This window comes from Gymnodraco acuticeps, unplaced genomic scaffold (genome assembly GCF_902827175.1).
Source record: "Gymnodraco acuticeps unplaced genomic scaffold, fGymAcu1.1, whole genome shotgun sequence".
NCBI classification, from domain to species: domain Eukaryota; kingdom Metazoa; phylum Chordata; class Actinopteri; order Perciformes; family Bathydraconidae; genus Gymnodraco; species Gymnodraco acuticeps.
In genome coordinates, this window is record NW_022992193.1 from 974527 (window position 1) to 1115878 (window position 141352).

The 141352-nt window shown below is 42.3% G+C and overlaps 9 protein-coding genes and 1 long non-coding RNA gene across 60 annotated transcripts in view; 8 read left to right on the top strand and 2 right to left on the bottom strand.

The window, feature by feature from the left end:
- LOC117539291 (inositol polyphosphate-4-phosphatase type I A-like) overlaps positions 1-18228 on the top strand; it is a 47835-nt gene extending 29607 nt beyond the window's left edge. For 8 of the 14 annotated variants that reach the window (XM_034205389.1, XM_034205388.1, XM_034205396.1 and 5 more), the window contains 11 exons: positions 127-268; positions 1465-1617; positions 2531-2563; positions 3301-3473; positions 4578-4701; positions 4782-4849; positions 5202-5401; positions 5501-5598; positions 6075-6187; positions 6325-6479; positions 12217-16590. In XM_034205389.1, the coding sequence (XP_034061280.1) occupies positions 127-268; positions 1465-1617; positions 2531-2563; positions 3301-3473; positions 4578-4701; positions 4782-4849; positions 5202-5401; positions 5501-5598; positions 6075-6187; positions 6325-6479; positions 12217-12397 (1440 nt within the window). In that variant the 3' untranslated portion in view covers positions 12398-16590. Of the gene's footprint in view, positions 1-126; positions 269-1464; positions 1618-2530; positions 2564-3300; positions 3474-4577; positions 4702-4781; positions 4850-5201; positions 5402-5500; positions 5599-6074; positions 6188-6324; positions 6480-12216; positions 16592-16954 lie in introns of those variants that run through there. The other 6 variants (XM_034205398.1, XM_034205402.1, XM_034205400.1 and 3 more) reach the window with 4 other exon arrangements.
- A 17178-nt stretch (positions 18229-35406) lies between these two features.
- Positions 35407-38414, top strand: LOC117539371 (D-beta-hydroxybutyrate dehydrogenase, mitochondrial-like). The gene is made up of 4 exons (XM_034205525.1): positions 35407-35755; positions 36552-36704; positions 36814-36947; positions 37127-38414. The coding sequence occupies exons 1-4, from the start codon at positions 35407-35409 to the stop codon at positions 37490-37492; spliced, it is 1002 nt and encodes a 333-aa protein (XP_034061416.1). The 3' UTR covers positions 37493-38414.
- A 1524-nt stretch (positions 38415-39938) lies between these two features.
- On the bottom strand, positions 39939-48011 carry LOC117539323 (neuronal acetylcholine receptor subunit alpha-2-like). The gene is made up of 8 exons (XM_034205458.1): positions 47958-48011; positions 44237-44388; positions 44096-44140; positions 43426-43535; positions 42413-42632; positions 41071-41564; positions 40373-40736; positions 39939-40144 (listed from the first exon to the last, which is right to left on the bottom strand). Exons 3-8 carry the CDS (start codon positions 44123-44125, stop codon positions 40019-40021), a joined length of 1344 nt encoding a protein of 447 aa, XP_034061349.1. The 5' UTR covers positions 44126-44140; positions 44237-44388; positions 47958-48011; the 3' UTR covers positions 39939-40018.
- Positions 48012-48693: 682 nt separating this feature from the next.
- Positions 48694-73099, top strand: als2b (alsin Rho guanine nucleotide exchange factor ALS2 b). Of its 6 annotated transcripts, none has more exons than XM_034205452.1 (35): positions 48694-48832; positions 49194-49241; positions 49859-50004; positions 50321-51216; positions 51326-51692; positions 56025-56199; positions 57146-57242; positions 57629-57706; positions 57794-58027; positions 58107-58278; positions 58365-58554; positions 58924-58989; positions 59407-59569; positions 60086-60217; positions 60306-60434; positions 60569-60592; positions 62166-62236; positions 62724-62790; positions 62919-63121; positions 63742-63807; positions 63895-63993; positions 64089-64253; positions 64369-64480; positions 64781-64858; positions 65076-65209; positions 66031-66195; positions 66290-66407; positions 67129-67286; positions 67616-67732; positions 67821-67997; positions 68078-68135; positions 69787-69848; positions 69929-70078; positions 70326-70422; positions 70824-73099. In XM_034205452.1, exons 2-35 carry the CDS (start codon positions 49228-49230, stop codon positions 70860-70862), a joined length of 5019 nt encoding a protein of 1672 aa, XP_034061343.1. In that variant the 5' UTR covers positions 48694-48832; positions 49194-49227; the 3' UTR covers positions 70863-73099. The 6 variants fall into 6 exon arrangements, 5 of the variants coding, with proteins under 5 accessions (XP_034061343.1, XP_034061346.1, XP_034061345.1 ...); XM_034205455.1 differs by having other exon boundaries at positions 51326-51647; XM_034205453.1 differs by having other exon boundaries at positions 48702-48832; positions 49197-49241.
- A 628-nt stretch (positions 73100-73727) lies between these two features.
- Positions 73728-88650, top strand: mpp4b (membrane protein, palmitoylated 4b (MAGUK p55 subfamily member 4)). Of its 2 annotated transcripts, XM_034205309.1 has the most exons (21): positions 73728-74368; positions 75285-75410; positions 75703-75821; positions 76419-76496; positions 76583-76666; positions 77212-77343; positions 82792-82873; positions 83230-83315; positions 83544-83618; positions 83701-83897; positions 84629-84687; positions 84780-84797; positions 84873-84914; positions 84998-85018; positions 85519-85551; positions 85649-85822; positions 86495-86575; positions 86722-86815; positions 87014-87122; positions 87198-87332; positions 87994-88650. In XM_034205309.1, exons 2-21 carry the CDS (start codon positions 75347-75349, stop codon positions 88180-88182), a joined length of 1872 nt encoding a protein of 623 aa, XP_034061200.1. In that variant the 5' UTR covers positions 73728-74368; positions 75285-75346; the 3' UTR covers positions 88183-88650. The 2 variants fall into 2 exon arrangements, with proteins under 2 accessions (XP_034061200.1, XP_034061201.1); XM_034205310.1 differs by lacking the exon at positions 84998-85018.
- On the bottom strand, positions 76342-80879 carry LOC117539270. Its single transcript, XR_004567975.1, has 2 exons — positions 80412-80879; positions 76342-77319 (listed from the first exon to the last, which is right to left on the bottom strand). It is a non-coding gene; the product is annotated as an uncharacterized LOC117539270 (long non-coding RNA).
- A 76-nt stretch (positions 88651-88726) lies between the features above and the next one.
- Positions 88727-94742, top strand: LOC117539348 (transmembrane protein 237B-like). Its single transcript, XM_034205504.1, is given in 15 exon segments — positions 88727-88916; positions 89248-89283; positions 90391-90422; positions 90525-90538; positions 90651-90722; positions 91802-91918; positions 92043-92136; positions 92487-92559; positions 92561-92645; positions 92727-92856; positions 93456-93647; positions 93786-93859; positions 94148-94235; positions 94321-94442; positions 94525-94742. Coding segments are annotated over 15 exon segments (1215 nt in total). The 5' UTR covers positions 88727-88895; the 3' UTR covers positions 94590-94742.
- A 472-nt stretch (positions 94743-95214) lies between these two features.
- LOC117539347 (cytochrome P450 20A1) lies at positions 95215-101632 on the top strand. Of its 2 annotated transcripts, none has more exons than XM_034205502.1 (13): positions 95215-95423; positions 95945-95994; positions 96121-96287; positions 96675-96820; positions 96904-97071; positions 97278-97356; positions 98042-98178; positions 98283-98337; positions 99835-99955; positions 100114-100225; positions 100338-100402; positions 100740-100829; positions 100942-101632. In XM_034205502.1, exons 1-13 carry the CDS (start codon positions 95352-95354, stop codon positions 101096-101098), a joined length of 1419 nt encoding a protein of 472 aa, XP_034061393.1. In that variant the 5' UTR covers positions 95215-95351; the 3' UTR covers positions 101099-101632. The 2 variants fall into 2 exon arrangements, with proteins under 2 accessions (XP_034061393.1, XP_034061394.1); XM_034205503.1 differs by having other exon boundaries at positions 95216-95423; positions 98066-98178.
- Positions 101633-105012: 3380 nt separating this feature from the next.
- On the top strand, positions 105013-133026 carry LOC117539318. 3 transcript variants are annotated; one of them, XR_004567982.1, is made up of 7 exons: positions 105013-105044; positions 115194-115249; positions 115556-115609; positions 115784-116431; positions 116523-116570; positions 117011-120492; positions 130865-133026. XR_004567982.1 is itself a non-coding variant. In XM_034205445.1 (6 exons), exons 2-6 carry the CDS (start codon positions 115234-115236, stop codon positions 120358-120360), a joined length of 4116 nt encoding a protein of 1371 aa, XP_034061336.1. In that variant the 5' UTR covers positions 105013-105044; positions 115194-115233; the 3' UTR covers positions 120361-121579. The 3 variants fall into 3 exon arrangements, 1 of the variants encoding a protein (XP_034061336.1); XR_004567983.1 differs by having other exon boundaries at positions 130827-130933; XM_034205445.1 differs by lacking the exon at positions 130865-133026 and having other exon boundaries at positions 117011-121579.
- A 723-nt stretch (positions 133027-133749) lies between these two features.
- Positions 133750-141352, top strand: part of abi2b (abl-interactor 2b) — a 17954-nt gene continuing 10351 nt past the window's right edge. For 5 of the 29 annotated variants that reach the window (XM_034205356.1, XM_034205360.1, XM_034205361.1 and 2 more), the window contains exons 1-4: positions 133751-133919; positions 138456-138623; positions 138936-139112; positions 140010-140027. In XM_034205356.1, the coding sequence (XP_034061247.1) occupies positions 133803-133919; positions 138456-138623; positions 138936-139112; positions 140010-140027 (480 nt within the window). In that variant the 5' untranslated portion in view covers positions 133751-133802. Of the gene's footprint in view, positions 133920-138455; positions 138624-138935; positions 139113-140009; positions 140028-141352 lie in introns of all 29 variants that reach the window. The other 24 variants (XM_034205375.1, XM_034205377.1, XM_034205380.1 and 21 more) reach the window with 7 other exon arrangements.

Here is a 141352-nt window from a genome sequence, read left to right on the forward strand (position 1 = left end):
ATCTCATCGCTCATGCATCTTCTATCCCATCTAGCGCTGTTCTTCTCTCTGGTGTAATTACTCCATTAGCCTTTCTTGCACAGCTCTGAAAAATGGATGACGATGCTCTTGTCCGTCCCGTTTCAGGAGAAGGTTTGGGTGAATGTGGATAAATCTCTGGAGTGCATCATCCAGCGCGTGGACAAGCTGCTGCAGAAGGAGAGGAGGCCGAGCGTCGGCAGTCAGGACAGTACACACACTGAGCTGCAGGCTGGGGCCAGCAAGAAAGGTAACTCAATGTCCTTTTTCTATTTGTGTAGTAATTCATTTTTTAGGCTGAAAAATATTTTGCATGGTTTTATGACAATCTTATCCTTATAGGTTAAATCTCTCTCTTTTTCTGGAGATTCCTTTGCTTTATGGTTTGATTATGCAACAAAAAGTATATTTAAAAATAAATTCAGATTAGCAACGCATCACTTAAAGTTTTTATGCAAGCCAAACTATTATCTGAAGTCATTAAAGTTTGTATTTTATTCGCATTTGTTTTATTTTGCTTGCTCAGTAATATGTTTTATTTGTAATAATGTGTTAACATAAATCAAGTAAGTAAAAAAAGAACAAAATAGCTCAAAGATTAATTAAACAACACATTATCAAAAAAAGTCTAAAAAATAAAATAAAAATGTATATTATGGTGCATTTCCACTACAGCGTGGTTAAAGCGTGCAGTGCCGTGCCCGGCCCGTTTTTGGTTGCGTTTCCACTTGGCGTAGTTCCGGCTAGCGGGTACTTTTTCACAGTTTTCTGGCTCTCCAAAATCGAGGTTCTTTCCGGGCCAACAACCGAGCTGAGTATGCTAAACTAGTGAGAGAATCGCTGGCAACTAAAACAAAATGAACATATTTGACCGTGATTTAATTGTAATACACGTTTCAAAATGATGCCAAAGTAACAACATACTGATACCGGTTAGTAAAAACCATGAATTAATGCTTTGACAAGTCTGTAGACAGACGGCAGGCGAAACACCTTTTTAAAATGCGTGTTTTCTGAATGGAGATCGGCTAAGCTAACGCAGTATATGCTCCGACCGTCCACACTCACAACAACGGCCTACAGACATAAATAAACCAGCGACTGTATTCGCCATGACACAGGCAGTCTGTGGTTTGTACTTGTTTAACTTCTGTCTAGTTTCTGAACAGATATGAGGAGCTGTGAGCTCTGAGGGCTAACAGCTAACGGCTGATGTTGGTTTTGTGTTTCGCATTGACGATGACGTCACGGCTCCGCCTACACTGCGTTACTATAGTTACTGCCCCAGTTCCTAAACTGTAATGGAAACGCAGCATAAAGTGAGCCTAGCCTAACTATACCGGACTAAGCCGTGCGAGGCCCTGCAGTGGAAATGTGCCATTAGTGATTCACAATAATAGACTTTCAAGAGTATAAATTGACATCAATGTGTATGGCTGTGAAAAGATGAAGGAAAAAGAGCTTTCTGGATCAACCCAGGAAGTTTATCAGAGGAATCTCCTTCATTACCATCTTCATCATCCTCATCATCACCTCCACGATCATCACCTCCACCAACCTCCTCCTCTCTGCCCGCCCTCTCCTCTGCACAAGACTCCTGTAGGTTCATTTAATCTCTTATTAAAAATGTTAGTTTTTCTTCCTTTGGCAACACTTTTTCATTTCAAGATTCTTAAATACATTTTCTTTACTTCCGGGTATTTTTCTAGTTATTCATCTGTTAGCTATCATGAGAGAAAACTGTCGAATGTGAAGTTTAAGTTTGTGTGCAGTCTTTGTTGTTGTTTCTTTGGTTTGTCCACACTGTTGCAGCATCTCTGTAGCTTTGAGCAGAAAGTGTTTCCTCTCTAGCTTTGCTTCTGTTAGTGCTGCTCCATGCGGTTATATCTGAGATAATGTGCTTACTCTACATGTTGTACTGAACCAGGGTCACATCTCTATCCAGACTTTCACATCAAAATGGTGCTGGCTATTGAATAAGCAGAGATGGATAAGGTATTCAGGTCTTTTTTTAAGGATGGCAACTGATACCACTGTAAAGCCAAGTCCTTCATTGGAAATGTTTCTTAAGCAAAAGTATGTTATTATAATCGGGAAAATACCTCAAGCATTTTAAGTCAAAGTACACAATGCAGAATACTGTTTTAATTGGATGATGTGAAATCTTTATTATGTTATTCTTGCACACGCCTCAATTTCTAAAGTATCGTCAGATAAAAACGTTCAATGTTTTCCCTCCTAAATGTTGTGGAGTAGAAGTAAAGTAACTGAATCACATTACTTGATTAAATGTTGTACTTAGTAACAGTTGCACCTCTGCTTAGAGGTTAGAAAAAGCATTTTCAGGCACCTTATTTTAATAATTAGAACAAATCCAGCTTAAAAAAAATGTAGGCTGAATGTTGTTGTATAGATCTCTGACCCTGGTTTGGAGTGTGTGTGTGTGTGTGTGTGGTGGCGCCCTGTTGGCTCGCGGTGCAGCTAATCCTGCATGTTGCACCTCCGTCCCCAGATGGAACGCCCTGTGCGGAGGAGGCGTACCCAGGTAAGAGCTGCTGTCCGTGCCATGCTTCTCTGCGCCTTTACCCACTCTCCAAGACTCTGGTTTAATATTTGAGTATCAGATTAAGGGCACTGTCATTTTTCTTCTTGAGTTGTTCTTGTTAATATGTTTTTACAAGGTATTTTCAGAAACAATACCAATCTAATTGTATAGTTTGATTGCTGTAAATGCAACCAGTTCATTTCTATGCCAATTTCTTTTTTCAACATGTTCCCGTCACACAATCAAATAAGGCATTCTACCCAGAAAAGCCCTTGAGGATTACATGATGTAACTGCTACGAGACAACACACTTATTGGGGTATATTAGGAAGACACTACATTATGTTCTGTTGGAAAAAGCAAAGAACTTAAGACTGGAGCTTAATAGTATATTAAAGTGAAATATTTAAGTAACTACTTGACTTCTTGCTTTTTATTCCCCTTTAATTTCGCTAGTAGCTTGTTGTATTTGTGTGTCAACGTCCATTTGGCCTATGTACGGCATTTTAATTCTCCCAGTTCCGTATAAAGAAAGAGACGAAGTGCTTCTGCTTTTCCTGTTGCTTCCCTGTTTCATTTGTTTTCTGTCTTAACAGCCCCTAAAAGATCTTATAAGAAACCACTTTATTTGAAATGATTCACACTTAATATCACATCTCCATTAAAGTCAGATTGCATTGTGTTTAGTCTAACCTCTGTAATATATTTACGCCCACGCTCTCTGTGTCTGTTGCCAGGCGAGTGGAGCGAGGCGCTGTACCCGCTCCTCACCACGCTCACCGAGTGCGTCGCCATGATGAGCGACAAGGCCAAGAAGTCCATGGTGTTCCTCCTGATGCAGGACAGCGCCCCCACGATAGCCATGGACCTGTCGCTGCAGTACCGCCGTGACGTCGTCTTCTGCCAGACGGTCAGCACTAACACACACCCAAGAGATCTTACACACACACACAGTTACCTGCTAGGACGACTCACAGCCAGGGAATCAATGAAGAGTTCATACATCTTTATATATTGCACAGCTGGAGGGTGCAAATGTCCCGTTTATTTATAAGCCTATGGATTACTGTAGACACTAAGAGCCAGTGAAGAAAGTGAGACAAATATAGAAGGGATTTTCTTCACCTGCAGACCCTTCACTCTCCCACTCTGCAGACGTTTCATTTCCCTGAGCCAACGTTATAAAAAGAAAGTGGATTTTTGTCTAGCAGCTGTAGTTTTTTCATCCAAACAAAAATAAAACTGAGAGAAGATCCAACATTTGTATCGTTTAAATGACAAAAAGGAAAATGACATCCCTCTGATGGAGTGGCAAAGGAGGCTGGTGGGATTTTTTTTCGCCGCCAGCAAAGCCGGTTTCTGGGACGGAAAAAAGTGTGTTGCCGGCGAGTCTTGCCGTTGGCTCTAGGCCCGAGTCTGAGTTGCCGCCATCCGATCCTACACCAGCATCCCCGGCCCGTGCAGGTGCCCCAGTGCCGGAGTTGTCGTCATCTAGCCTCCCAACCCATCCAGAGCCTACGCCATCTGACAATGTCACTTTTACACCCGTAAGCCACAAAGAGAAACCGGTCAGCCACAACAAAAATAAGTTTGTCGGGACCTGGAAAATTAAGTTCCCGTGGTTGTGTTATAACAAAAAAAGTGTTCACCACTTCAGGGCGAAGACTTTAGAGATGCACATAAAGGGGGGATCGAGGCACAGAATTTATGAAAAAACAACGTTACTATTGTCTATTGTGTGTGTAAAGAGACGGTATATAAAAGGAACGGTGCAATTCAATTGAAAAATGGTGTGTGTGTGCATATACATGTATACGTAAAGCGATAGTATTTATAAAGCGATAGTGTATATATCCCCCCGCTCTCGGGGTGAACGCCCTCTCAGCCCTGGTCTGGCGGAAACACTGGTCCCAATTATAGATTAATGAATAATCCAGCTATGATGAATGCTGTAACACAAACGGCCTCCCTTTGTCTATGACCTCATGTAAATATGTGCGTGTGTGTGTTGCAGCTCACCGCTCTGATCTGCGGGTTCATTATCAAACTGAGGAACTGTCTCCGTGACAATGGATTTCTCCGACAACTCTACACCATCGGCCTGCTCGCTCAGTTTGAGTCCCTGCTCAGCACCTACGGTACACACACACCCATAAACACACACACACACCTTTCACAATAATCAGGTGTTAATGGTGACCCATGTTTGTGTTTTCAGGAGAGGAGTTGGCCATGTTGGAGGACATGAGTGTCGGCATCATGGATCTCCGCAACGTCACCTTCAAGGTAGGAAGATGTCTGATTATCACCATGAGGATTTTGTAGCTGCATGGAAATAAAAAAACAACATTTCTGCTAGACTATTCTTCTGTTGTTTTTTGCCGTAGTTTAGCATCCAAGATGTCAACTTGGATGCTTTTGTTACTTCTGTTTTACTTCGCCAAGAATCATTTTTGCCAGCGCTGCTACATGTATGATTAATCACTTGAGAGCTTGTGGCAACTATTTTAAGAATCAATGTATTCTCCTAAAGTTCCTAACATTTACTGAATTCAGCTTAGTTTGCAATTAATGATACGAAACTTTTGGTTTGTTCTTTAAAAAGAAATGTATTTCCATGGCTGCATGTTCCCTTCAGGTGACCCAGGCCACCGGCAGCTCCGCCCCCGACATGCTGCCGATCATCACGGGGAACCGGGACGGCTTCAATGTCCGCATCCCTTTGCCGGCGACCATGTTCGACGCGTTGCCGCGGGAGATCCAGAGCGGCATGCTGCTGAGGGTCCAGCCCGTGCACTTCAACGTCGGCATCAACGAGCAGCAGACGCTCGCTGAGAAGTGAGTGAGGAGGCTGACGTTTTGTCATTTAGCAACTTTTAGCAGGATGTTGTGCTTTGAGCCATGAAGGAAACATTTTGTTTTCCTTCTGTTGTTCAGGTTTGGAGACACATCCCTGCAGGAGGTCATCAACATGGAGAGTCTCTCCAGACTGAACTCTTACTACGAGCAGTTCAAAGAAGTGCTGCCTGAGGACTGTAAGTAATAAAGTGTGTGTGAAGTTGAGCAAATACTAACAATAACATCAAGGCAGGGAGCATCCTCTTACTTCCAGTTGGTGCAGTGGCAGAATTTTAGCTTTAAGAATCAATGACAGATAGATCCAGCAGTAGAGGTACATTTAGTTACTGACTTTTAATACGTCGACATCGTGCCACTTGTAGATTACATTACATTTCAACAATTTTTTTAAGAGCTACAACTTTTACTGTTTTGTTTTTGTTTTTCAAACTTTAGGGACATTTAGCTGACAATACTTCTGTACTTTTACTCAAGAGTTTCTAAATGCAGGACTTTTACTTGTAATGGAGTACTTTAACGTTGTGGTTCTTAAGTAAAGGATCTGAATAGCACTTTCTGTCAGAGCTAACCGCTATTTGTACAGATACTTTGGTCAATTTACTCTTCTTCTTTGTTCCTCATTTTTCATGTTCCATCTCCAAACCCCCCTCAGGCCTCCCCAGGTCTCGCTCTCAGACGTGTCTCCCCGAGCTGCTGAGGTTCCTGGGGCAGAACGTCCACGCCAGGAAAAACAAGAACGTAGACATCCTGTGGCAGGCTGCTGAGGTAGAGATCCTGCTTTAAGTACATCAAATATTACTCAAAACCTATTAAAGAATTGAAAACCTCACACAATATGCTCAATATGGTATTTCTGCCACTTAGGGTCTCTCACTTAAACCTTCCCTCCCTCTCTGCCTCAGATCTGCCGCCGGCTGAACGGCGTGCGTTTCACCAGCTGCAAAAGCGCCAAAGACCGCACGGCCATGTCGGTGACTCTGGAGCAGTGCCTGATCCTGCAGCACGAGCACGGCATGGCACCGCAGGTCTTCACGCAGGCCCTCGACTGCATGCGCAGGTAGGACGCCCTCACAGTGCCTGAATGAAACAAAACATACAACTGAAAATCATACAAGGGCAAAAAAAAGTATTTTTCTCTAAATATGTATTGAAAGCACTAAGGTCAAAGGAAAACAAATGTATAATAATGAAATCCGGACACGTACGATGTTTTGCCCATGTGTGATTTTAAACAAACGTTGCCTGTTTCCTCTGTGAAGCAAACTGATCCAAAGTTGCCGGTTTATCTGAAAGAGGATACTTGAACCTTTCGAAGTTCTCATGGCAGCTTACTTCACCAAACTCTTGTCAAACAGTTAGTTCACTTTCTTTTGAGACAAAGGTCTGGAGGAAAGAGCTACCTAAGGGATTTCAAAGTGAGAGGATCCTCTTTGGATTGTGTGAGTGCTTCTTGCTCCGTTTGTTCTGTCTTTCTATCGTTGTCTCGTCTGTAAAGTCCCTGACAGGCTGGCAGTGTTTTTATGTATCTGTATTATCAGAGCACTTAATCTTCTATCGGCGCCATCTTTTGTTTCCCTTCGTGCCTCCTTCTTTCCTACCGTTCTTCCGTTACAATAAGCAGGGTTCGTGCGGGGTGCTGGAAATCCGTGACATTTTTTGAGGTGTTTTCAAGGTTTGAAAAGTGCTTGAATTTTGGGAATGGTGCTTGAATTTGGGATAAAGTGCTTGAAATTGCTTTACTTCGCTTTTTAGATTAAAAGAAAAATAAAGAAGTCGGAGAGCGCTTAATTGCTTCGCTTTTACATAAAAACATCTCCAGTGTTACTGTGACCTGGGCATTCTGATGAGTGATAGATGACAGTATGCCAGGAAGTTGCAGTTTCAACAAGCGTTGGCTATCAGAAGACAAATACAAGCCATGGCTAAGACGAGGGTCAAGCCCACGAGTAGCCTCCTGCAAAGTTTGCAACAAATAATTTCAGTTGTTCACGATGGGATAGTCTGCGCTGACGAGCCACATGAAAGGTACGCCGTAGTAGAGCATTTTGGATTAGGCTAACGTTGCATGTTACGTTTGTTTAAGCTAACGTTAGCAAGCTGAATAGCGAACTCCATGAGGGATAATAATAATTGCAGGGGACAATCATTGCAGAGGAGCATGTTATGCTATGTTATGTGCGTTACAGTCGCCATCCTGTGGTGTTCAGAGGATGAAGCACTCACTGTTGCAATTCAACCCAGTCTCACGGCATTTCGTGTTATAGTCACGAAATATAATCTATTGATTCGACACAGAGCGATGTATTTCTACTGGTAGTATGTTTCGTGCCTAAACCAAATGTGACGAAATCGTCAAATGTGACAAAATCAAAGAAAATCTGTCACATTGACCCAAAGACACATTTTCGCTTGTATTACTGGTCTGGGGGAAGCTCGTGTGTGTGTGTGTGTGTGTGTGTGTGTGTGTGTGTGTGTGTGTGTGGTGTGTGTGTGTGTGTGTGTGTGTGTGTGTGTGTGTGTGTGTGTGTGTGTGTGTGTGTGTTGTGGTGTGTGTGTGTGTGTGTGTGTGTGTGTGTGTGTGTGTGTGTGTGGTGTGTGTGTGTGTGTGTGTGTGTGTGTGTGTGTGTGTGTGTGTGTGTGTGTGTGTGTGTGTGTGTGTGTGTGTGTGTGTGTGTGTGTGTGTGTGTGTGTGTGTGTGTGTGTGTGTGTGGTGTGTGGTGTGTGTGTGTGTGTGTGTGTGTGTGTGTGTGTGTGTGTGTGTGTGTGTGTGTGTGTGTGTGCTGTGTGTGTGTTGTGTGTGATGTGTGTGTGTGTGTGTGTGTGTGTGTGTGGTGTGTGTGTGCTGTGTGTGTGTGTGTGTGTGTGTGTGTGTGTGTGTGTGTGATGTGTGTGTGTGTGTGTGTGTGTGTGTGTGTGTGTGTGTGGTTGTGTGTGTGTGTGTGTGTTGTGTGTGTGTGTGTGTGTGTGTGTACCGGGGAAACACTCAGGAGAAACACCGGCTGTTGTTATGCCTGCTGTGACGTCAAGTTACTCCGTTCTCCGCTTGTAATTATGCCGAAGCTTCAAAGCTGTATTTATCATCTGAATTTGCCGAAACAAGTTTAATATTCTGAAAGCCAAGACTTTGTTTATTTGAAATCAGATGAAAACAAACTGTCCCGGACCCTGCCGTGTTGATTACTATATGCCTTACATTCATAATTTCAGCCGGAGGGAGGGGGGGCTGCGCTGCGGAAGAGCAGGGTGCGAGTGAGAGCTGTCATCTTCCCTTTGAGATATTGGCAATAACAGTTTCATATTCTGAAAGCCAAGACTTTGTTTATTTAAAATCAAACAAAACACCCGAACCCTGAAAAACTAGTTTTTTTACACAAATCCACGTTTATTTATTTTTTTAAATGAGCCGTTGCGACTTTTGACTGATTTCGGGTCACAAATAATAACAAATTAGAAGGAAAAAAATATATACAGATTTCAATATTCTGAGGCTCTGAGCCCATTTATTTTCCTCACAGACGGCAAAAAAAAGACATTATACGATTTTAAAATAAAAACAATAATCGTGGCTTGATATTGAGTAAGAACCATAGACTGTATATATAAAGGTAAGAACATGTTTTTATGAACCACACAGCTTCCGGTCTTCCAAGACCCGACCGGACAAAAAGACGTGGTGCAGGCACGAAACCCACTACCAATAGAAATACATTGCTTTTAAAATCGTTCTGTGTGACACGAATAAAAGGGGGAAATCGTGTTGGTGAACACGAATCAATAGATTACATTTATTTCGTGACTATACATGTAAATGCCGTGAGACTTGGTTGCGTAATTAGACTTTAGCTTGTTAGTATGTTATAAATGATAAACTGAGGATTTGCCTGTTTCTAAAAGTATCAACCCTACCAACCGGTTGGTAGGGTTGATACTTTTAGAAACAGGCTTTTATATAAAATCTTGAAGTATTATACAAGTAAAACTACATTTTGCTTTAATCCCATGTAATTGTAGAATGAACAGTCTTCCTTTGAAGATGTATAAGACAGGTGTCTTGAGTAGCATTACCTACAAATTAATGTACACATTTGTAAATATTATTTTCCACTTGTTACCATTGTGAGTCTATTTTTATGCAGCTCTGCGTGATTTTGTGGCTACAATTCAGACTAATACACTACCAGAGGTGGAAGAAGTACTCGGATCTTGTACTTGAGTAAAAGTAGAAGTACCAGAGTGTAGGGATACTCTGTTACAGGAATAAGTCCCTCAATCAAAATGTTCCTCAAGTAAAAGTATTGGCATCAAAATATAGTGAAAGTAGCGACAGTAAAAGTAGTCATTGTGCAGATTAGTCCATTTCAGAATAATATATATGATATGATGATGCCTTACAGATCTACTTTTAATTCTTAGTTTTATTTTCTTTAATTTTTCATCCTCATGTAGAATGCTATTACGAAACGCACATTTGGTTGTTTATAGCATAAAGATCATCTGATTTAATGTGAGGTAGGGAAATAATCATTTGAGTATAAGTATGTGTATATAAATATGTAATTTACAACAGCTGCAGATGCTTGAAAAGTTTGAAAATGCACCTTGAAAATGCTTGAAAAGTGCTTGAATTTGACTTTGGAAAAGGTGTAAGAACCCTGAATAAGGTGGTGTTAAAACATTTACTTTTGCTCTGCACTGCAGCTGAGTCAGTGTTGGACTAAAATACTTTAGTTTTTTGTCTAAATATTGCTTGCAGCATGGCCAAATCAGTACACAAATGTTTTAAAATGAAAATAGATTTTGCATATTTTAAAAGATGATTCAGAAAGGGTGAAAACACGAGTAAGATTCAAATCTAAAAATAATACAAGATGTGTACAACATATTTCTTTACTTTTGCAACTGAGAAAAAACATCTTAAAACCACAGATTTCCACAAAATGTTATTTAAATACCTTTCCAAAACATTTTAAACAGTTTGTGGTTTTGAAAAAGACATCTACTTAAAAAAAAGACAGAAAATGGAAACTTTGGGGGCACTTAAAGGAATCTATGTTCCCCAAACAGCTTTATTGAAATGATCCACGAGCAGATTTTAAACTCAAGTGTTTGTATATTTCTGTCTGAAAATGTTTGTGTTCAATGTGACTTTGTGATATTTGAATGTAAAAGAAGATGTGATTATAAAGTGTCACTGTCATTCCAATACTGGCATGGTACGACATCTCTTCACCTTTTCCTCTCCTCACATCTCTCCCTGTCTCCTCCTCTTCTCCTCATCAGCCGGCGAGCATGAAAACAGCTTTTTGATCATTATAATACTTTTATTCATGCTCTTAGGAATGATTTTGAGCTGTGACGCATGTTAGAAAAAGCTTGAAGATATACCCCCCATTATAATAAGTTCACTATGAATAAGTGCATCCTTTAAATACATTTTGAAGTGAAATCTGAACCAGATACTTACTGCATGTTAGCATTTCTCTTAAAGAAATAATCCTTCTAAAAGTGTGTTGTATTTCTTATCCGCTTGCAAACACATGAGGCGCTTTCACACCGGAGTTTCCCAGTATAGTTCCGAACATTTGCGTTCACACCAAAAAAATCCGGAACTAGAACTTAGTTCATGAGAACATTTTCACCCCCTTTTCAGTCCCGGCTAGAGAGCAGGCACTTTCGTGGGAGAAAAAGGTTCCCATTTCTGATTGGCTGGAAGGATTGCAAACCACGCCCCGTAAAACTCTCAAAAGTTTTGTGAAGCCGCTATTTTATTTGCTCGCATTAACATTATTAGCATTAGCATTAGCCCAGCGCACCAACGCAGAGAGACTAACTTATGGCAACACAAAATAAAACGTGGAGATGAGGAGGTGTCGGCGTTCTGGCGATTTACTCGGAAGGCTTCAGTAGAAGCAGACGTCAGCGGCTTCATTTGCCTAACCCTCCCTCAGGGACTTATTCCGATGTGAACGCGATCTGCTCTTTAGTTAATCAGAACTCTTTAGTTCTGATTAACTAAGTTCCGATGAACTAAAGAGTTCTGATGAACTAAGTTCTGATGAACTAAAGACTTCTGATGAACTAAGTTCTGATGAACTAAGTTCTGATGAACTAAGTACGGCAAAGTACTTGGTGTGAAAGCACCTATAGTGTATAAAGTTCAAACTTCAAAATGTCGCATAATCCTACATTTTAAAGGGTGTTTTTCTGCATATTGGTTTTCCAAGTGAAACCAGCCCATTCCTCTGGACACTTTTCCCTTCCTCCTTCCTCACCCCATGTCATAACATATCTAAACATGGTGAGCCATTGCTGTTTTACTTATCTTCTTTCCTTTTTTCTGAAAGACGTGGAAACATCTTTCTTAATTTTCTCTTTTTCTCTTGTTTTCCCCTCTCCCTCTTCGTCATGATTTGGCTCATTTTCTATTCTGGTTTGGTTTGTAATCCATTTCCACCTGTTGATTTGAATGACTTATTAACATTCTTATGTCACACCATGGAAACGGCTGTCTATCGTCTATTCTTTGTCATTGTGATTATTCGCCGGTATCACCTTTTACTTTTCCATTTCTCAACTGTGCATGCATATATACATGCCATCTTTATTTGGGCACTTCCCTCCTTCCTTTTCGCCATCTTTCATTCTCATGCTTATTTCCTCTCCTTGTTTCCTCTTTTAATTTCCTCCCTCAAACCTGCTTTTCTACTTCCGCTCTTGCACCACCTTCCCGATCATCCAACCTTTTTTTGCCGCTCCACACCTCCTCCTCCCTCCTCCTCCTCCCCGTGCCTCAGAATTGGGACGAGGGAGGGGGTGATCCAGAAGAATCTGAGCGGCTTGCTGCCGGTGCGGGACCTCAGGCTGGACCCCAGCCTCCTGTACTCGCTGCCCCTGCTGGCCTTCAGCCCCAACCTGATGGTCGTGTGGATCTTTCTCAGTGTGGCCTATTTCCTCGCCAAACTCCGCTGCAGCTGAGCGTAAACACCCTCTCTCTCTCTCTGACTGAGGAAGCGTGGAAATAACTCCACACGGACCCCTGAGGGTGTTTCTGACACTGTGCCACTGTCCTGTGTCCTCACCATACGCAGTGATACTGCCCCAGCCTCACCAAGGACTTCACACCTGATGCCCCATCAGCAACACCACCTCTTTGGTTTTGTTTTGGTTTATGGGCACTTCCTGTTTTGTAGTTCTTCCTTTTGCAAGCTTACAAGGTTAGCTGCATTATCATTCTCCAAAAACATCACTTTTTCTGTACGATTTCTATGCGTTTTTACACACTTTAACAGCATTTAAAGTCTATATTTAAGTAAACAAACAGCTTAATATAATATATACATAATGATATAGACTTATTCAAAGATAATACTAAAAACACAAGGCTGGCTTTTCCATTTCCACCCTGAGGACAATTCTTTAAAAAATGGGACAAAATAAATACAGCCAGCTTAGTGTGAACTCAGTCAAAGTGCTACTGTAGCTAAAAAACGACTCTATTGTATCAAAACAACATCTTTAACTCTTATCATTTATATTCAAGATTTAAAAAAATAGTCCCAAACAGTTCACGTCTCACTGATACATCTGTAGGCTGTATCGCCCTGTATCATCTGTAGGACAGAATGCTTTGCCTTGTTCTCCATTCTCTAACAACAAAATATACGCAAAGTGACAGTTTATATATCTGTAGGCCAGAAATGTATTGTGAATATGTATAGTAATATTCAGAGTATGTGTATATAAATCTTGCTTTCAGACATGATATGATAGTAGCTAGCATAATGCCCTTATTTCATTATCTGCTTTTACCATTGTCTTCCATGTGCTTTGGCACCTTACAAGCTAAAGACGAGGGAACAAAAGCTTTTCATTTGTGCCAAAATGAGTAAGCTTACTTTAGCTTATATATGCATACAGTATATATTTCCAGGCAGTATTTGCTTATTTTATTTATTTCAGTCTTCCTGCTTTTTATAACCGTAGAAACGCTTCTACTTGCACTTTCCAGCAGATCTGTTTACATGCAGCTTTACTGTTCTGACGAATGCTATCCAAGCCTTTTATTGGGGTAAAAAAATCAATTCATCCAATAAGGTGTCTATTTACCCATATATCAGAATACTGATAAATGAAGGAGTAAATTGGGATTTCTTCTAAGATTAATAAACATTTGCTATCTTTTCACGCCAATTGAGAAAGTAAAAAAATCGTTTGAATGATGAAGCTAATGTATGATATTCAGGGGGTTACCGTGCAGTGTAGTGCTGTTCATCCTTCAGAGCATTTATTTATGTGTATCCGTTTACAAGAAACTCAAATTGCAGATATAATCAGTAGCGTATTTTCTTTTTGCACTCGAGCTGTAAGATAAACAAATGAGGAATGTATCCATGCTTGTGCCAAATGCTTTAAGTCAGGTTTTTAATGAGAGAATTCAGGTTTGTAGGATTTGTGTTGTACAAAGAGTTGAAGATGTGATTTCTTTGTCTAAATGCACTCCACCTCCAAATTAGTCTTTCAGCAAAATGAGAGAAAAGAATGCCGGGAAATGCGTCTTGTTTGGAGAATTAATCTGTCATGAACGTACTTTAAATTCCTTTTTTTTTAGCCCTGCTGACAGTCAGAATGCCAAATATATTTAGTTTACTAACATATCTAAGAAAGAAACAGCAAATTCTCACATTTGACTCACTGAAATAATCCGAAATGTTGCGTTATGGCTTAAAATATGACTAACATAATTAATATACTCTCAAAATCAGTTGCTGAATAACACTCTCAATCAATCTAATGATAAATGGAATATGTATCCAGCTTTAATATCACCCCCGCTTTCTAGAGCTTCCTAAAGAAAGTGTTCGTGTGTGATGCTGTCTCTTGTATATGTTTCAATGTTGTGGAAAAAAAATATATTATTATACAGTTAGCGATAAAGCCAAGCTCTTATTTCCCAGATACTACAGTTTCAACACCAACACTGTTTAACACTCATATTTCAGATATAATGTGAACATAGAAAATGTTATTTTTTAGTACAGGTACGATTTTGACTGAAGAAATGGGCTCAAATGGCAATTAAGGGAATAAGAAGGATCAGAAAACGTGTCGAGCACTCCTTAACAAAACCCTCTGAAGAAACAAAGAGGGTTCAAGTTGCTCTACACATTATGCAAATCAATATCTGCAGCTAGCTCTCATTAACATCGACCCAGTAAGGAAATGGATCAGGACATAAATATCCTCCTGTGGGGGTTCATCTCGTGACCCCTACTCACTCCATCCCTTTCTCTCTACGTGCTGAGGGTAAAACATTGAACATGCTTCATTTGCAGAGCTTCTTTTTGTATGAATCACTCCGTGCGCTCCAACCTGAAATGATGAACAAGACGTTCTGGAGTACTTTTTTTAACTGAGACAGATGTTATATATTGAGTTTATATTTAAACAAACAAATGTAATATATATATATATATATATATATATATATATATAAAAGCATCTAATATACAGATATCTAATTAATGTATCACTGAGCAGCAGGGATATGAAGGAACTGGAATTGTTTTATATATGCTTTAAATTAGCTTTAAATTAAATTCCCTATACATCATTGTTTAATAATAACACTAAAGTGCTTACTAAAAAGTATTAACTTAAAAAGACGATATTAACCTTTTTCTTTAATTGTTTTTTAAATTATGATTCCAGATGTGTCAGAGAATATATTTGTATGGCTGTACATAAATTGTATTTATGTATTGCCTTCAACATTTGCTATATATTGTCCTTATTTCTTGCAGAGATTATATATAAATATGTATATATAAATCTATACGGTGTGATTAATATGCTTCTGCTATGTCACTTTATACCGCAGCTAAATGTTATATGCAGATTTATATGCTATGTTTATCGTGTATTTAATGACTTCTCAACTTGCACTTTAAACATCTGAACCCTCCTGTCAACAATTCATGGTACTCGTTAATTGTAATAATTAACATGTTATTTGAAGAAAAAAAATGTATTTACTCGTATAATAATGACCAACCAATATGCGTAATTATTTTAAATGGAAGTTATTGTTAGGTTTTCCATCAAAATTCAAGTTGTAGTCCAAACAAATGTGTATTTTAACTTAAGCTAAGAGATCTCCTTGCTTCTTTTTTTTCGTCTTTCAAAGTTAACTTGTACAGAAGGGTTGAGGAAAGGTTGTTCTGGAATATTTTTTAATTGTTAAGTGAATGTGAAAATGATTCAGAGAGATTGAAAAAAGAAAAAAAACGAATTGCTGTTAAACATGTGGCGGTGCTTCTCCTCTGTCATCAGCTACATGTCAAAAGGCTCTTGCCTTTGTCTCCATGTTGCTCTACATGTACCACAACACCAACAAACCCTGCAGTCAGTGTGTCCCTGAACGCCACACTCCTGCTGTAATAAACCGTTTCTGCGTGAACCTGCAGAATATAACCACTCTGAGGATATCTTGTGATCTTTAAATTGATTTATTTATACATTTTTAACATGACCTAACAATATGTTTCCTTAACCTTCTTTAACTCTGCTTTCTCTTAACTCTTCTATGTTTGTCTCTGTGTGAATGGTGTTTGTTCACTTTGAAGCACTTTTGTTACTTAATGAAATACTTCACCACCAAAATAATCATTATTATTAGTATATATATTTATTATATGAATTACTCCCACCTCGTCATACTGAATCTGAACAGTTATTATGAATGAACGTAAATGGGTGTCACTTTTACAAAAGCAACATTTCGTAAAGACATCCCTTTTTCTTTCATGAACAAAGTGCATTTATTTGAGAGATTTGAGCATACAAATAAATGAGACTTGGATTATATTTCAGGATTTATAAATGGATATATATATATTTTTTTTTAACTAACAAAGTTTAACTTCAATTCATTTAGATTGTTCTCACTTTTTTTTATTATTATTCTTTCACCTTGGCATGCCAGAGAAACATCTTCAGTAATTGAATGTAACAGTGTGAGGAACTGACATACAAGCGGCCATTTTGTGGGTGTACTATTCCTTTTATCTCAGTGCTTCTCAAAGTGTGGTCCGCGGACCACTGGTGGTCCATGAGCGCCCCCTAGTGGTCCGTGAGTATATTGGTAAAATTTCACATTTGAAATAAATAAATAAATGTAAGTTTTCCGCACTCTCGCGGGAATATCTCCGCAATGGAGCGAGCTTAAGTTTGACTTTCGATTGCATGATATAGCCCAGATAAACACCTCCATCACACATGTGGCCACTTGTTTGTACCATTTTCAGGCGATTTGTAAAAAACGATGTGTTTTTGGATATTTGTGGAGTTAGGTGGTCAGCGAGTGTTTTTTTATTGGTTAAGTGGTCCTTGGTATGAAAAAGTTTGAGAAACACTGATCTAGACACTCATTGATTGTTGATCATCAGCGAACCCTGCAGCAAAGTAAGTATCATTTCACAGTTTTTCATATCATTTGTATTTATGATTTTCCCCTCACTCATTGTGTCTCCTCAGCGAGGGCTGCCGGCGGGAAAACACGGTGAAGAACGTTGGGTGTCGTAAGTACGCCTTTAACTCGCTGCAACTCAAAGCCTTCCCCAAACACTACCGACCTCCTGACGGCACCTTCGGGAAAGTGGAGACCTGAACGCACCACAGGGTGTCGGCATTATTACGGGACAATATGGCTGCTGTGTTTTGGGAAGATCAGACTGAAGGCACCGTGTTCCTGTCACCTGGTTACTGGTTCACACCTTTTTATCAACAGTAACTCTATTTCTACCACCGTAGTATATTAACTGTTTTTAAGTAGGCCTACTGTATTAGATGCCATATTATGCATAACACGCTGAATACAAGAATCTGGTAGCAGAAGGTTTTTATTTCTTCTTATAAATATGTAAATGAACAGCACTGCCTCAGCCCTGATCGAGCACTGATATAATGGAGCAGTTATATTTATGCTACACACTGTAAATCAACAGATGAATCATTACTATCACACATGGCTGAATCCAATTGTATAAAATAACGTTTTTCCCTTATCCAGCCACAGTATTTAGACACATTTGTTGTTTTTCGTACGCTTCTCATTGCCTGCCAATGTGTTACCATGCTATTTGATATTTAGACCCTGTTGTAAATCCAAAGGAAATGTATCTACGTATAAAGTGAATAACAGAAGATTGATATTAAGAATAATGTAGAAAAATTCCCTTAAACAAGGCTTAAGCTAAAATATATAATACATACAAAGTATTGGAGAAATTCAGAGTATCTTCATGGAGTTGGCAGCCTTCATATTTGGCTTCTATGCCATTTGAGTTTGCTTTTATTATGAAAAGGACAACCTGTTATCTTAACAACAAATACAAAAAAGTTGAATTATTTTACAACATTTTCTCAATTGAGGACAAAGGGGACATTTTTTGTTGCATTTTTACGCTTATTTGTAGTCATTTTGATCACTTTTGGAGTATTTATGCCACATTTTTAGCTGCATTGCCGGTTATTTACCACACGAGGGCGCCCGTGCTCTTCCCTTCCCTCACTAGTGATTTATCTGTGAAGGAAATGATTCTAATGTACCGTGAACCACACTGTTTGATGGCAATCCTCCTGCAGATCACTCGTAAAAACATGTATTTCTGTATTTACCTGTATTTTCATCATACTGTGGTGTATTTCGGGATTTTATTTCATATTAAAAACTTCTCAAGACATCTGTGAAGGTTTGAATGTTGCTGTTATAACTATCATATGCTGAAATAAATATAAAATTGATTGTTTCTCTGTCTTTAGAGGGTTTTTTCAAATGAATATGACATTGTTAATGCATACAGATTTCAGCTGACTGTCTTTGCTGTATTTCTATGGGATCTAAACACTTTTTTTACATGACTTTAAAATAAATAATTCTACTTACCGGCAGAAAAGTTGCAATGTTTAGGGGAAATAAAATATGTTTTAAATAGATAGTAATAACTACTATCTTGCTTTACTTGGCAACCATTTATTTTCACTTTCATGTTTTTAATCAATATCCAAATGAAAATGTGTTGTCATGAAACGTTTTTAAATCCCTAATCAAGCCTCCAACTAAAGAACGTTTTGAGATCACTTTGAAAAATAAACCATTCTTCCAAAAATCCAACAGGGCGGTGCCACTTCACCCAAATGAAAGTTTAACTTCAATGGCCTGCATCAATTTCAAACGGGATCCGTTAGCCTTTAAAAAAAAGCATTTCTAATGATTAATAATAAAACCTAATCGATAGTTTTAAACGTAAAAGTGTCAAACAAGAACATTAAGGCAAGTAAAGTTACCCTGAGGTGCTCTACTCACTGCCCTCCTGTATAATGCAATGTATTCATTCATTCATTTATTTCCTTCCATCCATCCAGCCTGGAGCTATCGCTGCATACGGTCATTCAGTTCAAAACGTATTGACATTAGCATGTTTGTGTATTCTATTCGACGACAGTATCAGCTTGATTTACCAGGTATAAGTACAAATACAAGGAATATGACTGCTTCTGGTTCCTCTAGGACTATTATGTAACAAGAGTGTGAAAGAAGATATGTAATTATATAACGTTGTGGTGACCACCTATTTAACCACTGGGACATAATTCAAACTTGGAACTACAGTTGCGGTTATTGTTCCCACACGGACATGTTATGGGTTACCTATAAATAGTGTGTACCCTCTTGGCTCTCTCTTGTCGACCCGGGCTGCGACCCGAGAACATGTCCTTTGCAGCTTGTGAATAAATCACTATTCTTGCACCTTCTTTGCACCGCCTCTGACTCCATATCTCTCGGCACTACAACGTATACAATAATCAACATTAATTGTCTTAAAGTCAAACTGTTTTATTTGTATTTATCCTGATGTGCAGTAGAATTGTTAGAATAACTATATATTTAACTTGACACTACTTTGTAAATGTTTGTAAGAGGAACCTTGTGCCAGACTTAGTTTCCCTCTGCGCCAAAGCAATGAGTTAGCCAATCGTAGCATACGAGGACGAGTTGATGCGTGGCGCCGTTTGCGTAAGTATGAGAAACAACATAACATGAAATAACTACCTACATCAATACATACAAATCTTTACAAGTCATGACACCCAAACAAACTACTCAGTCGCTACAATTTCACAAAAGCAGTAAGTAAGCCAGAAGCTGTTTTTCTTAATTTCATAGCATTTGCGAGCTAAGCTAACAAGCTAACGACAGGAAAGCTAACAAGACTTCAGCTCCTTTTTCAGAAAATATACTTAATTTTACTTATTAACCGTTTTGAAGAACAAAAATGTATATCATTGTTATCAAGCTCCATTTATTCTACAACTTTATGTAACATTTACCAACGTTATCCACACTTAAGTTGGGTGCAGGAATTAGCCTTCCTAAAACGGTTCTTCCCATAAAGTCTGAAATGTCTTTCCTGTAATTGGAATCAAGACGCCTAACCAAACCATGAATAAAGACCAAAAGTCTGACATCCAGAAGTGTTTTGAAATGATGCCTCTTCAAAGGAAAATATCACTCGTCACCGGCTTGAGCTTCAATCTCAGGATCCATGTATTTATGATCCTCTCAAGAATGGAAGTAGTCATCACATACAGAGCATCAACTAGTTCCTGAACAGTGTCCTTCACATGCTGATATACAAGAGAGGGAGTTACACAGTCACAAGATGGAGGAATATAAAGCAGTATACATGTTTAGTTCAGATTAGCTCCACGTCAGAAATGATCATGCTTGTCATATGTCTATCTCCATAGAGGCTGAATCATCATGTTTTCACATAGCTATCATATGCCTAAAACGATAGTTACGGCTGTAACTACGGTTCTATGAGTCCCGGATGACCGCCAGAGGCGGTGCTTTAGCACTGGATATATCCATCGCACGCATGCGCAGTTTGAGTACCAATAAGAACAAAGTCACCTGTGACCCACGTGACACCGGCTACATAGGCCGTTGTCATCAGAGCATCTGTTCCCAGAATCTTCTCGCGAGCACACAAGAATTCTGAGTGACAGGATACTCTGGCGGTCATCCGGGACTCATAGAACCGTAGTTACAGCCGTAACTATCGTTCTATTTCGTCCCTACTGACCGCCAGAGGCGGTGCTTTAGCACTGGATGACTTATACCAACCGTGTCATGAAGAATCCAAGCCCTTGCTCACTACTGGAAGCAGCGGAGCTCGGCAAAAGGACCACGCCCAGAGAATGGGGAGTGGCGACATTAACCCGATAAAAACTGGAGAATGTGCCAGAAGACGCCCACGACGCCGCGGTGCAGATGGTCTCCAGGGGCACCACTCTCAGGGCAGCCCAAGATGTTGAGATGCTCCTTGTAGAGTGGGATCTCAGCTCTGATGGCAGGGGGGTGGCCACTAGCCCCGTAGGCATGTGAGATGGTATCGACAACCCAGTGGGGCAGAGCTGCTGGTTAGAGGGCACAACCTCCTTTAGTGCCGCCATGGCAAACGAAGAGCTGCTCCGACTGCCGTATATAGGCAGTAGCCTCGATATACGCACCCACAGGGCGCAGCAACTTCAACGTGCCGTTCTCCTGAATGTCAAAGCGTGCCAGCTGGGCAGGCTGATTGAAGTGGGTTTGTGGAAGCACCCTGGGCAGGAATGCCACATTTGCCCAAAGGGCAACACCTGAGAGTCCCACCTCGGGCATGTATCGCTTACGGAGAGGACATGCAACTCCCCAACTCGCTTCCCTGAGGCTATGGCAAGCAGAAATGCGGCCTTCGTGGACAGCCACCTAAGCCCCACCTGGGTCAGGGGCTTGAAGGGAGGAGGGGGCAGGTCCCAAGCCGGAGCCCTCGGGGTGCTAGGGGGACGCTGCCGTAAAGCCCCTCTCAGGAAGCGGGACACCGACCTGTGGGACACCGACCTGTGGCACCTCGCCGTGGCGCCGTCGACCCGAACATGTCAGGCAGAAATAGCAGCCACATAAACTCTCAGAGTGGAGTGAGAACGTCCACTATCTAGAAGGGACTGCTGTCTGGGCAACAGTGTACATGCTGTCCCAAGGAACAAGCACATGCTTGCCCCCCAGTTGGGGTAGAAAGTGCGTGAGTGCAAGCTGCACAGCCCAAAGCCCTAGTGTTGTGGAAATATTTTCCAAGGCCCATAACTTTGACCCAGTGTATCAGTTCAAACTGTCCTGACTGAGCACAGGCACCTGTAACCTTGGCTGCTGTGCTCTCAGTGTTTTGTCTCCCTGTTCCTGCCTGTTGGCGTCAGCTGATAGAGGTGTTATCATTCTATCTTGTTATGCAGCATGTTGATGATGCTCTCTGAACTAGCTAAATACATGGGTCTGGGGTAGAGTTCTTCAGAATTGACGTGGCAACTCTACCGTGAAGTCAGAACCTCTGACTCTTGGACTTGTGATGTGAATCCTCCGGCCGTTAACTCCAAATAAACCATCATGTGTTTGACATCAAAGCTACTGCTCTTCCCGTGTCTCCTTCCTGAGTCGGTGACTCCCACTGCATAGCTACACAGAAGTTTCCTCTACACCTAGCACGTTGACATGGCGTGCACCCTCCTGGGCAGACCACTGACCCTGTACAGTCCTGCCCTGCTGCACTGCACCCCACCCTGAGAGACATGCACCTACGTTGACGGTCTCCTGGCGGGATGGGATGTCGCCCATGGGCACGCCCATCAGGAGATAGGCCCTGCCCCTCCAGAGTGACAGAGAGTGGAGGCAACGCTGCAACACCCTGACTTTCCTGTGCCTGTGCCACTTGGCGTCCAAGTGAAGGCTGTTCAGCCACATCTGCATGGGGCGCAACGACAGTGGGCCTAAGGGCCCAACGGCCAAGGCAGCCGTCATTCTGCCCAAGGGCCGGAGGAACTGAATATAAGGCACCATCTTGCCCGGCCCACGTGGAAGTAGGCATCCCTCAAGTCCATGGTTGCGAACCACTCCCCCTGTGCATGTGCTGTGGTCAGCATATGGAATGGCAGCACCTTCAGGGATCTGTTGATTCCTCTGAGGTCCAAGATCAGGCGAAATCCGCCGACTTTCTTGCTCACGAGAAAGTATGCAGAGTAGAACCCCCTGGGCTGAGCAGAGGGTCTACTGGCTCGATTGCGTCCTTGGCCAGAAGGACGGCTAACTCTTGGGCCAGAGCTAGGGCCTCTGCCGGATCGCTGACGACTGTCATTTTGGCCCGGCCGAAGGCTAGGGGCCGGAACTGCGGTTCGTACCCCTGGGTTAAGGTGAAAACCACCCAAGTGCCGGAAGTACAGTAACTGAGCTGCTGCTGGGAAAGCAGCCGATGACCCTGGGGGGTGCCGGTAAGGCTCTGAGACACGAGGCCGCCTAGAAGGCCGGGGGGACGAAAGCCCCCGGGAGGCGGATGAGTGGGCCGCTGGGACCTGCGCAGACCACCACTGTAAGCTGGTGGCTGAGTGTGGCTGCTAGAGGGGCCCATGGGCCTGCTGGGCTATGAAGACCCGAGAGCTGCTGCCTGGTCCGCCTAGCTTGGGCAGCACGCTCCAGTGCCTACAGGGCAGCTGCCCCAAACAGCTCCCCTGGCTCGACTGGCACACTACAGAGGACACAGTGGTGACTGAGCAGGCCAAACCTGGTGACGAGTCTGCACCAATAAGGACATAACTCGTCCCAATTCCCTAGACATTAGGGCAAAGGCTTATAGTGATGCATCACTGAGGCCCAGCAAAGAAGGCTCAGCCGGAGCCTGCTGCAGAGAGGTAGAGACAGCCAGCATCTGATGGGAGAGGGAGTTCCCGTTACGACCTGTGCGTGCTGCTATGTCGTAGGCCTTACAGAGCAGCTCGTCTGTGACCCTGCACTGAGGCCGAGGGCACCTGGCATCTGGAGCCAGAATTGGGGAGGCGATGGCAGGCTCAATGGATGGCAAGCGACCCAGCCCCACCCTCGCCGGATCCTGCACGGCAGCAGAGTGGGAGAGGGCCCTGGTGTCTCTCCAGCATGCATGGAGCACCCTCAGGTACTCCTCTGAAGGAGCAACAGTGGGAGTGACACTAGCCTCAAGAAGGCACTAGCCTGAGCCCGAGTCGGCCTGCGGAACCTGAAGCTGCAAGTGTACCAGGGCCGCACGAATAATGGCCGCCATGGAGGCGTCCTCCGTGCCCTGCAGAGAGATCTATCTGAGGAGTGGGAAGCCTCCTCGGTGACCCCCCCCCCCCCCCCCCCCCCTTTATAGAAGAGGTTTAGCCAAAGCCGCTAGCGACATGGCATCCTCAAGCAGAGGTGTGGCAACCGAAGGAGGGCCAGGCGGCAAGCTAGTAGCCCCCACATCGTTAAGGTAACTTCGGGCCTTGTAACTCAGCACTTTAGTGAACAGTTTGCACTTTATTAGCGTGATTGCACAGTACAGTTTGGCATTACATATTTGCACCTAATTTATACTAATTATTGAGGTAGTATTTATTAACTGATTTAACCGTATTGATTGGAATGTCGTCTGGCAGGTGCTGGTCGGGTCCTCGGCTCCGCCTGAAATGATAGGGGAGTTAGTGAGAGCGTCGAAAGTATTTATGCTGGTGTAAGAATGACAGCGGTTGAGAATAATCCGGGTGCAAATAATATGTTGAGGGTGTATAAATCATGACGTTAAGTTGCATTAATTGTCCAAGTTACCACTGTGTAAAGTTGACATATCACTCCCCCATGTCTGTTGCTGCTGATTGTGTGCACCTGGTGCCCTGTGTTGTCTCCTCCCCCCTCACCTGTGTCTTGTTGATTGATTAGTCTGTGGGTATTTAGGCTCTGTGTTTCCTGTTTGTAATGTGGTGTGAGATCCTTGTGGTTGGTGATGGTGTTCACATGGACAGTCAGATTGAGGCTGTGTCATGTGTCTATGATTAAATACATGCCCACACCGGGTTATATGTGAACTCTCTGCCTCCTTGCTTGGTCGGGCCGCTCAACGGTCAGTCTCACAACCAGTGGCGGCCGCCCCACCTCTTCCCACATACAAAAAAAATATTTAAAAATGAAAAAATATATATATATTGTAAAAATATTTTTAAAAAATATGTATTTTATATTTTTATTTTTAATGAACAAGGTAAATATCATACAATTGGTATCAGTAAAATGTATAATCTACAATAAAATCTCGTTTAAAATTGTGTTACGATGTCCAAAGTTACTGATAAGTCACATGTTTCCTGCCTGGCCTTGCCCGTGGCATTAGTTTATCATTACCGGGCGCCGTGCAAGGAGCCCCAGAGCCAAACAGCAGCAACCAGCACGTTGCAAAAGTCTCATTAGTAAACTGTGCCGCCGAAACATAATTTCAGCCAATCAGCGCCGTCAAATATTTTGGTCACGAGGGCGCTCACATTGGCGCCCACGTTGCTTACGTGCGTTGACGTGAGTTGTTTTTTAGACTCGTGAGTGACCAAGGTGACGCAGTAGTTGGATGAGAATGGCTTCGTGTGCAGGTGGAGTCGCCGGACCTCGGTCCGCACCCAATTCCGTGCAAGAGCTACTCTCCAATCCTTTCGAAAGGAGAAGTTTGGGAGATAAATTGATACTTAAAGACCTTGGACCGGACCAACCCGATTTGTATATATCGCAGCAAGCTCGTGAAAAAGACAAAACGTATCAACGAGGCTTCTCACGTAGCTGGTACACCAGAAAGGCATGGCTAGCTGGATGCAAACAGGTAAATGCTGTCTTTTGTTTCCCATGCTTGCTCTTCAAACTGCCGGGGACAGATACGATCTGTTCAGAAACTAGACAAAAGTTAAACAAGTACAAACCACAGACTGTCTGTGTCATGGAGAATACAGTCGCTGGTTTATTTATGTCTGTATAGGCTGTTGTTGTGAGTGTGGACGGTCGGAGCAAATATAACGTTAGCTTAGCCAAGCTCCATTTAGAAAACACGCATTTTAAAAGGGTTTTTCGCCTGCCGTCTGTCTGCAGACTTGTCAAAGCATTAATTCATGGTTTTTACTAACCGGTATCAGTATGTTGTTAATTCGGCATCATTTTGAAATGTGTATTACAATTAAATCACGGTAAAATATGTTCATCTTGTTGTAGTTGTAGCTCCCTTGCCAGCGATTCTCTCTCTAGTTTAGCATGCTCAGCCCGACTCAGCCTGGTTGTTCCCGGCCCTAGAACCACGATTTTATGGGGCCAGAAAAACTGTGAATTAGGACCCGCTAGCCGGTACTAGGCCAAGTGGAAACGCAACCAAAAACGGGCCCCGCTCGGCACTGTCTGTGTCATGGCGAATACAGTCGCTGGTTTATTTATGTCTGTAGGCCGTTGTTATTAGTGTGGAGTACAACGTTAGCTTAGCCTGGTCAACCCAATCTCCATTCAGAAAACAAGCATTCTAAAAGGTTTTTCGCCTGCCGTCTGTCTGCAGACTTGTCAAAGCATTAATTCATGGTTTTTACTAACCGGTATCAGTATGTTTTTACGTCGGTATCATTTAGAAACGTGTATTACAATTTAATCACGGTAAAATATGTTCATTTTGTTGTAGTTGTAGCTCCCGAGCCAGCGAGTCTTGTTTGAATGATGCGAGTAAACACAGCTGGCAGCCGCGGTGAAACTCGAGCGACTAGAGCGATGCGATAGGAGCGTTTAGAGCGAAGCGAATATTCGCATCGCGTCCGGTCTGAACGCAGCATTAAAGCTGCACTGGAAACGCGCCATTACATCATCAAACATTTTTTACTCACTATATCAACAGCCCCACCAAAAATATTTTCCACCAGCCGCCACTGCTCACAACGGCAGCTAACCGATCCACCTTGGAGGACTGCCTGTTTCTAGTCCTCTACCTGGGGCGTGAACCCATAGCCATCACTCCATCAAGTCGCCGGGAACGGCCAGACTGAGCTGGAGGAAGTTATGACGAGGAGAGGTGCCACCTCTGCGACTCTAGCCAATCTGAGCGCCCGAGGCATGAAGCTACAGCTCATGCAGGCGCTTTGCATGAGACCCTCTGTTACGTGCCGTAGTGTTTGTGTGGTCGTGTATGTGTGTTTTTCTCTCTCTCCCTCTGATTCCCCAGGTGCAGCCTGATTGTCCCCAGGTGCAGCCCGATTGTCCCCAGGTGCAGCCTCTCCCCAGGTGCTCCTAATTCCTAATCAGGGCCTCCATATAGGACCGGAGGAAGACTGCAGTGGCCTCTCCGTTTTTCCTCCTCTGGCTGCATGTGTGCAGACCTGTGTGTTGCCATTTGATAGGAGGGGAGCTCCGTGCTATAATCGATGCTGTATAATTCTGTGCAAATTGGCTGGTGAGCCCGTGTTTCTTTTTTGGTCATTAAACGACTGGTGCGTTACTAAGAGATCGGTTTTCTCTCCTTTTTTTGTCGTGCTTGGTCATCCTTGTGTGTGGTTACTTCCCTTTGTACCCCCCTAGATTTAGAAGGGAACGTAACATGGGGGCTCGTCCGGGATTTAACACCCTCCCTCAAATGCTCGAGGCCAAGGCAGAGGGGGGCAGCGGTCATGGCCGTCCTCGGGCTCAAGAGAAGCCATACAGGCGCTACATGAATGAGCCAGTCTGTAGGTAGCCGGATGCAGCGTAGCCGGGAGCGGGTGCGAGAACACAGCCTTCACCAGCTACCTGCGGAACGGAAAGAGTAGAGCAATGCTCCTACTCGCCGAACACAAAGAGGGATGTAACTACACCCACGTTACCGGCAGAGGGAGCGAGAGCACTGCCTTCCCCAGCTACCTGCTGAAAGGAAAGAGTAGAGCAATGCTCCTACTCGCCGAACACAAAGAGGGATGTAACTACACCCACGTTACTGGCAGAGGGAGCGAGAGCACTGCCTTCACCTAGCTGGATTAAGTAAAGAAGTTTAACAGGACAGCTTAGCCGGGCGGCTGCTGCTAGAATCAAGCAACACGCCTACCTGGAGCGGGGGTGAGAACACTGCCTTCACTGGTTGAGTTCATAACGAATGCCAGGTGCAGCGTACCCGGGAGCAGGTGCGAGAACACAGCCTTCACCAGCTACCTGCTGAATGGAAAGAGTAGAGCAATGCTCCTACTCGCCGAACACAGAGAGGGATGTAAAAGACCTACACCCACGTTACTAGCAGAGGAAGTGGGAGCGAGAGCACTGCCTTCACCTAGCTGTATTAAAAAAAGAAGTTTAACGGGGCAGTTTAGCCAGGCGTCTACCAGGAGCGGGGGGCGAAAAACACTGCCTTCACTGGATGAGTTAAACAATGAAGCTCAACAGAACACGCCAGATGTTAGCCAAGCGGCCGCTTCTAACAATCAGAGCAATACGTTACAGGGAGCGGGAGCGAGAGCACTGCCTTCACCTGCTGAGTTAAATAATTAAGCTTAACAGTACATGCAAGGCATTAGCCAAGCGGCTGCCGCTAACAATCAAGCGAGATCAGGTCAAATAACACAAATGTTTAAGACCAGATAACTAGCTTCTAAAGAAGAGAACAGCACAGAGCCGTAGTTACAGTAGTAACCATGGCCAGTGCTTACACGGCATAGAACCATAGTTATAGTAGTAACTATGGCCAGTACTTACACGGCTTAGAACCGTAGTTAGAAGAAGAAGATACACTTTATTAATCCCTTACAGGGAAATTTCTTTCCCCACTCTGTTGTGTTTACACACATTACACACACAGGGGAGTTTATACATGCACAAACACAGAGGATATACATACACACACACAACCATATGCAGATAGGAGAGGTGGCGGAGCAGAGAGGCTGCCAGGTACCCGGCAGGGAGCAGTTTCGAGGTTAGGTGCCTTGCTCAAGGGCACCTCGGCAGTGGCCTTGGAGGTAAACTGGCACCTCTCCAGCTACCAGCTCACTCCATCTTTTTATTTTGTTGGTCCGATCGAGACGTGAACCGGCGACCCTTCGGTTCCAAGACCAAGTCCCTACAGACTGAGCCACTGCCTGCCGTTACAGTAGTAACCGGTGCTTAAAAGTGTCAGCCAAACGGCTGCAAACTAGATAATATAATATTGGGAGGATGAAATCCTCTTTAATGGCCACACATGCAGAGCACACAGCACACACAGTGAAGATTATTCTCTGCATCTACCCATCCTAGTGCTAGGAGTCTAGTACTAGGAGCAGTAAATACAACGATATAGCGCTACTGCAATCAAAACCATACGTTACCGGGAGCGGGAGCGAGAGCACTGCCCTCACCGGCTGAGTTAAATAATGAAGCATAACAGTACATGCAAGGTGTTAGCCAAGCGGCTGCTGCTAACAATCAAGCGAGACCAAGTCAAAACACAAATGTTAAGACCAGATAATTAGCTTCTAAGAAAGAGAACAGCCCGCATAGAACCGTAGGCCATGGTTACTACAGTGCTCACATGGCATAGGACCGTAGTTACAGTAGTATCTATGGCCAGTACTTACCTTACTCTCTGCATCTAAACAAAAAATGGGCAAAATATGGCACCCTGAACTTTCCATACAAATTGAACGAGAGACGCAGCTAAAGCTGGGAACTCAAAATGCTAATGATAGCTTGGGCACAACTCCACAAGCAGAACTTTCAAAAGAGCATAATAAGGGCAACTTTATGGGAGAGGAAGCGGGAACGCTGTCGTCATCAGAAAGTCTAAGCCAAACAATATACAAGACAGCAATCAGGACAATTTAGCTTGGAGAGGGTGCGGGGACACAGCCATCACCAACAACAAGTTGATACAAACCTGTCCGCCGAGGCTCTGCACAGACGGCCACAGCTCATGGAGGACGCGTTAACAACCCGTAGCTCCGACTGTCAGTGGCGAAGCTGCACGCGGCCAGCTGCATGCAGAGAAATCCCTCAAATCAAACGTTCAAACCTGAACGCTGTAGGCTACAAGAATGTAGCCACGGTACTCTCGCGCAGCGAGAAGATGAAAAGGAACAGATCCTCTGATGACGCCGGCCTATGTAGCCGGTGTCACGTGGGTCACAGGTTACTTTGTTGTTATTGGTACTCGAACTGCATATGCGTGCAATGGATATATCCAGTGCTAAAACCTAAAAGGTCAGGACGAAATAGAACAGTCCTGACGCTCTTCTAGGTAATCATACATCCTGTCATGAACACAGCTACAGTTGGAACTTTGTTATCATGTGCTACTCTAATATTTGAAGAGTACATTCAGTATTTTCACAACCTAAACATAACCGTGTCAAACAGCAACATTAAGGCAATTAAAGTTAACCCGAGGTGCTCTACCCTCACTGCCCCCCTTCTGTATAATGCCATGTATATTGTAACGATCACAAAGGGAGTCGGAAACAGGCTGCTAGTTATTAGGCTTTAATAACTCTTCTTCTTTACAGATGATCACAGGTTCAGGAACAGCTTGTGGGTTCAACCTCACACTAACACTAACTCCCACACATACCCATATATATATCAGTGTCTACGTCACAACTTCCCGCCCTCCCCCATCTGCTCCCCCAACCACGGGCCCGCACCTCAACCAGCATCACTGTGCAGCTCTATGATTGGCAGAGAGACGGGGGATGCCTGAGTGACACCCTCAGCATACACTACCCCCCCACTACAAAGTTCCTCGCCCACGAGGAACAAATAAAACTCAGCACAAACACTACTCCCACCCTCTCCAGTACTCTGCAGGGACCAACCCACTGGCTGTCCAGTTTTGGGCACCGGCCTTTCTTCCGTTGTGGGCTGTAGACCCAGACCAGCTCCCCGGCCCGGAAATGCTGCCCTCTTGTCCTGGTGTCATAGTTCCGCTTCTGTCCACCTCGTCCAGTCTCAGCTCCATCTCCTTCAGTTCGCCTCCGAGTCTGAACCTCACAGAGTCCAGGGTCTGCTCCACCTCTGCCTTCATCGAGGCCTCTCTGTGTTGGGCGTTCTGCTCCATGGTACTCCTCTCCGCTATAGCTACGCTTGCCTGCTTCTGGGACTCATCCAGCTGAGATTTACAGGTATCCAACTCTGCTTCTGTCCTTTTCAGGTCTTCTAGAGTTTTCAAAGTCTCCAGTTGGGATTGTCCTAGCTTATTCTGGAGCTCGTTGTAACCTTGCTGCAGCGCCTTAGCGTCTTTACCCATCTCGCTGATCCTCTCCTGGTACTTGATGCAGTCCCTCTGCAGCTGCCGGACCTCCAGCTGCTTCTCCCTCAGCAGCTCCTCCTGCTTACCAGACTCTGCTTCTGCTCTCTCTCTCTGTCCTCCTCCAGCCTGGCGGCCCAGTTGCTCTCGCTCTGCGCCTCAGCCTCCAACTCGGCCCGCTCCCTCGCCAACCGCTCCACCTCCCGCTGCAGCTCGGCCAAGTGCTCCCGGTTGTCCGCCGCCTCCTGCTGGTAGTCTGCTATGCTGCCGTTGAGCTGGGATAGCTGGTTCGTCAGACGCTCCTCCAGGTTGTCCTTCTCGGCTTCCAGGCTCCTGAGCAGCTCTTTGAACTGCGCCTCCCTCTTGGCACCCTCCTCCACCAGGCTCCTTTCTCTCTCTTTGCCCTCTTGGAGGCACTTCTTCAGAGAGGCCACAAGGCTCTCCTTCTCTTTACTCTCCTGGAGATCTCGCTCAAGCGAGGCCAGCTCCGCTTTGAGTCTAGCCTCCTGTTGCTGCCGCAGTTCCCTCTCTGCCTTGACAGCTGCTTCCATCTCCCTCATTTTCTCCTCTAATAAAACTTGAACACTTTCAGTCATTTCGGTAACCCATACAGGCTTCTCCTCCTCTCTGCAGCTCCTCACAGCTGGTGGTACCGGCCCTCCGTTGCTCCTCGCCGCTACACTCCACACAATCTCTCTCTCCACAGCCATCTCCAAGGCCGCCTGCAGGGACTGTGGATGCTGCAGCTGTACCCCAACCCTCAAGTCCGCAGGGAGGAGAGCCCTGCTGAATTGATCACATGCCAGCTCACTCTGCACTCCGGGTGGCATGTGTGCATATGCCCGCCGCGTCAGGCTCTCCACGTCGTTAGCCAACGCACGCAGCGTCTCTCCAGACTTCCTACAGCGGTTACTCAATTCGTTCCGGAGCAGCTCTGGCGGGAAACACTGTCCAAACCACCTCTTCAAAGCCCCCGCTAACGCTTCATAGCTGTGTCGGTCCTCAAGGCTAAGTAGTAGCAAACATGAAAGAGCCTCGTCTGTGAGGCACAAAGCTAGCTGTAGTGCTTTAGTCTCTATCGACCAACCCCCGGCATGTGCAAATAGTTCAAATTGGGCATGGAAAGCCTCCCAGTCTGCCTTACCCGAGTATTTGGGTGTTTTCACGGACGCGGCGGCTGCTACTGGTTGATGGGCGCCGCCATTGTTGTTTACATCCACCTTGGAAATGGCGCGAAATGGCGCTGAAGACGGCGACATTCCCGCGTCTCTAGCCATCTTCACCGCCGACTCTCTCAGGCGCTCTCTCGCCTCCCGTGCACTCCTGAACTCCCCACTCATGTCCTTCGACCACCTGCATGCTCCCTCTTCCTCTCCATCACTACTTTCCTGCTTCACTCCCATCTTGCTGAACTTTTCCATCTCCGCTAGCTTACCGGCTAGCTCCGTGACGCAGTTACGAACTCCCGTCAGGATAGATGTCCTCCGTTCGAAAAGTCACTTCTGACACCAATGTAACGATCACAAAGGGAGTCGGAAATAGGCTGCTAGTTATTAGGCTTTAATAACTCTTCTTCTTTACAGATGATCACAGGTTCAGGAACAGCTTGTGGGTTCAACCTCACACTAACACTAACTCCCACACATATCCATATATATATCAGTGTCTACGTCACAACTTCCCGCCCTCCCCCGTCTGCTCCCCCAACCACAGGCCCGCACCTCAACCAGCATCACTGTGCTATGATTGGCAGAGAGACGGGGAATGCCTGAGTGACACCCTCAGCATCCTATACAGGGTCGCTACAATATTTTTCATTTATTTCCTTTCATGCCTGTCATAAAGCAGACTGTCTGGGAGCTTGGAGCTAACACTGCATACGGTCATTCAGTTCAAAACGTATTTACAGCGGCGTGTTTGTGTATTCTATTCGAAAGCTGTCCTCAGTTAAACACGGAGAAAATAGTCCTCTATCGATAAAAATGTAAGGGGGTTTAAAAAAAAGGTTCACCAAACACTTAATAATAAGTATAAGGCGCTTTCACACCGGAGTACTTTTCCCAGTATAGTTCCGATATAGTTCCGAAAATGTGGGTTCACACCAAAAAAATCCGGAACTAGAATTTAGTTAATGAGAACCTTTTCACCCCCTTTTCAGTCCCTGCTAGAGAGCAGGCACTTTCATGGGAGAAAAAGGTTCCCATTTCTGATTGGCTGGGCGGATTGCAAACCACGGCCCGTAAAACTCCCAAAAAGTTTTGTGAAGCCGCCATTTTATTTGCTTGCATTAACATTATTAGCATTAGCCCAGCGCACAAATGGAGAGAGACTAACTTATGGCAACACGAAATAAAACGTGGGAGCGGTGGAGATGAGGAGGTGTCGGCGTTCTGGCAATTTACTCGGAAGGCTTCAGTAGAAGCTGCTGGGACTCGCCAGTCCCCAACTCCGGGGACTTCGGGTGGCAGTATACGCCGTGAAGTTGTTTGCGGCCTGCCAGTAAACCCAAAGCAGAAGAAGAAGAAGTGACGTCAGCGGCTTCATTTGACTAATCCTCCCTCAGCGATTTATTCCGGTGTGAACGCGATCTGCTCTTTAGTTAATCAGAACTAAAGAGTTCTGATTAACTAAGTTCTCATGAAAACTCCTATTGCTAGATAACACGTTGGAGAACATTTAATTAGTATTATTGAGATTATTAACAGGTTAGCATTGTTATTTTGTTGTCACCTTAAGAGTTGTTGTGTTGAAACCGTACAAGATACAGTCACCAAACTTTTCATGTGTGTAGTAGAGATAACCCTGTCAAAATGAAGGTCAACTTTTTAAATGGGTAGGGTCTGAGAAAGAAGCCAACAACAGGAGGTTAGAGTTGTTCCCAATTTGGCCTCCCACTATGCAAAATACATCTATTGTTAATATCTTGCTTGACATAAGAACCAAAGAGAACATACAGAATATTTAAATTCAAGTCTGCAAAGAAAGTTTATATAGTCATTTGAGACAAACTGGTGGAAGCAGAATCAGTTGCTAGAGTCTGTTCGTGCCAAGAAAAATGCGATTAATTTCCCTGAAATAGTAATCGCCCTTATACGGCCCTCAGCAAATTGTTTAGGCCCGCTTTAATTTGTGCAATGTGAAACCGATCCAGATTAAAAAACTAAAGTATCAATCTCACTCTTATTGGGACTAAAAGCTTGTAGTGTTCCACAGTTATATATTTTGATACTCCTATGCGCATGTTTGCAACCTTAGTGGGGCTCTTAGAGGTTGTATCTACTCTGTCCAAATTAGATGGATAGTGTATACAAAGTCTGTATGAAAAACTACTAAAATATATATTTTTCTCCTCAAAAGTAGGCTTTTCAGTAGGTCACATGTCTTGTTAACTAGTTAGCAGATCTTGTTGTTTTGTTGCCTTCTGAGCTGTTTTATTCATGATGATGATAGTGGGCAGCTTTTCTTTGATACAAGTGAGACTTCCACGAACCCCTGAACTACATCACAGGATTTGTGGTGACCGAGATTAATAAGGAAATCACCTGCTTGCTGTGGTTACAAGAAACTAAAAACCACCCTGTTTTTTATCGGAAAGATTTAGGGGGGTTTCAAGGAATCATCCCAAAGCCTAGTCTGTGTGTCTGGCTACAGGGAAATGCTTTCCGAAGAAGGATCTATAAATATCAATGTATGGCGATTGTACAAAGCGGCAGTGTTTTGAGCCTTTTGTCATTAAACTTGACTCAATGACTGTTTGTTGTCCTGTAAAACTGCTTCAGGGGTTGTGTAAAGTCCAAGGCTACGTAATGAGGTTTTGAAAGCTTCCCTGCCACCATTTTTCAAAAAACACTTTCAGCTAGAAACACCGTAAGATAGTTGTTTTGCTTGATTTACCAGATATAAGTACAAATACAAGTAATTTGCCTGGTTCTTGCTTTAAAGCTTTTATGTAGCAAGAAGATAGCCTATGTGAATATATAACTTAGACAATAATGAACATCAACATACATTGTCTTAAAGTCAAACCTTTTTATTTGTTATCCTAATTGTGCAGTAGGTTTGTTAGAGGAACTGTATACATTTAACTTGACACTACTTTGTAAATGTTTGTGCCAGACTTTGTTTCCCTACAACCACAGCAGTGAAGTGCGGCACATAGCCAATCAAAAAACGCGCCAAAGTAATGAGTTAGCCAATCGTAGCACAGCAGGAAGAGGTGATGCAGAAGTGCATGGCGCCGTTTGCGTAAGTATGAGAAATAACATTAAATAACGACGTAACATTAATACATACAAATCTTTACAAGTCATGACAGCAAAACAAACTACCCACAGTCGCTTACATTTTACAAAAGCAGTCTTCTTGTCTTAGCATTTGCAAGCTAAGCTAACAAGCTAATGCCAGCTAATTCTATCTATTCTACAACTTTATGTAACATTTACCCAAGTTGTCCAAATCTTGGGCGCAGGAAGGAGCCGTCCCAAAACGGTTCTTCCTAGGAAGTCGTAAATGTCTTTCCTGTAATTGGAATCAAGACCAATAGTCTGACATCAAGAAGTGTTTTGGAAATGTTGCCTTTTCAAAGATCATAGGAATAAGCCAACATGTTCTGGAATAAGTACTGTAACATTTGTGGGTATTGGCAATGTCCCAATGATTACAATTGCTGTCAACAATAAAGAAGTTTGTATTCTTAGGGGAAATGGGAATTAAAGGAACACATCACCACTCCTTCGACAACAGAAGTATCTTTCAAATCACATGCAAACCTGAACAAATTGCATTTGATCCAGCCTCACACATTTGATGATCAACAAACTGGGATATAAAGTGCGCAGTCAGTTCTGTCATTCAGTCTCCAGACACTTCGCCAGCATGAACACAATTTTCGTTATCGGCCAGATCATTGGCATCGCCTCCATCTCCGTCGCCCTCCTCTTCGCCCTCGCCAAGCTGGTTTCCCGCCGCAGCCATGATCAGGACGGTTACGGCTCTGCGGTGCTGATAACGGGCTGCGACAGTGGCTTCGGGCACCAGCTGGCACGCGTTTTGGACGACAAAGGGTTTGTGGTGTTCGCAGGGTGCCTGGCTCCAGAAGGACCGGGCGCCCAGAGTCTGGCTGAAAAAAGCTCCAGTAATCTGAAAGTCCTCAAACTGGACGTCACCAGCAATGAAGAGGTGCAGCAAGCGAAGAAGACGGTCCTGCAGAACCTGCCAGACAAAGGTGAGGTTATTAAACACAAAACATATTACACTGTTTGAAGCTGGATGTGTATGGGAGCAAACTCAGCAAAAAAATATAGAAAATGACAAAATATTGTATAATTTTGTCTTCAATTGGCCTTGTTTTATATTTAAATCAAGGTTCAAGGTTCTTTATTTTGTCATACGAACAGTGTAGTTATGCCGATGGAATTCTTAGGTCACAGGCAAATGATGGATTATCAAATAATTCATGAGTTTTTTTGTGACTTGTTTACTTCCTTATTGTCTTTTTTATGACCCTTCTCCAGATTTGATGTGTATGGAAGCTCAATTCTGCTCAACAGAAATAGGGGAGGGGCCTACTTTCTTAAACAAAAAAATATGACATAAAACTAGGACTACCTTTTTTACATTAACCATATTTGTTGTCATTCATAAACTATTTTTTTGTTTTTTTCCCTAGTATATATTAATTCAATGAGTTATGAGTAACTCTTTGAGAGTCTTATTTCTGAATCAGGGCTTTTAGTGTCATTTTGATATAGTATTTTCTTTTGAGTCCTTCCTTTCATGGCAGTGATGCGACCATGCAAATGATATGTCCACAACCACGATGATCATTCAAAAGATAATGTCCCTTCAGGACACGTTTTGATCAACTTGATCAAAACGTGTCCTGAAAGGATCTTTTGAATGATCGTCGTGGTTGCACGTCAACTGATTTCAAATAAGTGCTACATAAAACATATGCACAATACACACACTTAAGTCCTCAAATCGTCTCTTTCTGAACCATAACGTTGATTTTCCCTCAGGCCTGTGGGCGGTCGTGAGCAACGCTGGAATCACGGACTGGGCAGAGATTGAATGGAGCTCCATCGAAGATTTCCAACGAATGATCGACATCAATCTGTTCGGCTCAATCCGGGTCTCTTCTGCGTTCCTACCTTTGGTTCGTGCTGCTAAAGGTAAGCTTAAAAAAATTACCTACATATCAACTTAACCTCACATTCTTATATCTATAACCTTGAACAGTTTGCACGTATACTATTGTGAAGTAAACATTTTCTGTTTCAGGTCGGATGGTCTTCATGTCCAGCATTTTTGCTTTCTTTAACTGCCTGAACATGGGGGCTTACAGCGTGTCCAAGAGAGGCCTGGAGGCGTTTGCAGACTGTCTGCGGGTAGAAATGGCCAGTTTTGGAGTGAAGGTAATGTTATGTTTCTGTAAAACTATAGGGAAGTCTAGGATAGGAAGACACATTTTTGGATTACATTTAGGCCACTGAATTATTTTTTCCCCAACTTTAAAATACTTATTTTTACTGCTTAAATATGACCCTCACCTAAAAGCAGATATCTTGATGTTACATATTCTTCATTTGTTCAGGTCAGCATCATCCAGCCGGGTAACTTCGGCCAGGCCACCAACATCCGGAAGATGAAAACCGGTTTGGATATTTGGGAGAAATTAGACGGGGAACGTAAGCAGATCTTCAACCTGCAGTACATGGAGCTGGCCAACGAGTACTTCATATCCACGTGCAAGGGGGGGTTTAAAGACGCCAAGATGGTGATCGACGCCATGCTGCACGCCGTCACGTCCTCACGGCCAAAGTACAGATACCTGCTGGTCTCCACGGTGGACATGCTCTTCTTCCAGCTCTTCCCCTTCCTCCCCACCGCCCTCACCGACGCCGTGTTCTCGCTCAGCCCCATGTACGACAAGAGAAAAGCATTGCTCTACACTAAATAAGAAGAATCTCTCTTCATTTTGTACATTATGTTATCTGTGATCTTGTGTTCATTCACAGCTGAGCCTTTTGTGTACTGTATCCATTATCATTTTCTGTCAGCTGGTTGTATTTTCTCATCCCCCTAGTGTAATATAGTATATAATCGCCATCATCATGTGTGTGACTTTGGTATCTCATTTAAAACAAAAACAGTGTCTGTGTTTCACCTCAGTTGATCTTTAAGAAGCCAGAAGGGCCAAAAAGGTAATTTAAGTTCAAGATAAACCATTTAGAGCTAGAGTTTGTGACTTTCAGGTCTACCAGTACATAATAAGCCATCGGGATGGTTATTTATACAAAGACACTTGTAAAGACTTTGCATGTATTTATATATTTCCAGTAAACTGAAGACTTTTGTATTTAACGATCTATAGGAAGAGATTACAATGTTAGAAAAGAGAAAGAAGTTGAAATGTTGAGACACTTGGGAATAAAGTACGGAGTCAAACATGTTTAGAATGATTATGAATTGAGTGAATAACCAAGGACTGAGTCTAATGTGTTGACATCACACAATGCTTTCCTTTCTTTTCTGGGTAAATCAAAAAGAGCTGCCTCACCCTGTGCTGTGAAATCAGGATTTATTTATTTTCAGAGAAACTGACTCATCTCAGTGACGGAAGTGGAACCATCAGAGCAGAAGATACATTAGTCTTAGTGGGACAGTAACAAATAATCATGAAGATGAGGGGAAGTGTGTGGTGAGGGAAAGTTTGATGATTGTTCTGGTCAATATAACTTTCTAGAAACTGCCCGATTAAATCTTCTGCAAATGAAAACAAAACTAATTCGAAGAAGAAATTGCTTTCATAACATTACCGAATAAATGTTATAACTTTCATCCTCTGCTGCTGTCACACGTTACACAATCCTGTTGCTTTTATTAACATGTATTTCTAATAAACCCTTTTTTTAACAGTTATGGCTCGTATTTTCTTTTCTAATTCTTTTTTTATTACTATTACTATTTGTATTCATTTGAATGTTTTCGAGGATTGTATATTTCAGCATCTCAAGCCTTTATGTCCTCATTGAAAGACACTGGGTAAACAGAAAAATATGACCCAAACGTCTGTTACTTTTTCAAACACACCTTTTTATATAACATTGTGTTCGTTTGGTCATCTTAAATTCACTGCTAACCATTTAGTTCTGTCATATTTTAAATAGTTCCTATTTTATTTAACAATAACGGTTTCTAATAAACTGTACAAAGTAATGTAATGTAAAGTAATGTACGCCTTTGAGGCAATTCATTAATTTTAATGGAGGTTACTTTTATGAAAAGTATTGAAGTTGGTCTGAATAGATCATGTGGATGATAATGAAGAATAATAATTCTTTGATGACAGCGACATTCATTCAGTGTAATTGTCAGGGTCTTAATAATTTTAACTCTCTAATTAGATATGTGTTCTTATTCACTCTGAAGCTTAAATACATTTCATAATTTAGATTTTTGGAATAAAAATTAGTCAGTTACTTTAATATATTTTCAGTTTTCTACACGTCTTTTATCAGTTTTTAAATGTTTTCTTCAGTGAATAAAAGATATATTTAGCTGAAATAAAAAAAAACAGTATAAAAAAATGACACAGAGGATGTTTTAATCTACTTCAACAAAACAAACAAAGAAGAATCCTAAAAAAGATAGCAGCTCTAAGTTAGGCCCCGTCCACACGGAAACGAAACGGGTGTTATTATAGTTCTTTATCGTATGGACGGTTCGTCCACACGAGGCCGTAACGGAACCGCGGAAACGGAGCCCTCAAACGATAACACATCCCAAAGTGGGAAGGTCTGGTAACGTAAAGCTTGCAGCACCGTGTGTACGCTGTAAACGATCATAGCCCCGCCTCTCCCCACCTCTCCTGCTCACCCCCGCCTCATTGCTGATGCGTTTCGCCAACAACAACAACAACAATGGCGGATCACAGGGTTGCGTTCGTGCTCCAGATGCTACTGACCATGATACAGATGTTAGTGCTAAATCTACAGCTCCTCTACCACAACCATCAGCAACAAGTGGACATGGAGAACTACATGAACTACATGTTGCTAAATCCACCGCGGGGCATAAACAGAAGGGCAACCATGGCAACCATGCTCGGGGGTCTTCTTCGCTGCTTTTGGTGTATTTTGTGTCGGAAGTACAGCGCCACTTACAGGCCCGGCATATGTACTACAGCGGGTCGAGCATTCTTGTGTGGACGGACAGGTTTCTTGAGCCGATTCCGTGTGGACGGAAGACTTTTTTGATATCTACTTTGGTTCATTTTCGTCTCCGTATGGACGGGTTAAATAGGGGTATTTGTGGTAGAGTTTAAACAATTTGCAACACATTTATCAAGCAAAACTATATCATTTCAAAATAAAGGAATAAGGAAACATCTTCTCTTTTATTATAGGACCCTTTTTTTCTTTTCGTACAGACATGCCACTCGTACGCCACCTTGTAAGAATAGTTAATTATTTTTGTGTTTGAATTAAAACATCCCAGAGAGCCAGGGAGGCAGGAAGAGCCCGACGGTCCCCAGCAGACAGACCATAATGAACATCCAGAGGAAGATCCGGTCCACCACCATGGCAACGTACTTCCATTCCTCCTTCACCTGCAGGGAGAGGAGACGGGAAAACAAATCACTTCCTGTCAACACTAACACACATACAATCAGATTATTATCTTAATGTACTGAAAGAACAATCTCTCAAACATATTGACACCTTCTGTTTTACCGGTGTCGTTAAAACAAATCAGTGCTTGTCTCTCAATGTTGTTAATCTTCCAGAAGGGCCCAATGCTTCATTTCAAAGAAATAGAAAAGTGTTTCAGCCCTCACAGAGAAGTCTGCGTCCTCGGCTCTGAGATGCTCCGCGATGTAGATAACCCCCCCCAGGGCCGACACCACCGCAGGAGTCAGGAGAGAGGCAGCCGGGGTCGAACCATCACCCACAGGAGGGGTGTCCCAGTCCCCTCTGAGGGAGGGGTGTCTCCGTGGGAGGAGGAGGTAACCCAGAGATGGGGGAGAAATCTGCAAATTATCCACGTGGAGGTCGCAGAAGTGAATCTCCTCTCCCGTATCCAAAGAGTGGAGCTGCTGGCCGCCGTGGCAACCGCTGCCAACATTCTGGTAACCATGGATATCAATGTCAGACTCCAAGGTGGATACGCAGTGGGCAGGGCCTGTCATCAGGTGACGCCGCCTGAAAGAAAAGTGAGTTTATGTACAAAAAACAGCATTTTTTACTTCAAAAGTGATGCTTTGGCTGATTAAAATACTGTAAAAGTGGCACAGTTATTACTTTAAGCTGCTGTAATCAATCGTTTGAGTTATTTCAACAACTTTTCACCATCACAGTTTGTTTCTTCTGCTCTCCAGTGGCCAGTTAATCCATTTTGTAAAGCACGTAGAGCTGCACGTGATGTATGAAAAGTGCTATATAAATAAAGCGTTATTATTCTTCTACAGTGAATGATTTGAACCTGCATCTATGAACTTTTTACCAAACAAAATGTCCGCCGTCTGATCTCTCTCACCTGGCAGGCCTTGGTGGTCGCTTCATGCACAACCAGCGAGGCACTGCCGACAGGAAGAGCCTCTTCACCCAGCGCGGCATGGTGTGCGTGGCCGAGGAGCGGTGTTGCACGTTGAGCACGAACACGGTGATGACGATGGACAGCGTGACGAAGATCATGGTGAAGAGCAGGTACTCGCCGATGAGCGGGATGACCAGCGAGGTGGAGGGGATGATCTCGGTGATGAGCAGCAGGAAGACGGTGAGCGACAGCAGCACAGAGATGCACAGCGTGATCTTCTCGCCGCAGTCGGACGGCAGGTAGAAGACTAGCACCGTGAGGCAGGAGATCAGCAGGCAGGGGATGATGAGGTTGACAGTGTAGAAGAGCGGCAGGCGGCGGATGATGAAGTAGTACGTGATGTCGGGGTAGATCTCGTGGCAGCAGTCGTATTTCTTGGTGTTGTAGGTACCCACGGCGTTGACTATCGCCCACTCTCCGCTCTCCCAGTAATCCTAGAATTATATTATGTCTTTTAAAGGTCACCTATTATGCAAAATCCACTTTTTCATGTTTTTACATCAACATGTGTCCCCTCCCCTCTGTGTAGAGAAATACAATGATCTGTTTGGTGTTTCGAGCCAAACACTACAGAGACATGTTTTGTTTATATCTGAGACCTATAATATATTGAGGAAAAACAGTATAATAGGGGACCTTTAATTGCTAAAGTTAACATGGAAATCAGTATTTTCATAGAAGCTTTTGTGAGCAGTTAAGATTGAAAAGCTATTACAATTCATTTTGGGAGGAACATTAATGTTTGTACCAGCTTTCTTCCAATATTTACTGTGATATTTACAAAGAAATGTCAAAAGGTGAAGTTTATGGTGGCGCTAAAAGTCCGTACAGTTCATCTTATAGGAACCTCGAAAATTTCGTTACCAAATTTCACTGAAATACATTCATATCAAATTACGTCATAATAGACCAAAGGGTTGTTTTTGAGTTGGGGAGGAATGGAAATGTGAAACTAAAAAGCTATAAGTAAAGTTATAAGTTAGCATGTAGCTAAAAACTTACATTTAAGCTTTGAAAGTCCCACTATTCAGAAAACCTCCATGTTTTAAACCTGAGGAATCCCTCCAGGATTAGGCGTTTCCTCTTTTGAAATCTGATTCATGCATTTCGTTTTTTTCATTAGTGCTGCAATCGCAATGCAACAGCAACACACAGAGAACTTTGCTGTTCATTAAAAAAGTAGCCTGCAGCCAGTATTTAGCTTCTGCAGATCCACAGATAAGAGGAATCACAAAGCACAGAGGGGCCAGTTGTGGCTAAATAACCAAATGTGAAAAGAAACCTTCAGATCCACGGTGTTCTCGAAGGGCTCCAGGTCGATCTTTGCGCGGTCGTAGGTCCAGGAGCCGAACTTCATCTTGCAGCTCTGCTGGTCGAAGGGGAAGAAGGTGACATCGATGGAGCAGGAGGACTTGTAGATGGCCGGGGGCACCCAGCGGACCAGACCGGTGTGAAAGAGATGGGCCTTCGTCATGTGGGTGACTGCAAACTCTCCATCTGCACTGGAAAAGCAATACAGAAATCTGACACAAATATTGAGGCATTATCAGCCTAAAAAGGAGGTTTTCCAGATGTTTTTGTTCTCAAACTCTAAAGGTGAATTTATAAACCTCAAGCTATTCCCCTTTTAATAATTGATCACTGAATGCTATTCATGATGCAAGCTCATTTACACAAATGCTGAAGGAGGAGAACGTTTCCGCTCTATCCAGACACATTTAAGGATTAATACTTCCTCTGGGGAAAGGAAACCAGACTGAAACTGTGTGATGCAACATCGCTGCACAGAGGCAGTAGAATCCGGGTCATTTATTCAACAGGATCATTTGCATGTAATCTGAATTGAAATGCAGAAACCTCCCCTCCTCATACGCTCTTCAGCAGATGAGGACGTTGTTATGGATCAAGCGGGTAATTGATCACTACAGATCATTTCATCTCCACCTACAGACAGTCAAAGTAGAGCCTGTTTAACAGTCCTGAGATGGATTTATGTTTAAGTTTATATCCGAAAAATGATAATTAACAGCTTTTTAGGGGTCGAAACATACTTACATCCTCGTACTTTAGCGTCCATTTAAAGTTTAGTAACTTTTTACACAAAATACCTCACCCAAATGTAACTATCTAAGTACGTGTGTCATTGTCTTTTATACTATAACGATTTTCTGAGTTCAGTCTGTCCAGTATATTTCGTTTTTGTGTATTAATGGTGTACTTGTTTTTTATTCTTTTGTATTATCTGAGTTCATAAACAGGGAGGATTTGTGGTGTTGAATGTGTGAACTTTTTTACTTGTTGTACAGCACAATATCTGGCACCCAGATGAGCTCAGAAGGGACTCTGATGGACGTCACGTTGTCGAAGTCAGACGGATTCCACTGCAGCTTATAGTCAGTCCATTCCTGCCAACAAATACACATATTTTACGACAAAGAAAACACTTTTAGTGGTATAGATTTCATACTAAAGTAATGAATATCAGTACAAAAGATTGACTCGTTAATCAGCTATCGAGAACTCACATGTGTCTGATCGTTGGTCAGGTGCTTATATTCAACTCAGTGATGGAAAGTACATTTTGAAGTATTCTCTTGACTTATTGTACACTACAATGGAAGCAAATATCGTAGTTTGTACTCTACAGTTATTTGACAACATTAGTTACTTTGCAGGTTCAATGAACTAGGATGGATTAAGAAACTTGAAAAAATACATTTAATTAAGCTCTATCTTTTACCAGCTCCTGATATATAATAATGAAGACATTAATGCATTAAAATCCAGTGGTATAATGTATTTTAATCCAAAACAGGCATTTTTACTTACTTTTAGTTTGGGTACGTATTGATACTTTTACTCAGAGTAAGTACAAAAAGTAATAAGGACATTTACCTGTAACATTATTTATACACTGTGGTATTACTGTTTTAGTAGTAACCCTATCTGATCCCTTCTTTTTTACCTGTTTCAGCCACACGTTGGTCGTCATCATCTGATTTTTCTCATCCTGTTTTGGAGCCAAACAGTGGCACAAAATGTGGAATTGGTGAGGATTCATTCATATAATCAAATCAGTTTTTAATTTACAGATATGTGTTCCCACCACGTCGATCAGCTGTGCGATGGAGAGGCCGAACTTCACGATGACCACGTCTGAGATGTTCCGTGCCGGACGCGTCCACTTGCTGTATCGTCCAAACAGACTCCTGAAGAGAGCGTCCTCTGTGTGGAGACGAGTCCAGTCTTCAGCCTGACCTGAGGAGAGAGAGACAGAAATACAGGGTTGGGAGGGGTACTTTAAAAATGTCATCCGTTACAATTACTATGTGCCTAAACAACAATGTAATCATTAACCTAACAATCTAAAAGTAATGTAACCTGAATACTTTCTGTTACTTTTGGATTACCTTAACATCCGACACAATTCAACTTAATATTATTGCTTTCATCTTTTCATCTTCACTGGCTTCTGGTAACTGCTAGAATCCACTTCAAGACACTGGTACTTGCTTACCATGCTGCGAATGGATCTGGCCCTTCGTACATCCAGGACATGGTTAAACCGTACACCCCAGCGCGTGCACTACGCTCTGCATCAGCCAAACGACTCGCTGCGCCCTCGCTGCGAGGGGGACCCAAGTTCCCATCGGCGAAAACACGTGGGTTTGCTGTCCTGGCTCCAGGATGGTGGAATGAGCTCCCCATTGACATCAGGACAGCAGATAGCTTACACACCTTCCGGCGCAAACTGAAAACTCATCTCTTTCGACTCCACTTCGAGCGATAGAACTATTAACGAAGCACTTTTATACCAATAAAGGACTGGCTTATCTAAAGCCAGTTGAGTAGCACTTGAAATGTTTTTGCTCTATGAAGCCTGATGTACTTATATGATTCTGTTTTCTTCAAGTTGTATTTTGTTGGTCGAACGCACTTATTGTAAGTCGCTTTGGATAAAAGCGTCAGCTAAATGCAATGTAATGTAATGTAATCTAACCTGATATAGTTATGTGAAATCTGTTGACATAATACATTTAATTAAAGTCACTCTTTTAGTTGTTCAGTGTATGCTAGACCTACAGAATTGTAGAGTTTACAAAAAGTGTTTTAGTTTAATATATGCATAAAAAGCAAACATTATTTTTGTTTTAATGAATCAGGTGTCCACCTACTGTCACGATCTGTCTGTGTTTTATTTTGTCATCTCAAGATCTGTCTTAGTTTTCCCGTTTCATTTTGAAACGTGTTTCTAAATAGTAACAGTAATCTGATTACATCTTTTTTTTATGTACTGTATCTGTAAGGGAATACAGTTACTTTTTTTGGTATGCTGATTACATAATCCCTTTACATGTAATCCGTTACTCCACAAGCCTGGTTGGACGATATATTGTCCCAGATATAATTGCGATAAACGATATTGCCATTTGTGATCTCTGTCTTGTCCACATATTGTACAGTAAAACACGAAATTGAGTATCTAATGTATTTTTACTATTTTTATTTTATACTTTTTTATCAGAGTATTTTAACTCCAACTTGCATTTCTATTCTCCTTCATTTCGTTTCTGATTTATCTCGTCACCTTCCTGTCCCCCAAGGTTTAAAGAGCTATTTCCTTTATTCCCCTTCATGCTCAACCAAAGGCATTACAGTTGAACAAATGAGTATCAGTGTCTATTCTCCGGGGGAAAAGCAATTACCGTATCTTTACTGTTCATAAAATGTCCCACGGTCAAACACTGCACTTCGATTTCATTTTATGCCACACAGCAAAGTCACTAAGAGATAAGTGAAGTTAAAAATCAACTCTGAGCCAAGTTTCCCAGCAGCCATCACTCATCAGATTCATAATTTCATGCTTGAAATAAACCTCTCTGAGTCCAAGTGTTCAACCTTTTGTGTCCGTGTTAATTTGATTTGTCATGCAGGTTAAATGAATTTTAAAATCCTCTTTTCAGCAATCTCTCTGCCTCCTCTCTGGCAGGCGAGATCTGGCATCACCGGAAAGCTATTTAGGATTAGCTTGTGCAAAAAACACAAACTGTGCAAATGTGTGTAATGCCAGTGTTTGTGAATATATTGCCTATTTATACCCGAGAAAATTATGTTTCAGGTGGAAGAGAAACTTGTTGGATTACGATGCAGGATTTTGTCCAAAACGTATCACTGCACACAAACTCCATATTGTATTTGTTATACCTGTTATATCTAATAATTTATTCAATTCTCCAGCTGTATCAAATTGCTCCTTCACTTGTCTTGATGATAGGTCTGAATGTAGAGGCGTCTTTGATATTATGTACTATAAACATTATTATTTTTGTATTCTGAATGCATGCTTCAAGTTTCTGCAGAACATCTGTTTCATTTATTTAAATGGTTTTGTCTTTGTTTGTTTGAATCTGTGTCTTTTGTTTTGTTTCCATTCATATTCATATGATTATGGTGATTTGTTATATATGAATGCACCTGCCAATTACCTGAGCAAGTTAGATGCTGCGTATCACAGTGCACTGAGATTTTTGACAAATTGTAAAGCACTTACGCATCACTGTACCCTGTATACCAAGGCGGTTATGCCATCACTTACTGTACGGAGGCTCAGTCACTGGTACTTTTTCATTTACAAAGCCATGTTGGATAAACTACCATCTTATATCTGCTCCCTGATCTCTCTGCGAATTGAAAGTACTTATTGCCTGAGATCGCATGCTGTGGTTTTATTAAATGTGCCAAGTGCTCGGACTGTCTTAGGGAAGAAAGCTTTTAGATGTGCAGCTCCACTAACATGGAACAGTCTGCAAAAATAATGGAAAATTACCAAGCTAGTACCACTACATGTTTTTAAAGCTCGGTTGGATGCTACAAAATCAGATGCTGTTGGTACCTGTACTTGTGGTTAAATATGTAAATTGTAATCCCTGTACATTTTGCTGTATGATGTCCTTTTGTTGTTCTGTTGTTTATGTCTTCTTGTGGAACCTACTGCTGCAGGTCTCCCTTGAAAAAGAGATCATTGATCTCAATGGGATTTTACCTGGATAAATAAAGGTTTTGAATTGAATTGAATAGTGCTGTAATAAAACGATGGATAGACAACAATATTAAAATTGTATGTTTTTCGTTACCTTCATGGTTTTAAAACTGCCCATATTATACCGTAGAATGTACAAATACCATGAAGAATTATAACAACATATATTTTGGGAAGTCTATAAAAATCACTCAAAGAATACATGACAGTGAACATTAGACATATTTGACTTGATACACCCTTTTTATAATAATACTGCAGAAGTATGACAATTAGATTGTTAAAAGTACTTGGAAATGTTAAATATATATATTCCTGACTGAGTACATTTCATAAACGTGTTTTCATACCACAGGAGGTCTTGATATTAAGTGCTCCTGAATGCAGCTCTACTTTAGATTTGCTTATATAGACTTTTAGTGTTACATTTTAGGTACACATTTTTAACACTTACTAAAATAAAGATAATTTAAAACTGAATAATTCTTGTTTTTCTAACCAACGAGTTTATCTTATAGCAACATTTCCTGAGTTTCATTTTCTTTTGATTGCATTAAAATACAAATGACTTTAATTCGAAACACGTCTCTGCCCCTCAGTTAAAGAGCCTGTGTCCTGATTTCTTGTGTTGTGTTAAAAGACCCTATTTAGTATAATATTAACACTCAAACACACCACCCTGCCACATTAACATTAAAACTGTTTTTTTTAATAAGAAAACCATTGCTGATGCATCTCGATTCAAATGTTATAATTTAATCTGCGGACATTTGTCCATCCCACTCACCGGAGATGATGCAGATCCAGAGGAGGAATAGCGCTAAAATCCGGGTGAAATGTATTTTCAGCTCCATTTAAATCAATATAAATAAACTCCAATTTTTTTTAAATCAAAGCTCAGTTTGTCCTTAAACTATTCCGCGTTTGTTCTACCATTGTTCATCTCATGCAGTCCCGGTTCGTTTTCATACAGCTGGATTAGACACCCTCCCAGTAGCCTATACATTATAATTATAACAGTCATCAGCGTGAGATCAAATCACGGTTACTGTTTCTGGGGCTGGGCTACTTCACTGTGGTGGCTTTGAAAAATATTCATAATGGACTAATACGATCAGATGCATACAGAGAAATTCAATTAACTAATCTAAAACTGAAAAATATAAAAATGACACAACTAAATACATACAATTAAATCAATTTCTAATATACAAAACCATTTTTTATTGTTATTTTCCACTAATATAAGTGATTTTAAAAAGGAAATAAACATATAAAATACACAAAACGTAAGATTCACTTTCATATTGTTAGATTTGTTCCGTGTATAAAAGTTTGCGATTGTGCTGCACGGTTTCCGCCACCAGGTGGGGTCAGCGAGCAACTCCAGCTAGCTTCAAAGCCTAAAAAAATCCAAGAGTAGCTAAACATAGAGAGGTCTCACTGTGCTGCTGTTTTGGTGTACGGCTGTAATAGCTTGAAAGCGAAAGAACGACCCTTGTGAGCGTGATTTTCTGTTTACAGACGATCTTTGGCAGTGTCAACATTACAGAGATGAACAACAAGCAGCGGCGGTTAGCTGCTAAACAACTTAATAACAGACGTGTGTTTTTCTCTCCTGTCCGACCGAGCACATAAAGGAGAGCTGTGTGAAGGCAGCTGGTAAGAAAGAGGACATTTTATATGAAAAAAATACACCTGTGGTTAGCTAGAGGTTTGGCTAGTTAGCAAGCTGATTAGCTTATCTTTAGCTTTTGACAGTTATCTAGCTCACAACAGCTAGTGACAGATGGTGACACCTGCCACAGGTAGCAAAAATGTATGTTATAATTTGGGAGTAAATGAAGCATGTACAAGTATTTTAAAACACTTGAAAAGGAAACCATTACTGCTTTAATTTGGACTCATTTTGTTGTTGTTTTCTCCTTCAAAAGGAAAGGAAAACTGACTTTGTAATGCATTGACAGCAACGTTAAAGCTAGCATGACGGTTTCCCGCTAATGGTGTGTGTTTTGTTCGACAGCAGCAGCGTCAAAAATGGAGACATAAACCCCCTGATGGAGAGGAAGAGGTATATCTGTGGCTCTAAGAGAGGATTATTCTGCTCGACACATGTTGTTGCTGGCAGGCTTGGTGTGACCCCCATGTGATGCCGCCTACAGGAGCACACTTCTGCTTTCCCCCACAACACATCTGTTGTTCAGATGCTGCACAGGAGAGGGGACTGAGTTCTGCTTTATGTACTTTCACTCGTGTTTGACCCAATACTGTATTTGCTGTCTGGTTTGCTGAATGAAGGACATTATGTTCTCATGACATTTCTGTTAGCAGCCCTTAGCCTTTCATACAGTTTACAAAAGATGAGCAAATAGTTTGGGAAGATCCTCCATCATTTTGGCACCTGATGGTTCATTACAAATCTGATTGACATGCTATATTTTCCAATGAGTGATTCCAACTCTACTTTTCATGGTGTAAAAGTACATGTTATATTGCCTATTTAGTCTGTTTATGCTAGTGCAAAAAGTACATTTGCTGAAGTGCAATACTCTTCTTATATTGCAATATTACATTATATTTACTCTGGGTTTGTTTCTTTGCTTTTGCGGTATTCTGGACTTTGATATGCCCCCTTTTCTATTTTATTTCGATTTGACTAATTCTGTTTGTTGTTGATGTCTCTCTCAGCTCCGAGGATGACGGTGGTGGAGAGCGAGGCCTGCTCCATACCTGGAAGGGCTACTCCTGCAGTGTCACCCCAGAAAGGCTGCTCCTCCCTGGGCCGGTCCTTCAGGTCGCCCTGGGAACACGGCATGGCGTTCTGTTGGTTGAAGGTAAGGTTTTTGTTTTAATGTATCTTTTAGAGTAGTTGCATTGACATGTCTTTCAAATGTTTTGGCTCTATTACTGTAGTTAAGATAAATCCTCATTCTTTGGACTGGTATTTAAATGTCCTTTTTTCAAATTGCAAACAAAGTCGTATAAAGTCTAATTTGTTTAAATATTAACAACAAAATGAATATAATATAGGATCCAGGACGATGTTCATGACATAATAGCTTCCTCTAAATATCTGCTTTCTAAAACGTTTCATAAGAAAACCTCCATTATCATCTTTTGATTTTGTTGCTGTTGTTGCTCCAAATTCAGGAGGGCAGGTGTACAGTTTTGGGGAGTTACCATGGAAGCAGAGTCAGGTGTCGGAGCCGTCGAAGCCCACCCTGGAGGGGGCGCTCAGCGGGCAGCGGGTGGTCAGCGTCGCAGCCGGAAGCTTCCACAGCGGGGCGGTGACGGAGGACGGGGGGGTCCACATGTGGGGCGACAACAGCTCGGGACAGTGCGGCCTTTCGGGCCTCAGCAGCGTCCCCAACCCGACTCCGGTCGCTCTGCTGGACTCCGACAATGCCCCCCCGCAGACGGTCCCGGTGCTGGAGCTAGCCTGCGGCGGGGGGCACACCCTGGCTCTGTCGGCGCAGCGGGAGGTGTGGGCCTGGGGCAGCGGCTCTCAGCTGGGCCTCAACGTCTCCGTCTTCCCCGTCTGGAAACCCCAGAAGGTGGAGCACTTGGCGGGCAGGTGTGTGTTACAGGTGGCCTGCGGGGCCTCACACAGCCTGGCTCTGGTGCGCTGCCTGGGCCCCCAGGACCTCCACCGGCCCCCTGTGGACAAATGCAGACAGTGTCACCAGATGCTGTACACCATGACGGATAAGGAGGACCACGTCATCATCTCTGACGGGCACTACTGCCCCCTCGGGGTAGAGCTGACGGAGGACGAGGCCCCTGCTCTTACACAAGGGCTCAAAACAGAGCCCCCCCTCCCCTCACACACCTCCCCCTCCCCTGACCCCTTCTCTGACCCCGCTCAGGACTCAGAGAGAGAACAGGAGTCAGCACTCGCAAATGGAGGACCCCCAGCCTCAGGCTCTGACCCCTCGGCTGAATCTAAAGAAGGAGGGGTTTCGGGGGTCAAGAGTTCACCGTATCCAGATGAGCAGGCCGTCAAAGAATACCTGAAGAAGCTGACGGAGGCCGAGCAGGTCACCAAGGTAACAGCTGGAGGAGAGTTAGACTGTAGGGAAAAAATAACATCAGTGTTAGCTTAATCAATAAATGTGAATCTCTTATATTACCATTTGCTGTGTGTCTGTCTTCCAGCCCTCAGCAGGGGCTCTGACCTCCTCCAGCTCCACCCTCAACAGCCTGGTGGCCTCCTGCGCCTCCGCAGTGGGGGAGCGGGTCGCCTCCACCTACGAGGCCCTGTCGCTGAAGAAGATGATGACCTACCTCCCCTCAGGAGTGGCGAGGTCCGGCGTCCCCGCAGGGATAACGGGGGTCTTGGTGGGCGACACCACCGCGGAGCGCGTCCGCCTCGAAGACTCCACCCAGGCCAAGAAGAGCTCCAGCACCGGGGACATCCGCGAGGAGGAGGCGGAGGGTCTGCGCCGCCGCCTCTCTCTGCCGGGACTCCTCTCTCAGGGTAGATACGCCGTTCACGTCTTATCCAACTCCTATACCCTGCTGCGTAAGTACTGTGTGTGTGTGTGTGTGTGTGTGTGTGTGTGTGTGTGTGTGTGTGTGTGTGTGTGTGTAGTGTGTGTGTGTGTGTGTGTGTGTGTGTGGTGTGTGTGTGTGTGTGTGTGTGTGTGTGTGTGTGTGTGTGTGTGTGTGTGTGTGTGTGTGTGTGTGTGGTGTGTGTGTGTGTGTGTGTGTGTGTGTGTGTGTGTGTGTGTGTGTGTGTGTGTGTGTGTGTGTGTGTGTGTGTGTGTGTGTGTGTGTGTGTGTGTGTGTGTGTGTGTGTGTGTGTTGTGTGTGTGTGTTGTGTGTGTGTGTGTGTGTGTGTGTGTGTGTGTGTGTGTGGTGTGTGTGTGTGTGTGTGTGGTGTGTGTGTGTGTGTGTGTGTGTGTGTGTGTGTGTGTGTGTGTGTGTGTGTGTGTGTGTGTGTGTGTGTGTGTGTGTGTGTGTGTGTGTGTGTGTGTGTGTGTAGTTTTGTGTGTGTCTTTTTGTGTTCTTTGTATGTCCTCTACTTTAAAACAGGATTTCTTCCTGAAGGCCTTCTCTGTACTTTGAATAACTTCTTCAGTTATTGTAATTGATCCTACTGCCTTATACTGACAAAGGGTATTATAGCTTTGAATGTTCTATAAGTTATTATTTGACTTTAGAATGATTCAGATCATCGTTCATGTTTTTTGAATGTGATTGATAGTGTTCGTCGCTTGGTTTCAGGTTAATGTAGTTCTTATTTAGTTTCACTTTTTCAGAAAGGTGTACTTTGACTTTTTGTTCTGGTTTAGTTTCAGATTTGATTTGTAGTTAAGTTTCATTCTTTATATATTTTTCCTGCAGTCATATATTATAGTGAAACACTTTTAAAGGGTTAAAAACAATGGCTTTATTTGTTTTTAACTGGGTTTTGTTTTTACGTTAGTTGTTTTAATAAATACAATTTGTTTTAGTATTTCAGTTTACAAAAATCTAGTTTACCGCTTATTTCAATTTCACTTGTCGTGATAGTGTTCACGAATACCCCGGTCTCTAGTCCCTGCTCAAAGAACCTGTCTTTCGTGAGGCTAATGATTATCTATGAATGAACTCATATGAGGGCTAAATGGACAAAAACACAGGTGCAAAGTTTTGACCCAGGACTTAGTCTTTGTGTCCTGCAGACTCAGCGGGTCTGAGTGGTCTCCTTTGTGGGATTAAAACACTGAGGAAATGCAGATTGATATTTAGGGGTTTCAATGATCAAGCAGATTTAAAGGAGCAGAATGAAAGAGTTTGGGTGATTAGAAGAGAGAATAGGTGCATTATGGGAAAAGCTTGTCTGCGACCCCTGAGAAGCACAAGCAGGTATGGAAAATAAATAAAAGAATGGACTTCGTTCCTCATAGAATGCCTAGATATTCGCTGTAGATTTCATCGTCTGTGTTTGGGCTATCCTCATTTTGGGATATATTCGAGTACATTTTTAAAGGGCCCATGTCATACTTTTCTGGTTATCACCCGTCCCCTTGTGTGTTCTGTAGCTTTGTATGCATGTAAACGGTCTGCAGAGTCACAAACCCTCAAAGTACACCCTGTAGGGCAGAGGTGGCCAACCAGTCAGAGGTTAAGAGCCACATTTTTTCTATGTTACTGCAAAGAGCCACATCAAACACACAGTCACTGATACCGCTTGTTTCAGTTTTTTGTTTTCTGTAGACAAGATTTCAACCACGTCACTGATGCATTTTTGTGGCATTGGGATATATATTTTTTAAATCCTCTGGAGCAGAGAGAGGAGCTGTGGATTATTGTTATTGATTAATGCATCAGTGTTTTTTAGGGTCAAAAACACTAAACTCACAACTTAAAATGAAAGCGTTTAGTTTATTTAATAAAAGAGCACATGTTCAATGTGAAAAGTGACAGTAGTTATAGATTATTTGCAATTTGGTGCTATATATATTTTTAAAAAAATGATATATATTTTTTGGGCGCAGCGCCCCTCCAAGACAATGGTAGGGGAAACACTGGATAGTGTTTAATCAACGATAGGTTTCCCCCCCCTCAAAGGTGATTGGTTCACTGCATCGCAGGTATTATTGTGATTGGCTCTTGGGCCACATCAAAATTAGACGCGCTCGCGCTGTCATCCTCTCCTACTGACACCTGACACCACACATACGTGGGGAGATGGGGGAGAGCCGGGACGAAAGTAACACGGGACGAAAATAACTTTGACCGGCCAAATTATGTCAGAATTATCAACATTCAATACTTAACAGACCTACTAAATATCAGGTTTAACTGTCAGGAGTAGTGTTGTCACGATACCAACATTTTGTTTTCGATACCAAGTCAAGAATTGCGATTCCGATTCTTTTTCGATACTTTTCTTTAAAAAAGGGAAACAGTCTTAAATGTAATTATTGTGCTTTATTTCACACCAGAACCATAACCATAACACAACCTTGTAAACAATGAGAACAATAAATAAAATAAATGACAAGAATTCGTATTAAATACAATTAATAAATGTCTTACAGACAGGCCTCATGGTGTCCGTAGGCTTGCCCTCACTGTCAGAGATATCGCTAAAATACATCAAAATGTCGCTTCTGGCGTCTTTTTTGTCAACAAGCCGAGGCGCAGCGGCAGTTGCACTCCCACTTGCAGCCATGCTTCTCGTTTTCTCACATGCTCTGGCAGCAAGCGCGTGCACGAGAGAGGGGAGGGACTTAGAACGTGCTTGAGAGGGGCGGGACTGCAGGCACGGCTGCAGTGCAGGGATTGGAAGCAGAGCGCTGAACACACGGCTCGTATTAAAACGGCGCTTTCTCACCGGAGTACTTTTCCCCGTCATTCTTAAAGTAGGCCTACCGATAGGCCTAAGAATCGTAACGTTTTTAACGGCAGGGTATCGCGTTATACCTTTCAAGTATCGGTACACCGTGCAACACTAGTCAGGAGTCAGTGTCTCTCCCCTAAACTCACACATTTACAATTCGATATGAACTGAAGAGCCGCATGAAACTAGGCAAAGAGCCGCATGCGGCTCGAGAGCCGCGGGTTGGCCACCCCTGCTGTAGGGAGTAAAACTCTAACACAGAGAAGACCTGTCTGTGCTGCCCCAGAACGCCTCGTTGGAGATCTCTCTTTTTCCATTAGTTTCTTCCTGGTCACAATGATCTTTTTTTTTTTTAGCTGCGAGGCCCCACACACACACACACACACACACACACACACACACACACACACACACACACACACACTCACAGTCACAGCCTGGCTGTGAGTGTGTGTGCTCAGGCTGAGTTTCACCGTGTCTCGCTGTCTCGCAGACCCCAGGCAGCAACCAGGAAACCACACCAGTAACCCAGCTCACACTGTCCGCTCCTCGAGCCTTAAAGGGCGAAGCAGCGAGCCCCGCAACGTCCCCCCAACACGGCACCCAGACCCCACGCAGCATTCTCATCTGTTTGTCCTTACTGGTGTCATTTTCTGTTTGCCAACAAACGCCATTGTAACACATAATCACTGATGTTCCGCTGTAACGGTGGTGGACACATCAGAACAGAGTGGGCGAGCTGACCAATCAGCACAGTGGGCTCATAGGGAGGGGGGGGGGCAGGAGCTCCAACAAGCCGTTTAGGACAGAGAGTGAATACACATACTATACAGAGATATGAGAAACCAATGTGAGTTTGGAACAATATAAATCTATTCTAGTAGAGCTCAACAATGGAATCATGATCAGTAGAAATGGACATGTCATGGGACCTTTAAGGCTAATACATCAAATGTAATGAGGAAATCTTTGGACAAATCCTGAAGACTCTTTAGTACAATTAAAACATGACAATCAAAATCCTCACTTCCAGGAATTAAATTACAGCCTGGATAAACGCTTATATGCATACAGTATGTTCTGGTTCAAAATATTAGCAGACACTTTTCCGGGCCTCAGTGTAGTTTCAATCATGCATCAGTGTTTGTTCTGCAGGCTGCCTCTCCCTGTGTGTCTGCTGTTTGACCTTTGGTGTGACCTCGTTCTCTGAGCGTCACTGATGCTTCTGTGCAGCTATGTTTTGGTTTTGAACACACATATTGATTTCTTCTGAACGTTGCACCTGAGATGAATCCAGTCATATTTTACATTCAATCGGAGAGTATTTCTCTTTTATGCTCCTTTTTATACTTCAAATTCTCTGTTTCTCAGATGCATATATTGTACTTTTTACTACATTTACAACTTTAGTAACTTTCCCAATTACAATTTTTAATTCCATTCCTGTTTATCAAAAACAAAGAAAACTGTTGAATTGAAATGTTTGTAATAAACTGCATTTAATTCATTATTGTGCACTCGCAGTGTCCCCGCGGCTGCTGAGGAGAGCCGGACGCCCCAGGATGCGTGCAGTGGACCTCACCCCTCTGGGGGGGGCGTTCCCTGAGGCCCAGGAGGTGTTCCCCACCCTGCAGACGGAGGTGTGGAGCTGGGGTCAGGGCGAGGACGGACAGCTGGGGCATGGAGACAATCTGGCCAGGTTGGAGGAAGTCTCTTGTCACTGCAAAACATTATTGCCCTATATCAGGGGTGTCCAAACTGCAGCTCGGTGTCCATTTTGAATTGGCCCTCAGCAAAAGAACAATGGAATATGAACATTGTCTTATATTGCTTCTTAAATATATATGAAAACATATATTACACAGTTTTCATTGTTGTTGTTATGTCAGTGTTAATAAAGCCGAAGTTACAAATAAATTCAGTAAATTAAAGTAGATATAAAAGCCCAACATTTGCATAAAAAGCTTGAAATATACCCTTTCTATACACTTTGTAACTAAATAAATGAAACCCTATAGAGAGCTGTGATGTAGGCTGTTTTTTTCTAAAAGCATATTCTATTATCAAGCATCATTTACTTACATTTCATTGATTTTGCTAACTTATAACTTAACTTATGAGGCAATAAACCAGCTCTTGATATTATAATTTCTATATGTGGCCCTCAGTGAAAACATTTTGGACGCCCCTGCCCTATATGTAGTGAGAAATGAATAATGTGGTCTTAAACAGGCTGTACATTTCATTTCCAGAAATATACTCATATTTTGGCCAGTAATCGTGTGTGTGTGTGTGTGTGTGTGTGTGTGTGTGTGTGTGTGTGTGTGTGTGTGTGTGTGTGTGTGTGTGTGTGTGTGTGTGTGTGTGTGTGTGTGTGTGTGTGTGTGTGTGGTGTGTGTGTGTGTGGTGGGTGTGTGTGTGTGTGTGTGTGTGTGTGTGTGTGTGTGTGTGTGTGTGTGTGTGTGTGTGTGTGTGTGGTGTGTGTGTGTGTGTGTGTGTGTGTGTGTGTGTGTGTGTGTGTGTGGTGTGTGGTGTGTGTGTGTGTGTGTGTGTGTGTGTGTGTGTGTGTGTGTGTGTGTGTGTGTGTGTGTGTGTGTGTGTGTGTGTGTGTGTGTGTGTGTGTGTGTGTGGTGTGTGGTGTGTAGGTTACAGCCTCTGTGCATCAAGAGTCTGAACAGTAAGGAGGTGGTGCGGGTGGAGGCCGGCGCTCACCATTCCCTCGCTCTCACTGCTCAGTCTCAGGTGAGCCAGGGACCTCGATAAAAAAATAAAAATAATAATTGAATTATTTGTTGCCTTACTTACCAGTCTGCAAAGAACCATTTTTTCCTTTGAAAATGTATTGATCATAATATGATTTTCTATTGTTTTGTTATTTGTATTCATGGCGTATCTCTAAAAATATTTTCCAATTTAAATTCAAAAATAATTAATTACTTATTTTTGTAATTATTTTTATTATATTTTCTGTTATTATATCTTTTAATCCTGTTTTAAATCATTTTGATCATTTCATGGTTTGTTGTGCATCGGTCTCAAATAGATTATTTGTTTTTGCTTTAAACACTTTGAACTGACTCACCTCAGTATAAAAATAAAGTATGCTTCATTCTTGCCAAATCTTTGAGGTGTTTTCCTGGGGAAGTAACACTTCTGGTCAGCTGGGACACACGGAGTCACCCAGCACCGTCCCCCGGCTCGCAAAGGTCAGAAACAAACTTCCTTTCCATTACAAACACACATAAAGACACAGATAAATGCATACACTTTAATCTCCCCCCCCCTTCCCACAGCTATCAGAGGGGATCCGGGTCTGGGACGTGAGCGCCGGAGAGAAACACACCCTGCTGCTCGCAGACGGAGACTGCTACCGGCCAATCATCTACTACAGTGGGCAGCAGGTGAAGGAGGGGGCGGAGGAGAGCCACACCAAGGAGCAGGGTCAACAGCAGGAGGAGGGGGGGGAGGAGGAGCAGAGGGCGGGGGGCTACACCCGGCAGCCTGTACTGCTCCCTTTCTGCATTGACGTAAGTTACTGGAATTTAAAAAGAATAAATGCAAAACAAACAATCACTCGGTGTAAAAGTGGTTCTCTCGTGTTTGCAGCTCGGCTATGTGAGCAACGTGTTTGCCGGCGGCCAGCGCTGCGTGGTGCTGCTGGACAGGAACGTGATGGGCTTCATCGCCAGCCTCCACGAGCTCGCCGCCGCCGAGAGGAAGTTCTACTGCAAGCTGAGCAACATCAAGACGCAGATAATACGCCCCCTGCTGGAGCTAGGTACTAGAAAGACACCGAAAAAACGCCTATAACCACATTTCTCAATCTCTTTGGGTAAATATATTTCCTTGCCTGTCTTCCTCCAGATTCCCTGTGCTCGGCCCTGGGTCCGGTGGTCCTCGGGCTGCTGCAGACGGTGGCGGGTAGGTTCAGTCTCCTGTGTCACCTGACCGGACAGCACGCCGCCAGCCTCACTGGGAACCTGCGGCGCGTCCGTGACGTCAAGAGCCTCCTCGTCCTCGAACACGCCGACATCTTCCTCGACTCTTACAGCGAGTAAGCTTTCAGAAATAGAGACATTTGAAGCAAAAATAACACCTTTTCAGGGCTTCTCTTGTTCTTTCTGCTGCACACATTCAAGTGGTATAAGACAATAGTATGTGTACAGTAGAATATGTAACGTTCAAAAACAACATATTTCTTCCATTTGAGTGCCTTTCCAAAACACGTGTTTCAAAGAGCCTTCCCTGATTTACTTTAATTTAATTTTCTATATTTTAAAAAGCTTTCCCTTTTCTAACCTAGGCTTTTTTTATTCATTGCTTTATTTATGACTTGTTAGTTTTCATTTTCCATATCTTTGTGAAGCACTTTGTAAACAGTTAAAAAGTTATTTTAAAAGTAATATTGTCTCTAAAATGAAAGGTACTGCAGCGCTGTGGACAACTTGCAAGTGATGGGGGGTTTCCAGACCCTGACCAAACCCTCAATGTGAGTACACACACACACACACACACACATACCATGCATACATCACTTCAGGGGACATTACATTGACTTACATGCATTTCCTGGAGACTTTTCCTAACCTTAACCATAACCAACACATGCCTAACCCTAACCCTTACCCTTAACCTAACCCTTACCCTAACTCTAACCCTAAACCTAACTAAGTCTTCACCCTAAAATTAATGATTCCCCTTATGGGGACCTTCAATTTGTCCCCATAAGGGAGGCGAGTCCCCACACGTGACTGTAAACAGATTTAGGTCCCCACAAGTATAGTAATGCTAGGCCACACACACACACACACACACACACACACACACACACACACACACACACACACAATATGACAGTAAATGCTGAGTAAATCACATGATCAACTCTTGCTGATTTCCTCTGCAGAGACTTATTTGGGAAGAGTCCCGAGCTGCTGAAGAAGCTGTCTGAGTGCAGCGAGGAGACCCCCACCGTGGCCGACCTGCTGGGGGCGCTCTTCTACCTCCCGACTCGCCACATGCAAGAGTACGGCCGCCTGCTGCTCAAACTGGCAACCTGCTTTGAAGTGGTGGGTCAGACAAACACAACGACAAGCATGCTGTACTTCTGTTGGTATGCCTAATGTTTGAAATGTTATGTGACTATAATTGACCACTGATGGAAGATAGACACATGTGGTTGTATACTTTACAGTATGTGTTTCATTTGAAGATTATTTGCAAGCATTTATCTATCTATATCTATCCTTAGTGTTTTTCTTTCCTACATTTAAAGGGACAGTTCACCCCAAAATCATAATTGCATAAATGGTTTCTCTTACCTATAGTGCTACTTTTAATCCATGCTACTAGTTTGGTAGAAAGAAAATAGTTCCTAGTACACATACAACTCACAACAAGCTCTCTAGATTATTTTAAAAAGCAGGTTAATGAGTTGGAATCTTAAATGCTTTCAAAATGTTGAGATTTTGAGCTCAAATCTTTGTAAATGTGCGTATATTTCTATCAGTAAAATCACCAGAATCTGCCTCTTTTTAGCACATTCTACATTGAATATTTCTGTGTGTTTGTGTGTGTTCCTTCAGAGCTCCGATGACTACCAGAGGCTGCAGGACAGCTGCTCCAGCTTCGAAGCGTTGGCTCTTAAACTGAAGAGGAAGAGGAAGGACGCCGAATACACCTTCCACTTCTGGAAGAGCTTCCCCGGCAAAATGACGGTAAACTCCCAGAGTGTGTGTGTCCTTCACAATGAGTCCTGGAAGGGTCACGTGATGTCACGTTTTGCTGAACGTTTTTTTCCGACAGGACTCTCTGAGGAAGCCTCATCGCCGGCTCATCTGCGAGAGCAGCAACAAAGCGCTGACGCTGCAGAACGCCGGCAGGTTCTCCGTCAACTGGTTCATCGTCTTCAACGACGCTCTGGTCCACGCGCAGGTGAGCTCCACACACACACACACACACACACACACTTTCCATCATGTCCTTTTACCTGTTTGAAGCCATCACCTTCGGGCTCTGTAACTCGGTGTGTTTTAAGCGTTTGTGTGTGCTTGCCTCCGTGCTGTCAGGGCGTGTCACCTTGTAAAAATCTCGTAAGTATGCAGCCAGAAGCAAATGTCAGCTCAGCGACCTTTACCCCCCCCCCCCCTCCATGTACCCTTTTCTTCTGTGTGTGTGTGCGAAGGGCTCAGGGCTCTGTGTCATAGGATTCAGCCCTAAAACACATGACATACACACACGCATAAAACATCTGAGCGTTAATTTGGCACCAAATATATGAACCATCGCTAAAACACATCTCTTTGTTTAAATAATTGGACACAAGTGTTGTTAGATAGATGTTTGAAACTTTATTTGTATCCCCAGTTTACTTTGATTGTCCATACATTAACTGATGTTATATTACATACTCTGGAAAATCTATATTTATAACATTACGTTGTTTTTTTCTGTTTGTTTTCTGGCTTATCCATCAAATGAAATAACTTACAAATTGAGAAACTTTGTCACATTGTTTCAGGAATAATAATTCATGCCGTATGAATCCTCAAAAATATATGAATCGCTCCAAATATTTCCCCTCTAATGCTGACTGTAAGAAATAGGAGATAACAACCAGAGTGCTGATTCAAAATGTCCGCTGGTACGCAGCCCTATCCCCACCTTCCTCCTCCGTCTGCTCTCTACCTGCATGGACAAATGAACAAAACCATTTAGTTTTATTCTCATACGTTATGTGTTGCTCTTCTGTTGCCTCATTGCTACCAATCCAGCTTGGAAACTGTTAAAAAGCACTACATTCCTGTTTTACTGCTGTTATATAACGGTTGCCTACAGTTACTGGTTCATTCCTCCAAAGCAGTTTCCTTCCCTCTTCTCCCGGTTTCTCTTTTTTTCCTGAGTTTCTCTCTTCCCATTTGCATCCCCCCTCTTTGTCTTCCCCTCCCAATCCTTTTTGACTGTGTGACTCATTGTTTGACAAAAGGAACGTCTGTAAAAAGGAAATCCTCTGAAGGTGAAAACCGAAATGTTAACTTCAAGTTCCTGAAGCAGGTTGTAAAACTGAAGCTGAGAAAGAAGTGGCTGTGGACTGTGATTGTTCTGCGTGTCTTGTGATGGTGTTGCATGAATGCATAATACTGCACATGTCTTGCATGGCCCTGACATCACTTAGGTTCATCTTAAACAGGATGCTTCAAATATATGATGTTATTCTCCAAAAGTATAATTAGGTGTTTTTTAAAATTATTTATTGTATGAAATTAATTCCTTACTTTTTGTTTATTGTACTTTTCTTTTAATTAAATACCTTTTCTTCCCCGTTAAATCTGTCTTCCCTTGGTCTCCAAGGTATCCAAATTAAATACTAACTATTATTCATTTTCTGTTATTTCTGGTAAATGTTCTTTAGGTAGAAGAGGTATTTAATTTGCTACATTTAAATATATTTCAGTCAATTTCCTTAGACATTTTTTCCTCTCAATTATGACATGCTTATGGAGAAGGCTGTAGTTAACTGCTCGGTTGTGTGTAAGGTCAATACACACCTTTTACATGTCTCTCAATGTGGTACCATTCATAACAAATATTAATGATGTTTATTTCTCTTTCTTAACACTTACTTCTCCCCTCTTTCCTCATTCTCCACGCCTGTTTCTCCTCCAGTTCTCCACCCATCATGTCTTCCCCTTGGCCACACTTTGGGTGGAGCCCATCCCAGAGGAGAACAGCGGCCCGTGAGTCTGATTAATAGATTATTGTTTTTTTGTGTTGTACTGACAAATACCATCAGGAATACCAGATCTTAAAACGTTTTGAAACCTATGAGAGGCACATGTTCTTAGTCTAACTTCATCTTTACAGATCAAGGTTGTATATCTCTTGTTTTGTCTGTACAAAACACAAAGATATTCACTTGTATTTATGACAAAAGTCAGCAAACAACCCTATTCATGTCTAAATCTTATATTTGTGTGTGTTGTGTGTGTGTGTGTGTGTGTGTGGGTGTGTGTGTGTGTGTGTGTGGGTGTGTGTGTGTGTGTGTGTGTGTGTGTGTGTGTGTGTGTGTGTGTGTGTGTGTTGTGTGTGTGTGTGTGTGGTGTGTGTGTGTGTGTGTGTGTGTGTGTGTGTGTGTGTGTGTGTGTGTGTGTGTGTGTGTGTGTGGTGTGTGTGTGTGGTGTGTGTGTGGTGTGTGTGTGTGTGTGTGTGTGTGTGTGTGTCTAGGTATGGGTTAAAGTTGATCACACCAGAGGAGACGTTTGCCCTGCTCGCGTCCTCTCCCACGGAGAAGGTGAATCCTTTAAAGCTACTGATTTTCTCTCCTTTGGTTATAATAAAATGATTTCTACGTGTAACCCTGTCTCCATTCTCCATATAACCTTTACCACTCCTTAAAAACTGTGCTATATCCGTTCCCAGGCCAAGTGGCTCCGCTCCATCAACCAGGCGGTGGAGCAGGCGCTGGGCGGGGCGGGGCAGGACACCGCCTCCATCGGCTCCGGGTCCAGTCAGAAGACGGAGCCCCCCGTCTCCAGGACCGCCTCCTACACCTTCTGTAAGGAGGGGCGGCTGAAAGAGGCCAAGTATGGAGGGCACTGGCTCTCAGGGAAGCCCAACGGCAGGTGGGACACTACACGTCTGCATATGGGTCAAATATTTGTATCCTTTTGCCTAAATGGAAACATTTCTGGCTTTTAAGTTGTTCATAGTATTGGCTGTGGTAATGCATATGAAATACATTCAAATGAGTTTTTTTGGAAGTTAAACCTCAGTGCCTATAAAGTATAAAATCTTTTGCAGCAATGTTTAACCCTTTAAAACAAGTTTTTTTTTATCCCACGGACATTACAGCAGAAAATCATGCACTTTATTATATCCCGCTTTACATCAAAAGCCATGGCTTCAATTTGTACCTTTTACTATACATGCTATGTCTGTGTTTTTATGGGGGGATATTGCTGGCATTTGAAGCGAAAATAAATCAGGATATGAATGGATATTTGGTCTTGATCAACAGGACTCATTTCGGTTTTTAAATTATTAAACACGTGGATAATATTATTATTTATAGGGTCATTTTATAGCTGTTTTAGCAAAGGGACCTTTTTGTCTCATGAGGTAACAAATAGAAGTGATCTTGTCATCTGACACTGCGTAAAGTCAAATGCAACAAAAAAACATGCAGCTTCTCAAGGGATGATTAGTGATCTTGATGTGTAGCAATGATTTGGATGTTTTTCAGTGGCGTGTTGAAGTGGCCTGATGGGAGAATTTACACAGGGACGTTTAAGAACGGACTGGAAGATGGGTGAGTGCATAATGTGTGCGTCTCATTCTTACATGAGCCAGGTGTAGCTCCTGTTTCCTAATGCCTATTTGTGTTTTGTTTTTGTAGCTTTGGTGAATTTGTGGCTACCAACAAGACGCTCAACAAGAACGATCAATACCAAGGTCACTGGAAAGACGGCAAGATGCACGGCCTCGGGACATACAGGTGAGTGTGCCTTGAAATGGTGAGGTAGAAACTCTTGTCCACATTGAGGATAACAAACATAAGAGAATACACGTCCCCCCCCCCTGTGTGTGCAGCTATGCCAGCGGCGAGGTGTACGACGGCTGCTTCCAGGACAGCATGCGACACGGACACGGCATGCTGCGCAGCGGGAAGCTCAACACCTCCTCCCCCAGCGTCTTCATCGGACAGTGGCTGCAGGACAAGAAGACCGGATACGGAGTCTTCGATGATATCACAAAGTACGCTCATCAGTCCGTTTTATGTTAGAAAAATGTGGCAAGCTTATAAACTGTGTTTCATTTAAGATGTTCAGCTTTATCTTGTTTTTTTACATTTGTCTGTTTTTTTTTCCAGAGGAGAGAAGTACATGGGCATGTGGCAGGATCACCAGCGACAGGGCAACGGGGTCGTGGTCACTCAGTTTGGACTTTATTACGAAGGAGCCTTCAAAGAAAATAAGATGATGGTGAGCTCCTCTGTGATTTCAGTCACAGTTTGTGCTTGGCAGTTTAAGAGACCAGCGCTAAAGCTGGGATTTGTTCCAAACGTGATTCTTCCTACAAAGTTCTTGTACTCCAGTCAATCGGGTGTGTCAGATCTTCTCTAAAACATTTTGATCCCTAGACCTTCATCATATAAGATTTGTGAAGATTATGTCTTTGTCATTTTTTTAATATTCTGGAAACATCACAAAATCTCATATGTAGCTATTATATATATTTATTTGTTGTTGTTGTTGTAATTCCTCATGTTTTTTCTGTTTTAGGGTACCGGGATCCTGCTGTCCGAGGACGACACCACATACGAGGGGGAATTCTCTGATGACTGGACCCTCAACGGAAAGGTGACAAATGGACACAATGTCAATATAGTGTGTATATTTAACCATTAGCATGTTTAAAAAAAGAATTCTTAAAAAATGTTGGATCCCAAGTTAATAATACAAATAATTCAAAGAAATAGCAGGGGGAATAACACAATTGAAGGAACCAAAAACATATAAAGAAATAGTAGTAATGTGTATCAGGGTAGTTAAATGTTCTAATTGTCTCTCCTCTCAGGGTGTGCTCACCATGCCAAATGCTGATTACCTGGAGGGCTCCTTTAACGGGGAATGGGGCTCCGGCCTCAAAGTGACGGGCTCCTACTTCAAACCTCACCTGTTCGACACGGACAAGGACAAAAGCCGCGACGTGTAAGCTCACACAGAATCTAGAATGTGCAGAAAAATTACATTTGATCATGATTAAAGGTCCCCTATTATACTGTTTTAAACAATATATTATAGGTCTCATATATATATATATATATATATATATATATATATACAGAACATGTCTCTGAAGTGTTTGGCTGAAACAGATCATTGTAGCATCTCATAAACCCCTCTGTTTCAGCCCTGTTCCAAAAGTGCTGATTCTGTGTCTGTAGCTTTAAATGCTAATGAGCTGCTGCTGGCCACGCCCCTCTGAGAAGCGATTGGTTAAAAAAACACACAATGGTGCTCTAGGAGGAGATTCAGGTGATATGGGGGATTGGTTGGTGATTGGCTAATGGTTACACAAGCCAAAAAACATTATGACATCACAAAGTGGCCAAAATCTGATCAGCTCATTTTATTTATTTTTTTATATAAATGGATCAGGACAAAAAGAGAGGGGGTCTTTGTTCCTGACACTCTCAGAGTCTCTTAACACACTGTGGACACATTTCTATCTACAAAAGACATGGAAAAGGGAGTTTTTCATAATAGGTGACCTTTAATTGACGTGTGTGTGTGTGTGTGTGTGTGTGTGTGTGTGTGTGTGTGTGTGTGTGTGTGTGTGTGTGTGTGTGTGTGTGTGTGTGTGTGTGTGTGTGTGTGTGTGTGTGTGTGTGTGTGTGTGTGTGTGTGTGTGTGTGTGTGTGTGTGTGTGTGTGTGTGTGTGTGTGTGTGTGTGTGTGTGTGTGTGTGTGTGTGTGTGTGTGTGTGTGTGTGTGTGTGTGTGTGTGTGTGTGTGTGTGTGTGTGTGTCAGGAAGCTGGGACGTCTGTGTGTGTGCGCGGAGGACAAGTGGCAGGCGGTGTTCGAGGAGTGCTGGAGTGAGCTGGGCTGTGAGACCCCAGGCCAAGGAGAGAACGGGAAGGCTTGGGAGAACATCGCCGTGGCCCTCACAACCAGCCGGAGACTCATCCAGGACAGGTACACACACACACTCCTGACAGGGTAGTTTCATTTTACCAGTCAAAATCATGTTTTTTTTCAGGGGGTGATGTATGTTTTTTGTGTGTTGCAGTCCGGAAGCGTTGTCTCGAAGTCACAGCAGGACCCTGGAGAGTCTGGAGGTGATCCCGCAGCACGAAGGACCAATCACCATGGAGAGATATCACACCATCCGACTCTACCTCATCAAGGTGAGCTCAACTGTGTGCAAACTGATCTGTCAAACACATTTCTTTCTAATGGAATATTTTTCTTATGATACTAACTTCCATATGTCTCAATAAAACTAGAGATGCTCCGATCGCCAATTTCGGGGCCGGAATCAGTATCGGCCGATACCGATCGCCGATCCGATCGAGTGGGCGGGGCCTAAATGGAAGATTTAAACATCACTTTAAATCTTCCATTTAAAGTGAAGCCATTTTGCCGAGCTTGTTTTGCCGCACACAGAGAAAAGTGTCATGTATTTTACGTCATGCGATCGGCTCTCGCGATCGGCATGTTTAGAGAGCACCGATCGATCGGTAGATAGTGAGTATCGGCCGATCTCAATCGGTGACCGATCGATCGGAGCGTCCCTAAATAAAACGTGTAATGCTTATGGATATATTTTGTTACATTGTGGTATTGCTGATTTTACTTGAATGAAGGATCTGTCTTCTTCAACCTCTAAAGTCCTGGATATATACAAAAAGAGATACTTTTAAAAAACCACACTGAGAAAAACAAGAATACAATATTTGTAAACTGTTTGTACATGTGAAGGAAATATTAGGCATCATGATCTAAATGTGATGCTGATGTCTTCACCATGAAAGGAAGTCATCAAATGGAGTGACTGTACTCCATTCATCAGATTTAGCATTGAAATCATTTTGTCTAGTAACAGTAATATCCCTCCGCTTCCTCCAGGCGTGTGACACCCCCCTCCACTCTCTGGGCCGGCTGCTGGAGACCCTGGTGGCGGTGTACAGGATGACCTACGTGGGCGTGGGAGCCAATCGTCGGCTGCTGCCTCAGGCGGTCAACGAGATCAAGTCGTACCTCAACCGCATCTTCCTCATCGTCAGGTAACTAACATTCAGTCAGCAAGCTACTGCAAATAGCCCCGATTCAAATAAATGTTCAAAATGGATATCGTTCAAAGTTATAATATTTAACACTTGAGCATTAAAATGTGTAAAAAACATAGACCTATTTTGTTGAGTTGTGAACTTTACAAACCCTGTTCAAACCCAAAGACACTTTTTATTCTAATCAGGTGAATTATTTATTTATTTATTTTTGCCAAAAGCTTTCATGAATTATATTTCATATACATGTTGTATTTTATTTAACTTTTTAATTTGACCTTTATTTAACCAGGATAGGTCTATGTGTGCTTATGTGTGCTCTGCAGGTTTTTATTCCCAGACCTGCCAGAAGAGGGCGGTCTAATTCCAGAGCCGACCACCAACCTCCAGGACAAGAGGGAGCCGGGCTCCAGCGATGCCCATCTAGAGTCACCTAAACCTGGGTAAGGACAGGGCAAACCACAGGCCTTATTTCAGGGTGTATGCCTCTTTAAGGACTCTGTTAAACCCTCCTGTGTGTTTCCTCCTCAGCCGTGTGGTGAGCAGCTCGGCTCTGCTGCTCCCCGTCCTGCTCCCTCGCCTCTACCCCCCCCTCTTCACCCTCTACGCTCTGGACAAGGAGAAAGAGGACGACGTGTACTGGGAGTGTGTGCTCCGCCTCAACAAGCAGCCCGACCTCGCCCTGCTCGCCTTCCTCGGGGTCCAGCAGTACGTCACAATCTGGATAAACATACAATACAAAAGAGTGAAATGCATGTAAACCCTAAACAATGACTTCCTGTCCGCAGGAAGTTCTGGCCGGTTTCCATTCCCACATCCATGCCTGAACTGGCAGAGAAGCAGCAGGTATGGTTCAAGTTGTTTTACATTTACCTTAAGATAAAGAAAAAAAAGGTAGTTTTTATTTACAGTCACACATTTGATCGAGCATTTCAATATATCCCTGGTTCCTTCCAGCTTCTTTATTAGGAATATTTTAAAGTCATTTTGAAACTAAAGAGAGTATTTTACATCTCTGAAATGTTAGTTGGGAAGTAATTAGGGATGGGTACCGAGCCCCGGTATTAAACAGACCCCGCGGCTGAATTATTAAAGACCGTGCTACCGTTAAGCTCCGACGTTATCGCTCTTTTTATCGGTACTGGAGACATGTAAAAAATATATGTCATATGTATTATTGCTACTCAAACATTATATTGCAGTTTTAGTGTCGCCAACTCCGTTTCTAATACGCAAAAAGACTGCAAAATGCGTAATTTTTAGTATTTTCGATCTTTCCAATCCAGACGAGAGATCTCTCTCCCCGCCTGCTTGTGAGGGGGCGGGGCAGTTTACACACACACACACGGAGGAGATGGCGGAGAGAACGCGCTCCGAGGTGTGGTTAAACTATACCCGTCTCGATGTGGACAATACTCGTTACCAAAAGTGCAATAAGAGTTTAGCATGTAAGGGCGGTAACACGAGCAATTTGTCTAAACATTTAGCAAAAGTGCTCCACATCCAGACGGAGAAATGCACCGGGTTCGACTGTCTTTCTAGTAGCTCTGTAGCCCCGTCCACGAGTAACGTTTCCAGGTCAGGTATGTTATGTATGCTAGCAGCAACACACGGAGTTAACTACATTATACAAACATGGGTTAATGATTAGAGGTAACTGAGTTATTTATTTTGTTAAAGTTTCAGCTATTCTGTTTACAGTTCTGTCATCACATTATTTAATACGATATGCTAAAACATTGTCGTTTCTTTTGATGTGAAATATTATGAATTTAAATAAAAAGCAATGTTAATTTTGTTCACAATTTGTTTAGTTAGTTTACCTCGTTTTTTCTCTCCAAAAGAAACGATAAAAGTACCGTTCAAAGACCGGATCGATAAACGGTATCGATAAAAGTAGTAGTACCGTTAAAACCTTAACGACCCATCCCTACAAGTAATCAAGCAATTTTATTTATTTTTATGTTGAGCCCTTTTTCACTATTTCTTTACATTCTATAGACTAAACAGATAATCCATTAATCTAGAATAACATTTGCAGATGAATCACTAAAATAATAATTGTTCATTTCAAATCAAAAGTCACTTTGCATCTACAGTAGTTTGAATACCTAGCTCATACCAGGGACCTCGGATCCTCAAAAAATAAAAAAAGTATCTTTGAGCATTAAGAAAAGCGCTATACAAATCCCATGTATTATATTTATTTATTATTAAAAGAGTTTAAGACATTCAATTTATACAAATGCTAAGAAATAATAGGAAGTAGCATTTTATTATTTATTTTTCTTCATTGAGGAATACAAAAAAATGGGTTAAAGCCATTTGTTTAAAATGAACACAGAGCTGGATAACGGAAACCTTTGAAACCAAATAAAAGTAGTTCTGAGTGGCTAATTTAAGCTGTAGAAACCTTGTATACAGTATCTTTTCACAAAGTATTTTAGTAACAGTTTTTCCGCTGCGAGTAAAAAAGGTGTTTTGTTCTGGTCTTCAGGTCCTGTCCAGCACTAAGGACGCCTGCTTCGCCTCGGCAGTGGAAACACTACAACAGATCAGGTACGGAACAGCTTTAAAACCGAGTTGAAATCACATCTAAAGTGCTGTTTTTTAAATCTATACTTCTTGTTTGTTTGCAGCACAACCTTCACCCCGTCAGACAAGCTGCAGGTGATCCAGCTCACCTTCGAGGAGATCACTCAGACCGTGCAGTCGCTGCTGAAGCAGGACTTCCTGTGGTCCATGGACGACCTTTTCCCCGTCTTCCTCTACGTGGTGCTGCGCGCAAGGTCAGCGCCAAAACCAACCCAATCACACACTAATACACAAATAATATGATGATGAGGCAACAGAGAGATTTGTTTTATTGTAGGCCAAGAGTCAATGTTGATAGAAAACACACAGGCTTTTACCAAACAATTCATAATCTGCTACTTTTTATATATACTGTATCTACATTGCTACGGAGCTGTTTTGTTTAGTGTGGTTCCAAAAATAGTTTTAAAGAATCTTATGAAATGTATGTTTCGTCCTAAGAATCCGAAATTTGGGGTCAGAGGTCAGCCTGATTGAAGACCTGATGGACCCCTGCGTGCAGCACGGAGAGCACGGTATCATGTTCACCACACTCAAGGTAACACACACACACACACACACACACACACACACACACACACACACACACACACACACACACACACACACACACACACATTGTAAGTACATGTTTAGGTTGTACATTTATGCAAACAATTCTTACATTTTCTGAGATTAAAGTGGTTAATTTAATAGAAATGAAAATATCAAACGATTTCTTCTCGTAATATGTGACTTTATTATCTCACAGAATATTTGTAGGTTTATTTTCTCTTAAATGTGAGAGTTTATCTTTGTAATTTAACTACTTTAATCTGAGTTTCTTTCTCTTAGAAATGTACTATCATGGAAACTATCATTTTGTTCTCTACCCCAGTAGTTATTATATATATTTGAAATGGCTCTTATACTGAATAAAAGTGTCTTCTCCACCTTCAGGCGTGTTACTACCAGATCCAGCATGAGAAGATCACCTAAGAAATGATTGGGCGTAAACTTCCTGCTGTCCCAACCCACAATCTCGGCCAACCAGAGAGCCAGGATCAGCCAGGCTTCAGGAGGACGGACCGGAGCACCAACTAATGGGAAGCGAAGGATCATATGAACAGGTTGCCCACAGCTCCATCTGCTGCTGTCATGGAGACGGGCACACAAACACACACAGTCTCCTTTTTTTTTTTTACCCTCTGATGAATCATGGAAATGTGAATATTGTGTGTGTTGAGCCACTACATGCCGTCCAGTTGAAACCGGTCCGACTGACTTCCTGTGGGGAATCCTGAGGAAGGGGACGTTGTTACCTGGGAGGAAATTCAAGCTTGAACGATTTTCTTTTCAGTGCCAATGGACCAAGTTGGCTCTTGAGTTTCTCTGCACACTGTGAGATATGGCACCTATTTTTCTTCTGTGAAATACATCTATTTTTCCGCACGAAACAAACACTTTATGGCACAGACAACGTTCCTTTTTAACCTCCAGTGTTTCAGCCAGTTACTATCTGAATAAATCCCTTGAAAGCACGTCACTTTAAGAAACTGACACACTATTTACGAAGCGTCCGGGACATCGATATGTTTACAGCTAGCTCAATTTCCTCCACTAACACAAAACAAACTTCAACAACTGACATACATATGATTCATGCTTTACCTCAAGTGTTTTCAAACCGTTTGACAAGAGAATAGACCCCAAGGATAACTTGATGGTTTAACCTCGCCCGGTTATCTTTGTACCTGTATCTCTGTTTGATACTGTAACATAAACTGGCTTGGCTATTATTCTAAAATGACATCTCCTGTTTGGCAGCCAATCAGTGACTCCGATTTCCCAAACATTTATCGCCACAAACACTGACAGTTTCTATGAGATAAATCACAACCAGGACTTGTTGAAGATTTGGCACATGTGATTCTTAAAGCAACATGCACATGTTTCTCAGTTTTAACAAGTAAGTGTTCCTTTCATATGAAGCAAAAATCTTCCTTTTCTGAAGCCAAATAATCCATTTTAGAGCAGAAAGCTGGAAACAGGGTTGCCATAATTAACATGAATTAATGCTAACATGTTTTATGCACTCAATGCATGTAATGTTGTTGGATTAGTAAACTGCAGGTCGCTTCACATCCCCTTTATTCCCACTAAAATCCAAGAGGAAAATATACTTTGAGAGACACTCATGGCCCTGAAATGAATCATAAGAGTTTGTATGAACTGTTTGTGACGGTAACAGTGTTCATTACAGGCAGGGAGAACAATTGGCACATCAATCAGGAAACTACAGCTCTAACCGTCAGACAATGTCGCTTATTTGTGATATGCGTCACACATGTGAGTTTATGAAAGGGCTTAAGAGGGGATTCAGAGGGATCCCAGCCGTCATTTTTAATATCATGGCTTTTGTGTTCTCACATGGTTTAACAATTGCAAAGCCCGCGGATCAGAAGCCTCGTTTTAAAGGGATACATTTAGGTGAAGCTGCTCTTTTCCCCAGAGGATTATTAATATCTACGGAAAGCGGGCAAAAAAATGATTTGAATTGAAAGCTGCATGTCCTTAACTACAAACGTTCATCTTTGGCTGTTAAACTGATAGAAGTGTGTTCTTTGGGAATGTTGAAGACAGAGCTTCGAACTGTTAGGATATTATTAAGACTCTTCCACGGTTTGAGCTCTTTTCTGCTGAGACCGTTTGTGCCTGACGATCTTCTTCAAGGATTTCATTCCCAAAATGCAACACTTGAGGCAAAAAGAAAAACATTCCTCCATTGTGAAATGATGAGACATCTTTATTGAACTGAGAGACATGACTTCATGTTCAGTGTTAATGTGTGACTTTTTTAAATGTCGAAGGATAAAGTGGTATTTTCAATTGACGTAAAAACTGACTTTCAACCAAACTACTCATACAAAACTGCACGTTTATGGAAACGGTTAACTGACTCAAATACATGAAGTGTTATTTTAAATCCGCTCTGAATGGTTATCGATATAAACTGAAGGTTATTGTTCATAAGCTCATGTTGGGTTCATGACCTCGACACATGTTTACTATTAACAACAGGTCTAATGTTCCTTCATTCTGTGTTCAAATGACTGTTTTCTCACTTTGATGTTCGAGCTGGCTGACTCCCACTTTGTTTGTCTTTTACAATGTATTGTACCTGTAAATACTTACAGAGGGCAATAAACTATTCGATGGATGTTGCTACTACCTAATCTGCTCTTACCGTTTTATTCCTACAAATTGTAATGCAACAATAATCCAAATTGAATTGTTGCTAAGCCTTTTCTGCTTCCAGCTTGATTGTTTTTGCTTCTCACAGTTTTTTCTGAATGTAAACTCAAATTGTTACCACTATTTTGTTGGCTTAATGTTTAAACAATTATAGATAATTATTTGCAGTCCTCTTAAAGTGTAAAAATGGAGATGTTTTGCAGCGAATATCACAAAATATCTTCATAATTTCTCCTTATTATAATTGTTTTCGTTACATAAGGAAAATGGGAAATGTAGCGTGGGTGACAGACGTAATATCACTTGATTTTATTATGTTTTAAACTATTTTCATCAATTAACTGGTTGCAAAAAAATATTTTTTTAAATATTGTTTGCCTAGCATTATAATTAATTGATATTCTGACTCTTCTAAATATCTTTTTTCAGTTTCAGGGCTCCATTAGTAGTGCGAAGAGAGGTAACACATAACCCAGGTGAGGAATATTTAATATTATAAAGTTTAAGCAGAATACAGCAGTAAAAAAGAGTTGGGGCTCCATAGCTGAAAAGCATTAAGGAAAATGTAAGAAAGAAACAACAATGAGGGTCCTGGGGGTGAGATAAATCAACAATGCTGTGTGTAGTTTAATTGCATCTCAGTCTTTTCAGATGGAGGGGGATTTTGTCGTATTTCCTTGGGAATAAGATTACCAATCAGGAGATTACCCCCATTCCTGACAGCTTTTAAGTAAAGGGACTAAAAGATACGTTATCTGCCGTCTACTCTCCATTAACTCCAGCTGTAGCAGCAGATTAGCAGATCTTTTAATTACAGACTAAAGGCTTTTTCTTTTACTCAACCTCTAAATTACACATCTCTCTAACTCGGGCCCTGTCGAGGAACTGGAAGTGGGACGTTTATGGTGTCACCTGGATTCTCTCCTTCTCTGTTCAGGGTCTCCTCCTGCTGCTGCGTGCCGCTGAAAGAGTTAAGAAGATTTGGCAGCAAACAAGACAGCCGGTGAGGGAGGACTTGGCTTCCGGTGGGCAGAGGCAGTCGGCTCACTTGCCCGGGATTAAGTGGGATCGGGAGAGATTACAGCCCTCCCTCTCTCTGCCTCTCGTTCCCTGCAGCTCGATGAAAGTGTAGTCCAGTCTCCGGGGATTCATTTCCCAGCATATACTGTATACATTTTGCTGCACCTGAATCGCTGCTATAAACTTGCAGGAGGATAAAAGCTTGGGCATTCCTGAGAATTCAGACAAAGGTAAGATTATTTATAACAGAAACACCTCGAGTCACTCCTGTTGTATTTCTTACAGGGAATTCCTTTTAACTACTGTTTGAATACATTGTGTGTCTTAACAGAATTCCTTTCCAGTCAAGATGAGGTATACAATCTGCCTTAATTTACTTTTGAAGTCTGTCAAATGAAACAAATGTTCCACCTAACTTCCTACTATGAAACAGGTTCATATTGATACTAGTGTCAGCTCTCTCCTGGTGGTTCTCCAGCCAGAGATTAAGGTCCGCACATCTCCGTATTTACATGGCGTTGCTCATATACAAGCTGCCGTGAAGTGTGCCATTAACCCCTGACCCCCACACACTAACCTCTGATGAAGTTGTGGCTTCTCCACCTGATCCCTCGGCTGGATTAACACCCAAAGGAGACTAAAACACTTACTGCATGTCACTTACTCTTGGTTGATAAAAAGAAAAGAAAGAAAAAGATCCTGTAAATTAATCGTGCAGCCCTTTCTTGTAGAGAAGTCCCAGTCCTTGACCTTTCTTATTGTATTTACTCATACAGTCTTTAATGATCTTATTGCTTTTTCTGCTATGATACCTATATTTGCCTAAGAGGACCAATAAAGGTTTATCTATTCTTATTTTAGTTGACTCAAAAATACATTGAGGCAGGGACCATATTTATAATATTTGATAGGCACCGAGAAGCACAAATAAGAAAAGTAATAAATAAAGCAACCTTAAGTGGTAGATGAAAATAAAGGTGATTAAAGCAATATATCCTTATTTGCAGAGAAAGGCGGAAGTTACTACATTTACCAGGATGCATTGCGTGCAAGAATTAGTTTGCAATCCAAGCGAAAAGAACAATCAAGTTCTGTTTTTAATTCACATCAAGATAACACCTTCTTGTGTTGCCTTCACTTTCCCAGGTCTTTCTGGTCCTCATAAGCAGGCATCAGGTGGTTGTGGTGGGTCAAAGGTCGGGGGTCCAATGACCATGAGGCAGGCGGTGGAGGCTCAGGTGTTAAACCCCCACAGTGAGCTAGGAGAACACGGTCAGTATATCTGGGACATTTAATATACCACCATAGTTTTCTGTGTATTTATAATCTGTGTCTGTGTGTGTGTCTGTGTGTGTGTGTGTGTGTGTGTGTGTGTGGTGTGTGTGTGTGTGTGTGTGTGTGGTGTGTGTGTGGTGTGTGTGTGTGTGTGTGTGTGTGTGTGTGTGTGTGTGTGTGGTGTGTGTGTGTGTGTGTGTGTGTGTGTGTGTGTGTGTGTGTGTGTGTGTGTGTGTGTGTGTGTGTGTGTGTGTGTGTGTGTGTGTGTGTGTGTGTGTGTGTGTGTCAGGCCTGCGTCAGATCCTGACGGATGTGATCGAGGAGGTGAGGAAGTCTGTGAATCAGGACATCGATGGAGCGGAGATCCTCCACAGTCTGAAAGCCCCCTGGCTGCTCTCACTGATCAAGGTCTGAAAATACTCTGAACATCCCCTTTATTATTTAGTTATATAAATAAATATATATATAAATATTATCACCACTTGAATATTATAGTATTTATTATTAGTGATTAGTCAGTTACTCTCTCATATCCTTTTTATTTGTTATTACCTCCACCGGAAATACAGATGGACATACAAGCACAATTAAAATGACTTGAATAGATATGGTTAATTTGACATAACAGAGGGCACAAGCAGGGAGACAAACTCGTCTCAATAAAATATAACCATGGAATGAAAATAAAGATATGTTGGCCACAGCTGCAATGGTGTTTGATGGCTGTGAAATGTAAAACATATCACAAAATGTTTCCTTCCTTTTTGTCAAATACAACGTTGGTAACAAATTCTACTTTCATTTGACCTTCAATAGATTGTCCTAGGATGGAATGTGAACACAAATAACTCTCTAGATGTGGGAAACCAATCATTTAACGGCATGTCAAAGACAGGTTGAGGGAAATGTGGGCTTAGATACAAACATAAAAGCCTCAAGGTGTTTAATAATACATTTGAAACTTGAAATGTTATTTCTTTATCATCATTTTAACATTGTTTTCAGGTTTACGAGTGTCTCCAAACGTTCCTGAGTGATTCCCCAGCTCCGGCTCTGGACTACGCTTCAGGACTCTCACTCCAGGTTACTCTTCTTTTATGTTTTATTACCAACTCACATTCATCTGGTGGAAGTCTTTCATTATAAATGTCGGACTTTGCTTTGTGTAGTTGCTGATTGATATCAGATCGTTGCCGGGCTGCTCTGAAGAGGCCAAAGAGCTTTACCGCCTCCTGAGACAGCCTCACCTGCAGGTAGGAAGTCTGAATGTGTTGTCTTTTGGATATACTTTGCATATATCGTTTACAGCAACATAACTTCATGGACAAGCTGAGAAAACAAGTCTCCTTTGAGCAGCATGTCATGTCATTTATAGGCATTTAAATTCACTTTCCATTTAAGAAAAGGCACAAAAACATATTGAAACAAAACTGAATGTATATTAAGTTGGGTTATAATACGAACATGCAGCAAGAAGTCCTCCACTAGATTCAAACAACAACAAAAAAGGAAACAATAACATGCTATAATTAAATAAAAAGCCAATCCAATAAACACAAGGGATGATCAAATATTTTCTTAAACAAAGATTAAAGCATGCATTCGTGGTGAGGACGGTTTAAAGGCACACAAAGTGACTGTTATTTTGAATATGTTGATTGTTGTGCTTTTATTTATGTGTGCATGTGTATAAATGTGTCTGTTGAATGTGTGTATACATATTTTATACATATTTTTTAATATTTTTTATTCCTCGGGATTGTGGGAAACACACAAACTGTCTGGTGATCTCTTGCAGGCTCTGCTCTCGGCTCACGATACGGTGGCCCAAAAGGACTACGAGCCGGTTCTGCCTCCGATGCCCGACGAGCTGCCGGAGGAAGAGGAGGCCACCAGGACCGTCTGCCTGGTGAAGAACAAACAGCCTCTGGTGAGCTACACAACCAAAGTCTCCTCAACCCGTCATGTAACACCTCGAAAGAATCTTTGTTTCTTAGAACACATTACAAATTGCATCAGTGGAGAAATTCTGCACATAGTAGGTCTTAACACATATATCAAGATATTTGTCACATAACACACAAATATAGGGACACAAAAGGAACATGGAATTGCTCGTGGGTATTTTAATATGTAGGCTTTTTTATTTGTGCCAAATTGAAATCAGCGGACTGCATCCAACAGAGACCAGATGTTTGGATTTTATAATCTGTCATTTTAGTAATTGCTACAGATTTCCTCCCCGCAGAAACCACTGGGAACATGAGGATATTAAAGGTTGTCAATGTATGCAAAATACTAACATGTCTTGTAATAATAATAATAGATTTAATTTGTTAGCGCTTTTACAGGTGCTCAAAGACGCTTTACAGATATAGTAAAGGGAAAAGAAAAGGAAGGAACAACAAATAAATATATAGTTAAAATCAAATAATACAAAAACAATCACACATTAAAAGCCAGATTGAAGAGGTGAGTTTTTGTGAGTTTTTTGAAGGTGTTGAGGTCAGTGCAGTCTTTGATGGGTTGGGGGAGTGAGTTCCAGAGGGAGGGGGCAGCGACGGAGAAGGCTCTGTCCCCCCAGGTCCGGTGATTGGTGCGGGTGGGGATGGATAGGAGGTTGGCTTCTGATGAGCGGAGGCAGCGGGAAGGGGTGTGGTGGTGCAGCAGGTCTGTGAGGTAGGGGGGGGGGGCTGATTGTTGAGGGCTTTGTGAGTAATCAGGAGGACTTTGAAGTCGATTCTTTGACGGACGGGGAGCCAGTGGAGGTTCTGGAGGACGGGAGTGATGTGGTCTCGGGAGCGGGTGTGGGTGAGGAGGCGGGCAGCAGAGTTCTGGATATGTTGGAGTTTATTGAGGAGGTTGGATGGTATGCCGTAGACGTAGAGGATGCTATTGCAGTAGTCGAGTCGTGAAGTGATGAATGCATGAATCAGGGTCTCAGCAGCAGAGGAGGAGAGTGATGGGCGGAGACGGGCAATGTTTTTGAGGTGGAAAAAGGCGGTCCTGGTGATGTGATTTATGTGGTGGTTGAATTTGAGCTGACTGTCGAAGATGACTCCGAGGTTGCGGATGTGAGGGGGGGGAGATAGAGTGTGGCTGTCAATGGTGAAGTTGAAATTCTGGATGTCTTTGATACGGGATGGGGGGCCGATGATGATGATGTCTGATTTGGCACTGTTCAGTTGGAGATAGTTTGTTTGCATCCATGCTTTTATTTCTGAGAGACAGTTGGTGAGAGTGGAGTGTGTTGTGGGGGTGATGGTTTTTGTTGAGATATAAAGTTGGATGTCATCGGCGTAGCAGGGAAATTGAAGGTTGTTGCGACGAATTATTTTGCCAAGGGGGAGCATGTAGAGGATGAAGAGGAGGGGGCCAAGCACCGAACCCTGGGGGACACCTTGGGACAGAGGAGCAGTGGAGGAGGTGCAGTTGTTGATAAACTGATGTCTGTCGGTGAGGTAGGATTTCAGCCAGGAGAGTGCAGTGTCGGTGATGTTGAGTGATGATTCGAGGAGGGACAGCAGGATGGCGTGGTTGGTGAGGTCGAGGAGGATGAGGATGTTAAGGTTGCCGGAGTCAGAGGAGAGGAGGAGGTCGTTTGTGATTTTGAGAAGAGCTGTTTCGGTGCTGTGTTTTGATCGGAAACCGGATTGAAATGGCTCAAAGAGGTCATTGGAGCTGAGGTGGGCTTTAAGTTGTGAGGCAACGACACGTTCAAGTATTTTTGACAGAAAGGGGAGATTTGAGATGGGCCGGAAGTTGGACATGATGTCAGGTGTGAGTCCAGGTCTTTTGAGAATGGGTGTGACAGCAGCCAGTTTGAGAGAGGGGGGAACTGATCCAGATCTGAGGGAGGAGTTCATGATGGTGGCGATGAGTTGGGAGATGGCAGGGAGGCTCTCTTTAACACATTTGGAGGGCATTGGGTCAAGTGTGCAGGTGGAGTTAATTCCAGTCATGAAGTCGGACAGTTGCATGGGGGTCACAGGGGAGAAGTGGGACAGGGGCTGTGAGGTGAAGGGGGGGAGCCAGGAGGGGAAAAACGAGAGGAAGGAGTTGCACTGTTCGGTGGTGAAGGACGAGGTGGCGTTGTCACAGGGTTTGAGAAGTTTGCTGATGGTGGAGAACAGACGCTTGGGGTTGCTGGAGCCAGACTGAATGAGTTGTGAGTAGTAATTAGACCGGGCTGCTTTGAGTGCGTTACTGTACTGCTGGAGATAGTCTTTGTAGATTTGAAGATGGACTGTTAGTGTGGTTTTCTTGTGTTGCCGTTCAAGTTGACGTTTCCTTGATTTCATTTGGCGGAGTTCGGGGGTATACCAGGGGGCGGAGTGTATGAAAGAGACATTTTTTGTTTTTGTGGGGGCCAGTTCATTGAGACAGAAGGAGAGGGTGCTGTTATAATAGTCTACAAGTTCAGGTGGGTTTTCAGAAAGTGGGGGGGGGAGACAGACATCTTGCAGGTAATGGAGGCAGTGATTGCTGAAGGTGAGAAGTAAGTTTCTCTTTTGAGTTTTTTATTTGACAACAAAGTATTGGTTTTAACTGAACTTTAAGGAAGACAATCATGGTATAAAGGAAACATATGAGCATTGTTCACAAAGCAAACTTAAAGTCATTTTCTATGCAAAAGATTTTTTGTATCATTTTAAAGTGAATATCAAGACATTTAAAGACATCTTAGACTTTTAGAAACTGGGATGGACATTTTTCACATGTTTTCTTACATTAAAATAGACCAAGCCATTTAAATCCACTAATATAATCCTATTTTAAATAGTTAATCTATAAAAGAACCATTAGTAGCAGCCCTATAACCATATAACCACCATGAGAGCTTGGCTGTTTGTCAGAGATATAGTAAAAACCCATTTTCTAGCACCAAGCGCACAGCAATTTAAAGTATTGATATGATTTTGAGAATGGTCAGAGATGATCGATAATCTTATCTTTTAAATCTAGTTTCTTTTCGCAGTCTTAAACATGTCTCTCTACCTTTTGAGTGATTGTGTTGTCTCACAGCTCCCCCACCAGAGACTGGGTGCCTCCTCCCCGTGTGCGACACGATGCAAAGAGAGGGTCCAAAATCACTGGGACACCCTGGAGACCCAGGAGAGCCTGCTGAAAGGCGGTGCATTCAGGGTCCAAAGCCATGCCGCAGGAACTGTGAAGACCTCGTCGTCGTGTAGCTCTCGCAGGGGCAGCTTCCCCCCGTGCGATGCTCTTTGTCCCGCAGCAGCAGCAGCAGCAGCGCGGCCGTACGCTCCTCCTCGATTTCATTCGACGTGTAAATATCAGATGTGCTGTGGCAAGCCGCTGAGCCCGTGTAGAGTTTGTTACTCCGGGCTGATCTGGGAACAGAGTGTTCACCGCTCTGCGCCCTCCGTCTACAGCTCTGTGCTCATCGGTAAGAAAAAAGAGTCATCTTCATCCATCCTTCATCACAGAAACTCGTGGACTCTCATCGGGGCGGCACGAAGTATAGTTTTGCGGCCAACTGGCACGATTCAAGCAAGCGATCAGTGGTGTAAAGTAACTAAGTACATTTACTCAAGTAGTATACTTCAGTACACTTTTGAGTTTCTTACTTTACTTGAGTATTAAATCAGACTTTACCAGCTTTAAGAACACTTTAATGATCAATCATTATAAAACATATCATATATATTATTCTGAAATGGACCAATCTGCACAACGACTAATTTTACTGTCACTACTTTCACTATATTTGGCTGATAATACTTTTGTACTTTTACTTGAGGAACATTTCGATTGGAGGACTTTTACTGTAACAGAGTATTCCTTCACTCGGGTACTTCTACTTTTACTCAAGTACAACATCTGAGTACATCTCCCACCTCTACAGGCTATTTGTTTTCAAGCAATATACTGAAAAAAAAGAAAGGAATACTGTGATGTGTTTCATTATTTATTAAGATTTAACAGCTGTTTTGTCATAGGCTCATCAGCTACTACAGACTAGTTTAAATAATGGGAAGTCGTCCAACAACACTCAATATATCATGAGTAATTCTTATATGTGCAGCCCTATGGATTAATAATGTCTGTGCTTCCATTGGAGACAACATCATGGAGGGGCTGGACAGTGGGGATGAAGCAGGAGAGTCCCCCTCCTCCCCCCCCACAGCCCGCCGCTGGACGCTATCCCCTCCGTGTCTCACCGTGCCGTACTACGCCAACGCGGACCACTACCTCCACCCAGGCCTTCCTCCCCGTCTCCGAGGCCAAACCCCCCGCATCCGCACCGCCCCCCCCAGCCCCCTGTGCCCTCGCCGCTTGGTGAACCTCCCCCGGGTGCCCCCCCCCGTGGAGCTGGCCAAGCAGGAGAGCCTGGACGAGCTGAGGACCACGGTGCAGCTGGCCGCCTGCTCCATGGAGAGCAGCACCAAGGACATCAAGATGCTGGGGGAAAAGATGGCCGCCGCCACGGAGCGCATGTCGGAGACGGTACAGGACAACTCCCAGGCCCTGGTGCTGCTCTCTCAGGTGGTGGACCGGCTGCAGACCCTCCTTGTGCCCCCCCAGGACTCCCCCAAGAAGATGCGAGCGCAGCATCCATCCCTGACGCACCAATCCAGATTCCCCTCTCTCCCTTCCTCCTCCTCTTCCTCCAGCTCCCTCAGCAGCTTCCTGGAAGCCCCCTCCCCCTCTCAGGGGACCAGCGGCCTCTCCGTGTCCTGCAGTGGGTCCCCCTGCCCCGCCCTGAAGAGCGCCCAGTCACCACAGAAGAAGAAGAAGCAGCAGCAAGCGTCCAAGCAGCCTCTCACCAACGGCCTGCAGGAGGAGGACAAGAGGACGCCGCCCACTGTGAGACACTCTCACCAGAGGAAGAGGAGGAGGAGGAAGGCCACATGAGGGACGCAGAAGAGTTTCCACGAGTGGACTTTAAGGGTCCTTTCAAGCCGTCTGCACCGAGGGGCCGACCAGCGAGCGAGCACGGTGGTAGCTGACGTTTATTTCCTACTTTTTGTTGCATTTTTCACCATTTTCTTCCATCGTTTGTGGATCATTCCATTCTTTCTCATTACCACTCGGGACTGATTCTGGAAACTAAACACAAGGGTGCTTATTTCCAGATCTACGATGTTACACTACGTTGTTTTGTAGCAATATATAGCGTCTTCTGTCAAAGACCCTTGATTCCTTTCACCCCCACCTCCACTGCTTTCTTCTCATGTCTCATTTCAGGAACTTCACTTTGTGTTTGTCGCTTGGTTTGTTCCTAAACTGTCATGATTCAAACATTTCACAACCTGTCCAAGCCTTCCCAAGACTTCACCACGTGTATGTGTTTGTTGTGAGTCTTTCACATTAGCTTTATTTATCTTCTGTTCTCATATCTTCTCTGTTCCAGGGAGCGACTATAAAAAGAAACGAGAACACGGGGGAGATTTTCATCGCCCGGGTGATTCACGGAGGTCTGGCTGATCGCAGTGGTGAGCATTTCCTCTCAAAGATAATGTCAACAATTCAAGATTTCTACGTCTAACATACTTTTCCAACGGTCAAACCTGAATGCTCAAACGTTATTGCATTTCCTGTTGATTCTCTTTTTTCATAAATCTTTATTGTAGTCTTACCCAGGTCAAATATGTAATAAAAAGAGCCTCTGCACACTCGAATACGTGCAAAAGACTTTTTAATAAGCAAGCATTTAGACCTTCTTCAAGACAAGAACTGTTAGATTGAATGTTTATTAATAAGGACGTTTTGTAACCTTGGTGACTTCAGAGACTCAGGGTTACAGGAAATGATAGTTTAAGTCTCATTTTAATTTGTATTATGTGTGCAGGGTTGCTGCATGCAGGGGACAGGATCGTAGAGGTGAACGGGTTCCCTGTCGACGGGATGGAGCCAGAGCAAGTCATCCAAGTTGTGGTACGTCTTTTTTGGAAGGATACTAACACAAATGTGATCATTTCAATATGTATTCATCCCCAAAGGACTTTTTGATGCAGAAATTGTTGCTGTCCAATGCCATCACAGCACCTTTTCAAAACAGATTCATGTTTTGAAAATGCTTAGAAATGCAGATCAGTTTCTAATAATCCTAGGAACCATTCATATCTACTCATTAATCCCTGTTCTGTCTCTACAACCAATCAGCAAGTGAGGGCGCAGGGCACCATCGTGTTTAAAGTCGTGCCCATCACAGAGAGGCAGGTCCACAACCAGACCATGGTAAGTCATCTACACACACACACTCATGACATCACACACACACACACACATCATCATATTAACCTCGCTGCTCTGGGGTCAGCTGTACGTGCGGGCCATGGCGGACTACAGCCCGGAGCAGGACCCCTCCATCCCCTGCGCCGACGCCGGGATGAGCTTCAAGAAGGGGGACGTTCTGGAGGTGGTGGATCAGACCGACGCCCTCTGGTGGCAGGCCAAGAAACTGCCCGACAACTCCTCCTGCGCCGGACTCATCCCCTCCACCAACCTGCTCAAACGGTGAGGGATCTACTGACATGCTGCTGCTGCCCTATTATGATTACTATGCATTATTTAAAGGTCTCCTATCATGCAAAATGCACTTTTTGATGTCTTTTATACATGAATATGTGTCCCCGGTGTGTCAGGGAACTCACAAAGTGTCAGAAAACAAAACCCTCTCTCTTTCCCTCCGTACCCACATCTCAAAAAACGGAGCTGATCCAGATTTGCGTCCGATATGACGTAATATCGGAAATGTGGACCTACGGCCCCATCAGAAACAATGCGCAACATTTTGGAAGTAATATGGTCTGTGTTTACATTAGCAAGCGTCGCTAACACTCAGAGCTAACCTGTACTGGAGAGAGTATGTGTAAAGAAGCAGGAAATAAAAAGGTACTCACCTTGTGGTAAACCATTTGAGCTCCATATTGTTTCAGAAATAATCCTCGATGTGGTTTGGAACATGATAGAATTCTTCTCCATAAGCTCCCCCCCCCCCCCCCCCCCCCCCCCCCTCTTTTTATTTTATTTTATTTTAAAGCTACGGACCCAGAATCAGCACTTCTCTAACAGGGCTGAAATAGAGGGATATGAGGGATGTCTTAAGTGCATGATCTGTTTGTGAAGTGTTTAGCTGAAAATACCAGACATGTTTTTTATATATTTGTATGTATCTGAGACCTATAATAAATGCCTAAAATAGTATAATAGGAGACGTTTAAACCATACATGTGGTGTTGTGACAGGAAGCAGAGGGAGTCCTGGTGGTCTCAGCCTTATCAGCCAAACACCTGCATACACACCTGTAAGTTCATTTCAATTTCATCACACTTTAAATCCAAGTTTCTCAGCCTCTGTTCAAACCTTTCATTGTGTTTTACTCCATGCTTCCTGAAGTGAGCACTGTAGAGGAAGGTGAGCAGATTGCACTGACAGCTTTAGAAAAAAAAGATTTGAATGTGTTGTAACAACTCCTTTTTTCCCCCACAGAGGAAGACATGATGGCCATCGATGACAAATGTGTAGAAGCAGGTAAAGCTCCACCTGAGATGTATTCTTGTTATAATTCCTACACGTATGATTAATTTCCCTCTGTGTTATTTGGATTGCATCAGACGAGGAGGCATTTGAATCTGGTAGGTAAGTTTATTTAATTTCAACTGGTTTAGACTCTGAATTCTGAATAACTCTTCCTCATGTCCTTCATCTGAGACATTCTGTATCGTTTTTTATTCTCCTGCGGGGAAATGTCAGAAGAGCTCAGAGAAGGTGAGAAAACATAGTTTCAGTTGATCTGAATAGACTCACTGCTTGCTTAAAGAGAAAAATAAATACATGCCATTGGTGCATTGCATTGTGGGAATTGTAGGACCTAGACCTTTTTTTTTTTTTGACCCACAAAAGACATTAAAAGCAGTCTGAACCTTAACCCTTTAACCTTTCATTCTTCTTGGCCAGGTCAGCATTGCCAATGAGATTCTATCTCAATGCTTTTATCTGGTTAAATAAAGGTTAAATAAATAAAATAAAATGTGTTAAAGCCCCCCAGCTTACGGGAAGTTCTGCATTTATTTCAGTTTGTTTAACCCTCCCTCACCTTCATTTGCATTCATGTGTTCCTGTCTGCTTGTTCCAGAGGAGGATGATTTCAGCAGCAGCACTGACTTAGGTAAGTCTGAACTCTCTTTATGATGTTCTATCAAAGAGTTTGCATGAACCTATCACAGACCATTCCTCACTAACATCACCTTTCCTTTCTCTGCCAGTGGGCTTCAGGCGTAGCATGCGTCTGTTTCGGCGGCGGAGTCACAGCACCGCCCAGCCGTCCTGCCCGCCCCGCTGCCCCAACAGCTGCTGCAGCGCCCTCAGCAGCCCGTACGAGGAGGTGGTGCGCTACCAACGCCACCCGCAGGACGCACACCGCCTCATCACACTCTTAGGTACAATATAATGGTTTAATGTGGCACTTTTCTGCAGTAAAATGTCTTAAAACGAGAGACCTGTGTCATATTTTAAAGGGGACCTATTATGCAAATCCACTTCATGTATTTTCTACATCAACATGTGTCCCCTCTGTGGAAAGAGACTGAAAGTTTCAGGAACAAAGATTCTCTCTCTTTTTGTCCTGATCCATTTCTATAAAAACCTGTCTGAAAATGAGCTGATCAGATTTCGGCCACTTTATGATGTCATAACGATGTTTTGTCTTGTGTAACCATTAGCCAATTAGCAACCAAGGTACCCCCCCCCCCCCCCCCCTTATCACCTGAATCTCCTCCTAGAGCACCATTGTGTTCTTTGTAACCAAATATCTCTCAGAGGGGCTCCTTATTTTCATCTAAAGTAACAGACAGAGAATCAGCACTTTGGAAACAGGGCTGAAACAGAGCTATGGGATGCTGCAATGATCTGTTTGGTATTTCGGCCAATCAGAGACAGGCTCTGTATATATCTGAGACCTATAATAAATTGATGAAAAACAGTATAATTGGGGACCTTAAAGTTGAATTGATTCCCAATGGTGCATTTCATTTGGTCGCCTGTTAAAATGGTATGAAATAGCAAACTCGATTAAATGTATGATTATGATAAGGTCTGTCTTTTTCTCTCAGGTCCGTCTGGTGTGGGGGTGAATGAACTTCGGAGGCGCTTGATTGAAATCAACCCAAAAATCTTCCAGGGAGCGGTACCTCGTACGTGCTTTAACACATGAAATACAAATGTACACAAAAATAAACATCAAAATGACAGCTTTGAAAAGTTTGTATTCTCTCTGGGAGTTCTTGGATGATAATATATTTGTAATTTTCTGTCTCCTTTCATATTTTATTTTTTCTAGACACTTCAAGAGCACCCAGAGAATACGAGGAGTCCGGCAGAGAATATCATTTCATCAGCCGAGAAATCTTCTACAACATGATTCAGAACAACAGGTACTCTGCTGTGAATCCACTAATAACAAATGAACGTCGCGCCACAATAACTTAAACACAATGTATTCATGCTGTCTACTAGTCTCTAATAAATGTGAGCCTTTAACATCCACTGACATTCTTAAATGCAAGTTCGTGATTATGCAAAAAGTGCTAGAAATGTACGTGTGTTTTATAAACAATCTGATTGTCCTGCAGGTTTCTGGAGTACGGCGAGTACAAAGGAAGTCTGTACGGCACCAGCGTGGAGTCTGTGAGGGAGGTCTTAAACAGCGGGAAGATCTGCGTCATGGACATAGAGCCAAATGTAAGATGTACTCCTACATCCTTGTCCTTTCCGTTTAGAGAACTGCTTTTTTAAAGGTTTCATCTCTCCTGTCAGGCCATCCCGGCAGTGAGGATCCACGAGCTGAAGGCCTACATCATCTACGTGAAGCCTCCCCCCCACGAGCGCCTCAAGGAGACCAGACGGGTGGCGCACATCACCACCAACTACTACGTGAACCGGCCGTTCAAAGTAAACCCCCCCCCCCCCCCCCCTCATATTGTTTTCATTTTGTGAGCTGGATGTTCTTACCTCAGGCTGGGAATACCCTGTGACAACATTTTCTTACAATTTTCTTAAATAATCACAGAGCCTGTAATTATAATTCTACATTTCCCAGATACATTTTGTAGATTTACAAGAAAGAGACTTGTTTATTCTCTCGGATAAAAAGTGGGGATTTGCAAAGTAAAGAAATGTGTCTCGTTTCTTGTCAAATGTACGACTTCCACGATTTTTTCCCCCGTATTTTAACTTTTTTTTTTTTTAGCTATATACACCAATGTTGTAAAGGCAGGCTGTACCATACGTTAGTTTTGAGGTTTTCAAAAACATTAAGACAGTAAAATCAATGTAAGTTGAGACACTCTTAACTCAATTTTCTAACAGATAACAAGTATGTTTGCTTCAGAATTCCAATCCATATAGAACAATACAAAAAAATATATATTTGGTCGACTATGAGAAGCCGAATCTCAGTTACATGGCAATAAAAAAATAAAATCTTGAGTACTAGTGGCCCTGCTTTTAAGTATGACAATTTATTTTCAGTTATTTTTGCTTTATTATTATGATTATTATACCACACCTCGTTTTAGCTATATTAAAAAATCACTGTTGTGTCCTCCAACAGGATGAAGACTTCCAGGAGATTGAAGAATCCGCCCGTAAGATCGAGTCTCAGTTCTGCCAGTTCTTTGACCACGTGATCGTTAACGACGAGCTGCAGGACTCGTGCGTCCAGATGCTGACGGCGGTGAGGAAGGCGCAGGACGAGCCGCAGTGGGTCCCCGCCAGCTGGATACGACCCACTAACACGTAAGGGTGGAGGTGGAGGCGGAGGCGAGGGGGACCAGAGAAATGGGACCACCGAACCATGACAAAAATTGTAATTTAAATCCAAAGGCAACAGAGATGACAGATTAAGTGAGAAAATGATCAATGCCATATCTCTCTCTCAGTTTGTAATCATCATTTTATTACAGGCAGCTTACGTCCACACTCTTTTACACAGACCTGCGAAAAGAATGTGATTTGATGTTTACATACTAGAAGTGGTTTCTTGTTAATTGTGTTGTTTTTCATTTAACATTTGTGTCATTTCTTTGGGTTTTGCTAAAAATGTGTCATTGCATGCCAAAGAAAACATTTATTAAACCTGGCACAAAAAAATACACTCTTGTGTCCTTATTCAACTGATGGGATAATATACAAAAGTAAAAGCAATGATGTTGTAATATTTGTACCTATTTGTGACATTAATAAACCACTTCTGATAGTAATGCTTTAATTCATGTTGGGTATCTGATGTGTTACTTTGTGTGGGAGCCTTTATATTGAAGGAACCGGAAGTCTTGCGTCCTACGCTCAAATGCATCCGGGTAACGGCTCTTCTCCTGCAGAGCATAGATAAAGTAAAGAATCATAACAAGTAGCGGTTTTTCATCCTTTTTAACGGCTGTAGTCCTTAATTACACTAACGATGATTTAACTGGATGTTTTTGTAAAGGCATATTTTTAAGAGAATTGAGAAATATGGACACAGGAGGCTCAAAGGTAACTTATTGTCCTAAATAACGGTAACTCCTTTCACTGAAGAGGAATACTTTAAAGTAACGTTAGCTGTATTGCTAGCAGTAAATGCTATTTTTATTTCTAAATGTGTTGACAGTTCACCTTTTTAGGCCTTTTTCCTTTGTTAAAACTATACTATTTGTGTTAACTGACGCTAGCTAACTTTTAACTACTGACGCTAGCTAACTTTTAACTACAGACCCTGACTTTTTACTTGTGAGTTTGATTTAAATGTTGGGAGCATTCAAGAAAGCTAGTTAGCATACTCGGAAAAAGTGCTAATAATTTATATATATATATTTTTCTATTATAGAGAACGCGTTCCAGAGAGCTCCCTCCTCTTCCACAGGTGTGTAACACAACTCCAGGTGTTCATTTCCCTGCCTGCATTATGCTCATTTCATATTACATTAGTGTTTCAATGTGACCCTATTACATCCACCCACACATTGCAAGTTACCGGAAGTACATGTTATCCCCTGTTTAACTAAAAACAGAAAATCCAGGAGCTGAACATCAGTTTAACTTGTTATCAGGAATTTGGTAGACTTACTTAATAAAGAGGGAATCAACCAGATCATCTATTATTTAGAAATATGCAGACGATACAATTAATGTTCATTTAAAACTAATATTCATAAGATCAACTGGTGATGAACTCGAAATGTCGTAGCTTGAAAATGTGTGAAAAATGATAGATTTTAAGAAACTAAAACAAGGTCTTAAACATTACAAAATGATTTGATTTCCTCCATGACGTTTGCAAGGTAGGGTGGACAAATCTGATTTAAAACATGTCTCAAATAAAGAAATGTCACTTTTTATATGGTCATTGTCACTTGGAGTGTAATAAAAAAGGTTCTTCTGACCTGTCCAAGTGTGTTTAGTGACGATAAGGCAGAGTATACACTTCATAAGAAGCATCCTCAGGAAGATTAAAGCATCTTGTGACCTCTGCCCCCCTGACTAATCCCCCGTCCTGGCGGGCGTATGAACACAGCTTTAGCGAGGGTTTAGCTGTCAGCCACTCTGGGTTGATTCCTGGCTGGAATGGCCAGAAAAACAATAGTAAGGCTTTTTGATCTGGTTGTATCTCAACCGACTTTGTTATAACTGAGAATTTCTGAAAAGCTTGTACAGTGTTTGTCTACATTTTAAAATAAACTGTTCATTTGCACCTGTTCTTTTTTGTTTAATTTGTATTATTTTGTATTATACATCAATTATGACATTATCGCCATGAAACAAGCGTTACATTTGACCTATGGGGTGTTAAGTTTAACTTGAGAAGTCTTACATTTAACCTGTTATACCCTAAAAAACCCAGTTTAATCAAAAAAGTAGGAATTTTACATAAATCATGTTATGTGTGATAGCTGCAAAATGTATAATTGGATTTGATGCCGTGAAATGATCTGAAACATAAGTGACTTGTTCTTCTATTTGTGTCTCTAAGCGAGGACCACGCGCGCTTCCCACAATCCCGAGGTAAATCAATGTGCTTTTCTGATTATTTTAATCTGCAATATTTACACTGAGCAGTCGATCTAAACTCCTTCTCTCTTCTGTTGAACATTTGGAAACATCAAGTCAAGACACAGCTGGTGAGTCGGGATTTGGAATATTGTAGTAATTGGATATATGTCATGAAAACGCCTCCTGTTTTTACTCAAGCTCTTGATTCAATTGTCTTCATGTATTTATTCCCGTGCACAGTAGAAGCACCGGCACAGAAGCGTAGGAAGAAGAAAGTGAAAAAGGAGACGAATGGAGTCGATGATATTGACGGTACGTTACACATAAACACACATCGGCAGTAGATTGCAAACCTAAACATTTGTTTTACTTACATTTTGTTTTATTTGCAGAAAGAGAATTCAAATAGTTCCATGCTGCCCCTTTAATTAAATAAACACCAGTTTGGTCTGTTTCAGGCATGGATAAAACAAGACTTCTTTGCTGTTTTAAATCATTTCTTTAACCAAAAGAAAGTAGTGTATCTTGCATTAAGATCAGTTTGTAGACACAGGATGAGAAAAAGGATGCTTTCCACAACTTCTCAGTAAGAAACAGTGTGTTCCAAGAAAATGTTCCTATGTGCGTGACTTTTATTGGAAAAAACCCTTAAAGGTCCCATGTCATGGCCATTTCTACTGATCATGATTCCATTGTTGAGGTCTACTAGAATAGATTTACATTGTTCAATTGGTTTCTCATACAGCATCTCTGTAAAGTATGTGTATTCACTCTCTGTCCTACACGGCTTGTTGGAGCTCCTGCCCCCCCCCCCTCGCTATGAGCCCAGTGGCCGTCTGCAAGACAGCGAAACCCAGCCCGAACACACACGCACACCCGCAGCCTGGCTGGGAGTATGTGTGTGTGCTCACACACGACTCACAGCCTCGCCGCGTCCCGCCGTCTCAGGGAGGAGAAATCGGCGGAGCTGCAGCTGAGAAAGGAAGTCCGCGGATTGGTCAATTTGTACCGATCCACAGGCTTAACGTAACGGCTCCACGGATTGGTCCATTTTGTCCAATCCACGGAGGGGTTGTCGTTACATCACTTGGTTCCCGGAAGAAAACAATTGAAAATGTCCAACGAGGCGTTCTGGGGCAGCATAGACAGGTCTTTCCTGTGTTAGAGTGTTACTCGCTACAGGGTGTACTTTGAGGGTTTGTGACTCTGCAGACCGTTTAAAAGAAGCTACATAACACACAAGGGGACGGGTAATAACCGGAAAAGCATGACATGGGACCTTTAAGACTCCTTGATTTGGAACAAAGAAATACATTATTACACGTAGAAAGCATGGGAATTGCAAGTCAGTATTTCCCGGTCCTTTAACGCTTCTGCTGTTTCCTGTTTAGATCATGGGATGGCGATGGGACGGAGGGAATCTGAGAACGGAGAACATCTTACCTTTGAAGAGACGACGGACGCAGCCCCCCAGAGGAGGAGGAAGAGAAAGAAAGTTCCTACTATAGGTACACACAGAAAACTATTATCTTTATGTAAATGATGAATTCCACATTTTAGCAGCTTTCCCTTACCCTAAGAAAGCACTTTCCCTTAAAGGAGCACAATTAAAGTGTGAATTCATGCTTTCAGATCAGGACGATGACCAGGCGGACCTTGTGAACAGAGACGCAGCAGATCAGACCACGGATGGAGAGGAGGTGGGGAAACAATCCAAGAAGAAAAAGTAAGAGAGCATTCATTGTGTTGTAGCACATTTCATAATGTCAGATATAACAACTAATATAGAAAAAAGCTGCGTTTTATGCATTAACACCTGGTTGGAGATGAGGTTTATTTATGTATTGTAATATTTTCCACATTTATCTGAATATATTTAGGTTCGTTTATGTCCAAGTGTAGTTTTTTTGAAACAATAAAACAAAACCAAAGCCATTATGACAAAACGCTTAATAAGAAAAGTGTCATCTGCAAACTAAAAGCACCAAAAGCAAGTTAAGAGATAGTTGGTGAGAACATTTGGAAAATACAATCTGGTACATTTTGCTCTCTAACTGTTCTACATTGTGATTTTAGGAAGTCAAAAGTGGTCGAGTCTCCGTTCCCGGATGAGTTCGACGTAGAAGAGGACGACATCATCTCCGACACCCCCCCCCCCCATCTTCCAGTACCCCCTGTTCGCGGCCCCGCAGGGTCAGAGCCAGCCGGTGGGGAAGGTGTTTGTGGAGAGGAACAGTGAGTAACAACAGGAGACCATGCGGCCGCCTGTGGGACATTAAAGGACATCCTCATGTGTCGTGTGTGTTCCTGTTTCAGAGCGGTTCCAGGCTGCAGAGCGCTCCGATTGGAGGAAGGCGAACATCCAGACGGAGAACATGACGGACTTCAACGTTCAGCCGCTCAGCTCCACCAGAGACGTTTCCCTGAGAGTGCACAGCGGCTTCAGGTGAGCTATAACTGACAAAGCAAAGGTGTGTGCATAGCATCATTGTAGTTTGGAATGTACAATAGGTTTTTAAAAGCGATGCACAACTCAGATTTTTTTTCAATATCCAATCCATTGTTTCCAAGTCATTCTGACTAATTGCCAATATGTGTTTTCCACTTAATCTCAGATATGTGTTTGATTTCTCTTCAGGTGACTTGTACAATACAACATATGTTCAAGTGTGAGGAAAGGTTAAAATAGTTAGAATTTTCAATACGTTTTAAATAGATCCACGATATTGTTTTTTTATATATATCTGATTCAATTTCCTGAAATGTACGGATTTATTTTATTATTATTAGTATTTTCACCATACAATATATCTTTGGTTTAATTGTATGGATACGTTTAATATTTAGGTTTGGTTAAGAGCAATTATTAATGTTTCACTTCCAGTTTAACTTGATGTTAATAATAACCCTATTATTAATGTTGTAAAAAAATGGAATATATATTTTAAATGTTGTATGTATTGGGTTGTATTTCCATCTCATGACACTTGTGTCTTCTGCCTATACTAATGAACCAAAGTGACCCTTTGTGTCTCTGCGCTGCAGGGTGTTCGGTCTGTACTGCCATGGTCTCCTGGCGGGCTACGCCCTGTGGAACATGGTGGTGGTGTACATGTTGGCGGGGCAGCAGCTCACCGCTCTGTCCAACCTGCTGCAGCAGTACCACAGCCTGGCCTACCCGGCTCAGTCCCTGCTGTACCTGCTGCTGGCCGTCAGCACCGTGGCCGCCTTCGACAGGTAAAGAAATCTCAACAACACGGCGTGAGGAGCCGATGCATCGATTTTTACTTACAGCATAGATTTCCTAGTTAAAGATCTATTTGTGTGTTAACATGAATCAGAATTCCTTTATTTTGTTATAACTCTTGTTCTCAGAGTGAACCTGGCCAGAGGCTCTGTGGCTCTGCAGGAGTTCATCACACTGAACCCCGTCGCTCTCGCCTCTTTCTGTGAGTCCACATTCATTTCAACCGTATTTAAAACCGTATTTTATTTTGTCTTAATGTACATTATTTAATTTAATGTTCTGTTCTTGTACATATCATAATCGACTTTTTGCACTATTTTTTACTTTATTTTGTATTTTATTATATATGTTGCATTGTGGGAGGAGCTCAGGTCAGAAGAATTTCATTGCCATTTCTACTCTGTAGCTTGATGACAATAAAACCTTTGAATCTTGAATTTATAATCTCAAACTGTCATATGGCATCATCTCACACTCTTTGTTCCTGCAGTGTATTTCTCTGCGCTGATCCTCTCTCTGAGCCAGCAGATGACCAGCGACCGCATCAACCTGTACCCAGACTTCAACACCACTCTATGGTCAGCGCCTTGGAAATATTTAATGTTGATATATTTTCCTGAAGCCTAGGTATGATACAAGCTACTTTCCTTTTTCCTTCCCTAGGCCACCAGGGTTGGAGCACCAGATTCTGCACCCCTGGGTGACAGTGAACCTGGTGGTGGCTCTGCTGGTGGGGCTGGCCTGGGTCTTCATCGCCACACGACCAGAAACAGACTACACTCACGGTGAGAGAACACCAGAGAGAAGGGTGAAAACATGTTCAAACAGAAAGAGAAAAAACGTATATATATTTTTGTCCTTCCTCAGATTATCTGGACGCCATGAGGATCGAGCCTCCCAAACAAGAGGACAAATCCGAAATGACCGCCTGAGAAAATATAATTCTGTACTCTTCTTCTGAGGCGTATTGTTGCCATTTTGCACATCTTTTTGCACTGTATTTTGCCACTGGTTTTAAATGTGTTATTTTTTGTATTTTTTAAATGTGATTGTGCTTGTTTCTTTATAAATATTTATCAAAAAAACTCTCTTCTCCATTTTGGTGCTTATTATGCATCCAACCTGTTGATGCATCCAGCCGTGATTCTGTACAGAATATGACCTTTTAATACTTAATTATTAGTATATTTGTATACTATGGTATGATCAGGTCAAATCAAATATTTTGAGGGCTCCCATAACTGAGATTTATAATTATATTAACAATATGCCCACATATAAATGCATATCTTAAAATAAGAAATGTGTTTTAACATGCCAGGGGGGGACTTTAGAAGTAAAAAAACTAATAAGGTAATTACTTTTATCAATTTATTTTTGTATTTGAACATATACACAGTTTTTGTTGCTAAAACATTAATAGTTTTCACGTATAGTTTGAAATATTTGTAGAAAACTGTAAAACCCATGAGTAAAAAAAGGGCAATAATTCACTTGGCAAAATAGTATCGATCGATCTTTCTGAGTACGATTAGTTTGCTCTGCCTGTCAATTTCAGACCCTAACAATCAAACACAGAGATGCGACCTGCCGTCCAGTTTCTGTTGACGTGGTAACTGTTATCAGTCTGTGGGAAATCTCCAGATATTCATGAAGAGAAGTTAGCAAAACAGTGCTATTAAAAGCGAGAAGTCATGCTGGACTTTGCCATATTTGCTGTCACGTTTGTCATCATTTTGGTTGGCGCTGTTCTCTATTTGTTCCCGGTAAGTCTCTGCAAGTTTGAAGTTAGCATTAGTTAGCTGTCCCAGTTATGACCAAAACCCTCATTAAAAAGTAATGATTTAATGTTTATTTGCTCACTGCCAAGCGGGACCACCTCTTATAACATAAATGAAGACCTTCAAAGAATTGTTACACCTGTCTCCCCATTTCGGCTAACATCCAACACACTTATCAATAACATAATTCAGTGAAATTCATATTTAATTAATTACAGTGGGCGGTAACAACCACGCTTAAGTACCATCTTTGAAAAATGAATGCTGTCAAGTACCCAATTTCTATGCCGATTTCCCCCAAAGACCTTATTAAGTAGTCAGATGAAATAATAGTTTCATACATTGTCTAAGTAAGTTAGAAAATATAAAATTAGCTGAGATTCAATACAGGTTAATTGAACAGTACTTGATCTAGCTGTAACTAGGATATTCATAATAACTAATCCATTAATTCATATGTGTGTGAAAAATGTTTAAATAAATGCAATTTCTAATCATGTTTTCAGTCATCCAGAAGGGCCTCGGGTATCCCAGGTCTCAATCCTACCGATGAGAAGTAAGTTGTCATATTGCATTCTCTTTCATTCAATAACAGGGTGTTGCAAAGATCAATGAGTCAATTCCAAACAAATACAATTATATAATGTGAAATGGATGTTCACTTTCCCGTCTTCTCTCTCAGGGATGGGAACCTGCAGGACATCGTGAACAGAGGCAGTCTGCATGAGTTCCTGGTCAGTCTGCATCTGCGGTTTGGCTCCGTGGCCTCCTTCTGGTTCGGGGGTCGGCCCGTGGTCAGCCTGGGGTCCGTGCTCCAGCTCCAGCAACACATCAACCCCAACCACAGCAGTAAGTTGGACAAAGCCTTAAAAATTAGGAAAATGATTACATTTGCATGAAGCCTTTTAATATTTGAAATGAAACACTTGTCATATTTGCTGCTGTCTCCTTGTTTCTTACACCAGGCACTAGCTGAGCATTAAATAATACTGATCTGCAATCAGAGTTAAGCTGGTAAAATAAACAAAGTGCATGTACATTGATGGTTGTGGGTATAAAAGAGTGCTTTAACCTTTATTTCTTGCAAATGTATTTATTGTAACAATATAAATGTGATCTTAAAAAGAGTCTGGAGTTTTAGGTTCCTTAAAAGCTCTTACATTTTACTTTCACAAGACTGGTTTTCACTCACAAGGAAAAAATAACATGTTGTCTTTGTGTCTCTGTTCTTGTCAGCCGACTCCTTTGAGACGATGCTGAAGTCTCTGCTGGGCTACCAGTCAGGAACGGGAGGCGGGGCCACAGAGAGCGTGATAAGGAAGAAGGTTTACGAGAGTGCCATCAACAACACGGTGGAGAAAAACTTCCCCCTGGTGCTAAAGGTCTGTATCTCTCGTGATGTACAATATAACTAAGTTGAGTTGAAAACAAGCGTTTAGACATATTCCCCACTTTCTTCTCATAGCTGGTGGAGGAGCTGGTGGGGAAGTGGACGTCCGCCCCGGAGGCTCAGCACACCCCTCTGTGTGCCCACCTGCTGGGGCTGGCCATGAAGACCGTCACCCAGCTGGCTCTGGGCGAGACGTTCAGGGACGACTCCGAGGTCCTCTCCTTCCGCAAGAACCACGACGCGGTGAGAACACGGTGGAGTGCAGCTCTTACACAAATGTTTTTGTGCAGCCGATTCTGGTCTTTCCTCCGCTCCTGTGGATTGCAAATGTATGCTTTTGCATAAATGCCCCCCCCATATATTTGTTGAACCTTTAACCTATACTTTGGGATGCTACAGTCCTGCTGGAGTGACTAAATACATGTTTTTCTCTTCTTCCTACTCACCAGATCTGGTCAGAAATTGGTAAAGGGTACTTGGACGGCTCCCTTGAGAAAAGCTCCAGCAGGAAAGCACATTATGAGAAGGGTGAGTGGCTTTATTAAAACCAAACTTATTATATGTTGAATTGTTGAAAAAGGGCTGCTCAATTATGGCAAATATCCTAATAGCAAACATTTTAGTCAATAATCAGATCACGATCATTCAATACCTAACTATATATGTACATAAACATTTAAATAAATCATATCAAAAATAAACAAGTTAAAATGTGTAAATGTACATTTTCAAAATATAAAATAATATATAAATATGTCCAAAATAAAAGATATGTTGTGATATACAGTAAGAGACGATGAGAGCAGCGTTTTTCATATCCGCTAGGAGCCCAAATCCTAATTAAAAATAGATGAAACCTCCAGTACTTGTGGATGATTTATGGAAGCTGCCTTCTGTTGTTCTTTGAGTCGTTGGGATTGGGTGCGTGTGTGTTCATGAGCAGCTTTGTGTTTTCTTCTGTTGTTGTGCTGTGGAGAAACAGCAGGGACAGTTTGCAGAGGATCAGACTTGATCTGTGTGTGTAGATCCGCTCCACACACACACTGCACAACCAACCTTTTCAGCATCATCAGGGAACAGCTTCTGTCGTTTTTGGGGACCTTTATTGATTTATGTGCCAAGGACAATTTGACTGGAACTTGCTGGAGTTCATTATAGAGGCTGTCCAAAGATAGATGCTTGAAATGCAGTCTTTTTAACTTGTAATCAACAGATGTTTCGTTTCCTGTGTGTTCAGCTCTGTCAGAGATGCAGTCCGTGCTGCTGTCGGTGGCGAAGGAGAGGAAGGCTCAGAGGAAGCAGACGGTGTTTGTGGACGCTCTGCTTCAGTCCAGCCTCACAGAGCGACAGGTGAATACTGATGAAGCCACACACTCTGCTTTCTATTCCAAAAAGGTAACTTAAAGATTGTGACAGTTCCCAAAAATCGACTGAAATTACTGTTTTTTTCCCAGATCATGGAGGACTGCATGGTTTTCACTTTGGCTGGATCTGTCATCACTGCCAACTGTAAGTGACACAAGTCACAGTCAATTGATTTATTGATTCATACATTATTAAAGGCTGCAATAACATGTCAGTTATTCAAAGAACCCGCAAAATATCACATATAGTTTATTTCCAAGTAGATTTTACTTTATCACAAGGACTTCTCTAAGGTTTCTGGTTCATAACATGAATTATTAAGAGGATATTAAAAATGACGGTGAGAGTAGAACACCAACAACATAAATATGGAATAGAAAATGACAACAACATTTTATAAGACCTAATAAAAATAGGTATTACAAGGTTTTCTTCACATGCAGGCCCGGTTCTACGGGGGTGCATAGGCATGCATGCACCCCCAGTTGAATGTTACGCACCCTCTATTCAAAAAAGAGAACGGAGCGAAAAATATGATACAATATAAAACAAATTGTGTCAGGTGCGCGTGACCTGCTCCGCTGCGCGTGCATCATTTCCAAAGTGCTTCCATAGCAGTGACACACATCTGTGGATAATCATTTATACGAAAATCACTAAACGCCAGCAACACTGCATCTACTGCAGACAGTAGCAACAGGTCACAGAGGACATTACGTTACCCTCCGTTGTGGACACTAGCTTACTCGCCCCCGGAGCAGCAGTCTTCGTCTCCCCAAGCTACGCCGCCCCTCTGCGGCTCGCAGGTGCCAGGATACCACGGCAAAACAGAGCCTGCCCAGGTATATCTAAACAAGTACCCGCCTGTACAGTGGGGTTAGGCGGTCATCTTGCAGCTCGTGGTATACAAATAGACAAGGGCTAGAATATTCATGTGAACATAGTGCCATATTCTGCCATGCCTGTAGAAATGTTGGGTCAAAAATAATGCATACAATAGCACAGCTGCCTTCACCACGAATGGCTACAAAAAGATCTCAAATCCCAAGTTTATCAACGAGCTAATGTTGCAGCTGAAATGTTCTCCAGGTCACAAAGTCAACCTCACATGATGATGTGATCCAGTTTTCAAGCACAGTAAATATTCTCTTCCCAGAGTATATGATGGGACCAAAGTGATGATGTAGTACATGGTTTTAATAATACTTTTGCTTTTCAATGTTTGCCATTTCAAACCATGAGCTGGTTCAAATCATAATTGCATTGATTTGATTTACAATATCTTCTCATTTGTTTTATCAGTACAGTTTTGAAGCTTTGAAGGACTGGATGAAATATTTCAGGATTGCACTTTTAACTCACTTGAAATGTTCTCACTTGCTTGGTTTCAAAACATAACAAAGGCCATAATCTGTTCATTGGGACCATCAATGCTATTTTTCATTGCTGTTGCCGGCCACTATTGCTCACGTAAACCTACTACTGGAACCGGGCCTGTTCACATGTCAGGAGGACCACAAGTAAATCCTGAGTTGTATATTTATTTTATAAAGTCAGTTATGTTATTAAGCCACTAGAAACAGCAACTTAGGAACAAAAAACCAAAAGGAAGTTCAAATGTAAAATGTTGTGTTTCTGCAGTGTGTATCTGGGCACTTCACTTCCTGTCCACCTCGGAGGACGTCCAGGACAAACTGTGCCAGGAGCTGGAGCAGGTTTTGGGTTCAGACCCCATTTCATTAGACAAGATCCCTGAGCTGAGGTAAGATTTTTGGAGAATGGCAATGGTCCAATTTTGGTAAAGCGTAGAAAGATATTGCACAGATTTAATTCAAGGTCATACTAGCTACATATATGCACATCCAGGTGGTGCTGCTGTGTTGTATGACCTTGATCTGATCACATTCCTGTGTCTGACAGATACTGCCAGCAGGTCCTGAACGAGACGGTGAGGACCGCCAAGCTGACCCCCGTCGCTGCGAGGCTGCAGGAAGTGGAGGGCAAGGTGGATCAGCACGTCATCCCCAAAGAGGTATCTGCTTCCTGCTAAAATAATACAGCCGGGAAACCACACAGTTTACTCTGGAGATGTATAAAGAGATTGAACAATAATAACTTTGTAAATCAAAATGCTGTGCTTTCAGACTTTGGTCATCTACGCTTTGGGAGTCGTGCTGCAGGATTCTGACACCTGGAGCACCCCATACAGGTTCAACATTAACATTTACTTTTAGAAATGGCTGTCCAGAAATAGGATCTTTGAAATCTATAATCTGTGGACTTTTTCATAAGTATATTGTTTTTTTAGCTAATTTTGGATATTGCTCCACAATGTTCAACATATGAATAATAGAAAAACAAATGCAAGTAGTGTACCTTTTCCTCATTACTGAATCTACATAATGATAATTGTTTAAATTAATCAATTTAATCAGAAAGTACCTCTTGGAACAAATTGTATAGATGGTATGACAGCATCACATAGTGGGGTTTATCATGTTGGTCTGTGCCATTTCTGATCTGTGATTACTGTGACATCCCCTCAGGTTTGACCCGGATCGATTTGAGGAGGAATCGGCGAGGAAGAGCTTCTGTCTTCTCGGATTCTCAGGGAATCAAACATGTCCAGAACTCAGGTAAAGTCTAGATATAGACGGAGCTAATACTGAGAGCAATGACAGTGAGTAGAAGTGAAAAAGTGTCTTCAATAACATTTACACCATCCGTCACATTTGGTCTCTTTGACAGGTTTGCCTACACTGTGGCCACTGTCCTGCTCAGTACGTTGGTGCGGCAGCTGAAGCTTCACCCTCTGAAGGGGCAGGTGATGGAGGTGAGATCTGAGCTGGTATCCACGCCTAAAGAAGAAACCTGGATCACCGTCAGCAGAAGAAAGCAAAAATAATCGCTGAAAAGAGCTATTTCTAACACATCTTGATCAGAATAAATCAACTGCTAAATATTTCTTGAATGTCGCAGATCTAGTCTGTCATTTTCCTCATTCACGTCAGCCTTTTTAACAACATCATGGTAGTTTACACTTTTTGAATTAAAGCCTTCTTTAGAATCATTATTGCAGGTTATTCCGAACTTGCCAGAATTGTTTTATGTACAGTCATCGTTGCACCACCATTGCATTTACATACTTGTCTTTCCGGTGCTCTTTTTGTACAGCAATCTGAGGCCTTAAGCACATTAGTACCTTGTCTATCCACAGGTCAAATTTACACTTGTTGAAATGTGTTAAAGTAGGGGGAACTTGATGGTTTCATACTCTACAATACAGAGAAAAACAACTTGTTCTTCCTATAGTTCCTGATACTGCCTTGAAAATCCCCAATAACATGTTTGTCTTTTGATATGGCCCATGTAGCATTTCATTTCTTTTTTAAACAAATGCATCTTGAATATTAATAAATATATTAAAAGATTATGAAATGTTTGAGTTATTCCTTTCATTGTATTTGGCCCAAATTTGCATCAGTGAAGAATGGGAGTGTCACTCACTATACATGAGGTTTCAGGCTGCATAATGGATGAATTATTACAGACGCCCTTTGTCAGCTAATATATGCTTCTGAAGGGCCTCGGGCAAGACTGTTTTTCCTCACATGGTACACTCAGTAACCAATTATTTTTGAGAGGGAATGAGAAAGGAATAAAATAATTATCCCTCTGGAGAAATAAATATATTATAATTATTCAATCCACCATGAAAATACTGTATCCCAAATTCATAATCTGAATACTTTATCCGCTCAATGAACTACATCTCTGGTCTCGCACAGTAGCCTACACATCACCAACACCAGAATCAGGTGCAAAGTATTAAATGAGGTGGAAATCATTACAGTCTGGGGCCTTATATCTGACGTCGAGCAGACCAGTTACTTTCACTTTCGCAGCAGACCGCGGTGAAGTTAGTTTTAGGTTGGATATTCGACAGACATTCGCGGACCCGCCAGCAGCGTCAGTTTCCCTTACTGCTTAGATAAGATAAAGATGTATTGTCTCCCTTAGGAGAAATTTGTCTTGGGCATCGAGATAATACACATAAAACATTCAGGTCAATCAGTCATAGATACAGAACAGAGATCACATATCACATGGCAAAGAAACAAACAGGAAACATACAGGTACAGCACTTTCCCTATTGCACATATCCCTATTGCACATACATAATCAAATTGCATTTTCCCTATTGCATTCATACATAATCAAATATTGCACTTTTCCCTATTGTATTCACACACAAATCAATATTGCACTTTCCCTATTGCACCTATGCATAGTGTCCGTCAAATTGCACATATCCCTATTGTGTCCATACCTATTTACACATATTGCACTTTCCCTATATTTAACCTTCTCGATTGCACAAAGAAACTACACTGTAAACATTGCACCTCCCAACAACTCCTAACAGCATAATCACAATTGTTTCTGACTGTTCAGCAGCTTGATTGACAGCGGAACAAAGGAAAATGTATACCTGTTCAATCTATAGTTTGGTAATCTATATCTGAATCTGAAGAGAGGATGGTGGAAGCATGCCAATTATTTTTCCAGCCCTTTTTATAAAGCTCTGGAGTTGTGATTTAGATTTAACTGACAAGTTACCAAACCATGTTGTGATGCCATAACGAATAATAGACTCAATTGCTGCCCCGTAGAACATTAACATGATACATTTATCCACTCCATGAACACTGAGCCGACGCAGAAAATGCAGGCGCTGGCTTATCTTTGAGCCAGGGCCGCCTTAATGCACGGGCTGACCTGGGCTGAAGCCCAGGGGCCTACGGAGATCGGGGGCGTATCATGAGCCAATACAAATTGGTAAAAAGAAAAGAAAATTCCTTTTTCTTTTCTTTTATTTCGGGTGTTTATTTTTTTTTTTTAAATAAACAAAGTCTTGGCTTTCAGAATATGAAACTTTTATTTCCAAAATCACATGATAAATACATGTTTGAAGCTTGTAAAGGGAAGAAGACAGCTCTCCCTCGCCACTCTTCTGAAATTATGAATGTAATGCGTATAGTAATCATAGATAACACGGCAGGGTCCGTTACAGTTTGTTTTCATCTGATTTCAAATAAACAAAGTCTTGGCTTTCAGAATATTAAACTTGTTTTGGCAAATTCAGATGATAAATACAGCTTTGAAGCTTGTAACAGCATAATTACAAGCGGAGAACGGAGTAACTTGACGTCACAGCAGGCATAACAACAGCCGGTGTTTCTCGTGAGTGTTTTCCCCGGGAGCACACAAACGCAAAAATACACAAACACACACACGTATACACACACGTATATACACACACACACACACACACACACACACACACACACACACACACACACACACACACACACACACACACACACACACACACACACACACTCGTGAGCCAGACCAGTAATCCAAACGAAAATATCTTCCCTCCATACTATTTATCATTTGCTCCACTAATCAATGAGATTGATGGATTCCAGAGATTTTTCTCAAAAATTATGTAACAGTCAGTGGGCACCACTTAACAGCCAATCAGAATGAGAATATGTTTCACGTGTAACTTATTCAAATTGCGAGTGATTGAGTGACAGATGAAGGTTGTTTAGGAGAAAATGTCGGAGAAGAAAAAGTTTGAGAATGGCGCTCGGAAAAGGAAATTGTTGAGGGAAAAGGAGTTTCGAGACAAGCAGCTATTACAAAAAATGCCGAAGCCTACAGGTTATTTTAAACCTGTAGGCCAGGATGAGGAGGAAGGACAGATGAGTTCTGTACCGACTCGCTGGTATCTCCAGCTGAGCGCTCATTGGTGGTTTTTACCACGTGCTGCTGATGAAACTCCATTGGCTCGGCAAAAGTTTGTTGTTGTTTTGTGTCAGTTTTACGTGGCCACTTCCATTCACATTTTTCATCATTGTTCCACAATGTTTATCATCATGAAATTATTATCTATTTTATACTATACTTGCACTGCTTACCGTTTTCATACTTTATATACATTTTAGCATATTCATACACACTGTTCATACTGCTCACAGGCTGCTGTGTATATCTAGTGTATTCATACCCCTCACTGTTTATTCATCATTCAATTCATTCTATATTTTATTCTGTCTATTGTGTACATTACTTTTCACTTTACTGCTTTTTGCACTCCTGGTTAGAAGCTAAACTGCATTTCGTTGTCTCAGTAGGCCTACCTGTAATCTGTGCAATAACAATAAAGTTGAATCTAATCTTGAGCAGGAACAAATGTATTTACTTAGTACATATCTGACATTAACGATTAAACACATTTGTGCATTCTTTACAAATGCAAACCGAGTCAAACCGACTCCGGAGGTGGCGGTATGCACCTTAAAGTTGTTTGCAATCCGCCAAAAAACCTAGAGAAGAAGAAGAAGAAGCCGACTCAGAGCTGTCCGACTTCAGGCGAGCTTTTGGGACCTCCCCCGGCTGCGATCGGCTATTCTCGTCTACTTTCGAGGCGAGCCGCAGCTCGTCTCAAACAAGCCTATTGATTTTGAGTGATTAGGTCACATGACCTGGAAGTTATTGAAGCCATATGCTCATTTTTCCATACAATATTAATATAAAAATATTTAGAGAATTACAATGCAATAAAAAGAGGTGTGTTCAACAAATGTATGCTCTAGAGTGGATTTGCATCACATTCACACGATCGGGAAGCTGTCGATTTATTAAAAATAACATTGTGCTTGTGTAATTGAAAAGTCATTTGTTGATGGTCCCTGAAAGCCTCGTTTCTCTGTCGAATATCCAACCTAAAACTAACTTCACCACGGTTCGCAGCAGTACGGAAGCAAGACTTCATGCAGGTCAGTCACCTTAAACGACGCTACATAATACAGTAATAGTACAATTGCTTAAATGAATTCGGAGTTGATCAAAACATAGTATTGTTAATAACAATGTAGATTTCCTGTATGATAAAGTTCTGCAGCAGCTTGTACTCAGTGTGTTGTAACAAGTTAGTAGGCCTACCAGTTATCTTTACGGGCGTATGAAGCAGAAACAGCCGAGTGCCGACACCCATCAGAAAATATGTTCTGCGTTTCAGTCTGAACCGACAGTTGCTCGTTTTTTCACTCGTTGTTTAATCTCTAAAACTCTCTTAAATGAAGATGATTTACTGACACGACTTTTTACAATGTTTATATCGTGATTCCTTAATCGAAATAAAGTGTCGAGGCGCCATTTCAGATATCAGGAAACAAGCAACCGGACATTTTTGTTCCAAGTGATTGTGTCAGATTTCTGTGTCTTACATAGAACCGTATGCAGTGTTTTGTAAAAAGTGCCAAGTTGAATTGCAAATTGGGAGCAGAGCTGAAAATGTTTTTGGATATTTGCTTTATGTGAGATTGTTGTGTGTTAGCAACAGTGGCGAACCGTGTCTATCACAACTGGACCTTCTGTAGACTAGACCCCCACCCCCCCCCCCCCCCCCCCCCCCCCCCCTCCCCCCCCTCCGCGGCATTATAATATCCGTCTTTTCACTGAATTGTCGTCTTGAAAAGGGTACTCACAACAATTCTGCAACAACTTCATCTTCACCTGTTGCACTTGTCATTTCAACATTAAAAACAATAAAACGGCATGAATTGCTTCGTCGCATTGATTCATCTAGACAGGGGTGCCCAACCAGTCGATCGCGGGGAGATTCCCAGTCGATCGCGAGATGTGTCTAAAAATAGAACAACAATATTCTGTTTTATCGTTAATGTCCTGTAACATAATCTTCCTGTGCCAGAATAATGCACTTGAATGCATCAAAGCTTTGTGATTGGCCGGCGTGACCCCATGTGTCGGGGCGTGGCTGGTGAGCAGTGGGCAGTGTGCACTAGTTTGCTTACGTTGTCCGTGTCGACTCAACAGGAGTGACAGTCCGCACACACACAAGACCGCAATTATGGCAGAAGCAAAACATATATGATTTTCACTCCGAGTGGGAGGATGATTCTTTTTGTATCTATTCCAATTCAAAGTCCATCTGTCTCATCTGCAATGCGAGCGTGGCTTTATCGAAGAAGGGTAATTTAGGAGCGGCATTTCAAAACAGTGCACAAAAGCTACGAGACGGAATTCCCTCCTAATTCTGCCCTACGCTCCCAAAAGGGGAGGGGCCTGAAAGGACCGCTAAATGCACAGCAGTCCATTTTCACCAGGCCCAACAACAAGAGCAAGGCTGCTACCAGAGCATCTTATCGTGTCAGTCACGTTCTTGAGAAACACATGAAGTCTTTTAAAGACGGCGAAGTTGTGAAAGAAGCATTCCTGGAGGCTGCCGATGCGTAATAAAAATAACAGTAGCATTTCAACAGGTTTTTGATATAATAAAAACTCAAGTTAGATACCGTTATTAATCTGCTGTAAGTTTTAGTTTGTTTGAACTTATTCATTATAATTATTGTACAAAATGGTATAAGAATGCAAACTTAAATTGATTATAGTCTATTATCAATTCAGGTTAAGAAACTAGTGTTGCTTGCATCCTATTTTAAAGGCATTTCTTTTTATACTCCTACAGTACAGGAGTTTGATTCTATTAAAAAAAAAAGAAGTCTTTTTTATTGCACTGTTGCAGCAGATTCCTGTGTAGCTTCAGATCTGAGTTGTCTTATTAGTAAGCCTAATTTATACTTTTATAGCAACACTTTTTATATAATGGCAAAGAAAGGGTTCAGAGTATTTTCTTTTTTCCCTGTGTCATATGTGGCAGCACTGTTCAATGTTTCTTGAAAACATTACCACTGTAGTATGTGACGTGTGAATAAACTCCAACTCTGTATCAACAACACTGGTGTGTAACCTCAGTTAAATACTTGTATGTGTGTAGATTAGAAAGAGGTAAGATAAAGGATCTGCAGTATTTTATGAAGTATTCATCGTACAAAGGTCAGTTTTATACAAGTAGAAGTGTGTATTTACCTGGTAGTAGGCTGTCAGTAATGGCTACGCCTCTCTATCTGGACTGGTAGATCTCGGCAGACTGGCAACTTTAAAAGTAGCTCTCGGTTCAAAAAAGGTTGGGCACCTGGATCTAGAAGATCATCTGTCTCGAGCCAGTTAACTCGCGGGCCTTCTAGAACACCCTGGAACCGAGGAAAACTCTGAAAGAATACGCCCATTGGCTACAAATCAATATATGATTGGTTGATCAAACTGTCAGTCCAAACGTACGCACTCATTCAGTGCAACGGCCAGGGCATTCGATCAAGGATGTAGAATACCTTCGTTGAAGGATATCCTACCCAGAGACCCAGAACAAGATCTGATTGGTTGCTTTCTTTTCTAACACAAAACCACTTAAATGCGTAGTGCATGGTCCGAGAAGGACAAACAAATCAACGTAGCACTGTAATATTACAGATCAACAACACAGATACGATTCTCATGCATTCATTTTATATACATTTTATTTATATAATTAAATCGATTTTTTGTTTGTTTTATCTGAGTGTTCCAGGGTATTCTCTGAATACCTTGAAGGCCCTGACGGTTCACCACTGGTTAGCAACTGAAAAAAACTGAAGTCAAAGTAGAAGTACCAGAGGGTAGGGATACTCGGTTACAAGTCCTATATTCAAAAGGTTTCTCAAGTAAAATTACAAAAGTATTAGGATCAAACTATACTTAAAGTACCAACAGTAAAAGTAGTCATTGTGCAGATTGGTCATTTCGGAATAATATATATGATATGTTTTATAATGATTGATCATGAAAGTGTTCTCAAAGCTGGTAAAGGTGCAACTAGTTTGAATGACTTTGTATACTGCAAGGTAGCTTGTGAATTTACTCCAGGTGGAACTAAAGTCTGATTTAACACTTGATTATATTTGACATCATTCATCCACATCTGTAAAGTAACAACAAAATAAATCAAATAGTAAAAGTACACGATTTACCTCTGAATTCTAGTGGAGTAGAAGTACAATATAGCAACACATGTAAATACTCAAATAAAGTACAAGTGTCTCACATTTGTACTTAAGTACAGTATTTGAGTACACAATGTTGCAAGTGACACAATGGTGCAAGTAAAGTTCTGGAATAATTCAACCGTGCACTGTACTTGTGAAATAGAATAAACAGTGTTACAACTAAACTTAACACAAAAAGTATACATTTTTGGTTTGGTAGATTATTTCTTTGTTGTAACAATGCTTCTTGGCAATACATCTTTACCTGTTTTCTTATCTTTCAAATGGTGCCGCATTTGTGGGATGAGCTGCAGAGCTGAGTATGAGGGTTGCGCCATGAAAAATATGACAAATCTCCTCTGACAATGCCAAACAGCAGCCACTCTCCGGTCTCGTACTGCTGCCAGGAACCTGCCATGACTGGAACCTCAACATGTGGAGGAACATTATGTTCAGAGCACTGGAGCCTCAACATGTGGAGGAACATTATGTTCAGAGCACTGGAACCTCAACATGTGGAGGAACATTATGTTCAGAGCACTGGAACCTCAACATGTGGTGGAACATTATGTTCAGAGCACTGGAGCCTCAACATGTGGAGGAACATTATGTTCAGAGCACTGGAACCTCAACATGTGGAGGAACATTATGTTCAGAGCACTGGAGCCTCAACATGTGGAGGAACATTATGTTCAGAGCACTGGAACCTCAACATGTGGAGGATCATTATGTTCAGAGCACTGGAACCTCAACATGTGGAGGAACATTATGTTCAGAGCACTGGAATCTCAACATGTGGAGGAACATTATGTTCAGAGCACTGGAACCTCAACATGTGGAGGAACATTATGTTCAGAGCACTGGAACCTCAACATGTGGTGGAACATTATGTTCAGAGCACTGGAGCCTCAACATGTGGAGGAACATTATGTTCCGAGCACTGGAACCTCAACATGTGGAGGAACATTATGTTCAGAGCACTGGAACCTCAACATGTGGAGGAACATTATGTTCAGAGCACTGAAACCTCAACATGTGGAGGAACATCATGTTCAGAGCACTGGAACCTCAACATGTGGAGGAACATTATGTTCAGAGCACTGGAACCTCAACATGTGGAGGAACATTATGTTCAGAGCACTGGAACCTCAACATGTGGAGGAACATTATGTTCAGAGCACTGGAACCTCAACATGTGGAGGAACATTATGTTCAGAGCACTGGAACCTCAACATGTGGAGGAACATCATGTTCAGAGCACTGGAACCTCAACATGTGGAGGAACATTATGTTCAGAGCACTGGAACCTCAACATGTGGAGGAACATCATGTTCAGAGCACTGGAACCTCAACATGTGGAGGAATATTATGTTCAGAGCACTGGAACCTCAACATGTGGAGGAACATTATGTTCAGAGCACTGGAACCTCAACATGTGGAGGAATATTATGTTCAGAGCACTGGAACCTCAACATGTGGAGGAACATTATGTTCAGAGCACTGGAACCTCAACATGTGGAGGAACATTATGTTCAGAGCACTGGAACCTCAACATGTGGAGGATCATTATGTTCAGAGCACTGGAACCTCAACATGTGGAGGAACATTATGTTCAGAGCACTGGAACCTCAACATGTGGAGGAACATTATGTTCAGAGCACTGGAACCTCAACATGTGGAGGATCATTATGTTCAGAGCACTGGAACCTCAACATGTGGAGGAACATTATGTTCAGAGCACTGGAGCCTCAACATGTGGAGGAACATCATGTTCAGAGCACTGGAACCTCAACATGTGGAGGATCATTATGTTCAGAGCACTGGAACCTCAACATGTGGAGGAACATTATGTTCAGAGCACTGGAGCCTCAACATGTGGAGGAACATTATGTTCAGAGCACTGGAACCTCAACATGTGGAGGAACATTATGTTCAGAGCACTGGAAACCTCAACATGTGGAGGAACATTATGTTCAGAGCACTGGAACCTCAACATGTGGAGGAACATTATGTTCAGAGCACTGGAACCTCAACATGTGGAGGAACATTATGTTCAGAGCACTGGAACCTCAACATGTGGAGGAACATTATGTTCAGAGCACTGGAACCTCAACATGTGGAGGAACATCATGTTCAGAGCACTGGAACCTCAACATGTGGAGGAACATTATGTTCAGAGCACTGGAACCTCAACATGTGGAGGATCATTATGTTCAGAGCACTGGAACCTCAACATGTGGAGGAACATTATGTTCAGAGCACTGGAACCTCAACATGTGGAGGAACATTATGTTCAGCGATGAGTCCAGATTCTGCCTACACCACATGGATTGTAGGGTCACAGTGTGGAGAACGCGTTTCTGATAGAGTAGGAGAGGAGATGATGGGATGGCCTGCCTGCAGTCCTGACCTAAACCCCATTGAACACTTGTGGGATCAACTTGGCCCTGCTGTCTGTGCCAGAGTGACCAACATAACCACGTTGGCTGACTTGGGACAAATGCTGGTTGAAGAATGGGAGGCCATCCCACATCACAGTGTGAGCAGACTGGTGACAGCATGAGGAGGAGAGGCTGTTGTGGCTGTGTTTGGTTCTTCCACACGCTACTGAGGCTGCTTGTTAATAATTCAATTGTTGCCAATATGTCTTTATTTATCAGACTTCAATCATCCAATCCACCAAACAACACCAAACTAGAGTCAGCAGCAAAAAAAGCTGTTTGGCATTGGCAGAGGAGATTTGTCACATTTTCATGGGTGTACCCCACATACTCAGCTCTGCTGCTCATCCCACAAATGCTTGTTCCTGACAAATGTGACACCATTGGAAAGGTAAGAAAACAGGCCTTTCAACGGTATAAGATGTATTGCCAAGAAACATTGCTACAACAAATAAATCATCTACCAAACATACATTTCCTTACTTTTTGTGTTAAGTTTATTACAAAACATACTGTACAGTGCCAAAACCACGGCATATAAAGATAATAATAATACGGATAATTATTAATATCATTATAATAATTGCTGCTATGTCAACATTACAGCATTTGTATGTCAATGTGTTTTTAAGATGATGAGTGTGATTTATACTGTGATTTTCAGTCTTTTATACTGGTTGAAAGTATTCCATGTTTATGATATTTAAATGTATTATGTGATATTATCAATATTATTATATAAGTGTTTATTGTAGTTTTTTATTTACTTTATAAAACGTTTTATTGTTTTATGTAAATAATAATAATCTTAATTTCATAAGAAATATAAAGATGAAGCGTCCCAATACTGCCTTTTTTCAACACACAAAAGCCAACATCAAAGACCTGATAAGACTGGTTTTATATTGTTACAACCCGGCTCTTGGCCTGTAACAAAAAGCTGGGAGTCGAGACGAGGGGTATGAAAATACAACAATTATTTATTAATAGCAATACCAAAATAGACAGCCGCGGCGCGAGGCTCACAAGGGGAGTGTGCGAGAGGAATGAGAGCGCCCTCCGAAACTCGATGGGCTGTCTTTAAGCCGGACAGGGAACACAGAGCCAGAACAGAACCCCTAGTGGTGTGGAGGGGTCGTCACAATATATGTGTGTGTGTGTGTGTGTGTGTGTGTGTGTGTGTGTGTGTGTGTGTGTGTGTGTGTGTGTGTGTGTGTGTGTGTGTGTGTGGTACTTATATCTAGACTATGGATATTTCTAAAACCGAATGTAGGAGTCATGTTGGGGCTGCGGCAGAGATGTTCACAAGTCTTTTTTTGCAAGTCCAAGTCAAGTCTCAAGTCTTTGGTCATGAGTCCAAGTCAAGTCTCAAGTCTCTAAAAAATAAAAGTATCATGTCTGTTATGGAAATAATTATCATAGATGCCAATTTGTAACATACAGGACAAACCTTGATGTCTGTTTACCTTCTTTAAGGACACAGGCGGCTTAGCCAATAATGTTATTGTTCCCATTCTGTGACCGGTCAATACTGGGATACAGATGGTCTGTGTTGTGGGTACACTGGGACACTTCCTTCTCTGTATTTGTGGACTCCAAGGTAAAATCTTCGAGGTCATAAGTGTCCGACGCAAGTAGCTCAGTGTTCCCACACTGTTTAGGCTATCTTCTCAAATATGTTGTTTACTCTCTGCGAAACCAGTTAGATAGGCTGGCAAGAGAGAGGCTCTCCAGAATTGACGTGGCAACTCTACCGTGAAGTCAGAACCTCTGACTCTTGGATTTGTGATGTGAATACTCTGGTACCAACTCCAAATAAATCACAGTGGTTTGACATCAAAGCTCCGACTCTTCCCGTGTCTCCTTCCTGAGTCGGTGACTCCATTGCATGCTACACAGAAGTTTCCTCTACAATGTCTCTTCTGGTTGTAATAAGCCTTCTATTGTCTGCTGCTATCCAGTCTGTTAAGAATACTGCACAGCTATATCTAAGAAATTCAAAGCATTTACTGTATTATTATCACTCCTATATCTATTAGCATACAGTATCAGTACTGATTAGTTGTTTGTTATATGATCACTTTAAACAGGCTATTGCAATGCAATATGAGGAAAAACATCACACTTTAGCTAAATGCAAACAACTTATAAGCAAAATACTTCAGAATCAGAAATCAGTATCACAAATACTTTATTAATCCCCGCAGGGAAACTGTGTTAAAAGTACTGTGCCATTTGCAACTAAAAAACTATTGCTGCAATATTATCTGAAATATACTGAACTGGTGATATTAAAACATGACCTGTTCCAAAAGAGATATCTACCATTAACACCATTTACCAGCCAAATGCTGGTAAATCATGCAAGTGGCTGGTACTGTATGTTGCACGCATCAGCCAAAAATAACAATGGCAATCTATTGAGTGGCTGGTAACATTTCAACATTCACTAGGCTAGCCATTTGGCCAGTGGACAAAAATGTTAAAATGTGACCTCTGCAACCGTATTGTTTAATTACACTGGGTCTCTAATGACATTTTTTAAGTCTACTATAAATAAACATATTCCTCTATCCTCTCACTCAAACCCAGTGTAATGGTAACCTGATAAACCTGTAACATTAACGTTACGTGGTCAACAATAAACCTGTAACCTGCCTATAAACCGACAGATGTATTTATGTATGTAACTATGTATTTTTCTACGTTTAACGTTAGCCAGTAGATGGTGGCAGCGGAACGTAATGATTAACGTTACCGACCTTTTTTATGTCATGTCAAGAGTTGGATGTCAACGCCACTCAACGCAAACAAGTGTGACAAGCAAACATTCACTCATCTTTTCAAATATTCAGTTACAAAGCTAGTAGCAAGCTAAGTTAACATTACATAGCTGATGCTGAGCTAAACATGTTTGCTAACCGTCCATATGCGTGAATGTGACTGACCTCTCCGGGTGAGTTTTCAAGTGCCTGATGAAATTTGACGTTGTTGCACCAGCATCCTTGATTTTAATATTGCAGACTTTGCAGTGTGCGCTCCTTTTGTTGGTGCCGCCGGCGTTTTGTTCGAAGTTGTTATAGTTTAACCTAATTACAAGCGGTACAGCTGCAGGTGTCCCGCCGGTCGCCATGGTGTTACCATGATGTTAATGTTAAAGGTGGGGTAGGTAAGTTTGAGAAACCGGCTCGAGATACACTTTTTGTTATACTCCATGGAATGCTCTTAACATCCCGATAGCCGGCCCGACTAAAATAACTGGATGGCCTACCTGCCTGTCAGCCTTCCATCGGGGCACAAACTTATCTCGTGCCCTCATTGGTCATGTGCGCGTTCGTGTGTGTTGGAGGAGGGGCTCTGTGAGGAAGTGGCAGATTTTCTCCGGTTGTGTATTTTCAAATTCTAGCGATCTCGAGCCGGTTTCTCAAACTTACCTACCCCACCTTTAATACGCCAAAAATAGAAAACACAATGATTGTTCACGAGTCCCAAAACACGAGTCCAAGTCGAGTCCGAAGTCTTTTGAGCAGGAGTCCAAGTCAAGTCTGAAGTCTCTGTGTGTGCGACTTAATGCCCCGGCCACACGAGGACGAAAACGGTCGTTTGCGTTACTGTTTAGTGTCATATAGACCGTTTGGCCACACGAGGACGACCGAATACGGCACTAAACGACTGCGGAAACGATAACGGGTCCCAAGGTGGATAGAACGGCATACACAACGCTCTGGGGGGTCCAACGGCTCCGTGTGTACGCCCTATACGATCATTTTCTGATAATGATGAGGCAATAGCCCCGCCTCTCCCCACCTCTGCTGCTCACCCCGGGTCAAAGTAAACTGCACACTGAATTCAGATTATTTATCTTTCTCTCGATATGGACATAAACGCGAGTGAAGTCTAATCTGACAGGACGGAGACACCTCTCAAACTACCTAAACTAGTTATAAATATGTTTATTTTTTACTGTCGGCCGGGTCACTCATTACTGGATCAGCTGCTGCATGAGACAGACACTGGCGCTGTCCGAAGAGAGGGAGGAAAAAGAGAGGCTCCGTGTATTTTATTATTATATTATATAGAGTCGTTATTCATTTGTTTTAAAGCTCAATAAATAACAAAGAAGACCTTTGACCGGCACTTTTATAATTTTGTCGGAAGATTTAAACTTTAATACACGTTGACTGGCAAAAAACTCTGCCCGGTTCCCTCGGCCCCCACCACGGAGAATAAACAGAAGGGCAACCATGACAACCATGCTTCTTCGCTGCTTTTGTGGAGGAAGTTACAGCGCCACGTACAGGCTCCTGCATATGTACTGCAGCTTCTCCAGCGGTTGGAGCTAAACGGAGCTGTCTCGTGTGGACAGACACTATCCGGATGACTATTGCGTGTGGACGGAAGCTTTTTTGCGATTGCGTTTGCGTTAATCCTATGCGTTTAGCCGTTTTCGTCCTCGTGTGGCCGGGGCTTAAGTGCGACTCGAGTCCGAGTCACAAACTCGAGTCCCCATCTCTGGGCTGCAGTATTTAGTATCAGGCAGAGATTAAATGAACTGAACCGATTTTCTGTCCTATTACCTCAAATGTAATTCTTCTCCCTTTAGCTTCTCATGCTCAGGAAAGCTGTTTTCAGAAGAGCGCAGTATGGCGACTGCAGAAGGTGAGTCCAGTCAGGTCTACTCTGGATAAAAGACTGTCTCTGTCCATTAATATTAATTAGTGGTGTCACAACATTTTTTAATTCTTTAATTATCATGATTAATCACAAGTTTAAAATGCTAGTATTGACTTGTATTTTGGGAGCAGATAAAACAAAAACAAGTGTGGTGTTTTAATAAAGAAATGCAGCTGCCTGGCTCTCCTAGGGTCACTTTCTGGATTTCGTCTCTTTTTTTTATGTTGTAGACCACTGTACTGTCTATTTTAAATTACATGTAATTAATAATACAATTCTTTCCAATAACAGATCAACCATATCCTCTAAACCGCAGTAGTAGCTATGAGTTGCTGCCACCTGACAGTAAGTAAAACTGAACTGTGGTATTCTGCTATTAAGAACACCTGAGTGTTCAGTATTTTGTAGGTACAATCTGCTGTAATGACTAAACCCCTTAGGTTAAACAGCAATCACACTATAAATAAATACATGAAAATCTGCATGTAGTTGCCTTTACTAACTCTTTGTATTTCACAGTGTCTGAGCTGAGGGTTGTTCTGCTGGGGAACAGCTGGTCTGAGAGGAGTTCAGTGGGGAACTTCATATTGGGAGAGACTGTGTTCAACAGTGAGGAAGAACCAGACCACTGTCTGAGAGTCAGTGGACAGCTGGAGGGGAAAAGAGTAGTTGTGATCAACACCCCAGATCTGCTGCGCGCCAACATCTATGAACACAAACTGACAAAACATCTGAAAGAGTGTGTGAGGTTCTCTGATCCTGGACCTCATGTGTTCCTGCTGGTTCTACAGCCTGAAGACTTCACTGAGGAACACAAACAGAGACTCTGCACAGTCCTGGAACGCTTCAGTGATCAGTCATTTAATCATTCACTGATGCTCATAACACCATCCAGAGAGAAGGGTTCAGGTTTAATGGAACAATACATGGGACAACCCCCATTACAAGACATGATCAGAAAATGTAGATACAGATACTTGAAGCGGGAGAACCTTCATCATCCAGAGCTGTTAACACGCTTGGGTCAAACTGGTCAAAAGGAGAACTATGGAGAGTATGTGAGCTGTGATGTGTTCGAGGACAGCACGTCTTCCTTACCGGTTGATCATCAAAGTCAAAAACCAAAGGAAACAAGGATTCATCTCAAAGAAGCTGATCAAGCTGCTGGTAGGTGAAGGACAATGACAACTCATTATTCAAATCATACATGATTAAATTAGAACATTAAGCTCCAAAATAATGATGTCCTCTTTTACAGGGCTGCGTGGTGTTGAATCAATTCAAGGGTTGACCACTTTGACTAATGGTAAGTAAATGTATTTTTAAATAAATACTCTCATAATTTCATTGCTTATCATGTATTGTTATCATCTTTTCTCCATTATTAACCGAAACGCATCCCACAACTGGATAAATGCACTAAATCCATTTCAACCAATGTAACTCTCCCAAAATAAGGAAGTTGTTTTTCTAATTTCATATAATCTATAGTTGGTAGTTACAGTGATATATTAAAAATTCCATAACAATGTTGAGGAAAACAACATTTATATTCACTGTCAAGAAAATAAAAACAGAAAAGGTCATTTATAAAATCAAGATAAAATCAGTTTTTCTGTTTCGTACCGTGTTTTATTTAACGTTTTCATTCATCTACAAAATTACTGGAGAATATTTTGTGTAAGCACAGTGTAATGATTTCTGTATGAGTTAATGTTATAACATTTTTCTTCTGTTATATTACAGCATCTAAATTCAGGATTGTGCTATTGGGAAAAGGTAAGAACAAAAAAAAAAATAGAATCAGTTCCTTAATCACAGAGGGCAAAGGTCTTTTCCAAAATTTCACAAACTCTGTGACAACCAATGGAGAGTGGAAGGGAAAACAGTTGAAAGTAGTGAAAACTAAAGAATTGTTCCATCTATCAGAAGAGTTAGTGAGAACAGAGGTGAAGAGCGTTGTGAGTCTTTGTTTTCCTGGACCCAATGTCCTGCTGCTGATGGTGAAGCCTTCTGATTTCACTGAAGAGAACAGACAAACACTGAAGTTCATCCTGAGTCTGTTTGGTCCAGAAGCTTTTAAACACTCAATGGTCATCATAACCAACAATGACAATAATACTGAAATAGTGGATCAGCTGCTTGAACACTGTGGAGAAAGACTCTACAACATGGTTGAAAACAACCGTGACTCATTGATGGATAAGATTGAGAAGATAGTTCATGAAAACAAAGAAACGTTTCTCACCTTCACTGAAGACATCAAAGCCGCTTTAAACCTGGTTCTGTGTGGGAGGAGAGGATCAGGGAAGACTTCAGCAGCCAAGGCCATTTTAGGTCAGACAGAGTTTCCTTCAGTCTCCAACTCCTCAGAGTGTGTTAAACATCAGGGAGAGGTGTGTGGACGCCGGGTTTCCCTGGTGGAGCTGCCTGCTTTGTGTGGAAAATCTCAGGAGGAAGTGATGGAGGAATCAATCAGGTGTGTCTCCCTCTGTGATCCTGAGGGCGTCCATGCCTTCATCCTGGTCCTACCTGTGGGTCCCCTCACTGATGAAGACAAGAGAGAGTTAGAGACCATCCAGAACACATTTAGCTCTCAAGTCAACGACTTCACCTTGATTCTGTCCACTGTGGAGTCAGATCCCACAGCTCCAGCTGTTGTTAACTTTCTAAAGAAGAACAAGGACATCCAGGAGCTCCGTCAGAGATGTGGAGGAAGATATGTTGTTCTCAACATCAAGGGCCAGCAGCAGATCCCAGAGCTGTTGAATACTGTGGAAGAGATCAGAGTGGAAGGATCCAGGTGCTTCACAATGAAGATGTTCACCAAGGCTCAGATGAAGAAAGTGGTAGAACTTAAAGCTGAACTGCAGGACGTTAAAAAGAAAAGTGAGATGGGAGGTGTTGATGAAAGTCAGAACAGAGAGTGTCTCAGGATGGTGCTGATTGGGAAGACAGGCAGTGGGAAGAGTGCAACTGGAAACACCATTTTGGGAAGAGAACATTTTACATCGACTCCAAGCCCAGAGTCAGTGACCCAGTTTTGCGAAAAAGCATCAGGAGAGATTGGTGGAAGACCTGTTGCTGTGGTGGACACCCCCGGCTTGTTTGACACGACACTGTCCAATGAGGCTGTTCAAGGAGAGCTTGTTAAATGCATCAGCATGATGTCTCCTGGACCTCATGTGTTCTTACTGGTGCTGCAGATCGGCCGAATTACACAAGAGGAAAAAGACTCAGTGGAACTGATCAAGAAATATTTTGGCAAGAAATCTGGAGATTTCATCATCATTATTTTCACCAGAGGAGATGATCTTAAAAACACACCAATCCAGACCTACATAGAAAAGTCTAGTGGCTTTTTGAAGAAACTGATCATTGACTGTGGAGGGAGATACCAGGTCTTCAATAACAACAATGAAACAGACCGCATGCAGGTCAAAGAGCTGATGGAGAAGTCCAACAAAATGCTGAAGGAAAATGGCGGCAGCTGTTACACGTCAGAGATGTTCCAAGAGGCCGAGGCCGCCATACAGAAGGAAGTGGAGAAGATCCTGAAGGAGAAGGAAGAAGAGATGCAGAGACAGAGGGAGGAGCTGCAAAGACAACACGAGGAGGAAATGGAAGAAGTGAAGAGAAGAATGGAACAGGAGAGAGCTGAGATTGAGCAGAAGAGAGCCAAACAGCTTCAAGAGATGGAGGAAAAAAGGAACAAGGAACAAGAGGAGAGAAGGATGGAAGAGGAACTGAGAATAAAAGAGGACATGGAGAAGAAAAAGCAGGATGAAATTACAAAAAGGGAATGGGAGGAGAAACTTGAAGGAGAGTTGGAGCAGAGTAAAGAAAAGATGAGAAAGCACAAAGAAGACTGGGAGAAGGAGAGAGGAGAATTGTGGGAAAAACAACGTCAAGAAAATGAAAAGAGACGACGAGACGAGCAAACAAGACTTCAGAGGTCGCAAGAAGAATACAATCAGGAAATAAAACAACTTGAACTGAAAAGAAGACAAGAAATTGAGCAGGAGAGAGCCCAACAACTTAAAGAAATGGAAGAAAAAATCAGCAAGGAACGAGAGGAGAGAGGGAGGGAAGAGGAACTGAGGAAAAAAGAGGACATGGAGAAGAAAAGGCAGGAAGAACTGCAACGAAAGGAATGGGAGAAGAAACTTGAAGGAGAGTTGGAGCAGAGTAAAGAAGAGATGAGAAAGCACAAAGAAGACTGGGAGAAGGAGAGAGAAGAATGGTGGGGAAAACAACGCCAAGAAAATGAAAAGAGACAACTTGAGGAGCAAACAAGAATGAAAAAGTCGCAAGAAGAATACGAGCAAGAAAAACAAAATAATGAACAAAAGATTAAGAAGGAAATTGAGAAGGAAAGAGCCAAACAACATGAAGAATTTCACTATAAAATAAACAAGGAAGAAGAGGAGAGAAGAAGAGAAGAGGAACAGAGGAAAAAAGAGGACATGGAGAAGAAAAGGCAGGAGGAAATGAAACAAAAGGAATTGGAGCAAAAACTTGAAGGAGAGTTAGAGGACAAAAAAGAAGAGATGAGAAAGCAAAAAGAAGACTGGGAGAAGGAGAGAGAAGAATGGTGGGGAAAACAACGTCAAGAAAATGAAAAGAGACGACGAGACGAGCAAACAAGACTTCAGAGGTTGCAAGAAGAATACGATCAGGAAATAGAGAAACATGAACAGAAAAGAAAAGAAGAAGATCTAAAGAGAAGTGAACAGCAGGAGAAGGAGAGACAGGAATTACAGGGGAAATATAAGAAAGAACTGGAGGAGATGAAGAATACATTTGAAGAGGAGGCCAGAAAACAAGCTGAAGAATTCAACGAGTTCAAACAGAAATACACCAAGGACTTTACAGCCTTGCTGGAGAAGCACATGGAGGAAATCGAGGACCTGAAGAAAAAGCATAAAAGACAAATGGAAGAGACAGGAGAGAGCCATGGCAAAGAGTACGATCTGCAACAAGATCTTTCCAGACACAAAGAAAAAAGTCTAAAAGAACAAATACAGGACATGGAGAGAAAGCAAGAACAAGAAATAAATGCACTAAAACAAAAACACAAGTGTATCATCCTCTGACCTTCCCACTGACTCATGATCATCATGATGTTACTCGATGGAACATCATGTCAACTCATCAAGGTCCAATAGGGACACTAAGAACGAACTACAACAGCAACTGAACATTTTTCTTCGCCGAAGAGGATTTCTGTAAGTACTCATTATAATAACCAATCGCATGGTTCTGTTTTCATACGGTTTGTGTTGTTTAGAACGCCACCTTTTTCTTTCTTCTTCTAATTGTTAGGAGGGCTAAAAATGCAAACCATTAAAATTACTTAATTATAGTGCTTTGTAATATATTGTTTTTTATTTTTAAACGTATTGTAACATTGTAAACCTGTAATTCCTTTTCTGTTTTAGAAATGTAACAGTATTCTGATTATGTATTTTTAAGGTTAATGTAAGGGAAATGCAGTTATCTTTTTTTTCTTTGTATTATGATTACGTAATCCCGGGGGCGTTGCCTGGATCTAGTTACATCGGGGGCTTAGCCCGACAATTGAACGTTAAAATTAATATATATATACATATATATATAACCAGTATATATCAATAGAGTATTCAAAGAAGACACAATATTACATGTAAATAATTAATTAAAACTCTATCTCCGGTTCACACTCTCTCTCACTTACTCACTCACACAAAATGCGCTCCTGCCACACACACACACACACACACACACACACACACACACACACACACACACACACACACACACACACACACACACACACACACACACACACACACACACACACACACACACACACACACACACACACACAAATACTTGAATGACAAACAGAGATCCAAAAGTACTTGTACTGTCATATTATTCCTGATAGCTATATGCTTGGTATGACAGACGAATAGATCCTGACATTTAAAAAAAATACTAATTATTGATCTTGAGGTAGTCATAGATGCCCAGACCAGGCGACGCCACTGTGTAACTGCTGTTCTTCCATTTTGTATAAAGACGCATTAGGTAACTCCTGCTAGTGTAAGTGTTGCAGTCATCATATCTGTAGGCCTATGTATGATTTGTCAATCTGTTGTAATATTATTCTGAACACTGGGTGGTGTAGGTGAGCATGGAGACATTGGGGAGCTCCCCAGCACAGGTGGGGTGATGTGAATCTCGGATGAGCTCATCTTTTTTTTTCGTGGCTATGCAAACAATAAAGTTTGTTGTATTTTATATAATTACAATACACATTCTTGCAAGTTACACAAGTCGTCTGTATTGAATTTACTGTCCAAACTAGTTTTTACCTTGTGTAACGATAACTCTGTTTTCATATTTCCAAAGTTCATGAACTTGTTTATATTAAATGATTTCTTAGTAGAAACTGTCAAGTTGAATAACCCTCATATTCTTAAATATGAGTTTCTGGCCAGTCACTGCTACTACTTAACCCTCCTGTTGTCTTCGGGTCAAATCTGACCGATTTACTACTTTCATCAATCATAACTTTTTTGTTTTACATTCGATTGCATTAAGGCTTTATGATATCCTTCACAGTAGACATTTGAACATATAAATTGCTGATCACCACTTTCATTGCATTTTGGATGATTTAGCCAACTTTGTAACACCCATGATGTTCCCGGTAAAAAATGACCGCCATAAAGAAAAGGAATTAGTAACCATCCGGATCAGATAAAACACACACAAACAAACAAACACCCCCCCCCCCCCACACACACACACACTCTAGATGTGTTCCCCCCCTTATGTGCCCAATCCCCCCATGTGAATCATACCTGGCACACACAGAACAATTTGACACATTTCCCGCTCTTATGTGCCCATCCCCCCATATGGATCACACCTGGCACACGCAATACATGTTCAATGTATATTCTCTGTATATTAACTGCAGTTTTTCATGTATACCAGTAGTCTGATACAATATGTACAGTTTGAAAGGGTGTTAATTGAAATGTGGTGATGATTAATGGTTTTTGTAATAGCAGTTAAAACAGGACCGGTCAAATTTGACCGCGAACACCAAAGTAAGGGTGGGGGGAACGAAGACAATAGGAGGGTTTTGACAGCACATAAACTGTTTTATTTACAAATAGCTCTACAGTAGAGCATGTGCTGCCACTAGAGCACATGCTCTAGTGGCAGCGCCACTAGAGGGCGCCCTGTCTGTGAGCAGCTTGTTCTTAACGTTTTGGGGATTCCTGTTCAATGATCTGCAGCCTGACTGCTGTTTGTTTAAATCACTAATCACCAATGAGGATTAAGCACCAATCTTCAGCAATACACTTGCAATGTGTTAACAGCAAATGTCAAAACGGGTGAATTAAATGTAACAAACAGACACATGAGCACCAAGTATGCTCCCATCCATATGAAAACATCCACATCCGATCTATCACACAACAGGCAGGTTTTAAAAAAAATATATATTGAGGTTAAAAGCATCAATCTGGTGCACTTTGAGAGGAAAATTAATAGATCTATGGATACATCTCTCAACACCCATATGAAACAGAACTGTAAACAGATTTTCTTTTTGGATATTTTACAAATCACTCCCCTTTTAAACTGTATTCTTGTTTTACTGTCATATAGTATTTCATACCTGTTTTTCATTTATTCTCTTATTCTTATTAACTATAACGATCATATAAAGGTGTACCTTTACTTAACCTGATCTGAGGTTATTGTATGGAATGCCGTTTAAGCCAAAATTAAATAAATACATATAAATATATGCCTATGAAATAAGGTTATGAAATACATTCTGAAATAAATAAGGCAATTATACATATATGAATGTACATTTAAATACACATTTATTTATTTCATAATGCCACATGTATTTATTTCAGGGGACTTTTATTCCATAATGCCACATTATATTTCCATTTCTTATATTCAAATGAACGGGGCATGGTTAGCTCACAGATCCAGACCCAAGCAACAGCACCACAACACTGGCTGCGTCTCACTTCTGTTAAATTAAATCCTTGCGTCCCTCACTTGCGTCGTTTCCCTGTGTTTAGTCCCTCCCACCAGGGAAGCATGGAGAGCCGCAAGGAAACCACGAGAAGCAGGGAAATGAGTTTTAAGAGCAATGGGACGTCCTTTCCTCCGGAGCGTCCCGTGAAGCTCTACACTGGTGACCCTGACGTTTTCGAGATAGATTCCGAAGACTTAGTGAACATGGCTGATCGCGATGTTTTGGGAACATACCGCTACGGCGTGGTTCGCACACGTGGAGGCACACTTTGCCTGCCGCCAGGTCCGTGACGAGGACCTGAAGTATTTTATAGATAGATAGATAGATAGATAGATAGATAGATCTTTATTTGTCATTGTACAGGTACAACGAAATTACAATAGACTCAAGGTGCCAACACGCAACAACAAGACAATATAAAAACAACAAGACAATATAAAAACAGCAAGACAATATAAAAACAACAAGACAATATGCTGAGACTCTCTCCACACAGCCTCCATCAATGTACAGGGGCTGCATGACGGTCTTCTTCCTCCTAAAGTCAATGATAATTTCCTGGGTTTTCAGCTTGTTCAGCTGCAGGTTGTTTTTTTTTGCACAACGCTAGCAGTTGCTCCACCTCTTCCATGTACGCGGTCTCGTCACCCCCTGAGATGCAGCCCACCACGGTGGTATCATCAGCTAACTTTATGATGGAGTTGCTGGTGTGGGCGGGGACGAGATCATAGGTGTAGAGGGCGTATAGTAGGGGGCTCAGCACGCAGCCCTGTGGTGATCCGGTGCTGAGACTGAGGGACGTGGAGGTGTGGGTGCCAATCCTCACTCTCTGGGGGCGATCAGACAGGAAGTCCTTAATCCATAGACACAAGGAATGGGATACTCCCAGGACTGATAGCTTGGTCACCAGTCTGTCAGGGAGGATGGTGTTAAATACAGAGCTGAAGTCCACAAAGAGCATCCGTGCATAGCTCCCCCTACTCTCCAGATGAGACAGGGTAGAGTGGAGAGCTGTGGCGATGGCGTCCTCCGTGGACCTGTTGGCCCTATAGGCGAACAGGTGGGGGTCCAGACCGGGAAGGAGGGATGAGACGATGTGGGGACGGACCACCTTCTCAAAAACTTTAGCGGGGGTGGAGGTGAGTGCCACTGGACGGTAGTCATTTAGGCAGCCGATGTCGTTCTTTTTCGGCACCGGGATGATTGTGGATGTTTTCAGGCAGGATGGGACGATGGCCTGGGACAGGGACTGGTTGAAGATCTTGGTGAATCAGCTGGTCAGCGCAGTCTCTCAGCACCCGTCCCAAGACTCCGTCCGGCCCCGCTGCTTTCCTCGGGTTCACTGCCTTCAGTGTGCATCTCACCTCGTGCTCCGTGAGGGTGAGGCTGCTGAGGGCAGGTGGATGTAATGGTGTGGCTGCTTCCGATAGCCCTGTCTCGTAGCGGGCGTAGAAAGAGTTCAGCTCCTCCGCCAGCTGAGGGTCACCCCCGTCGGCCGAGGGGTGGCTGGGTTTGTAGTTGGTCATTTGCTGGACCCCCTGCCACACCCGCCTGGAGTCGTTGCCCCGGAAGCAGTCCTCAATCTTCCCCTTGTAGTCCATCTTGGCCCGCTTGATCCCCCGCTTCAGGTCGGCTCTGGCAGTGCTGTACAGCTCCCTCTCACCAGTCCTGAAGGCAATGTCCCTCTCCCTGACCAGGCGCTGCACTTCTCCAGTCATCCACAGCTTCTTGTTGGGATGAACCCGGATGCGCTTATCCACAGTGACGGAGTCTGAACAGTGCTTGATGTATCCCAGGACCGCTGATGTGTACTGTTCCAGGTCCTCATGTTCGAAAAAACCCCAGTCGGTGTTCTCAAAACAGTCTTGCAGCTGTGGAGTGGCGTCTAAAGGCCAGGTTGTAATTGTCTTTATAGTGGTGGAAACACTTTTCCTGATGGGGGAGTAGGCCGGAATTAGGAGAAGGGACACATGATCTGACTGGCCTAGTTGCGCTAGCGCTTTAGCTCTGTAGTCCCCCTTAATATTAGTGTAGACCTTGTCCAGTGTTTTATCCCCCCTCGTGGCACATTTAACATGCTGGTAGAGTCTGGGAAGCACTACCTTTAAGTTGGCATGGTTAAAGTCCCCCGCAATGATGTGGACAGCCTCAGGATACATTATTTGTTGACTGCTAATAGTATCATGTAGCTGACTTAGAGCCGCGCTAGCATTGGCTTCTGGTGGAATATACTGCCGTTATCAATACAACATTGAACTCCCTCGGAAGGTATCTAGGTCGGCATTTAACTGTCATAAATTCTAGGATCGGGGAACAGTGGTTACTCACAGTGATTATGTTTGTGCCCCAAGAATCCTTAGTGTATATAATGAGGCCACCACCTCGCGTTTTCCCCGACAATTCTCGGGTCCTGTCTAGTCTATGGGAGGTGCGGCCAGCTAGCTCGATAGCTAAGTCCGGGATGGATGGATGGAGCCAGGTTGCTGTGGCTATTAGCACGCAACTGTCCTTCACAGTCCTGTTTGTTGCAACCTGTAGTCTAGGTTCGTCCATCTTGTTAGCGAGAGATCTTGCATTTGTTAAAAAGATACTCGGCAACGGTGGTTTGTCCGGGCGGTTCCTTAGCCTCTCCAGCAGGCCGGCTCTGCATCCCCGCTTTTGTTTACGCTCCTTTCTCCGTCTGCGACGCTTAGTTCCGGGCAGTGCTTGAATTGGAATGAAAAAGGTGCCAGTACTCTAAAATCAGCAACTTTTTCAAGTCAATTTTATATATACAGCCCACAAACAAGAATTTGGCTACTATAATGCTGGTGGGTTTGTCTCTTTACTACTGTATATTTTAGAAAGGTTCACTGTACTTAACATTTTTTATGATAGGCAGCGGATATGGCTAAAGCTCAGTAAGGTCAATATTAACTGAAAATATAGCAATCAAAGTCTAGATCTTCTGCTGAAGACACATGAAGCAGAGACCTTTCAGGTGAGAGCCCCTCTGGTGGTGTTCAACATTAATGACAAGGAAACAAAGCTCTGGTCAGAAGCATTTTTTATAAAAAGCTTTAACAAAATTAAGTATTTCTGTACATTTTGAATGCAATCTAACTTTCCAACTCAGAAAACGAAAAACGAAAAAGTGCCAAAAGTCTTCTCACATGGCTGAGCTGCTTTGCAATATACTTCACCACTGAAGAATACAAATATGTATAAAGTAAACTATGATGCAATCTAACTTTCCAACTCAGAAAAATGATAAAGAGCATGAACAAAGAACATGTAAAAACAAATGCAAAATTTGCACAATCTAAAATGAGAAACTGTAACTGCAAGTAACAAAGTCTGAGCCATGGTAAAGAGTTACATTGAACACCAAGCTGATCAGATAACTCCCTGGTTGGTCTGAAGTCCTTCTATCTCCAGGATCTGTACACATCGGCACATTATGCCAAAAGTCTTCTCACTGGGTGAGCTGCTTTGCAATATACTTCACATTGTTAGAAAAGGCTCCAGAAGGCCTTGGGGACATCAGTATCAGGGGCTGGAGCTGGACAGGCTCTTTCACCTCACATACTGTTCCGGATTGAACTGTCCTAGTGATGGTCCATTACATTTAATGAAAACCAGGCTGGACAGTCGGCTGACAGAGAGAGCATTCCTTTTTGCAGTAAGGATATCGTTCATGCAGCTGAATGCCCGCTCACACTCACTAGTGGAGACAGCGATGGTTCGGACTGCTTTCAGTAGAGGCTCCATGGCAGCAGGTGTACGGGATGCCCTGGTTTCCTTGTATTCGTGAAAGCCCTGAACAGTCTCTCTTCTGTCCACTTTCAGCACTTCGCACAAACGTAGCACCTCTACGTCCCCATACTGTACGTCTAACTCCTCTTCAGGCCAACTTCCAGGATGGATAAATTTCATGTCCTGGATTAGCTGATTGTCCCGGGCCTCCCGGCCATGTAATGGGATTTCTCTTGTGCTGACATGAGAGGAGGTTGTGGAAGTCATTCTGTGTCTCAGATTCTCTACCATACTGCGGAAAAAACTGACCTGCATGAATCTGTACAAGCCTGCCATTCTCACGCAGGGCAACACCCTTGAAGGACTTCTCAGCTAGAGCTGTATGAACTGTAGTCATGTGTGGGCCAGGCATGGTGACCATGGATTCAAAAACTCGTATTTCTCGAGTTAAGAGCCTATCTGCTGTAGGCAGTGTCATCTCTCTTTTTTGGAGTTGCCGAGAGAGGTCGCTGAGCTCTGTGAGCGCATCGTACACAGTCCCAGATTGCTGACAAACGTTGCAGATGTGAGCACATCATCCAGGCCCTTGTACTTTGCTCTGTCTCTGGAATCCCTGCTCGTGTCGTTTGCAGCATTTGTGAAGTGATCATGAAGCACTCGGTAGTTTTCCCAGACTGCTCTGACGCTCCTTTCACTTGAAGCCACCCAGCGGATGGACAAAACACGCCCTATCACCAGGAGACGCTGTCCGACTGCTTGCGCACACTGCGCTAACTGCCTCTGATTTTTGGGGGAGGCATGGAACAAGGAATAGAGTTTGTCAAAAAAGATCTGGAAATGATTGAGCCCTGAGACCTCCTTGACCACATCCCCAACTGCCAGCTCTAGACGATGATTGGAGCAGTGCCACACAAACAGGCTTGGGAATTTACTACACAACTGGGTAGCAACGCCTGTTCTCTTCCCTAGCATGACTGAAGCCCCATCACATGCAAAAGAAACGAAACACTGACCTAAAAAGTCCTCGTTAAAATCTCTTCCAAGACACTCCATTAACGCCTTTGTGATGTCATCAGCCGTTGTTCCATCCAACTCGATCAGCTCCCAAAAAAACGTTTCGGGCTCAGCATCAGCTAATGCTGAGCGTAGACACACAACAAGCACCGTTTTACCACTAATAGTGGTAGATTCATCGACCAAAACACAGAGTTTTCTTTGGTTTTCTGTAATGTCTTTTGCCATTTTTTTCTTCAGCTCATGAGCTATGTGGTCGATGATTTCGCCACAGGTTTTATTGGAGTGCAAAACCCTGCCCACGTTCAGCCCATTCAGTTTCTGTACATTCAAATCAATTGGCATGTCTGTGAATGGCCGGCTATGTTTGCCAATTGTATGCCGTTCGAAAAACTCTGATAGTGGTGTCTAATTCAGATTTATGCATAGACTGCACTTGATGTTGAATAGTTTCACGTGAAGCAGATGTAAGGATGTCAGCAGCTTTTACATGGGCTTGTGATTCTTTATGTTCTTTGATTTTTTTTCTCAGGCTAGCTTGTTGTTTGCCCTTGTCAACACCGAAATGAGACACTGCACACTCACCCCATTCAGTTGACAGTTTCAGTCCTTGTCCAGTGTGTATTCCCAAATATTTGACATCTCTGCATATCCGACATCCTAGCTTCTTATCTTTAAGAAGGAGCCATGGGTCTTGCAAAAATATTGCACCTGGTCCGTTGTCCAGCAGTCAGGTGCATCGCTTTGCCCGGTGTTGGTGGTGGCAGTTGCGCCAGCAGCAGCTAACGTTAGAGGCTCTGGAGGAGGCGGCGGAGCTAGTGCTAATGCTAATGCACTAGAACTTGGAGCAGGAGGATCAACCAAAGAAAGCTCCCCATCAGACACAATTTCCAACACAGGCACAGCATTCTCTGTATTTGAAGTTTCTTCCGGCGACAACCGCTGTCTTTTTGCACTTTTATTAATCCACGCTAACATTTTAGAAATGCTAATTTGTGACGTGACTTGCTTTCCTTCTCTCGGGGGCGTGCCTGCTCTGTTCTATCACTCTACATAGCCACCCACTAGGTGGGAGTTGCACTGCATAAACACAACACACGTGCATCTAGGTATGTAAATTGTAAAGCATTAAAACATGGTTTTACTAACAGTTTTCAGTATGTTGTTACTTCGGCATTATTATTATTATTTTGAAACGTGTATTACTATTAAATCACGGTCAAATAGGTTAATTTTGACATAGTCGTTTCCACCACAGTATTTACATGGGGAAGATAAGCCCCGCCCCCTCTCCAGCACGTTCTGTTTGAATGACAGGAGTAAACAGCTGACAGCCGCTGTGAAACTCCAGCGGTTAGAGCGATGAGAATGTCCGTTCGGCACCTCATGACGCATCTACTGAGTACCGGGCGGCTGTATATATATATATGGATGTATAATAAGAACGGCGGGAGAGTGTTGAGTACTGGCACGGTGCATGAGTACCGGAGTACCGCCAGCATGCCGGTACTGAGCAAGAAGTGCCGGTACTCCATGGGTCAGAACCAGAAGTGCCGGTACTGCGTACCGGTGAGTACCGGCCCAATTCCAGCACTTGTTGGGATCGCGGCGAAATTCTCTCTGCAGACCCATTCTCACAGCGTTTATCAACCTTTTTCTTACTCAATATCAAGCCACACTTATTGTTTTTACTTCGGCTGTGACTTTGTGTGTGCTCAGGGTGAGTTTGGCAGTGTTTCGCTGTGTATCGCTAAACAAGGAAATCACACCTCCACGGAGCTTAGCGCGATTCACAACGTCCCGACTGGTCCCGACCAATCGGAGCACACTGGGCTCACAGGGAGGGGGGGGCAAGAGCTGCAACGAGCCGTTTAGTGGAGAGAGTGAATACACGTAGTTTACAGAGATGCTGTATGCGAAACAATGTGAGTTTGGAAAATTGCACAGTATAAATCTATTCTAGTAGACCTCAACAATGGAATTATGATCAGTGGAAATGGCCATGACATGTGACCTTTAACACAGAAGAGGCGAAAGCGTGAAAGCGCAGTCACAAAATGATGTTGTCACGTATCATCGCTCATTTTTAAGAGGGTATACGGAAATCACTGGCATTTAGTGGGTATACGGCGTATACCAGCGTATCACGTAGACTACACCACTGGACAGGAGGGAACACAGACAGAAAGCAACAGGCAAGACACGGGGTGAACACTTTTCAAAATAAAACAGGAAACCAAAGACAGAAAAAGACAAAACAAAACACAGACAGATCGTGACACCCCTCCTCCAACACACATGAATGTGCACATGACCAATGAGGGCACGAGATAAGTTTGTGCACAGATGGAAGGCTGACAGGCAGGCAGGTAGGCCATCCAGTCATTTTAGCCGGGCCGGCTAAAATGATTGGTCGTGCTTTTTACAGTACTACGGCTTCCACAGATGGATTGGATTTTTTGTCAAAGCACTTAAGATATTCATTGCTATCGGATGTTAAGAGCATTCCATGGATTATAACAAAAAGTGTATCTCGAGCCGGTTTCTCAAACGTACCAACCCCACCTTTAAAATAGTATAAACCACGTTATTTGGAGCTTGCTAACGTAAACAAAACATGTAACGGTTTAAAACGTTAGGTATCTAACCAACAATTGTCTGGTCTACTTAACTAACCAACGTAACGTTTGTCATAGTTTAATGTATGTTCAATTTCATCAATCATCAACTCTATGCCTTTTACAAAGAAAGATCTCTTCTCTTGTCTGATCTGTCTGGATCTACTGAAGGATCCGGTGACGACTTCCTGTGGACACAGCTACTGCATGAAGTGTATTAAAGGCTTCTGGGATGGAGAGGATGAGAAGAAGATCTACAGCTGCCCTCAGTGTAGGCAGAGCTTCACACCGAGGCCTGTCCTGCTGAAAAACAACATGTTAGCAGCTTTAGTGGAGGAGCTGAAGAAGACTGGACTCCAAGCTGCCCCTGCTGATCACTGCTATGTTGGAGCTGAAGAAGACTGGACTCCAAGCTGCTCCTGCTGATCTCTGCTATGCTGGAGCTGTGGCCTGTGATATCTGCACTAAGAGAAAACTGAGAGCCTGTAAGTCCTGCCTTGTGTGTTTGGCCTCTTATTGTGACAAACACCTGCAGTCTCATTATTATATTACGTAGCTTCATTAAAAAAACACAAGCTGGTGGAGCCCTCCACGAAGCTCCAGGAGAAAATCTGCTCTCGTCATGACGAGGTGATGAAGCTGTTCTGCCGCACTGATCAGCAGTGTATCTGTTATCTCTGCTCTGTGGACGAACACAAAGGCCACGACACGGTGTCAGCTGCAGCAGAGAGGACTGAGAGGGAGTCGACTAAACATCCAGCAGAGAATCCAGGACAGAGAGAAGGAGGTGAAGCTGCTTCAGCAGGAGGTGGAGGCCTTCAATGGCTCTGCTGATAAAGCAGTGGAGGACAGTGAGAAGACGTTCACTGAGCTGATCCGTCTCATGGAGAAGAGAAGCTCTGATGTGAAGCAGCAGCTCAGATCCCAGCAGAAGAGAGAAGTGAGTCGAGTCAGAGAGCTTCAGGAGAAGCTGGAGCAGGAGATCAGGGAGCTGAAGAGGAGAGACACTGAGCTGAAGCTGCTGTCTCACACAGAGGATCACAACCAGTTTCTGCACAGCTACCCCTCACTGCCAGCCCTCAGTGAAGCTACACACTCCTCCAGCATCAACATCCGTCCTCTGAGCTACTTTGAGGACGTGACGGCGGCCCTGTCAGCAGTCAGAGACAAACTACAGGACGTCCTGAGAGAGGAATGGGCAAACGTCTCACCGACTGAAGTGGATGTTTTACTGTCAGCAGCAGAGCCCACCACCAGAGCTGGGTTCTTAACATATTCACAGGAGATCACTCTGGATCCAAACACAGCACACACACTGCTGGTATTATCTGAGGGCAGCAGAAAAGCAACACTCATGGAACAACAACAGTCTTATAGCCACCCAGACAGATTAACTGATTATTATCCTCAGGTCCTGAGTAGAGAGGGTCTGACTGGACTTTGTTACTGGGAGGTGGAGTGGAGAGAGAGAGGAGTTGATGTTGCAGTCGCATACAAGAATATCAGCAGAGCAAGGGGGGAAAGTGGATGTGGACTCAATGACAAATCTTGGTCCTTAGATTGCGATCAAAACAGTTATTCATTTAGTTACTACAATATCGACACTCTTGTCTCAGGTCCTCAATAGGTGTGTACCTGGATCACAGAGCAGGTATTCTGTCCTTCTACAGCATCTCTGAAACGGTACCATGACACTCTTCCACAGAGTCCAGACCACATTCACTCAGCCGCTATGCTGGAGTTCAGCTTTATTATCCTTGTGGAGACACAGCTGAGTTGTGTAAACTCAACTGAAATAGCCTGAAGTCATTTTAGGAACTCTTCTACTTCTTAAACTCACTGTGTGTCCATCATTGTTGCTGAGAGCTGATTGTTCATGTCTTCCCTGCACAGAGATCAGCTGTCAATCAAACATTATGGGGTGTGCTTTAACATCTTCTCATGAGTTGTTCTGTAGATGTTGGAGTTTCTTTAGGCGGCGCTCCGTCCTGTGTCTGTTTAGCCTGTCACTGCTCAGGAGGATTTCTGTTAACCTCAACTGATATTTATCTGCATGAAAATGTAAAGCACCAGAGCTTCTTTCATTGAAGATATTGTATTCAAACGTTATTTTATTTTTGACTAAGTCTCAAAGTGTTGAATGCATAAATGAAAGTTTGAAGAAGGAAATAACACACATTAAAAGAAAAGTCATACAAAAGAAAAGCTAACGGGTTGAGTTTGCAATAAATTGTGTTTCAATTTTCAAGATGTGAGATGAGTGCCACATTTACATGTCTGAAAAAATAAACGTTGGGGTTTTTCTTGTTAATAAAAGAGCTAAGATGACAAAAGTGAAAATCTCAGTCTTTTGTTTTTTTAATTATAAAAATATCTATAAATTATTTTTCTGTAAAAAGATATTTGCATTTTAAATATTTAATTTAATTTTAGGAATAAGAAAGAAAGAATACATTCAGATTTTCTTTCATTTTTAGAAAAACATTTGAAAATCTTTTAGCTGATGCCGCTCTTTTAGTAAACCCTGCTCATGTTTCGTCAGGTTGGTGTGGATTTATCTTCATTTGCATGTGTTTTGGCCTTTTGGCACATTTAATATGTCACCGATTTTGAAGCTGCAGCACGTTACTCCCAGAATCTTCTATTCTATCTATACGGCGCTGGTTACTCGGTTACTCCTAATGTAAGTGTGTGGGTCGTTGTAGCGCGATTGCACCTGCTGGCCACCGTAGTTTGTACATTTTAAACTTAAATATCGAGTTTAAATTAATAAAAGGTAACATTTATTTTCTTCTTGTTCTTCAGAGAGTGAGGAAAACTGCTGCAACACTTTTTAGACCGTAAAACCGAGATGATGACATTGAAACCAGAACTGAAAAAGGTGCAAATTATGACATAATTAAACCTATTTTGCAAACTACATAAGCATATTTGGCACTGGAGTCTGTTTTAATGCATTTTATATGTAGACATACATAATTAATGACATAACATATTTCGGGACCCCCTGCTCTCCACCGGCTGCGGGAAAAGCCCTGCAGAGCGTCCGCGGGAGGCGCCAGAGAGCCGGCCACATACACACACACACTGCTCCTATAAAGATGTGAAAATGGCGGAGCTACAAATGCTTCTGGAAGAGGAGATTCCAGCCGGACGAAGCGCACTACTAGACAGTTTCACCAATTTGGAAAGAGTCGCGGAGTACTGCGAAAGCAACTATGTCCAGGTAAGCTTTGGAAGAAACGTGGTGTTAAATAATTTTGTTTAACGTCCATCACCATGGGGCGAACTGATGCTAGGCTAACTGTTGCTAACGCTGCCGATGTGATGTTAGCTCCATAGCCTCGGCTAAAGCTAAAGCAATCCTTATGTCATGGCATTTTAACACGTTATTTGTATTCCCCGTGCTAGCTCCATGTCAATGAGCTTTATCATTACTTATAGGGTCATATTTCCTTCGATATTTCAGTGTGTATGGCTTGAACATCCATCGTGTGCTCTCCCGTTAGCCATAGCTTGCTAGCAGCTGCTCGGCACCACCCAATGGTCTAAATAACGAAACAGGCACCGTGAAAATCAATGTATCTGGTCAATTACTGCCACCACAGCTGTCGGCTGTTCAGAGATATCATAGGAGATTTAGGACGTGATATCAATTCAGATTAATGTGAATGAGCTGTGGTTTGACAGAAGATTAACCGCCGTGACAATATTACCAACAACCACAGATGTATGATGTTGGGCTGTGAGTTGCTATTACAGATACATAATGTATGGCTTTCAACCTCTGGAAATGATACACTCAAAGCCTACATTGCTATTATGTCTCATTTTCACTTTGTGTAATGTTGCATTTTGACGTGTGTGTGTGTGTGTGTGTGTGATCAGTTCCATTCACAGCTTTTGGATGTGTAGTATCCTGCAGGTTGGTGCAGTTTTGGTCACCTGAGCTTTGACTCATCCCACACTTAACAGGCGTGTGATCACAGAGACAGGGAGTGATATTTAGGACCACAGTGTGAGCAGGGAGAGGTGTGATACTGAAATGTGACATCCTTCATGAACAGGGCTGATCAGGTCTGACAGGTTGCCCTGAAGGCCCGGATGCTGGCAGTCTGCCCTGGATTTATCTCAGATGGGAATTACCACTTGATGCACAGATGTATTTGTCCGAGGGATAATTTGTGTAATAATTCACTTCTTATTCCCATCTTGGGCCTGTCGTGTTTGTAGAGCCAGGTGTCTTGCAGTCAGAATCAGAAAGTAGGGTAGGAATTTGCCTTATGCCTTATTATTCATAAACAGGCAAAGAAGATAAATTGTATGAAACCAAACAAATTAACAATTATAAGGAAAACTATTTTAAATATAGAGCAATATGTACATGAAATATAGATATACCAAACAGAATATGATAAAAATACTTGTAAAAACAGTATAAAATGTGCAGTATTGGTATAAAGAGTGGAAAGCTTTGCAGTTATTAAGAGGAAGCTTTGTGTACACAATTCGTAAGGTTGTGCAGGACTGACAATATTAAAATGATCAGAGGTCAAGTTTGAAAGGATACTTGTTGAATTTGTGTTCTTACCTTTTCATAGTAAAAGCTGCTGTGGCCAGGATAGTGTAGAGCTTTGAGTATTAGTCTGATGTTTGAGTTATTCCTCAAAGATGTGACGCTGAGTGATGAGTATGGTGTCGTTTCATTCAGATTTGGGTCGTGTATGGGAACAGTAATGTTGTGAGGATGCAAAATAAATCTGTGGCTGGATTTCCTCCCAAAGTCATCACAAAATTACATTTTCAGAAAGTAAACCCCCCCCCCTTGGAGCATTCGTATACAATGCAATCAATACGTGTTTATTGTCAGGCTCACGGAATAACAGAATAAAAAAAAAACAGACAAGCAGTGAGTCAAAACAAACACAGATCACATTCAAATGATCTAGGGAAATGTCTGTGGCGTAGTTCTCAGTCACTTTTGATACTGGCATTAATACGACATTTACTTGTTTGACCAGCAACATTTACATTTATTTTGGTTTGTAAATAATTACACTTACATTTAAAATATAGTACAAAACCATCTAAATGAATACGACTTCCTACAGACTAGAGAGACGCTCCCCTTTAATTGAAATGCATATATTCCTCCTTAATCATGGATTTTGACCCTTTTTTAAAACATGTTTAGCTCGATATCTAAAGGCATTAATTTGTTAATAATTCATTTGTCCTTATTTTAATATACTGAACCTTTTTAATTAAAAAAATAAATCTCAATTGAAGGAGAATGCACTGACATGATCAATCTATTAAGAGCGTCTGTTATCAGCCAGATGTGACCAAGTGATATCAAACACCCTGATGGTTTTTCCTCAGTTGCAAATGACTCAGGATTTCAGTTGTATGTGTCACAGCAAGTGACGGCGTCAGCACAGTTTAAATCATTGAAAAAGACTTCCCTTTTTATAGGATCGTTAATTCGGATCGGCCTTAATTGGATGTACGAGGAAAAGACAGGAAAATTGGCCCCGAAAATGCAAAGTACATTACGGCTGAAGCTGTGGGAGGGGTTACTTTTCCTTTATCTTCCACCACTAGCCTCAGGCATTTACACTTGTACTGTGGCTAGTAGCTGGTGCATGCATCCATCCTCTCTTTCCAGGACTTGTATCAGCAGTCTATTAGCGTGTGTGCTGGCTAGTATGTCAGAAACGACAGCCACGCGCCTCCCTTTTGCCACATAATCCGTTTCTCTTCATACTGCGCTGCACCCGGCACATTCCTTCAGATGCTGTGTGTTTGCATACTGATGATTTGTTGGATTCCATTGCAAATGTATATTGCGACACGACGCACATCAAAAAGAGAAGAGACTGCTCGTCTTTGATTTATTGTGCTGCCTCTTTATTCGGTTTCATAAGGATTTCATATCCCTTCACCGGATTGCATCTACTGTGATTGACAGACGTGAGCAGGTTCTTCACATTCATGGCAGACATCTCTCGCAGTAAAGTTGTAATTATATATTGAAAAGAATACAATAAATATATATATCCTTTATTTATGTATCCTTTATTTAACCAGGTAAAGAACTCATTGAGATTAAAAGAGTGACCTGGCCAAGAAGGGCAGCATGAACAAAGTTACAACAGATAAAACACAGACGAGACAGGCAGACGAATACAGCTGTGAAACAGACAAAATGGCACATTAGCCGGTCAATATGCGAAATAAAAGAAACCATTAAAAACTGGCAAAATATAAAACGACTTCAATTTTTGGATATACGAGCACTTGCATCGACCAATGGTGTCGTGTTCTCTGTCCTTTTAAGATGGACCTGAATTCGCCAAAGGTGATCAAATGTGAGAGTTTCAGCTCCTTCTGTACATTATTCCAAGCAGTGGGGGCAGCATATTTATTATTACCCAGTTCTGTTCTTACTTTAGGAACCAGCATCATGCCATATAGACTTTCTCTTTTACACATAAATGTGCAAATGTAAGAGAGAACCAGCCCAAGCAGACAAAGATGGCCAATTAGCAGCAGCATATAAAGTGCAATGGTGTACCCGATATCAGTGATAAAACGTACAGTATCCAAACTCTTTAGGCACAGGTCAGAGGCATTCATATGAAGCAGATCACCATAATCCAATCAATATCCAATCACAGAGGCTGCTGTGACCTGGATATTGAGTTGTAATCAATCGGATGCTGTTCTATGCACACAGAGGAGGTGCACGCTGGTTTAAAAATAGTTAATGAACTACTGATTTTCATCGTTAATTTCGTTGTAGATAATTTTTTGGATTAACCGTCAGAAAGAAAGTGAGCAATGCCCCTCACAACTTTTCTTTTGATGTGGCTGTTTCCCAGTTATTCAAAGATGCTGACGGAGGTATAATGTAAGACATCATCTTATTTCTCTAGATGTCGTTGATTAACATTTTTAATTCGAGTAAGGTTAGTATTTTATAGGGCGGTGGTGGCGAAGTCCTTAGGGACTTGGCAACTAGAAGGTCACCAGTTCAAGTCCCGGAAAGACCAAGTGCTACCGAGGTGTCCCTGAGCAAGGCACTGTTCCCTACACGGCTCCCCGGGCACCGTACATAATGGCAGCCCACTGCTCCTCACACTAGGATGGGTCAAATGCAGAGAAACCGTTTCGTTACATACTACCTGTACTACGTAATGACAATACGTTGAATCTTCTTCAATTTGATTCAATTTCTAAATAATTATATCAATAAATAAAATATGGCTTTATCCTTTTGGCTATAAAATGTATATTAAGATCACAACAGCAAATGAATGCTGCATTTCAGAGGCATGAACAATCTATTTTTGGGCTTTTTTGCAATGCTTAGAATATAGAATAGATACACATTTACGTAAATACGCATAGGAAGTACTTGTATTTTGTATTCTCAACCGTTGTTGCTGCGACACAGCCACATTAGCGCTTCGCTCGGCACTTTGATGCTCCTGTTGATGTGCTCACGCTGCCTCAGAAGTCTCTCCACTCTGACGGTAGCTCCTTTACTCGCTCATTATGTCATCTGTGCCCAAGTTTAATTTTAAGCTGTGTTTGATGCACATATTGAATGATGTCAGGATGAGTTTTCGGTCAAAGGTTGCTAGTGCAAACGCTTGTTTTAAGAAATGTCCTTGCACAAGACAATCAGAATCACCATACAGGCTTTCTTTACACATTATAAAATGCAAAATAAATGTTGCATGCCTCTCTCCTTCAGTCTCCAGACAAGGAGAGGGCGCTGGAGGAGACCAAGAACTACACCACCCAGTCCCTGGCCAGCGTGGCCTACCTGATCAACACGCTGGCCAACAATGTGCTGCAGATGCTGGACATCCAGGCCTCGCAGCTCCGCCGCATGGAGTCCTCCATCAACCACATCTCACAGGTAAATAATAACATAGCCGAAATAACTTATGAAATGTCCAGGCATATTTTTTTATATGTTTCTACATTTAAAATATTTTAGATAACAATGATTTTCTGTGTTTATTGCCAGAAAGCATTGTATTTTCTTTTTAAATCATGACACAATTTAGTTTCTCAATTTATTGACTTAAAAAAAAGGATACGAAGCATTTTAAAGTCTATCCAAGAAACATCACAATGAGCAGGAATACTAATGAAGCCACTGGCGGACATTTTGTACATTTGAAAAGATTAAACCGTTAAAGAGTGTCTCGTGTCCTTTTCCACTCAGACGGTGGACATCCACAAAGAGAAGGTGGCCCGGCGGGAGATCGGCATCCTCACCACCAACAAGAACACGTCCCGCACCCACAAGATCATCGCCCCTGCCAACCCCGAGAGGCCCGTACGCTACATACGCAAGCCCATCGACTACAGCTTCCTGGACGACATGGGCCATGGAGTCAAGGTGCTTATTCCACTCTTTATTTCCACCCAATAAGATCAAAGAGACTGCATTGTGTGAAGGAATTGCTGCTGCTAATGAAAGGTCCTAATTAAGCTCGTTAATGGTATTTAAAGTCAAATAAATGACTGGTCAATCTGGGAAACCAAATGGATTGGAAACGCACCAACTACAAGGCAGTTTCTAAAGTGTATTCGATTGTTTTCACTCTTTGATAAAAGGGTTGTAAGTCGCCCTAGATAGTGGTTTACTATCTTGGGTTTAGACATGATTATAGGATAGAAAATATATAAAAAAACGAAATATTATGCTACACTAATCTTTGCATTTTAATACATTTTATTTGTCAGTTCAAGACTGATGAAAGGTTAACATGTCTGGAAGAGTTGTGGATTCAGAAATTGGGCTGTGTTTGTGTTGTGCGATAAATGTGGTTTATTTACTGCTGAAATCTAACAGAGGACTTTTAGGGGTCGACAAACACTATTAATGCCAAGTAATGTTGGAAACAAATCAATGATTAAGCTTCCAACAGGGGTGGAAACGCACGTCACAGAGGACATGAATTCAGCTCAATCAAATGTTGTTGTAAATCTGTCACCTGCTGCTGCTAACACGTTTCTGTGCAATCGTCTTTTTATCTGGTAATACTGTCTGACTTTGGAAAGCTACTGACTCTCTGAACAAAGACAAGCTTGTTTTCCAGAAAGTGAACTCCTCACAGAAGAAGAAATTCCTCAGATTTCCACACTGAGCCATTGTTGCCTGGCTTTATGTGCCACATGCATGAATACTTGTTTTCCTCTCCTGCTGCCCTCACTAATCCTCTGATTTCTTCTTCTCTCTCTCTCTCTCTCTCTCTCTTCCTGCTTGCCTAATTGTTCTTTTAATCAACCGTAGTGGTTGCAAAGGTTTAAGGTAAGACTTTCAAAGTAAAAACCTCAAACACAAGAGGTTTTGATTTTCACTTTTTATTGAGTTGCTGTGAGTTTTTCCTTTTAAAAAAAATATATTTCAAAGATTGTGTTTGCTATAAAAGGATTAGTTTAATATTTTGGGAAATATGCTTAGTTGCTTTCTTGTTGAGATGAACGGATTGACACCACTCTTATTTCTTATTGTGGAGACATTTAGCTTAGCATTAAGACTGGAAACAGCTAGTTCTTTCAGAAGGTAGCACCTTTTAAAGCACGCTAATTAAGACGTGATACATTTTTTTTTTTAAATCTGTAATACTATGTATTAATGTGCGAAATCAACAAGTTCAATTTAACACGTTCTTTTTATTAGTCAAAAAAGATAATAGTGTTAATTGGTGAGTTTTAAAGGTGCTAGTTGGAGGATCTTTTAACATGTTATGCTAATCCAGTGGTTCTCAAACTTTTTCTGTCAGGCCCCCCTTTGGAGGAAAAAAAAAGTCGGTCCCCCCCAACAGTCAGGCTCAGTGGCGGCGCCAGAGATTTATTTTGCGGGTGCTGTGGGGTAGCTTGACGTTTCATAGAGGGTGCTCAAACATTTAGGGTTTCCCATTAATGTACCGGGCGCTACAGTGGAATGTTCTACTGCAACACTCCCCACACGCATATACACAGTGTTCCCGCAACTGTTACAATGAAGGCTCGATAATCAGCTCACGGCATATAGGTGTAAGCAGGGGTAAAGTGCTATTTTTATAGGTGGTGTGTGGACCTCACATAGGGGGGTCCGGGGGCAAGCTGCCCTGGGAAGATTTATTTTTAAATATTGAAGTTAAAAGTCAATCTGGTGCACTTTGAGAGAGCAACATGAAGAGATCTATGGATACATCTCTCAACACCCATTTGAAACAGAACTGTAAACAGATTTACTTTTTCTTTATGGATATTTTACAAATCACCCTTTTAAACTTTATTCTTGTTTTACTGTCATATAGTATTTCATAGCTGTTTTTCATTTATTCTCTTATTTTTTTATAACTATAATGATCATATAAATGTGTGCCTCGGAAATAATTGTTTACATTAATGGTGACCAGAACGTTTGAGACCCACTGAGATAACACAGAGAGAGTCCTTTAGCTCACTGAGTCTCTCAGTCTGACAGGAGAGGACTCTCCTCCACTTTTGTTGTTGAAAAAACTCCTTATATCTGTTAGCGTAGCTCGCTAGCACCAGAAGCTAACATCAACGATCTCCGGTACCGGTGCGCTCTCTCTCTTGCGCACGCACACAAAATGGCTCGTTCCACACACAGAGCCGAGCTTT

Bases quoted from the DNA above. Each gene is read 5' to 3' on its own strand.
- LOC117539371 (XM_034205525.1), top strand. From the start codon at position 35,407: ATGAACACAATTTTCGTTATCGGCCAGATCATTGGCATCGCCTCCATC. The intron at 36,705-36,813 runs GTAAGCTTAAAA...TTTCTGTTTCAG, and splicing joins TTTGGTTCGTGCTGCTAAAG to GTCGGATGGTCTTCATGTCC. The intron at 36,948-37,126 runs GTAATGTTATGT...TCATTTGTTCAG, and splicing joins TGGCCAGTTTTGGAGTGAAG to GTCAGCATCATCCAGCCGGG.
- LOC117539323 (XM_034205458.1), bottom strand. From the start codon at position 44,125: ATGATGACGACCAACGTGTGGCTGAAACAG. The intron at 40,737-41,070 runs GTGAGAGAGATC...CTTTTCTTTCAG, and splicing joins CGACCACCAAGGCCTGCCAG to GCGGCGTCACCTGATGACAG. The intron at 40,145-40,372 runs GTGAGGGCTGAA...CTCTCCCTGCAG, and splicing joins CCGAGGACGCAGACTTCTCT to GTGAAGGAGGAATGGAAGTA.
- als2b (XM_034205452.1), top strand. The intron at 63,994-64,088 runs GTGAGTGTGCCT...CTGTGTGTGCAG, and splicing joins CACGGCCTCGGGACATACAG to CTATGCCAGCGGCGAGGTGT. The intron at 64,254-64,368 runs GTACGCTCATCA...TTTTTTTTCCAG, and splicing joins GTCTTCGATGATATCACAAA to AGGAGAGAAGTACATGGGCA.
- mpp4b (XM_034205309.1), top strand. From the start codon at position 75,347: ATGACCATGAGGCAGGCGGTGGAGGCTCAGGTGTTAAACCCCCACAGT. The intron at 83,316-83,543 runs GTACGTCTTTTT...ACAACCAATCAG, and splicing joins AGCAAGTCATCCAAGTTGTG to CAAGTGAGGGCGCAGGGCAC. The intron at 83,619-83,700 runs GTAAGTCATCTA...CTCTGGGGTCAG, and splicing joins AGGTCCACAACCAGACCATG to CTGTACGTGCGGGCCATGGC.
- LOC117539347 (XM_034205502.1), top strand. From the start codon at position 95,352: ATGCTGGACTTTGCCATATTTGCTGTCACGTTTGTCATCATTTTGGTT. The intron at 98,338-99,834 runs GTAAGTGACACA...GTGTTTCTGCAG, and splicing joins ATCTGTCATCACTGCCAACT to TGTGTATCTGGGCACTTCAC. The intron at 99,956-100,113 runs GTAAGATTTTTG...TGTGTCTGACAG, and splicing joins GACAAGATCCCTGAGCTGAG to ATACTGCCAGCAGGTCCTGA.
- LOC117539318 (XM_034205445.1), top strand. The intron at 115,610-115,783 runs GTAAGTAAAACT...TGTATTTCACAG, and splicing joins TGAGTTGCTGCCACCTGACA to TGTCTGAGCTGAGGGTTGTT. The intron at 116,571-117,010 runs GTAAGTAAATGT...GTTATATTACAG, and splicing joins GTTGACCACTTTGACTAATG to CATCTAAATTCAGGATTGTG.